This window comes from Chiloscyllium plagiosum, unplaced genomic scaffold, assembly GCF_037043375.1.
Source record: "Chiloscyllium plagiosum isolate Xiang-an unplaced genomic scaffold, Cpla_swu_hap1 HiC_scaffold_24, whole genome shotgun sequence".
NCBI lineage: Eukaryota > Metazoa > Chordata > Chondrichthyes > Orectolobiformes > Hemiscylliidae > Chiloscyllium > Chiloscyllium plagiosum.
The window spans coordinates 14,448,133-14,592,311 of record NW_028270162.1 but is presented as its reverse complement, the minus strand read 5'-3'; the positions used below and the strand labels follow the sequence as shown (position 1 = coordinate 14,592,311).

Sequence of the window (144,179 nt, the reverse complement as noted above, 5' to 3'; positions counted from 1 at the left end):
TGTCGAACAGTGTGCAGGCTACAAGATGGGAATGTTAAGCATGTGAGGGGAACATGAAGCTGTGAGAAGTCAGTCAGAGCTCTGATTAGTTGAAGGTTTTTGTAGATGAAGGATGGAGTTGTGGTGAGTCTGAAGCAAGTGGCTCAGTTGCTAGGTTATAACATCTGCATATTTATTGGCTGATCCTCACAAATCATGTGAGGTCAACAATCTTCCTCCTGTCCTGTATCCAAGTGCTCAGGGTTGGCTTTGTCAGCAATGGCTACCCGCTCTCATTGCCTTATCCAGAGGACCTCCTAGCCCCTTGTAGCAAAATGACATCTCTCCTCCTTTTTTAGCTTTGCAATTAATCCTCTAGTGTGGCATCTGAGAAGTTTGGACTGTGAATTCAGTGCCCCCTGCCTCCATCACTCCATTTTCAGCAGCTCAGACAGTTTTCTGCAGCCAATTCCAGCAGCTCCCCTGCTGAGGAAGTGCCTCCCCTTTGAAAGATACAGTCTGGGTTTAAGTGGTGTGAGCCTTGTATAAACAGCCCACTGCCCCAAGCCTATTCCCACGCTGCTAAAGCATGAAACCATCCAACAGCTCAACTAACACAGATCTGCACTCTGCAATCCTTTCACTAAGCAGGAAGTGGGGTGGCACAGTGGCTCAATGGTTAGTACTGCTGCCTCACAGCATGAAGGACCTGAGTTCAATGCCAGCCTCAGATAACCGTCTGTGGGTTTCATCCAGGTGCGCTGGCTAAAATGTGCCCGTTAGGCGGATTAGCCATGGGCAATGCAGGGTTATGGGATGTGTCTTCAGGAGGTCAGTATGGACTTGCTGGGCTGAATGACCTGCTTCTGTACTGTAGGAATTCTATGGTGAAGTTATTGGGCAAACTGCATTCAGGGAAACCAAACCATTTCCCCTTTTTTTACAAAGTTTCCTCTCGATATGGACAGTTTCTGCAGAACTTCAATTAGCCTGAAACCTTTTAAACTCGGCCACAATTATTGCCCTGCACCAGATAAAATCAGTCAATCATTTAATGGGAATTTACTCTGTTAATATGGCAGACATGCAGTGTGATTGGTTTTTAATGGGACAGTGGCACTAATAGGACAAGTTACTGAGAAGAATTTAATGACTATTGATGGAAGATTCACTGTACAGGAGGGAGGTGGGCTGTGGTGGCCATGACTGGAGGGAAAGCCTTGGGGAAGCCATAGGTGATGGCCTGCATTTGCAAAACCTGGGTCCCAATTGGACATAATTTGTTTTCCTATTAACTGTAGCAAAGCAATTAAATTAGATTTCATCAGTTTTTACTTCCTCAGGCTCTGCCTATTTTATTTCATTAACAATTTAACTCTATTCCAACCCCAGCTGTGCATAATTCAATACACAGTAATGTATGAGAACACGATGTGAATGGAAGGATTATAGCAGTAGTAAGCGTGTGAGGTAACATGGAGCTATGAATGGCCAATCAGAGCTATGATTGATGAAGGTTATTGTAGATGAACAATGGAGCTATGGTGAGTCTGAGGCAAGTGGTCAGTTGCTAGGTTATGACATTGACAGATTCATTGGCTAACCCTGATCAATTGTGTGAGGTCAATGAACATCTTCCTGTCCCACATCTGAGTGCTCAGGGCTAGACTTTTGGCTTTGTCAGGAGCCTAAGCATTGGAATTTTCTGGATTACAGAAAGACATTAGACACAAGTGAGTAAACCTGACAGCATCATAGGTATAAATATTTACCTGCAATGTAAAACAGCAATGGAACGTTACAGAACAGTAATGAAAGTTCTTTTACTTTTCCAAACACTGCATGTTTTTTCTGCTTTTGCAGTATAGTATTCAAATGAAGCCAATGGTGCCAAGAGAATGCTTGGATTCATTCAAAGGATTTCCAAACAGCTGGTGTATCCAAAACATAGATTTCCAGGCAGGAGAGGTGACCATATATCATTCTGAAAAATCCTTCTTCTTTTCCCGTGACAGTACATGACTGAGGGATAATGAACTCCTGGGAGGTGTTGCCTTTGAAATGTTAAATCAAGATCCTGTCAGATGAGTCTTTAAAGTTCTATTTGGTGAAGAACATTGAGTTCCACTCAACATTCAGTGTCCTGTCTGTTGTGCGTTTCTCAACCAACATGGCCACATTAAAAAAACAAGCTTGAAGTCTCTTGATTATGATAATAAGGTACCTAGCCCTGTTAAGTATACCCTTTTCAATGTGGTGCACAGACACTCAGGATTCTTCTACAGAAACAGAAAAGGTGATGGATTATTAAACATTCAATATGCTGTGGTGAGGAAGGCAGGCATCTGCCTACAGTTTCCATATTCCTTGATTACATCTTGCCCACTGCCCCTCCCCCAACCACAAGCTCAGTTCCAAACCAATACTCCCTCCCCCAAGAACCTACTGAAAGATTGTGGCCCAAGATGCATTGAGGCATGACAGACACTGGTCAATTGATCTCAAATGCGAAGGTGAAGCCCTGGAACCTGGTTTCGGAATGGATTCAGGCTTCTTTATTTCAGGTGTGCAATTTAATTTTATTCATTCCAGGGAAGGTGGTGGTGAGCTGCTTTCTTGAACTGCTGTAGTCCATGTGCTGTAGGTAGACATTCCAGTGATTGTTACAACTGAGTGGCTTGTTCAGCCATTTCAGAGGGCAGTCAGGAGACAACCACATTGCTGTGGATCTGGAGTCACGTGCAGGCTAGGCCGGGTAAGGACAACAGTTTCATTCCCTAATGTCTGGTCCCATTTTCCAGCACTTGGCCCATATCCCTCTAAACCCTTCCTATTCATACACCAGTCCAGAAGCCTTTTAAATGCTGCAATTGTACCAGCCTCCACCATTTCCTCTGGCAGTTCATTCCATACACGCACCACCCATTTAGGTCTGATGTGTGATGTGATATACATGTACCTTTCTAGAGGCATTTCTAAAACTGTGGTCCATCACTATTCACGTTTAGACAGTTAAAAATCGCACAACACCAGGTTATAGTCCAACAGGTTAAATTGGAAGCACAGTAGTCTCTGTAAAGGCTTAACAGACTATCAATCTCTCAATGTATAATTTCAGTTACATCACACTGTAAATTTTTGCTCTAAATTCTGTGTGTTAGGATTGAGCCCTCCACTACCACCTGATGAAGGACCGTCGCTCCGAAAGCTAGTGTGCTTATAACCTGGTGTTGTGTGATCTTTAACTTTGTACACCCCAGTCCAACACCGGCATCTCCAAATCATCACTGCTAGACAAGATGTGATGACCCTGTAGACAGAAACACAGCATCATTCCTACAGATCATTCCTGTTTGGCCTCCCAGTTACCATTACAAGAATAAGCTTTTAACTTTGAATTTAAAAAAATCTCAATTTTGTTTTACAATCCTTATTGCAGGCTTGGTACATTTTCATTAAACTAAAGAATATAACGTGAGGCAGTGAAGATTGATTCTTACCCATGGAATTAAACCCTCATGTGGGCCAACAATGTCAGGACATGGAAAGAGAAAACAGAAATTTAAATTGTGAATGTTAATTGTGAATTTGTTCTTCTTCCTCGTTCACAGCCTGAACCTCACTAACAGCGACATATTATCCCTGTATGATGGCGATGACTTAACTGTGAGGATTCTTGGACAATATGTTGGAAGCAATGCCCCATTAAAAGTGTACTCCACTACTTCTGACCTTACAGTCAGATTTCATTCAGATCCTGCTGGCTTGATTTTTGGAAAGGGACAAGGATTTATCATGAATTATTATGGTGAGTAGCACTTCTGTTCCGATAACAGTAATATTTTAGCGTCGCAGCAACTTTCTATTAGTGTAAGGAAATGCCTGAAATACTTCCCATAGGCTTGACTAACAAAATAGATCCTCAGGTAAAGAAGGAAGTAGGAGAGGGTGACCAAAGAGATCAGAAAATGATGGTAGTGGATGGAGGCAGGTTGGAAAAGAAAGCAGAATCAGAGGAAGTGTTCGGGAGAAGGTCTGAAGGGGGTTAGAGAAATCAGGACAGTTAAGGTTTGAGGAGATTTTTAACATTAGGATAAGAATATTAAACTCAACAGAGGGGACATTGATTTGTCATCAAAGACAACTGGGAATTGTAGGTGAATGTGATGTGGATGGCAAAAGGTGTCATGAGCTGGTTAAGAATGCAGCTTGATAACCAGGCCATGAGGAATTCGGAATAAGACATGTCTGAAACCTTCCCAATGGGTGAGAGTGCAATGGTGGGACTATCTCTTGAGAATGAGGAGCTCTCCACTACCCCCAGCAGCGGAGGTAGGTGTCAGTGAATGTCGAGGTGGCCATTTCAGAGGGGTGGAGATCTGGGCTGTGATCTCCTAATGCTGGAAAGTTCCATAGCATTTGCTCGAAATGGCTCTACACCCCCCCCCACCCCCTCCACACCCCCCTCTCACCTCTGCAGGAAAAGCAGTGCAATACTTGCTGTGTCACATCTGTGTGCAAGCAGAATTCAGTTCTGAACGTGCTGACCTTGAAACAAAATTTGCTTTAAAATAAAACTGTGACTGGAATCTTGATGTGATATATTGTATTATTGACAACCAACAGCTGCAACATTATGAGGGGTAATTGCAGGTTCAGCACGCAGATGAAACCCCTGTAAACAGTAATATACTTTAACCATTTCCTCTTGACTATAAAATGGACATTAAATATTTGGATTAATTGCATTTGCAATATAAAATGCTGATGCTTTCTTTTTAAAGGGGCACTGCTGACATTTCTGTTGGTTCCCTTCCTATTCGTGCTGTGGGATTGAACCACAGTGTTCCAGAGGTCACTAGGTTTTGCAAAGACTGCTACAGGAAAGGTGTTGTGAAACTTGAAAAGGTTTAGGGAAGATTTACAAGGATGTTGCCAGGGTTGGAAGGTTTGAGCTATAGGGAGAGGCTGGATAGGTTGGTGCTGTATTCCCTGGAGCATCAGAGGCTGAGGGGTGACCTCATAGGGTTTTATAAAATCATGGGGGGCATGGATAAGGTGAATAGTCAAGGTCACATTACAGGTGCACAGCATGGAAACAGACCCTTCGGTCCAACGCGTCCATGCTGACCAGATATCCTAAATTAATCCAGTCCAAATTTCTGGCATTTGGCCCATATCCGTCCTATTAACGTACTCAGCCATATGTCTTCTGAATGTTGTAATTGTACCAGCCTCCACCACTTCGCCGGCAGCTCATTCCGTACACAGGCCACCCTCAGCATGTAAAGGTTGCCCCTTACGTCTCTTTTATATCTTTCCCCTCTCACCCTAAACCTCTGCCCTCTAGTTCTGGTCCCCCCCATTCCAGAGAAAAGACTTTGTCTATGTATCCTATCCATGCCCTTTATGATTTTATAAATCTCTATAAGACCACCCCTCAGCCTCCAATGCTCCAATGAAAACAGCCCTAGCCTATTCAACCCATCCCAAAGCTCAAACCCTCCAAACCTGGCAACATCCTTGTGAATCTTTTCTGAACCCTTTCAAGCTTTTCTACATCAATTCTAAAGTAAGGAGACCAGAACTGAATACAGTATTCCAATAGCGGCCTAACTAATGTCCTGTACAGCTTGACTCATAGTGCTCTGACTAAGTTATCCAACGTAAATATTTCAAATTGTACAGGACAAAGGACCCAAAAGGTATGAAGTACCAGACTGTGGGTCATTGCCAGTGAAGCTGGTTGTAACTCAAACAGAGGATGAAGACTGACAGAAAATACAGCCAAACCCTAGGTTTTATTAATCGGGATTGTAGAGTACAACCAACACAAAAGTGCAGGATTTCTACTGATTCCTGATAAATCACCGTTTTGGCTTCAGCTGCATTATTGAGTTCAGTTCTGGGCAGTGCATTTTAGGAAGGTTGTCAAAGCCTTGGAGAAGGGAGCAGAGGAGGTCCACCAGATTTTACAAGGGCAAGAGGGGCTTCACCAAATGTGGAGAGACTGCAGGGCTTGTTCTCCTTAGAGCAGAGAAGGTTACGAAAGAGCTAAATTACTGGCATTCAAAAGGGAAGAGACTTCGCGAGTTAGAGAAAAACAGTTTCCGCTGGCAATAACGTTGGTAGCCTGCAGGCAGAGATTTAAAATCATTGGTATAAGACCAGAGGGAGAGTATTTTTATTAGGCACAGCAGTTTGATATGATCAGAAAAGCAGAATGTGGAAGGGCAGAGGTAGCACACTACATTGTAACGTTCAACACAGAAGTGAATAACCAAATGTAAGGGAAAGCAATTGAGAGAAATGTAAAGGAGTGAGGTTGATTGGATAGCTCTTTTGAAGAGCTATTACAGACAGAAGGGCAGATTAGCCTTCTCCTGTGCTGTGTGATTCTATAAAAGGATAAAAAGAGCATTGGTTAAAAAAAAGACAAGGAGAAAACAAAATGGTCTCTTTGCAGCAAAAATCTTATCATTTGCCTGTAATGTGTGGTTCTCTCAGAATTACTCACAACCTCATAATCAGAACAGTCCGTTTTCTTGTCAGGTGAGTATTTTAATGTATTCACACCAGCTCCAATCCAAAAGTAGCAAGTAAACACATCCAAAAGCTTCAATTAAACTAAGTCATTAATAGACACTTCTAAACTGTATAATTACAAGACAGTAAATTTGTTGGCAGTGATGTATAAGGCAGTAATTCATTCTTGGCTGGTTTGATATAAACACAAAAAATGAAGCTTAAGTGATTTATGAGCATGAGCGGAGCCATGGGATTGAATTATTGCTTCAACATCACAGCCAGACACCTGGTGCTCTCTGCTTTGCTTCATTTCAACTTGGACTTTCTTCCCTAGTTTCCTCCCCCTCCTCTCCACAAGGTACTGGCTCAAGCTGTGGTCTGATTCAGCAGACAATATGGCTCTCTGCTATCGCATCTGAGTAACCATATGTCAGGTATAAGGCTACACAATGAGGCTCTTCAGATGCCACCAAATCCAGGCCGTGTCATTAGCTGGCCTGTAGAGCAGAGATTCCTAACTGTTCTTATTCATATCCACAATTCGCAAGCCCCTTTAGAGTATTATTTTTAACTATCTCTCTCGTGACCACATGTCGGATAAATATTATAATTACACAATGCAGGTAAATATATCGATAATGAAAATCACTTGTTTGCCATTTACTGCTCCCTCCCACTTGCTTGCCATTTTCCGCCATGTACTCAGCTCCTTCCCTCTTCATCAATCTCCACCGCCGATCACCATGTTGTGTGAAGCAATTCGCAGTATTGCTCAACATGGGGTAGGTTTGCTTCCAGGGAGCAGTAAGTGGCAAGCAAGTAATTTTAGTGTAGGGATATACAAGGGTCATTTGGTCTAGTGTAGTAGAGGAAAACCACTTCAGAATCTGACATGGAACATAGAACATTACAGCGCAGTACAGGCCCTTCAGCCTTCGATGTTACGCTGACCTGTGGCACCAATCTGAAGCCTATCTATCCTTCACTATTCCATTTTCATCCATATGTTTATCCAATGACCATTTAAATGCCCTTAAAGTTGACAAGTCTCCAACTGTTGCAGGCTGTGCATTCCAGCCCCTATTACTCTCTGAGTAGTACTTCAAACAAGATTTAGATTATTGCATGTTAGCACTAAGTGCAAGTCATAGAGTCATAGAGTCATGGAGATGAACAGCAAGGAAACAGACCATTCAGACCAACCCGTCCATGCCGACCAGATATCCCAACCCAATCTAGTCCCACCTGCCAGCACTGGGCCCATATCCTTCTAAACCCTTCCTATTCATATACCCATCCAGATGATTTTTAAATATAGAAAATGTACTAGTCTCCACCACTTGCTCTTGCAGCTCATTCCATACATGTACCACCCTCTGTATGAAAAAGTTGCCCCTTAGGCCTTTTTTATATCTTTCCCCTCTCACCCTAAACCTATGCCCTGTAGTTCTGGACTCTCCCACCCCAGGGAAAACACTTTGCCGATTTACCCTATCCATGCTCCTCATAATTTTATAAACCTCTACAAGGTCACCCCTCAGCCTCCGACGCTTCAGGGAAAACAGCCCCAGCCTATTCAACCTCTCCCTATAGCTCAAATCCTCCAAACCTGGCAATATCCTTGTAAATCGTTTCTGAACACTTTCAAATTTCACAACATCCTTCTGATAGGAAGGAGACCAGAATTGCACGCAATATTCCAACAGTGGTCTAACCAATGTCCTGTACAGCCGCAACATGACCTCCCAACTCCTGTACTCAATACTCTGACTGATAAAGGAAAGCATAACAAATGCTTTCTTCAGATAAACATTTTAACAGAGGGTATGACAAGTGTCTGCATCTCCTTCAAGATCCTAAGTTATTCTCTCATCAGGTCTGTATAGCATCACCATAATGGATAGTGCTGAAGACATTTTTCTTAGTATTAACTCTTTCAGACCTTATACAAGTTGTGAAGGCCAGGAAACTTGCACAGGAAGCGCCCACAAATATGAGGTGCTAAAACTTGAAAATCGGTTTTAGCAATGTTTCCTGAAAGATAACTGAATATAAACTGAAAGAACTGCGGATGCTATAAATCAGAGGCAAAAACAGAAATTGCTGGAAAAGGTCAGCAGGTCTGGCAGCATCTGCAGAGAGAAATCTGAGTTCTGTGGAAAGGTCACTCGACACGAAACAATAACTCTGATTTCTCTCCACAGATGCGGCCAGATAGATAAATATGTCCATGGGAGAAGACAGACAGAGTCTCATTTTATGCCACATCCTAAAGACTGTCAGTGAAATCCTCCCTCAGTACCACACCAGAATGTCAGCCTAGATTTTGCAATCAAATCACTGGAGCAGAACTTCTACACACAACCTTCTGATTCAGAGACAGGAGTGTACTTCACTCATTTTTGTTGCAATGGAGAGATTTCAATGAAGGAAGAAAAATAACTAAGTTGTTGCCATAATGTGTTATTTTCACTCAGGGAGATTTTTCCTCTATCCTTTTGTGGGATGTGAATGTTATTGTCAGCATTTGTTTCCCATCCCATGTTGCCCTTGAATTAAGTGGCTGCTTCGCCATTTCCCAGAGCAGTTATGAATCAACTTTAGTGGTGCTGGAAAAGCACAGCAGGTCAGGCAGCATGCGCGGAGCAGGAAAATCGAAACTTCGGTCAAAAGCCCTTCATCAGCCCACATTGCTGTGAGTCTGCAGTTACATGTAGATCAGATGGGAGATATCCTTCCCTAAAGGACATTAGTGAGTCAGGTTGGTTTCTAATGACAATTGTTGCTAGTTTCATGAGACTATTTTTCAATGGAAAGTTTTATTAGCTGGCTCCTTTGAATTACAAGCCTGGTGACAATGCCATGTTGCCACCATCTTCCATGGCAAGTTATGCTTTTGCCTGCATGTTGTAGTCTGGTATTTTGGACAGTGATGGTGTAGACTCCAATGGGCTTTCTATCACATGGCTGACCAGGGATCTCTCCTACTTTGACTGCTTGCCTTCGGTGTGTGTTGAAATGATTTGCAGATTGATACACAGCCCATTCCACTACATTATAATGCACCTTACTTAGCCATCAAGTCCAGAGGTGTGACGCAGACCCAGTGCTTCAGGCTCAGAGGCAGACATGCAACCCACTGCACAACAGGACCTTCCTAATTTAGTTAGAGGGATTTCAATTTGAGACACCAAATGAAAACCAATAATGTTATCGCAGGCGGCTGAACCTGGAACACAGTGGGAAAAGGTGTTTGCTATTTAAGTAATATTTTAGTTATTTTATGGGATTTGAGCGTAACTGGCTGGGCTAGCAATTATTGGCCATTGACTGTTGCCCTTGAGAAAGTACTGGTAAGCTATCTGCTTGAACCGCTGCAATCCATTCTGGGCAGAGGCAGATGTTGTTAGGAGAGTGAATTCCAGGGTGTATGACGTTGATATATTTCCAAGTCAGGATGGTAAGTAGCTCAGAAGGGAACTTGCAGATGGTGCTATTCCCATGTATCTGCTGCCCTTGGCCTTCTGAATAGTAATGGTCATTGGTTTGAAAGGCACTGTCTAGAAGTCTTGGTAAATTTCTGCGGTACATCTTGTAGATAATACACACTGCTGCTCCTGAGCATCAGTGGTGGAGGGAGTGGGTGTTTGTAGATGTGGTGCCAATCAAGCGGAAGCTGCTTTGTCCTGGCTGAGGTCAGGCTTCTTCAAGCTGCCCACATCCAGGCAAGTGGGGAGTATTCCATCACACTCTTGACTTGCACCTTGTGGATTGTGGAGAAACTTCGGAAAGTCAGGAGGTGAGTTATTAGCTGCAGTATTCCTAGTCTCTGACCTACTCATATACCCACATCGTTTATATGGCTCCTCCAGTTCAGTTTCTGGTTAATGGTAATCCCAGGTTATTGATTCTGCTAATTCAACGATGCTGACACCATTAAATATCAGGGGGTGATGCTTAGATTCTCTCTCTTTTGGAGATGATCACTACCTGACTCTGTGAGTGCTATTTGCTACTTGTTCGCCCAGGTCTAGATATTGTCCGGGTTTTGCTGTATTTGGAGATGAGCTGTTACGGTATCGGACGGCTCAGAAATGGTGCTAAACATAGTGCAGCCATCAGTAAACATGCCCAATTCTGACTTTATGATGGAGGGAAGATCATTGATGAAGCAGTTAAAGATGGTTGGGCCACAGACACTATCCTGAGGAACTCCTGCAGAGATGTCCTGGAGCTGAGATGGCTGACCTCCAATAATCACAACCATCTTCCTACATGGCAGGTATGACTGCCACCAACAGAGAGTTTTCTCTTTGATTCCCAATGATTCCAGTTTTGCGAGGGCTCCATAGTGCTGCACTTGGTCAGATACAGCCTTGATATCAGTCCTCTAGAATTCAGCTCTTCTCAGCATGTTTGAACCAAGCCTATAACGAGGCCAGGAACTGAGTGGCCCTGGTAGAATCCAAAATGAACACCAATATGCGGCTTATTGTTAAACAAGAGCTGTTTGATAGCACTGCTGATGACCCTTTCCATCACTCTACTCACGACCAAAAGTAAGCTTTAGGGAAGTAGTAACTCCAAAGATTGCAGACAGATGGGTGACAGTGAGGGGGACTGGGAGGAAGCATATTTGGCTGGGGTGATTTGTCCTGCTTTTTGTGAATGGAACATGCCTGGGAAATTTTTCACATTGCCTGGTCAATACCAGGTGTTGTAGCTGTACTAGCCCAACTTGGCTAGGGGAACAGCCTGGGGCATGTGATCTGAAGGGAAGTGGCCATTTACATTGCTGTGTCCAGATCAGTATTAACCTTACGCTGTCTTAAATCTGTGACGGCTTTATGTCTGCCAGTGATGGAACAATTTTACAATCTTTCTTGCTTCATTTGCTTTGATTTATTGCACACCACATTGCTGTATATCAAACAGACAGAAAAAGTATTAATCACATTTCCCCTGAATAATGTAATTGAGCAACTTTAATTTTGTTCTTGCATAATTTCCTTTCTCTTCATAAATAAATAGGGAACATGAAGAGGAGAATGCAGAGACCATTGCCTGAGGTATTGACATGCCTGAGGTTAGCAAAAGAAGGCAACATTCACATGAAGAAAAGCCTTTTCAAACAGCGGGTGGTTTGGTCTGAAATGCACTGCCTGAGAATGTGGTAACATCAGGATTAGTCAAGGTCAATTCAAGAGGAATTTGAGATATCATTTAGAAAGGAAGATTGTGCACAGCTATTGGAGAAGTTTGTGGTGGAAGGGAGTGGTTCTGGAGTCACAGGAAGACAGGGTAAATAGAGATCTTTAGCACACATGCCAACCTTTCCCCAGCTGCAATCAGTTCCGAAGAAGAGGCACTGGACCCGAAATGTTGACTCTGCTTTCTCTCCATGGATGCTGCCAGACTCACTGAGTTTCTTTAGCAATTTCTGTTTTGTTTCAGATCTCCAGCATCCACAGTTCATATTTTTTTTTGTTTTACATGAAGGTAAACTATTTCCATGATTGGTTGGGGATTCTAGAACGCGGGCTATCATCTGAGAATTTGGGCCCAACTGTTCAGGAGAGATGTTAGAAAGCATGTCTACACACAAAAGGTGGGAGAGGTTTGGGGCTCTAATCCACAAATGGCAGCAGACGCTGGATCAGTTGCTAAATTTAATTCTTTCATACAATTAATGCAAAGGTATGAAGGGATTTGGAATAAAAGTAGTTTTATAGAGTTAGGGTACAAATCAGCCATGATCTTAATGTATGGTGGAACCGGCTCGAGGGGTGAATGGCCTGTTCAGTTGCTATGTTCCTTGAAATTGCTCCTTCAGAGCAAACACAGGTAGGATGGGCTGATTGGTCACCTTCTGAGCTGTTACTGTTCCGTAATTTTGTATCAATGTACTGAATGTTTATTATTAAAGGAGCAGCACTTTTTTGTGCAAATAGATTACACTTTGGTGTGAAAGGTACGCATAAGGGAGTGCTACACTGATGGAGGGTCAGTACTAAGGGACTGCTGCATTGTTGGAAGATCAGTATTAAGGGAGTGCAACACTGTTGGAGGTTCAGTACTAAGGGAGTGCTGCACTGTTGGAGGGTCAGTGCTAAGGGAGTGCTGCATTGTTGGAGGTCAGTACTAAGGGAGTTCTGCACTGTTGGTGGGTCAGTACTAAGGGAGTGCTGCACTGGTTGAGGGTTAGTAGCTGGAAATGTGTTGCTGGAAAAGCGCAGCAGGTCAGGCAGCATCCAGGGAACAGGAGAATCGACGTTTCGGGCATAAGCCCTTCTTCAGTACTAAGGCAGTGCTGCATTGTTACTTTCAGAGGGATGGCAGTGAAGGCAGTGCAATGTTCCTCTTGCAACATGTATGAGGTGAGGGATGCCATGGTCGTCCCTGCTGATTACACTTGCAGGAAGTGCACCCATCTTCAGCTCCTCCAAGACCGTGTTAGGGAACTGGAGCTGGAGTTGGATGAACTTAGGATCATTCGGGAGGCAGAGGGGGTCATAGATCAGAGCTTTAGGGAAGTAGTGACTCCAAAGATGGCAGATAGATGGGTGACAATGAGGGGGACTGGGAGGAAGCAGCCAGTTCAGTGACCCCCTGCGGCCATTCCCCTCAAGAACAAGTATACCGTTTTGGAAACTTGTGGGGGGACGACTTACCAGGGGCAAGTAACGGGGCTCAGGCCTCTGGCACGGAGCCTGTCCCCGTTGCTCAGAAGGGAAGGGTGGAGAAGAGCAGAGCAATAGTTATTGGGGACTTGATAGTTCAGGGCACAGATAGGCGGTTCTGTGGGGATGAGAGAGACTCATATTTGGTAATTTGCCTCCCAGGTGCAAGGGTACGTGACGTCTCTGATCGTGTTTTCCGGGTCCTTAAGGGGAAGGGGGAGGGGGAGCAGCCCGAAGTCGTGGTCCACATTGGCACCAATGACATAGGTAGGAGGAGGGTTGAGGATGTTAGGCAGGCTTTCAGGGAGCTAGGCTGGAAGCTCAGAGTTAGAACGAACAGAGTTGTTGTCTCTGGTTTGTTACCCATGCCACGTGATAGAGAGTCGAGGAATAGGGAGAGAGAACAGTTAAATGCGTGGCTACAGGGATGGTGCAGGAGGGAGGGATTCCGGTATCTGGATAACTGGGGTTCTTTCTGGGGAAGGTGGGACCTCTATAAACAGGATGGTCTACACCTGAACCTGAGGGGCACCAGTATCCTTGGGGGGAGGTTTGCTAGTGCTCTTGGGGGGGATTTAAACTAACTCTGCAGGAGCATGGGAACCTAGACTGTAGCTTTAGGGTGCAGGACCTGGAGTTTAGGGAGGTTAGGAACATGGCATCAATCTCAAAGGAGGGTGCCTGTAAACAGGAAAGTGTCTTGAAGTGTGTATACTTCAATGCAAGAAGTATACGAAATAAGGTAGGTGAACTTGCAGCGTGGGTTGGTACCTGGGATTTCGATGTTGTGGCTATTACGGAGACATGGGTAGAACAGGGACAGGATTGGCTGTTGCAGGTTCCAGGGTTTAAATGTTTTAGTAGGGTCAGAGGTGGGGGTAAAAGAGGGGGAGGTGTGGCATTACTTGTCAAAGATAGTATTACAGCGGTGGAAAGGACGACGGATGAAGACTCGCCATCTGAGGTAGTTTGGGCTGAGGTTAGGAATAGGAAAGGTGAGGTCACCCTGTTAGGAGTTTTCTACAGGCCTCCTAATAGTCCTAGAGACGTAGAAGAAAGGATTGCGAGGATGATTCAGGAGAAGAGTGAAAGTAATAGGGTGGTTGTTATGGGGACTTTAACTTTCCAGACATTGACTGGGAAAGCTAGAGCTCGAGTTTGTTAGATGGGTCGGTGTTTGTCCAATGTGTGCAGGAGGGTTTCCTGACACAAATATGTAGACAGGCCAACAAGAGGTGAGGCCATACTGGATTTGGTTCTGGGTAACGAACCAGGCCAGATGTTAGAATTAGAGGTAGGTGAGCACTTTGGGGACAGTGAGCACAATTCGGTGACTTTTACTCTAGTGATGGAGAGGGATAAGTGTGCACTGCAGGGCAAGAGTTATAGCTGGGGGCAGGGAAATTATGATGCGGTGAGGCACGACTTAGGATACGTGGCTTGAAAAAGTAGGCTTCAAGGCATGGGCACAATTGATATGTGGAGCTTGTTCAAGGAGCAACTATTGAGTGTCCTAGATAAGTATGTACCTGTCAGGCAGGGAGGAAAGCGTCGTGTGAGGGAGCCGTGGTTTAATAAGGAATTGGAATCCCTTGTTAAATGGAAGAGGGCGGCCTATGTAAAGATGAGGCGTGAAGGTTCAATTGGGGCGATTGAGAGTTATAAGGTAGCCAGGAAGGATCTGAAGAGAGAACTAAGAGCAGCAAGGAGGGGACATTAAAAGTCCTTAGTTGGTAGGATTAGGGAAAACCCTAAGGCTTTCTATAGGTATGTCAGGAATAAAAGAATGACTGGGGTAGGAATAGGTCCAGTCAAGGATAGTAGTGGGAAGTTGCGTGTGGAGGCTGAAGAGATTGGGGAGACACTGAATGAATACTTTTGGTCAGGAACAGGACATTGTTGCCAATGTGAATATTGAGTCACAATTAATTAGAATGGACGGCTTTGAGGTATGTAGGAAAGAGGTGTTGGAAATTCTGGAAAGGGTGAAAATAGATAACTCACCTGGGCCTGATGGCATTTATCCTAGGATTCTCTGGGAAGCAAGGGAGGAGATTGCAGAGCCATGGGCCTTGATTTTTATGTCCTCGTTGTCTACAGGAATAGTGCCAGAAGACTGGAGGATAGAAAATGTGGTTCCCTTGTTCAAAAAGGGGAGTAGGGATAACCCTAGTAACTATAGGCCGGTGAGTCTCACTTTTGTTGTGGGCAAAGTCTTAGAGAGAATTGTAAGGGATAGGATTTATGAACATCTGGATAGGAATAATGTGATCAAGGATAGTCAGCATGGTTTTGTGAAGGGCAGGTCGTGCCTCACAAACCTTATTGAATTCTTTGAGAAGGTGACTAAGGAGGTAGACGAGGGTAAAGCGGTAGATGTGGTGTATATGGATTTTAGTAAGGCGTTTGATAAGGTTCCCCATGGTAGGCTACTGCAAAACATATGGAGGTATGGCATTGAGGGTGAGTTGGAGATTTGGATTAGAAATTGGCTGGCTTGAAGAAGACAGAGGGTAGTAGCTAATGGTAAAGGTTCATCTTGGAGTGCAGTTACTAGCGGTGTTCCGCAAGGATCTGTTTTGGGACCATTGCTGTTTGTCATTTTTATAAATGACCTGGAGGAGGGGCTAGAAGTTTGGGTGAGCAAGTTTGCGGATGATACGAAAGTCGGAGGAGTTGTAGACGGTGAGGAAGGATGTGGCAGGTTACAGCGGGATATAGATAAGTTGCAGAGCTGGGCAGAAAGGTGGCAAATGGAGTTCAATGTAGGTAAGTGTGAGGTGATTCACTTTGGTAAGAGTAACAAAAAGATGGGGTACTGGGCTAATGGTCAGATACTTGGTAGTGTGGATGAGCAGAGGGATCTTGGTGTCCACGTACACAGATCTCTGAAAGTTGCCACCCAGGTAAATAGTGCGGTGAAGAAGGCATATAGCGTACTGGCTTTTATTGGTAGAGGAATTGAGTTCCGAAGCCCTGAGGTCATGTTGCAGTTGTATAAGACTCTGGTGCGGCCGCATCTGGAGTATTGTGTGCAGTTTTGGTCGCCATACTATAGGAAGGATGTGGAGGCACTGGAACGGGTGCAGAGGAGGTTTACCAGGATGTTGCCTGGTATGGTAGGAAGATCGTATGAGGAAAGGCTGAGGCACTTGGGGCTGTTTTCATTGGAGAAAAGAAGGTTTAGGGGTGTACAAGATGATAGAGGTGTACAAGATGATTAGGGGTTTAGATAGGGTTGACCATGAGAACCTTTTTCCACGTATGCAGTCAGCTACTACGAGGGGGCACAGCTTTAAATTAAGGGGTGGTAGGTATAGGACAGATGTTAGGGGTAGGTTCTTTACTAAGCGAGTTGTGAGTTGATGGAATGCCCTGCCAGTAGCAGTGGTGGACTCTCCCTCTTTATGGGCATTTAAACGGGCATTGGAAAGGCATATGGAGGATAGTGGGCTAGTGTAGGTTAGGTGGGCTTGGATCGGCGCAACATCGAGGGCCAAAGGGCCTGTACTGCGCTGTATTTTTCTATGTTCTATGTTCTATGTTCTATGAAGGATCAGTATTAAGGGAGTGCAGCACTGTTGGAGGTTCAGTACTAAGGGAGTGCTGCATTGTTGGAGGATCAGTACTAAGGGCGTGCTGCACTGTTGGAGGTTCAGTACTAAGGGAGTACTGCACAGATGAATGGTCAGTACTTAGGGAGTGCTGCACTGCTGAAGGGTCAGTGTGAAGGGAGTGCTGCACTGATGGAGGGTCAGCACTAAGGGAGTACTGCTCTGTTGGAGGGTCAGTACCAAAGGAGTGCTACACTGTTGGAGGATCAGTACCAAGGGAGTGCTACACTGTTGGAGGTTCAGTACTAGGGGAGTGCTGCACTGTTGGAGGGTCGGGACAAAGGAAGTGCTGCACTGTTGGAGGGTCAGTGCAAAGGGAGTGCTGCACTGCTGGAGGGTCAGTGCTAAGGTAGTGCTGCACTGCTGCAGGGTCAGTGCTAAGGGAGTGCTGCATTGTTGGAGGGTCAGTACTAAGGGAATGCTACACTGCTGGAGGGTCAATGCTAAGGGAGTGCTAAACTGCTGGAGGATCAATACTAAGAGGGTGCAGCATTGTTGGAGGGTCTGTACTAAGGAAGTGCTGCACAGTTGGAGGGTCAGTACTAAGGGGGTTCTGCACTGTTCGAGGCACAGTACTAAGGGAGTGCTGCACTGATGGAGGGACAGTACGAAGGGGATGCTGCACTGCTGGAGGGTCAGTACTAAGGGAGTGCTGTACTGATGGAGGGTCAGTACTAAGGGACTGCTGCATTGTTGGAGGATCAGTATTAAGAGAGTGCAACACTGTTGGAGGTTCAGTACTAAGGGAGTGCTGCACTGTTGGAGGATCAGTGCTAAGGAAGTGCTACTCTGTTGGAGGTTCAGTATTAAGGGAGTGCTGCACTGCTGGAAGGACAGTACTAAGGGAGTGCTACGCTGATGGAGGGTCAGTACTAAGGGAGTGCTACGCTGATGGAGGGTCAGTACTAAGGCAGAGCTGCACTGTTGGAGGGTCAGAGCTATAGGAGTGCTGCACTGTTGGAGGGTCAGTGCTAAGGGAGTGCTGCACTGCTGAAGGGTCAGTACTAAGGGAGTACTGCTCTGTTGCAGGGTCAGTACTAAAGGAGTGCTACACTGTTGGAGGATCAGTACTAAGGGAGTGCTACACTGTTGAAGGTTCAGTACTAGGGAAGTGCTGCACTGTTGGAGGGTCAGTGCAAAGGGAGTGCTGCACTGTTGGAGGGTCAGTACTAATGGAGTACTGCTCTGTTGGAGGGTCAGTATTAAGGGAGTGCTGCACTGATGGAGGGTCAGTACTAAGACAGTGCTGCACTGTTGGAGGGTCAGTGCAAAGGGAGTGCTGCACTGTTGGAGGGTCAGTACTAATGGAGTGCTGCACTGTTGGAGGGTCAGTACTACGGGAGTGCTGCACTGTAGGAAGGTCAATACTAAGGGAATGCTGCACTGTTGGAGGGTCAGTACTAAGGGAGTGCTGCACTGCTGGAGGGTGAGTGCGAAGGGAGTGCTGCACTGTTGGAGGGTCAGTACTAATGGAGTGCTGCACTGTTGGAGGGTCAGTACTACGGGAGTGCTGCACTGTAGGAAGGTCAATAGTAACGGAATGCTGCACTATTGGAAGGTCAGTACTAAGGGAGTGCTGCATTGCTGGAGGGTGAGTGCGAAGGGAGTGCTGCACTGTTGGAGGGTCAGTACTATGGAAGTGCTGCATTGTTGGAAGGTCAGTACTACGGGAGTGCTGCACTGTTGGAGAGACAATACTAAGGGGTTGCTGCACTGCTGGAGGATCAGTATTAAGGGAATGCTGCACTGTTGGAGGGACAGTACTAAGGGAGTGCTGCACTGTTAGAGGGTGAGTGCGAAGGGAGTGCTGCACTGTTGGAGGGTCAGTACTAATGGAGTGCTGCACTGTTGGAGGGACAGTACTAAGGGAGTGCTGCACTGTTAGAGGGTCAGTACTAAGGAGGTGCTGCACTGTTGGAGGGTCAGTACTATGGGAGTGCTGCACTGTTGGAGAGTCAGTACTAAGGGAGTGCTGCATTGTTGGAGGGTCTGTACTAAGGGACTGCTGCATTGTTGGAGGATCAGTATTAAGAGAGTGCAACACTGTTGGAGGTTCAGTACTAAGGGAGTGCTGCACTGTTGGAGGATCAGTGCTAAGGAAGTGCTACTCTGTTGGAGGTTCAGTATTAAGGGAGTGCTGCACTGCTGGAAGGACAGTACTAAGGGAGTGCTACGCTGATGGAGGGTCAGTACTAAGGGAGTGCTACGCTGATGGAGGGTCAGTACTAAGGCAGAGCTGCACTGTTGGAGGGTCAGAGCTATAGGAGTGCTGCACTGTTGGAGGGTCAGTGCTAAGGGAGTGCTGCACTGCTGAAGGGTCAGTACTAAGGGAGTACTGCTCTGTTGCAGGGTCAGTACTAAAGGAGTGCTACACTGTTGGAGGATCAGTACTAAGGGAGTGCTACACTGTTGAAGGTTCAGTACTAGGGAAGTGCTGCACTGTTGGAGGGTCAGTGCAAAGGGAGTGCTGCACTGTTGGAGGGTCAGTACTAATGGAGTACTGCTCTGTTGGAGGGTCAGTATTAAGGGAGTGCTGCACTGATGGAGGGTCAGTACTAAGACAGTGCTGCACTGTTGGAGGGTCAGTGCAAAGGGAGTGCTGCACTGTTGGAGGGTCAGTACTAATGGAGTGCTGCACTGTTGGAGGGTCAGTACTACGGGAGTGCTGCACTGTAGGAAGGTCAATACTAAGGGAATGCTGCACTGTTGGAGGGTCAGTACTAAGGGAGTGCTGCACTGCTGGAGGGTGAGTGCGAAGGGAGTGCTGCACTGTTGGAGGGTCAGTACTAATGGAGTGCTGCACTGTTGGAGGGTCAGTACTACGGGAGTGCTGCACTGTAGGAAGGTCAATAGTAACGGAATGCTGCACTATTGGAAGGTCAGTACTAAGGGAGTGCTGCATTGCTGGAGGGTGAGTGCGAAGGGAGTGCTGCACTGTTGGAGGGTCAGTACTATGGAAGTGCTGCATTGTTGGAAGGTCAGTACTACGGGAGTGCTGCACTGTTGGAGAGACAATACTAAGGGGTTGCTGCACTGCTGGAGGATCAGTATTAAGGGAATGCTGCACTGTTGGAGGGACAGTACTAAGGGAGTGCTGCACTGTTAGAGGGTGAGTGCGAAGGGAGTGCTGCACTGTTGGAGGGTCAGTACTAATGGAGTGCTGCACTGTTGGAGGGACAGTACTAAGGGAGTGCTGCACTGTTAGAGGGTCAGTACTAAGGAGGTGCTGCACTGTTGGAGGGTCAGTACTATGGGAGTGCTGCACTGTTGGAGAGTCAGTACTAAGGGAGTGCTGCATTGTTGGAGGGTCTGTACTAAGGGAGTGCTGCACTGTTAGAGGGACAGTACTGAGGGGGAGCTGCACTGTTGGAGGATCAGTATTAAGGGAGTGCTAAACAGTTGGAGGTTCAGTACTAAGGGAGTGCTGCACTGTTGGAAGGTCAGTTCTAAGGCAGTGCTGCACTGATGGATGGTCAGTAATAAGGGGCTGCTGCACTGTTGGAGGTTCAGGATGAAGAGAGTGCTGCACTGTTGGAAGATCAGTACTAAGGGAGTGCTGCACTGTTGGAGGGACCATCCTAAGGGGGTGCTGCACTGTTGGAGGATCAGTATTAAGGGAGTGCTACACTGTTGGAGGTTCAGTACTAAGGGAGTGCTGCACTGTTGGAGGGTCAGTACTAAGAAAGTGCTGCACTGCTGGAGGATCAGTGCTAAGGGAGTGCTACACTGCTGGAGGGTCAGTGCTAAGGGAGTGCTGCACTTCTGGAGGTTAGTACTAAGGAAGTGCTGCACTGTTGGAGGGTCAGTCCTAAGGGAGTGCTTCAGTGCTGGAGGTCAGCACTAAGGGAGTGCTGCACTGATGGAGGGTCAGTACTAAGGGAGTACTGCTCTGTTGGAGGGTCAGTACTAATGGAGTACTGCTCTGTTGGAGGGTCAGTATTAAGGGAGTGCTGCACTGATGGAGGGTCAGTACTAAGACAGTGCTGCACTGTTGGAGGGTCAGTGCAAAGGGAGTGCTGCACTGTTGGAGGGTCAGTACTAATGGAGTGCTGCACTGTTGGAGGGTCAGTACTACGGGAGTGCTGCACTGTAGGAAGGTCAATACTAAGGGAATGCTGCACTGTTGGAGGGTCAGTACTAAGGGAGTGCTGCACTGCTGGAGGGTGAGTGCGAAGGGAGTGCTGCACTGTTGGAGGGTCAGTACTAATGGAGTGCTGCACTGTTGGAGGGTCAGTACTACGGGAGTGCTGCACTGTAGGAAGGTCAATAGTAACGGAATGCTGCACTATTGGAAGGTCAGTACTAAGGGAGTGCTGCATTGCTGGAGGGTGAGTGCGAAGGGAGTGCTGCACTGTTGGAGGGTCAGTACTATGGAAGTGCTGCATTGTTGGAAGGTCAGTACTACGGGAGTGCTGCACTGTTGGAGAGACAATACTAAGGGGTTGCTGCACTGCTGGAGGATCAGTATTAAGGGAATGCTGCACTGTTGGAGGGACAGTACTAAGGGAGTGCTGCACTGTTAGAGGGTGAGTGCGAAGGGAGTGCTGCACTGTTGGAGGGTCAGTACTAATGGAGTGCTGCACTGTTGGAGGGACAGTACTAAGGGAGTGCTGCACTGTTAGAGGGTCAGTACTAAGGAGGTGCTGCACTGTTGGAGGGTCAGTACTATGGGAGTGCTGCACTGTTGGAGAGTCAGTACTAAGGGAGTGCTGCATTGTTGGAGGGTCTGTACTAAGGGAGTGCTGCACTGTTAGAGGGACAGTACTGAGGGGGAGCTGCACTGTTGGAGGATCAGTATTAAGGGAGTGCTAAACAGTTGGAGGTTCAGTACTAAGGGAGTGCTGCACTGTTGGAAGGTCAGTTCTAAGGCAGTGCTGCACTGATGGATGGTCAGTAATAAGGGGCTGCTGCACTGTTGGAGGTTCAGGATGAAGAGAGTGCTGCACTGTTGGAAGATCAGTACTAAGGGAGTGCTGCACTGTTGGAGGGACCATCCTAAGGGGGTGCTGCACTGTTGGAGGATCAGTATTAAGGGAGTGCTACACTGTTGGAGGTTCAGTACTAAGGGAGTGCTGCACTGTTGGAGGGTCAGTACTAAGAAAGTGCTGCACTGCTGGAGGGTCAGTGCTAAGGGAGTGCTACACTGCTGGAGGGTCAGTGCTAAGGGAGTGCTGCACTGCTGGAGGTTAGTACTAAGGAAGTGCTGCACTGTTGGAGGGTCAGTCCTAAGGGAGTGCTTCAGTGCTGGAGGTCAGCACTAAGGGAGTGCTGCACTGATGGAGGGTCAGTACTAAGGGAGTACTGCTCTGTTGGAGGGTCAGTACTAAGGGAGTGTTGCACTATTGGAAAGTTAGTACTAAGGGAATGCTGCACTGTTGGAGGGTCAGTACTAAGGGAATACTGCACTGATAGATGGTCAGTACTAAGGGGGTGCTGCACTGTTGGAGGTTCAGTACTGAGGGGGTGTTGCACTGTTGGAGGTTCAGTACTGAGGGAGTGTTGCACTATTGGAGGGTCAGTACGAAGGGAGTGCTGCACTGATGGAGGGTCATTACTAAGGGAGTATTGCTCTGTTGGAGGGTCAGTACTAAGGGAGTGCTGCACTATTGGAAGGTTAGTTCTAAGGGAGTGCTGCACTGTTGGAGGGTCAGTACTAAGTGAATACTGCACTGATAGAGGGTCAGTACTTTGGGAATACTGCTCTGTTGGAGGGACAGTACTAAGGGAGTGCTGCACTGTTAGTGGGTCAGTACTAAGGAAGTGCTGCACTGTTAGAGGGACAGTACTAAGAGGGAGCTGCACTGTTGGAGGATCAGTATAAAGGGAGTGCTGCACTGTTGGAGGGTCGGCACTAAGAAAGTGCTCACTGCTGGAGGATCAGTACCAAGGGAGTGCTGCACTGCTGGAGGTCAGTACTAAGGGAGTGCTGCACTGATGGAGGGTCAGTACTAAGGGAGTACTGCTCTGTTGGAGAGTCAGTACTAAGGGCGTGCTGCACTGTTAGAGGGACAGTACTAAGGGGGAGCTGCACTGTTGGAGGATCAGTATTAAGGGAGTGCTGCACTGCTGAAGGTCAGTACTAAGGGAGTGCTGCACTGATGGAGGGTCAGTACTAAGGGAGTACTGCTCTGTTGGAGGGTCAGTACTAAGGGAGTGTTGCACTGTTAGAGGGACAGTACTAAGGGGGAGCTGCACTGTTGGAGGATCAGTATTAAGGGAGTGCTGCACTGTTGGAGGGTCGGCACTAAGAAAGTACTGCACTGCTGGAGGATCAGTACCAAGGGAGTGCTACACTGTTGGAGGTTCAGTACTAAGGGAGTGCTGCACTGTTGGAAGGGTCAGTACTAAGAAAGTGCTGCACTGCTGGAGGGTCAGTGCTAAGGGAGTGCTGCACTGCTGGAGGTCAGTACTAAGGAAGTGCTGCACTGTTGGATGGTCAGTACTAAGGAAGTGCTGCACTGTTGGAGGGTCAGTCCTAAGGGAGTGCTTCAGTGCTGGAGGTCAGCACTAAGGGACTGCTGCACTGTTGGAGGGTCAGTGCTGTGGGAGTGCTGCACTGCTGGAGGTCAATACTAAGGGAGTGCTACACTGTTGGAGGGTAAATACTAAGGGTGTGCTGCACTGTTGGAGGGTAAATACTAAGGGAGTGCTACACTGTTGGAGGGTAAATACTAAGGGTGTGCTGCACTGTTGGAGGGTAAATACTAAGGGACTGCTGCACTGTTAAAGGTGTCATCATATGTTAAACCAAAGCCCCACCTATCCTTTCAGCTGAATAACATGTTACATCGTGTCATAGATATGTACAGCATGGAAACAGACCGTTCAGTCCAACTCATCCATGCTGACCTGTTATCCTAAATTTAATGTAGTCCCATTTGCCAGCACCTGGCCCATATCCCTCTAAAACCTTCCTATTCATATAACCATCCGGATGCCTTTTAAATGTTGTAATTGTACAGGCCTCCACCACTTCCTCTGGCAGCTCATTTCCTACATGCACCACCCTCTGCATACCTCTTAGATCCCTTTTAAATCTTTCCCCTCTCACCCTAAACCTACTGTTGAAGAACAGCAGAGAGGACAGCTGATGCCAATCTTTATCCTTTAACCAACATCCCTGCAGCAGATTTTTTTTTGTTCGTTATAACATTGCTGCTTTTGGAAATTTGTTTTATGCAAGATACAAAGACTGATTGGGATCTCAGGAAAGCTTTATTTGGCTCGCACTGTGGAAATTTGGATCTCAGCAAAGCCTCAGTTTAGTCATTCACCTCGAAGGCAACTCGTCCAAGAGTGTGCACCATTCCACCAGTATTGCCCCGAATAACAGCCCAGATTTTATGTTCGATTCTTAAAAATGGGAGCATAAACTCACACCCTTTGGAGGAAAGGGCTGCCCACTGACTCATGGCTTGACACTGTGTGAAATCACACCCCTTTATAGGTTAGGATCTTCCACTACTGATTAACTTGACATGAGGAATGAATGGCAGTCTGTTTAGTCTTTGATTCCTGAATTTGTCTTTCATTCTCCCCGCAGAGGTTTCACGGAACGACACTTGCTCAGACCTTCCAGAGATTCCCAATGGCTGGAAAACGACTCCGCACAGAGAAATGGTCCGTGGCACAATGATAACCTATCAGTGTGACCCAGGGTATGACATCTTAGGAAGTGACACCCTGACTTGCCAGTGGGATCTCACCTGGAGCAGTGATCCCCCTTTCTGTGAAAAAAGTAAGCAGAGTCCATTGTCCTATGTTGCTCGTAATCAAAGTGGTTTGCAACTATGAGGGAATACTTCAATATTGTACATCTGCCAAGGAAATACAAAAGAGGTTCTCAAAAAAAGCTGCTACAAGGACTGCTAATGGACTTGTGCTGACCTGCAGAACTGGATAAGAGTTAGAAGACTCACATGAATTAGCTGCTATCACCTCCAACACAATATCTATTTTTATAATTTGCTGAAGGTACCATGCTGTCAAACTGGCTGTGCAAAAACCACCTACAGCTCTCTTGGTGAACATAACCACTACAGGAGAAAGTGAGGACTGTAGATGCTGCAGATTCAAAGTCGAAATGTGTGGCGCTGGAAAAACACAGCAGGTCAGGGAGCATCCTAGGAGCAGGAGAGTCGATGTTTCAGGCATAAGCCCTTCATCAGAAATGACCTTATGCCCCGAAATATTGTTTCTCCTGCTCCTCGGATGCTGCCTGACCCGCTCTCCTTTTCCAGCGTCACACTTTTCAACTTTAATCGCTATAGGAGCCTGGTGACTGGAACATCATTGTGTTTTGATGAACACACAATTTTAGAGTAGCATTTCCAACAGTGGCTAAAAACCATTTTCTAATGTCACACCTATAACTAATATTTTATGGATCAAGAGGTTGAGGTGCATTCTCAGGGAAATGCTGGGAGGATTTTGACAGCATTACCGTTGCAGATATTGCCTACCATTCCTGGTAAGCGAAGCCATGACTGATGCCCACTAGATACTGCGCAAGCAATATATCCAGAATGAACTATTGCTTAGGCTGTACAAGCAATCCATCATTTTACTTTCATGAACAGCCATGTAAACCAGTGATTGATATGACAACCATGTATTAATGCAAGATAAATTCAAGCTGCCTTTAACGCTACAGTGCTCTCAGAACTGTCTGTCAGAACTTGGGAAGGAGAGGTCAGCAATCCACGTAAGAGTTCAAATATGTCCAAACTGGTCAGTCAGTCTTACCCAGACCCAGTGGATCTTATTGGCATGTTAGTGAATACGGTGGGCTGGGTTTTTCTGTCACTGAATCTGCAGCTGTGCATTTACCTGCACTCGACAAACATGTTAACAAAATGAATAGAGCTGCATTCTGTTATTGTGGAGAGAAAAACAGACTTCATGTCTCAAGCCCAATAACCTTTTGTCAGAACTGGCAGCATTTGTGAAAAGATAGACTATTTTTCCTTTATTCCTGACTCCACTCAGATCGAGAAAGATGAGTCTTTCTTTAGGAGGGAGATCGATAGCTTTCCGTCATCTGTCAGTCAAACGACCCATGACCTTCGACCTTCTGCATGCTTCTATTTTTGTTGCACACTCACAGGAAGAGGGGCATTGCTAGCTAGACCAGCATTCATTCCCCATCCCCAATTACCCAAAGAGCAACTACGAATCACATCGCTATCACACGTAGGCCAGACCAGGTAAAGATGGCAGTTTCTTTCCCTAGTGAACCAGATGGGTTTTTCCCAACAGTCAATAACGGTTGCATGGCCATCATCAATTCCAGACTTGTTTTTTTATTGAATTCAAATTCCACCATCTGCCGTGGCGGGATTCGAAACAAAGATCCTCAAGACATTTCCTGGGTCTCTGGATTAATAGCCGAGCAACTAGTCTTGGGCGTGTAGGTATAACTGACTTTGCTTCCCTACATCCAGTTGATTCAGCCAACTAGTGAACCCATATGAGCTTATTAAAATAATATGAATCCAAAAACCAACCAGATTCAGTTTCCCCTGAATTTCCTTGAGGCAAGAGCTGCCATATTAATGATAATGATCTCGTAATCAGGTGCAAATCTATCTAATTTCATGGGTTAGTTTATTCAAACCAATAAAGCACATTACAAGTTTTGAAGCAGACATTATCGCAAACCATAAGACTTCTGTGTGTGCAGGCTCCAGACCTATAGCAGACTAATTGACAGGTAGAGACTTAATGTTATATGCACATTGCACATGGAGCATTTTAAGGTTAATTCTCTCAAAGGCAATGTACACATTGTGACAAAGCAAGTCAACTGTATTGAACCCTACGATGATGTATATTTAGAATCACCAGAGGCTTTTGGTAAATTTCCACATGAAAGCTTATTAATTTAGCTGAAAGCTCTGGAAATTCAAGTGAAAATGTGTCTGGTTGAATGATAGAAAAACTATGCATTAGTGAAAAGGAAAGCATCAGAGCGGAAGAGTGCTGAGGGTTGGCCCCCAAGGCCCAGAATTAGTACCATTGCTCTTTCGACTCTCCGTCAATGACTGGAATGCAGAAACACTGTAGAAGCTAATCAAATGGCCGATGGTAAGACAGCAGTGGAATCAGAGAAGGCAACCCGGAATTAGAAATTAAGCTACACAAAAATGTGGGTGGGCTGAACAGTGGCAGATATGAAAATGCATGCACACAAATTAAGTGAACAGGAGTAGGCCATTCAGCCCCTCAAGCCTGCTCCATCAATGGATAAGATCACAGCTGATCTGCTTGTGGCCACAACTCCCCTTCCCTGCTCACTCCCTATATCTATCAATCCCTTCTCAATCAGGAATTTGTCTAACTCACCATGGAATATATTTAATAATCCCGCTCCCACTGTGCTCTGGAGAATAACCATCCTCTGAGAATGAAAATATTCTCCTCATCACCATCTTAAATGGATCCTTCTATTTTTAGACCCCTATTTCTAGTCTCTCCTGCAAGGGTAAAATTCTCTTAGAATCCACTTTATTAAGCACCTTCAGATTTTTCATTAAGATCACCTCTCATTCTTCAAAATGCTAACAAATGCAGGCCCAACCTGTCTATGCCTTACTCATAAGATAATCCCTTCATTTTTGTTTTATTTATTCATTTTGTGGGATGTGAGTGTCACTGGCTGGGCCCAGCATTTATTACCCTGTCCCTAGCTGCCTCCCCTTGAGAAGGTGGGAGTGAGCTGCCTTCTTGAACCACTGCAATCCACCTGCTGAAGGTTGACCCAGAATGCCTTTAGGGAAGGATCCAGGATTTTGACCCAGTGATCGCGATGGAACGGTGATATATCTCCAAGTCAGGATGGCGAGTGACTTGAGGGGGGAGCTTGAAGATAGTGGTGTTCCCATGTATCTGCTGTCCTCCCAAATGGAAGTGGTCATGGGTTTGGAAGGTGCAGTCTGAGGATCTTTAGTGAATTTCTACAGTGCATCATGTAGATAGTACACACTGCTGCTACTGAGATTTGATGGCGGAGGGAGTGGATACTTGTGGATGTGGTGCCAATCAAGTGGGCTACTCTGTCCTGGATGGTGTCAAGCTTCTTGAGTGTTGTTGGGGCTGTACTGAATCAGGCAAGTTTGGAGTCTATTCCATCACACTCCTGACTTGTGGCATGTAGATGATGGACAGGCTTTGAGGAGTCAGGAGGTGAGTCATTCACCGCAGTATAACACCATTGAATGTCTGGGGTGGTGGTTAGATTGTCTCTTGTTGGTGATGGCCTTAGCCTGGTATTTGTGTGGTACGAATATTACTTGCCACTTGTCAGCCCAAGCCTGGATATTGTCTAGATCTTGTTGCATTTAGACACAGGAATCATCCCAGGAATCATTTGCATGAACCTTCTAACGCAATTATATCTGCACTTCAATAAAAAGACCAAAACTGTACATAGTGTTCCACTATGGGAAAGTGAGGACTGCAGATGCTGGAGATTAGAGTCAAGATTAGAGTGGTGCTGGAAAAGCACAGCAGGTCAGGCAGCATCCGAGGGGTAGGAAAATCAATGTTTCGAGCAGGAGTCCTTCATCAGGAATGAATGCTCAACCGTAGCAAAACATCCTTACGATTAACTTCCAGTCCCCTGGCAATAATATGACATTTGGAGTATAATATGGGAAAATGTGAAAATGTACACTTTGGTAGAAAGCATGAACAAGCAGAACAGTTCTTAAATAGATCACAACTGCAGAATTCTGAGGTGGAGAGAAGTTTATGCATTCTGCACGCAGATAAAGCGCATAATCAAGTAGTTTAAGCGGGGTAAGGCTATACTTTAATACAAGAGGTATTGAACATAGAAGTAAGGATGTTATGCTTCACTTAAACAGAGCATTGATATGACAATATCATGTCAGCTGTGTGCAGTTTTTGTCTACTTATTTCAGGAAGTTTTGTTCAGGGAGGATGTAAATGCATTGGAGATGGTTCAGGGGAGGTTTATTAGATTGATACCTGGAATGAATGGATTGTCTTCTAAGGAAAGGTTGGACAGGCTGAGCTTGTTTCCACTGGAGTTTAGAAGACTGAAGGGCAACATGAACGAAGGGTATAAGATCCTGAATGGTCTTCATAAGGTGGATGTGGGTCAATCCAGAACTAGGGGCACTGTTTCAAAATGAAGGCTCACTCTTTCAGGACAGGAATGGGGAAAAATGTTTTCTCTGAGGATTAAGCAACCATGGAACTCACTGCCTCTGAAGATAATGGAGACTGAATCATTGCATATTATTAAGGCAGACATGGATAGATCATAAGGCAGGGGAATCAAGGGTTATCAGAGAGACATAGGGGTGCGGGATTCAAAATATGTACAGATCGGCCATGGTTTTATTGAATGGGAGAGCAGGCATGAGGGGCTGAATGATCTACTTATGCTCTTGTTGTGAACGTTCTATAGGTCATGGTAACTAACTTTAAATCTTCAACCAGGAAAAATACTTTAAAATAGTGTTTTAAATGAGACAGGGGCTGGATTCAGACTAATACAAGGTAACTTAAAGATAGCATTCGGTGATGTTCTCCTGCAAGTATGGAGTGCTAATAAAAATGAAATTTGCTGTCTTTCTCAAGTCAAGATCAAATCAATCACCAAATGTGAGACTGAGAAGCGATTGCATTCTGTGGTATTTCAATCACCAACTTTAATAAGAATAATCAAAATCAATAAAAGTGCGCTCTGATTAAGACACATTCAACATATAAATTTCTGTTAGTCCCTTTTGAGCACAAAATGTGCATGAGTTCATTTTCCTATCTCCTAATGTTCCACATCTTTACAGCAAAACTTGTGAGGGAGGGTGGTGTGGGGGTAGGGAGAGAAGAAACTGGATGTAGGCTGCAGGGATGTTCATCATTGGGAGGCTCCTGAGGGGGACCAAACTATTGGAGCAAAGATAAAACCAGAAAACAAAATGATTAAACTCTCAACAAAACAATTTGGCTCTAAATCCCAAATCGTAATAGAGTGGATTGATTAGATTCCCTACAGTGTGGAAACAGGCCCTTCAGGCCAACCAGTCCACACTGACCCTCCGAAGAGTAACCCACCCATTTCACTCTGACCAATTCCCCCAACACTATGGGCAATTTAGCATGGCCAATTCACCTGACCTGCACATCTTTGGACTTCAGAAGAATTTTGATACTCAGCTTGTTTATTTCCAACGCAGTAAGTGTAGTGATTGCATCAAAGTCAGCCTGTTGGACCTCAAAGAATATGGTTAACCTGGTTCAATCAGGGAGCCCTGGCTGACAGATAAGAACAGGAGTATCAGACACCCTGCTCACTCTGAGAGCTGGCTCTGAGGGAGCTGGATCAGTGTCCAGCACTCGGCACGTGTGAATAAAGATGACTGGAGATGGGATACTGACCTCTGTGGCATTATTTCAGTGAGTTATCCATGAGAGACTGGAGTATGTTACCAGCTTTCATCCAGTCAGTGATGCCGGGAATGGGATCACATACTCCAAGTGTAAAGAAAGGAAAGTAGTCAGTGTGATGAGGCTCCAGGGTTCCCAATAGGAATTTGAGGATAGGCCTTTGTTTAATCACACTTGGAAAACAAATAGTAATTCGAGTGAACTTTTCCCCAGAAAATCAAATGAACTGGGGCTTGGAGGGGGGAGTCTATAATATGGTTGATTGTACATACTCGAGGGAAGTTGAAGTTTACTCACATGATATTTTCTCATTAAATTCCAATGCAATTAAATCATAAACCAAACATCATACATGTAAATCATGTGTAAACCTGTGCATTACTCCCATTCTTAGCAAAGGTGGGTATAACGCATCTTCATTTTAGGTTTTTGACATAATCTGGTCATTGCAATGGTTTATGTTTCAAATGAAACATCTCTATGATATAGCCCATGAATAGTTGCACTAAAGGTTTAACCTCTCTGTCTGTCTCTCTCTCTCTCACTGTCTCACTCAAGTTATGTACTGTACAGACCCCGGGGAAGTCAAACATGCCAGCCGCTCCATTTCTGATACCAAGCTACTGGTGGGATCCACAATACAGTTCAGCTGTGACCCAGGATTCATATTGGATGGAAATGCGCTGATAACTTGCTACAGTCGCGAGACTGGTACCCCACAATGGACCTCCAGACTTCCCTATTGTGCACGTGAGTCAAACAGAACTAAGGCAGAGTTTGCAAAACCTCACTGTCCATTGTGGATTTGAGCTCCCTCGGTAGTTAACTTAGTAAAAGCAACATCCAACTTAACCAATTTCACGTGACCTGGTTTTGTGTGAGTTCATTTATCTTATCATCTGAGACACTGGTTGGGGTGATGCAACATGTATGAACCAGCAGAATCTAGCCAAGACAGCTTTCTCCCCATCTGTTCCCCACTTCCCAACTCACTCCACTCTCTCCCTGCCCAATCCATTTTCTTTACTCTCCCTCAGCTCACTCCCACTTATTCCAACTCTCCCCCATGCTCTTCACACTCTCTCTCTCCATTCTCTCTCCAAATAACCTCTCTTTCTGCACCCCTCTTACTCACTTTCCAATTCACCACACTCTCCCCTCATTCTCTCTTCCTCTTCTTTCTCCCACTCCCTCCTCTCTCTTTCTGTAAAAGTCCGCTTCTCTCCCTCTCCTTCTGCTTGAAAGGCCCTTCAATCTTAAATTCCAATTTGAATTCATAACCCAATGTTAATTTCTTTCTAATTAATTGACTATAAGACACTACTTTCATTTCATTTTCTATCTGATCAGATTTTAATTATTATGTTTGTGTTACTGCTCCTCTACAGACTCAACAGTCGAAAACACCGTGCTGTATAAGTATGTGCCAATCAGTCTCTAAACTAGCCATTTCCACCAGCTACTCATACTAATGTGGGCCCACTTTACAGCATGTTCCTGGGGAAATGGGACACAAGCTAATCCTTTGAACAGAAACAAACGCACTTGCATGGGATCCTGAATACTGATTCCTTGAAAGTCTCATAGCCAATGAATAATTCGGCTTAAAATCAAAAGAATTCACTGCAGAAAAGTGTCACTTCACTTCACTTTCACAAAATCTCAGAGGAGAACAGTGAGAGCCTTTGTTAATTGCTGTTCAACCGAGGGGAGGTAGGAGAGGCATTATTAATAGTTAAAAAGAAAAATGGTGATGGTCAAAATGATTTTCAAGGTAGGAATGTTCTGGCAGTTACTTAAAATAATAAATAACCAAAGAGTTTTGTCACCATATTTCGGGGCGGCACAGTGTCTCAGTGGTTAGCACTGCTGCCTCACAGCACCAGGATCCCAGGTTCAATTCCAGCCTCGGGCGACTGTCTGTGTGGGGTTTGCACATTCTCCCCGTGGGTTTCCTCCAGGTGCTCCGGTTTCTCCCTCCCACAGTCCAAAGATGTGCAGGCTAGGTGAAATTGCCCATAGTGGTAAGTGCATCAGTCAGAGGGACATGGGTCTGGGTGGGTTATTCTTCGGAGGGTCGGTGTGGACTGGTTCGGCCAAAGGGTCTGTCTCCACACTGTACGGAATCTAATCTAATCTAATACTGCTGCAGAATTCTGGTTAGGCTACAGCTGGAGTACAGAGTCAAAAGGCGTGGTGCTGGAAAAGCACAGCCGGTCAGGCAACATCCAAGGAGCAGGAGAGTCGACATTCCGAGCATAAGTTCTTCATCAGGAATGATGGCCATATTCCTGATGAAGAGCTTACGCTTAAAATGTCATCTCTCCTGCTCGTCGGATGCTGCCTGACCGGCTGTGCTTTTCCAGCACCACGCCTTTTGACTCTGTACTCCAGCATCTGCAGTCCTCACTTTCTCCACATCTGGAGTACTGTGTGCAGTTCTGGTGCCCACACTATCGGAAGGATGTGACTGCACTGGAGAGAGCGCGGAGGAGATTCACCAGGAATTTGCCTGGGATGGAGAATTTCAGGGAGGAAGAGGGGATGGATAAGCTCCGGTTGTTTTCTTTGGAGCAGAGAGGATTGAGAAGGGACCTGATAGAGGTCAATATGAGGGGAGTGGACTGGTTGGACAGAAAGCAGCTGTTGGCCTTAGTTGTTGGGTCAATAACGAGGGGGCAGAATTTAAATGTGAAAGGCAGAAGGTTTAGAGGAGATTTGAGGAAAAGCCTTTTCACCCAGAGAGTCGTGGGTGGCTGGAATGCCCTGCCCGAAAGGGTAGGTGAGGCAGGGAACCTCACATGCTCAAGAAAATTCTTCAATGAGCACTTGAAACATCATGACAATCAAGGCTATGGACCAAATGCAGGAAAGTGGGACCTGTGAAGGTAATGCAGTATTGTATTGTTAGTGGTACAGACTGAATGGGCCAAAGGGCGTTCTGCATGATTCTATGCTTCAGAATAAAAGGTGGATCAGGACAACGTTTCTTTCTACATGAATCACAGCAGGTTCATATGCAGGTAAAGCCAAGCAATTACAAAGATAAGTGATAAGTTAGCTTTCTTCGGGAAGGGACTGGAGGATAAGATTATAAAAGTTCTATGACGGTTATGCAATGCATCGTTATGGGAAGACATACATACCCTAGACAGAGTGTAGGAAAGGCACATTGACTGTTTCCTTGGATGACAGGGTTGTCCTGTGAGGGGACATTGAGGAGACCAGTCTATGGTCCACAGAGTTTAAAAGAAAGAGAGTTAAACAATTTAATCTTGGAACATTTGTGAAGCCTGGACACGGTAGATGTTGATAATACCATTCCTCTTGAATGGGTCATCAGATACACAGAGTTGCATTCTCAGAATGAGGGGATGGCTCTTTAAGGATTGAGATGAGGGGTAATTTCTTCAGTCAGAGGGTTGTGAATGCTCAGTCACTGAGTATATTCAAGACCAAAGCTGGTAGGTTTTTGAATGCTAGGTGTTAGGGCAAGGAAGGTAGATTCATACAGCACAGAAACAGATCCTTCGGTCCAGCCAGTCCATATCGACCATAATCCCAATTAAACAGTGAGGGTTGAATGGTGAGATTAAAGTAGAAGATCAGCCATGATCCTTGTAATGGATATGAAAGAATTAAACAGGAGCTTCACCCATTCTAATTTATGCACAGCCATGAAGGGAGTATTGGGAAGGTTTAAGTGGACAATTGGCTGGATTTTCACCGAGTCTCCTGATGGAGCCATATGCACCTCTTCATAGTAATCAATATGCCTAAAGGTTCATGTAATCTGTACATCGTTACCAATTTGTAATCAACTACAACATGTTGTCAAAGACTCATTTGTTGAGACTTATTATGGTCCATTGTCCACCAGAAATGACTGCAATAGTTCTTCAGACTAGCATAGGAAGGAGGGACAGTGACAAAGCTGTACCCCAACCACAAGCCATCAATGGTTGGTACCCAGGCATCGCACTATATTGTAACATGCTTCTCTTCTCTGTTATAACAATGAACTTCGAGCAGACTCAAAGGCAAAATAACCAACTCCTACTCCCATTTCTTTTGACACCCTGTGACAGTTACAACAATCAGCACCAATCAGAAACATTTATACACTTGTACTGTGCTTTCAGGCGTCAGAGTTGACATATAATCAGGATGCAGAGCCCTTTGGGTTTTTGATTGATCTATCTTCATTTTGAGCTGGAGCTAATTGCTTCTCAATTGATTTTGCTTTTGTGTAGCAAATTTCTCCATCGCATTCTCCTTCTGTGTCGCCATAACCTCTTGTAGACCAACAACTCTCTGAGATCTCTGTAAGCCACCAATTCTGTCCTGGTCAGCCTCCCCCATTGACAGTCATGCCTTCACCTACCTACAGACCCTGACGCTATGAAATTCCCTTCTGAACCTCTGCCTTGCTATGTCTCTCTCGTCATTGAAGACCGGTTTATTAAAACCTACTCTTTGACCAAGTTTAGGCCATCTGCTCTCTGAGTCTTCTGTAGCTGTGTCTAATTTTGATTCATAAGACTCCTGTGATGAAGGGTCACCAGACCTGACACATTAACTGCTTTCTCTCCACAGATGCTGCCAGACCTGCTAAGTTTCTCCAGCAATTTCCGTTCATGTGACCTGTTTTAGTAAATCAAAAACTGCACCTGAATGTTAAGTTGGTTTTATGGACTTAACATAATCACTGAATCTGTAGGGGAACATGTTTCTGGAATGTTGTTTGTTTAAACACTGTGCCCTGTTGTAAATGGACTGTAACAGTCAGGCTGTTTGCAGTTCTGCTATCTGGTTTGCCTATTTCTACTCACACCACCTACCCCAGATTATTAGTCACTATCTTAGTTCTCCATGCTCTGCAGGAGACTGCAGTACAGGTTACTGCAACCATCTATCAACAGACTAAGCTACAAAGCACACAATTGTTTTAATAGCCCCCCGAGAGAGAGAGCCAGTTCATAAATCTTCATGGCATTTATGCAAATGATGTGATGAAATTGTTGGTGCAGCATATTTCAAGCAACGACTGTTAATATGTTGTGTAATTAAGAAATGTATCCAGGGATATGTAATTGGATTCACTGAGTGAGTACATTGCTCTGGAACTAGGCGAGTAGCACTCAGATGCCCGCAGTGTACCAGAGCCAGTGGGTGCTCTGTGAAATGGCTATCAACACACTCCCATCAATGTGCTACAGTAAAAGGAAGAGAGATCAGCCTTTTCTGAGATATCCTACCTTTCATCACCTCGCCACGATGCACTTTGAAAATGTCCTCTGTCGTAAAGTAGGAAACGCATAAGCCAATTTGTGCACAGCAAGGATGTCCAAACAGAAATGTAATCATAGCAGAAAATTATAGCACACAAGTAGACCATTTAGCTCAGCTGGTTCTACATGAGTGCCCTGCACCTTCTCACTCTGTCTCCCCAAAATACACACATTTGCACAGACAGACACACGCACACAGACACACACAGATAGACACACACACAAAAACACACACACATGCACGTGCACACACACAACACACGCACACACACAGACACACACAGACAGACACACAGACGCATGTGCACACACACACTACACGCGCATGCACACATAGTGCTGGAGAAACTCAGCAGGCACCATCCATGGAGAGAGAAACAGAGTTAATATTTCAAGTCCAATATGGCTTTTCTTAGTCTTATCCTATAAAGTCATACCAGATTCGAAGTTTTAACTCTCTTCTCTCTCTCTCCATACATGCTGTCAGGTCTGCTGATTTTCCATAGCACATTCTGGCTGTTAATTCTATTCCTCTCTCCCTTTCTAACTCTCCCATCACAGCCTTTCACCTCCTCTTGTCGCTAGAGTATTTCAATGGCTGGTCCAGCTCAGTTCCTGGTCAATGGTAAGTCCCAGGATATTGAGAGTGGGAGCTCCAGTGATGGAAGTGTTCACTGAATGTTCAGGGACGATGAGTATATTCCCTCCTTTTTGCAATACCACGTCGCCCGCTATGGTGTGAATGTTACTTGCTGTTAATCAGCACAAGGCTGGATGTTGTCCAGGCCTTACTCCGTTCAGATAAAGGCAGCAGAGTATTTGATGAGCACAAGTTTGCAAAGGCTAAAAGGTGAAAGGCAGTCTAGGAGGATGCTGCAATTGTACTGTTCACCAGTCAAGGAACACCAGGCAAGGACAAAGGTTTCAGCAGTCCATGGGCTGAGGTAAATGTAGAGTCTGGCAATATTACAGAGTTGAAAATTGGAATGAAGAAAGTGTATGTTAGAAGTGTTCATAAATCCTCTGGCTTCTGCAAAGCCTTAGTTTAATAGAGCTAGCACTGTTTGAAATGAAGGCAACGCTTTTTACGAGAGTCCCTGTATGCCACTGTGTTTCGGTGAGAAGGTTTCTGCTGCCATCTCCTGGCAGCCTGCAGAATTGTGCATTTAAAAAGAAATGATGGGGGCTTGATGAAGGACAAACGTTGATGGTGAGAAAAACTGAAAGAACTGCGGATACTGTGAATCAGAAACAAAAACAGTAATTGCTGGAAAAGCTCAGCAGGTCTGGCAGCATCTGTGGTGAGAAATTAGGGTTAACGGTTCCGGTCCAGTGACGCTTCCTCAGAACTGTTCTGAGGAAGCGTCACACGACAAGAAAGGTTAACTCTGATTTCTCTCCACAGATGCTGCCAGACCTGCTGAGCTTTTCCAGCAATTACTGTTTTTGTTTATGGTGAGAAACCTGAGAGGGTCACATGAGGAGCCTAGAGAGGTCTTTCTTGACGTTGGGAGCAATTTGGTGCATTTTCCAATGAAATTCTCTCTATGTCTGCGTGGGTTTCCTCCGGGTGCTCTGGTTTCAGTCCAAAGATGTGCAGGTTAGGGTGAATTGGCCATGATATATTGCCCATAGTGTTAGGTGTATTAGTCAGGGGTAAATGTAGGGTAGGGGAATGGGTCTGGGAGGATACCTGTTCAGGGGGTTGGTGTGGACTTGTTGAGCCAAATGGCCTGTTTCCACACTGTAGGTAGTCTAATCTAAAGGTAATCTAATTATAGATGGCAAGGCAACATTCTCGCTAGCCAGTGTACAAGATGTCTCTGAAAGGGGATTGCTGTTTGTCAGGGATGCACTGCTGAGACCCATTAAGACTGAGGTCAGTCCACATTTGAAATACTGTGAGCAGTTTTGGGTCCTGTATCTAAGGCAAGATGTGCTGGCCTTGGAGATGATCCAGAAAGGGTTAACGAGAATGATCCCAGGAATTAAGGGCTTGTCATATGGGAAGTGGTTGAGGTCTTTGGGTCTGTACTCAGTGGAGTTTAGAAGAATGAGGAGGGATCTGATTGAGGCCTGGATTAAATGGACATGGAGAAGGTGTTTCCACCTGAAGGAGAGAGCAGGACACGAGGGATTTTGAACTGAGATGAGGAGGAATTTATTCAGAGGGTGGCGAATCTGTGAAACTCATTGCCACAGTGGGTTGTGAAGACCAAGTCTCTGAGTGTATTAAAGATGGAGCAAAGTAGGTTCTTGAGGGGTGGTGTAGTGGAAGTGTATATGTCTCGGTTCAAGTCCCACCTGCTCCATAAGTGTGTGATATAATTTATGAATGGGTCAATTAGAAAATTTTTTTTTGAGGTGGGTTTTTGAATAGTAAGGGGATGATGAGTTACAGAAGAAGTGAAAATAGGGTTGAGAAATGTATCAGCCATGATCGAATGGTGGAGCAGACTCGATGGGCTGAATGGCCTAATGCTGCTGCTATACCTAATGGTCTTATGGTTATTGAGCTCATTAATGTGCAGCTTCCTTCCCAGTGTGAGGAAACTGGATGCCGAGAATTCCCGACATTCCAGCTCAGTGCTTGTTCCTCTGGATTCCCATCACAGAAACCCATCAAACAGGCCACACTCCAGGGAAATAGCCAATTCATTCCCTGTACTTGGACACTGGCATCTGATACCTGTCAGCCTCTAAACAGCCTCAGGGTCCCTCACCAATTCACCTACAGGGCACTCCTGCATTTTAAAGCTGCATTTCAGGATGCAGGAATTGCAACTCTGCTGCGAGGACGCTGTGCACATGGACAGCTCGCTGGATTGGATAAGGCTGTATCTCATGGCTACTCGCTTGCCCTTTGAGTGTTTCCCCATCATGAACCTACCCAGATGCTCACCAGCCCTGCCTTGCATTTTGGCGCATTGCCCACCACCCCCAGCCAGAGATACCAGGCTCACAGTATTTAAGACCATAAGACATAGGAAGCCATTCAGCCAATCAAGTCTGCTCCACCATTCAATCATGGCTGGTAAGTTTCTCAACCCGTTCTCCCGTAACCGTTGAACCCCTTGACAATCAAGAACTTATCTATCTCCGCCTTAAATATATTCCATGACCTGGCCTCCACAGCCTTCTGTGGTAATGAATTTCATCAATTCACCACTCTCCGGCTGCCGAAGTTGCTCCTTATCTCCAATCTAAAAGGACTTCCCTTTACTCTAAGGCTGTGCCCTCGGGTCCTAGTGTCTCTTGCCAGTTGAAACATCTTTCCAACATCGACTCTGTCAAGGCCATTCAGTATTCTGTAATTATCAATTAGATCCCCTCCTCATCCTTCTAAACTGCATCAATTATAGACCCAGAGTCCTCAAATGTTCCTCATAAATTAAGCTTTCCATTCCTGGGACTATTCTCGTGAGCCCTCCTCTGAACCTGCTCCAGGGCTAGTATATCCTTCCTGAGATATGGGGCCCAAAACTGTGTACAATATTCCAAATGTGGTCTGACCAGAGCTTTATAGAGCCTCAGAATCATCCCTGCTTTTATATTCAAGTCAACTCAAAATAAATGCTAATATTGCATTTGCCTTCCTAACTACTGACTCAACCTGCAAGTTTACCTTGACAGGATCTTGAACTAGAACTCCCAAGTCTCTTTACACTTCAGACTTCTGAATTTTCTCCCCATTTACAGAATAGTCCATACTTCTATTCTTCTTAGCAAAGTGCATGACCTCACACTTTCCCACATTGTACTCCATCTGCCACTTCTTTGCCCACTGTCCAAACCTGTCCAAATCCCTCTGCAGCCTCCCCGCCTCCTCAATGCTACCTGTCACTCTACCTATCTCTGTATTGTCTGCAAACTTAGCCAGAACACCCTCAGTTCCTTCATCTAGATCGTTCATGTACAAAGTGAAAAGTTGTGGTCCCCAACACTGAGCCTTGCGGAACACCACTTGACACCAGCTGCCATCCTGAGAAGGACCTTTTTATCCCCACTCTCTGCTTTCTGTCTTGCCTTGCTATTTACCGCAGACACAAAGCCAGGAGGTTGGATTCATTTTTTAAAAATCTGGAATTAACAATCTGATGATGACAATGATTGTCTATGGTCAGGAAAACCCCATCTTGTTTGCTAATGTCCTTTAGGTAAGTAAACTGCCCTCCTTACCTGGTCTGGGCCTACATATGACTCCAGACCTACAGCAATGTGGTTGCCTTCTGGGCAATTAGGAATGGGCATAAGTGAGGACTGCAGATGCTGGAGATCAGAGTCTAGATTAGAATGGTGCTGGAAAAGAACAGCAGGTCAGGCAGCATCTGAGGAGCAGGAAAATCGACGTTTCGGGCAAACGCCTAAGTGCTGGACCTATCCAGAGACGCCCACGTCCTGTGAATTAATGTTTTTTAAAAGATAGATGCTTGGTCCACAAGGGGCTCAAAGGGTTGTTGGGAGCAGAGAGGACAATGAGGTAGAGGCCACAATCAGATAAACCAAATGGTGGAACAGACTCAACATGCTCCTACTTTTTTCATTCCCACCCTACCACTGCCGTGCCCATGTTTAACTCTCTGAGCAAGAAAACACCAAAAGAACTGCGGTTGCTGGAAATCAGAAACAGAGCACAGTATCTGGTTTTAACAGTGACCTTTAGCCTCTGTAGCTTTTACCAGAGGAATGGCCTACCCAGTGGCTTTAATCAAAGACAGGGCGGGTGGTGGGGTGGGGTGTGTGGCAGGGAGGTGGTGGGGTAGAGCGGGGTAGCGCCTGGAAACTTGGCTTTTCGTTTCCCAGAGATTGCAATATGACTTCGCCATGACTGAGAGCCACGCTTGGGTAGATCAATAGGTTCTGAAGGACGGTCACTGGACCCGAAAACGTTTACTCTGCTTCCCTCTCCACACGTTGTGCCAGACCTGGTGGATTTTCCGACAATTTCTGATTTTGTTCCTATTTCGTTGATCTCCTCCAACACAACAGCACTCCGAGTCTCAGCCTCTGCACTCGAATTGTCTGTGCTGGAGGCTCCCTGAGGTCAAATCTCTGGAATTCCTATCCCAAATCTCTCTGCCTTTTTCTCACCTACCTTAAACACATCCTGAAATCCATCCTTTTTAAACAACCAAATGTCAATATACTTCACTACCCATCTCCGCAATAAATGTTTGATTGGTATGACGCGTCCCCCTGGAGCCAGTCTCTGCGCATTTGAAGGGACGTTAATAATGCAGGTCAGTTTTGCACATTGTACACTGTAGCCAATAATGAAACTAATCTGATGCAGCTCCTGAACAAAATCACAGGCTGCATGCACGCAGTCTTACAAGGAGCGTTTTCAGGCAAATCCAATCTCCAGTTGTCAAATGTACGTTAGAAAATAACCTTTCTCCACATTGTGCTATCGCCTTTTTCCACTTTGAACCTCAGTGGAACTGTTCGCTACCGTGCCTCTGTCCGAGTGTGGCTGTCAGTCACAACAAAGACATTTTGCAATCTCTGGGAACCGAAAAGCCAAGTTGTCACTCAGTCCGTCCCCAAGCAACCCTCACCCCCCGCCCGCCCTGTCTCTGATTTAAGTCACTGGGTAGGCCATCCCACTGATCAAAGGCTAAAGGTCGCATGCCAACAACTGTGCTCCATCACACCATGTGTTGACAAGACAGCAATGCAGGCCAGATGGTAATGGTTCTGGGCTCCCATGACCGCCTGTCACTCAGCTTGAGCTTCTGCAGTTGTGACCTGTTTTTCCATACGGTGATACGGATTGCAATACTTTGCAGAGGAGGGAAGTAAATGAGGCCCCTGTCACATCCTGTCAGCTTTGAGGCTGATTATGCGAAACACTGACACCAGGCAGGAGGGAGCCTGTACCTTTATTCCCCTTGCTGTCGCTGCTGTATCCCTCAAACAGATAGGCAGAGAACACAGGAATCAACCAGGGTAGAGATTTGAAGGTGAGTAAGGTTTCCTTTAAAGGACTGCTTAACTGTGTTTGGTCAAGAAATAAGAAAATCAACTTTTGCAATGAATGATGGATAAAGAGCAGTAGTTGTATTTAAAGAACAGCCTTTGCAATTGCATATGTGCACAATTTTGAGGGGATGATGGGAGAATGATGGTGGATGCGGGGACAATTACATTAAAAAGGCATTAGAAAGTACATGAATAGGAAAGGTTTGGAGGGATATGTGTCAGGAATAAGCAAGTGGGACTAGTTTAGTTTGGGGTTATGGTCAGCATGGACTCATTTGACCGAAGGGTCTGTTTCTGTGCTGTACACCTCTATGACTCTACAAATGGAGGCAGCGATTTGGAGTTGGAAAATAAGACTTGCATTTGTATAACACCTTTCACTATCACAGGACATCCAACATGTGAAGTGGAGAGGAAATGTAGCAGCCACCTTTGCACACAGCAAGCTCTCACCAAAAGCAATCTGATAATGACCTGACAGTGTGTGTTTTTGTCAAATTGACTGAGGGATAAATATTGGCCAGGACACCGAGGTTAAGTCCCCTGATCGTCTTCAAAATATGACAGAGGGTAATAATCCCTCAACTTCATCTTTCTCAGTGCACGGACCTCCAAGGTCCAAGCACAGCATTGACTCTGTCTATGCATTGACACGTCAATGGTGCAGAACCTCAGAGCAGCAGCACAGCTAGGAGGGAACGTGGGCCATGGAACCTTTTCAATCACCTGAGGTGGAAGATGGGACACCAGTTTTAATGTCTTAGCTGGAAGGGAACAGCTCGCACCGATGGCATCTCCAACAGTGCAGCACATCCTCGGGCGCTGCACCAGAGTGTCATGAATGTTTGTAATCAATCCCTGGAATTGGGACTTGGAGGCTGGTGATTCAGAGGCGAGTGTGTTACCAACTGAGAAGCAGCTGACACCTCAACTACAAAGGTGGAGGGGTGGTGAGGAATTGGCGGGTGGTGAGGGATTGGCGGGTGGTGAGGAGAATGGGTCGCAATTATGATGTTTGGAATCACAGGGCACAAAACGTACAAACAAAAAAACAGAAATTGCTGGGAAAACTCAGCATGTCTTACAGCCTCTGTGGAGAGAAACATTTCTGGTCTGGGTCTGAAAAAGCATCACTGCTTTCTCTCCACAGAGGTTGCGAGATGCACTGAGTTTTCCCAGCAATTTCTGTTTTTTTGTTTGTACGTTTTGTGCCTGCGGATGCTGCGGATGCTGAAAATCACAAAAATGAAATTGCTGGGAAAACTCAGCACGTCTTACAGCCTCTGTGGAGAGAAACATTTCTGGTCTGGGTCTGAAAAAGCATCACTGCTTTCTCTCCACAGAGGTTGCGAGATGCACTGAGTTTTCCCAGCAATTTCATTTTTGTGATTTTCAGCATCCGCAGTTCTTCGGAGACTTTTTCACCAACTCAGAAACTGGTTTAAGAGCTGGAGGAAGCTACCAGGCCGATGATGAACATACAGACAAGGATGAGAATTCTGGCTGTGATGTGAATCATGGAAATCGTATGGTGTGGAAGCAGGCCATTCGGCCCACACCAACCCTCCGAACAGCATGCCACCCAGACCCCACCCTATCCTTGTAACCCTACATTTTTCCATGGTTAACCCAGATAAGGAGCACATCCTTGAACACTACAGGCAATTTAGCCCTTCCTGATGAAGGCCTTTTGCCCGAAAAATCAATTTTCCTGCTGCTCGGATGCTGCCTGACCTGCTGTGCTTTTCGAGCATTACTCTCATCTTGACTCTAATCTCTAGCATCTGCAATACCCACTTCTACCTCTGCAATTTAGCATGGCCAATCTACCTTAACCTTAACATGTTTGTACTGTGGAGATAACCGGAACACCCAGAGGAAACCCACGCAGACACGGGGAGAATGTGCAAACTCCACACAGACGGTCACCCGAGACTGGAATCAATCCTAGGTCCCTGGCGCCATGAGGCAGCAGTGCTAACCACTGAGCCACCATGCCATCCTTGCATTGGGAACAGAAAGCCAAATGAAAATTGGCATTTCCACAGTTGAAAGTGAGCGATAGGATGGGATTTGAACGCAGAGGTTTGGATGAATAGGGCCCGGTATACACCGAAGCAATTGAAACAATTCAGAGTGCTGCTGGATTAGTCATCTGGGAATAGCCAGTGCTTGAAGAGGGTGCATCAACGTGGGTTTGTTGTAAGAGATGTTTGAGGAAAGGGGTTGCAGCAATGGTTGGTATGGGGCTCAGATTATACACTAGTAACAAAAACAAAATACTGTGGGTGCTGGAAACATACAAGATGATCAGAAGGGCAGATAGGGTGGACATTGAGAGTCTTTTTCCTAGGATGATGACATCTGCTTGGGGTATAGCTGCAAGTTGATGGATGATAGATTTAAGACTAAGGTCAGAGGCAGGTTCTTTGCTCAGAGAGTAGTAAGGGCGTGGAATGCCCTGCCTGCCAATGTAGCTAACTCAGCCACATTAGTGGCATTTTAGCAGTCCTTGGATAAGCACATGAATGATGATGGGATAGTGTGGGGTGATGGGCTTAGATTAGTCCACAGGTCGGCACAACATCGAGGGCCGAAGGGCCTGTTGTACGCTGTATTGTTCTATGTTCTATGTTCTAAATCTAAAACAGACACTGGGAATGCAGGAGAAACTCAGCATTCAACTCAGAGAGAAATAGAGTTAGCGTTTCGAGTATGATATGGCTCTTCTTCTGTTACAACTCAGCATTCAGGCAAGCCTCAACAAGAAAAAGGAGGATGGATTGGGAAATATGAGAAGGACATGGTTTGGGAGTCGAGGTGACCATTTCCAAAAGAGGACCGTGATGTGCTGGCTAAGCCAAGATTAATAGGAATAAGAAGGTTATGGGGAAAAAGTGGGAAAATGGGGGTTGAAAACCGATCAGCCATGATGGGATGGCAGAGCCGACTTGATGGGCCAAATGGCCTAATTTCTGCTCCTGTGTCTATGGTCTTATATTTAAACAAAAGCTGTAGTGGACTCTGTGGCACAGTGATAATGTCCCTACCTCTAAGCTAGGGGTGTCATTGGTTCAAGTCCCATCTACCCCAGGACTGTGTATCTGAATAGGTTAATTTGGCAATGTCTTCATTTTTTTAAAAGGTTGTGTGTCATAGGAATCCCAGCTCTAAAGTGACACCAGGAGCCAAAAAGCAAATCGTCTGTTCATGATCACATTGATGTTTGTGGGATCTTGCTGTGCATAAGCTAGCTGCGTTGATTCCCATGCTACAACATTGAGTACATTTCAAAATGACTTTACTCCTGGCTTTAAATCCCCAACATGGAACATGGGTGGAATTCTGAATTCAACACAACCTGAAATAAGCAGCTGGGTCTAATGATGACCGTGTAGCCATTGTTGTGAAAACCCATCCGGTTCACTAATAGAAACAGAAGTTGCTGGAAAAGCTCAGCAGCTCTGGCAGCATCTGTGGAGAGAAATCAAGTGACCCTTCCTCAGAATCGCTAATGGTTCACTAATCGAAGAGTGCGGTGCTGGAAAAGCACAGCTGGTCAGGCAGCACCCAAGGAGCAGGAGAATCAACAATTCAGGCATAAGGCCTTTAGGGAAGGACAACTGCCATCCTTACCTGGGTCTGGCCTACATGTGACTCTCAACCCACAGCATTGTGGTTGACTCCTAACTGCCCTCTGGGCAATTAGGGATAACTTGCCCAGTGATGCTCTCATCCCATGAAAGCATAGAAGAAAAAGTGCTTGAAATGCCCAAGTGTTATATAAATATACAGTTCTTTCTCATTGCTCCGTCTTACCTGTGATATCCGTTTGCCAATAACTACCTGAAATATTTCCTGCTTTTCTGTTCCAGCGGAGGAGTCTGTGGCATGTGAGAATCCTGGACTACCTGAAAATGGTTACCAGATTCTGTACAAGCGGCTGTACCTGCCGGGGGAGACACTGACATTTATGTGTTACGAAGGATTTGAGCTGGTTGGGGAGGTCACCATTCGATGCATCATAGCTCACCCATCTCACTGGAGTGGGCCACTGCCTCTGTGTAAAGGTAAGGCCTCAGTCCACATGACACTCAGAGTCCTACAGAGAGAACAGGATTTCAGGCTGGTGGCTTGCAGTTTTATTGGCGATCCTCCTGACAGTCTTGGAGTAACCAGAAAGAGAGAACAGATCATTGAGCAGATTTGTCTGTCATTTCCTAGGGTCCAGACTTTGCAGCAGACAATTGGCAATTGAGCAAAGCTCCATATTGTATCGTATCAGATTGTGTCAGATGATGCTTCTCAAACTTTACCACTGTGACCCTACATCGAATCTTGGAAATTGTCACGACCCCTCTGTGAGAGCAGAGGAGTGACAGATGAACTGGGTAAGAAGGCACATGGGACACTTGCCTTTATTAGCCAAGGCATAAGAGTTTAAGAGCAGGGAGGTTATGCTGGAACTGTGTAAGACGTTGGTTAGACCACAGCTAGAGTACTGTGTTCAGTTCTGGAATTCACATTATAGGAGGGATGTGATAACACTGGAGAAGGTGCATAGGAGATTTATCAGGATGTTCCCTGGGCTGGAGAGCTTCAGTTATGAAGAGAGATTGGATAGAGTGGGATTGTTTTCCCTGAAACAGAGTAGACTGAGGAGAGACAAGATTGAGAGGTATACGATTATGAGCAGCATAGACAGGGTAGACAGGAAGGACTTTTCCCCTTGATGGAAGGATCAATGAGCAGGGGGCATAAACTTAAGGTTAGGGGCAGGAGGTTAAGGGAATGTGAGGAAATTCCCACCAGAGGGTTGTGGGAATCTGGAACTCAGTGCCTGTAAGTGTGGTAGAGGCAGAACACTTGAGAACATTGAAGAAGTAATTAGATGTGCACTTGCAATGCCAAGGCATGCAAAACAAGGGGCCAAGTGCTGTACAATGGGATCAAGTGGTTGTATTTAACTGGTGCAGGTTTGATGGGCTAAAGGGCCTTATTCTGTGCCGCTGACCTCTATGACTTTATGAGATGGTACTAAAGACCTGTTAGCGTGGGAGCACTGCTGTTATAAGCTGCCCTGTGGATCTCCATTACAGCCACTGCTGCCTCGGAGCTCAATCCCATCCATACCCTCACCCACCCTCCACCAATCCCACACCCTCTCCCTCCCCTACACCAGCAACCCTTCCCCCACCCCACCTTAGGGAACTGCCTCTCACCCAAAGTGTGGTGACTCTCCAGTTAACGTCACCTCTTCTTAATGGGCGAGCAACCCTCTAGGACTATGATGACTTTACCTGTAGCTGCAAAAGTACTGTCTGCCAGTCAAAAGCTTTGTTATCCCTGTGTCCTGCCACTCCACCATCTTCTGCAGGCCCAGTAAAATTTTACCACCTTGGTAGATTTTCTGCCTTGTACCTTGGCAAGATGAGTTAAAGGAGAAATCAAGTTGTACTGTCCTACCTGGCAATAGAAGCAGCGATTGTGAAAGATGATTAGTGAAGGTGGTTTGGATCTCTCTGACTTTCATGTTCGTGCATCAAATCTTTGAACACACATCACCAAACATTCGAATAGTAGAAAATACAATCAGCTTTGGTTTTTGTGTTCCTTGACAGTCAGTCAATTGATTTGCTTTGTGTTTTGCTCGGATCAACTCAAGGCCCCGTTGACTGAGTCTGTGTAGGAAACCCTAGGGTACTTGAACAGTAAATTGTTTATTTACATAATGTAGTGCTGTGACACCCACGCACAGGATTGACCTGGGCAGTAAGTATCCTTACAAAGAGTCATACAATCTATTCAATGATTTTTATTTTCAAAAAAATCATTTTCTTGTTTTTATTTCCAGCTGCAACGTATGGCTTTGAACACTCGCTAGAAGGTAAGTAGTGCTTTAATTGTGACTGTGCGCTGACTGTAAGAACATTTAATAATGTAGAGTGTCACTGACTTTAGGGATGGCAAGGAATTGGTTTAGCTCAGTTGGCTGAATTGTAGTGTGATGCTGACAATGTGGGTACAATTCCCATCACTGATTTGAGGTTACCATGAAGGACTTTTCTTCTCTTGCCCAGGGTCTGGTGATCTTCTGGTTAAATCACCACCAGTTGCTTTTCTCTAATGAGAGAGCAGGCCCTATGGTCTGGTAAGACTATGGCGACACAACCAAGTGATGACAATAATATTAGTTTATTCTAAAAAGGAATGTCTTTCTTTTATGCTGTTCTAAATTGTTTGTGAAGTGTTTTGGACAGTGTGTTATATTAAACAAGTGCTGACTCTTAATTAAATAGGATGGCATGATGGCTCAGTGGTTAGCACTGCTGCCTCACAGTGTTAGGGACCCAAGTTTGATTCCAGCCTTGGGTGACTGTCTGTCTGGAGTTTGTGCATTCTCCGTGGGTCCTTTCCAGGTCCTCCAGTTTCCTCCCATAGTCCAAAGATGTGCAGGTAGGTGAAATGCTCAATTGCCCATAGTGTAGGTTATTATTCAGGGGTAAATAGCGGGTTGGGTTACTCTTCAGAGGATAGGTGTGGACTTGTTGGGCCAAAGGGCATGTTTCCACACCATAGGAATTCTAATTCTTCCTTTTTTGATGCCCAATCTCTGTATTAAGCTCTCCCTCGTACCGTGTACTATGTTTGATGCAAAGTATTATCCCCTCAATAATGTCCATTTAAATTCACCCCAATAACATACAGTGCAGTTTGGATGCTAAAGATTCCATCAAGCACTTAATGGTTGGGGATACTATCTGTTATACATGGAACATCGTTTACCTGCTACATTGTTAGTCCCAATGTTCACATCAAGCTCTTCAAGGAAGGTGCAACTTGAAAAGTATCTAAATTCTGGTTTATCCTCTCAAACTATCCTAAATGAGAAATAGTATGAGTCTCGTACAGAGTAGGGCTCCACCCAAACTGTCCTATCAAACTTTCATAGGCTAGATGTAACATACGTGGATTGAGGACCTCACTGGCCTTGCCAGCATTTATTGCCCATCCCACAAGCAGTTAAGAATCAACCACATGGCTGTAGGTCTGCAATCACGTACAGTCAAGACCAGGTAAGGATGGCAGTTTCCTTCTGTAAAGGGCCTTAGTGAACCAGATGGGTTTTTCCAACAATGGATTACAGTCATCATCAGACTCTTAATTCAAGGTTTTGATTGATATCAAATGCATCTGCCATGGCGAGATTCGAACCCAGTCCCCAGAATATTACCTGAGTCGCTGGATTAACAGTCCAGCAATAATACGATTAGGCCATCACCTCCCCAATGATTGATTCGTTTCCCTCAATCCCGAAAGAAGCAAAACCAGGCAGGTATAAAGGCAGGCAATTCTGTTCACCTTGTTTCTGCTACCATCTACATTCAAAATCAGAACTTCTATGCAAAGATAGAAAAGAAATTTGAAGAGATAGGTACTGCACTGATGCTGTTAAAATCATCACAGAACCATTTCCTTTTCACATGAACTGAAAAGGGTTAAACTCATCACATTACACTTACAAAGAGCAGGCATGTATCATAGGCTCTCCCAACAGATAGATTATCCAGCAGGAGTCAGTGCTTTCAGGGAAACACAGGTGAAACATTGACAGGGGAAGGGGAGGAGTGGAGATGAAAATCCTTAACCAGTTAAGGGAGCTTTGAAATAATAAAGTCACTTCTCAGTTGCTTTGCCTCCAGTAGCAGAAACAGCTGTGGAGACATCAATGGAAGGCGGAAATATGGCTTTGGCCATATTCATTCCTATCCTCATCATCTCTATACTGTTGGGAAGCGCCTACATTTACGTTACCAGGTAAGTGAGCAATAATTCTTTGTGCTCCTCTGAATATTCAAAGATTTGATATTGTGGTGCAATCTCACCAATTCGTAGATGAGGAGGTGCCGGTGTTGGACTGGGGTGGACAAAGTAAAAATCACATAACACCAGGTTATAGTCCAGCAGGTTTATTTGGAAGCACTAACTTTTGGAGAGCTGTTCCATTGTCAGGTAGCTAGTGGGGCAGGATCATAGGACACAGAATTTATAGTAAAAAATCAAAATGTCATGCAACTGATGCAATGTATTGAACAAACCTTGATTGCTTTTAAGTCTTTAATCACTTAGAATGGGTTGCAGGTTTTGATTCATTAATATATAAATCCCAGAAGTTCTTTCAAGTCACATTCCCAAGATAATTTAAGACTTTTTTAAGAAAGGTGACATCTCAGCTCAGACAATGCATCACCATTTTAACTGATTAAAGACTTAAGAGCAATCTAGATTTGTTCAATACATTGCATCAGCTGTATGACACTTTGATCTTTTGTGTGATCTTTAACCAAGTCATAGAGTTATGGAGTTTTACAGCACGGAAACAGACACTTCAGTCCAACTCATCCATGTTGACCAGATATCCTAAATTAATCTAGTCCCATTTGCCAGCATTTGACCCATATCCCTCTAAACCCTTCTTATTCAAATACCCATCCAAAGGCCTTTTAAACGTTGTAATTGTACCAGTCTCCACCTCTGGCAGATCTTTCAATACATGTAAGGCCCTCTGAGTGAAAACATTGCCCCTCAAGTCTCTCTTTAAGCTTTCCCCTCTCACCTTAAACCTATGCCTTCTAGTTTTAGACAACTCACCCTGTGAAAAAGACCTTGGCTATTCACCCTAACCATGCCCTGCATGATTTTATAAACCTCTATAAGGTCACCCCTCAGCCTTCATCGCTCCAGGGAAAACAGCCCCTGCCTGTTCAGCCTCTCCCTGTAGCTCAAAACCCTTCAACTCTGGCAATATCCTTGTAAATCTTTTCTGAACCCTTTCAAGTTTAACAACACCCTTTCGATAGCAGGGAGACCAGAATTGAATACATTATTCCAAAAGTGGCCTAACCAATGTCCTGTACAGCCGCAACGTGACATCACAACTTCTATGCACAATGCGCTGACCAATAAAGGAAAGCATACCAAGCGCCTTCTTCACTGTCCTGTCCACCTGTGACTCTACTTTCAAGGAGCTATGAACCTGCTCCCCTCCCAAAATCACATATGAATAGGACAAGTGCAATAGGTGAATGGATGCACCAAGCGCTGCCCCATTCCGTCCATGTTCCACTCCAAGTGACACACAATCTGAACTCAGACATAAACACCATCCTTCAACCTACAGGGGTGGGTAGCATTTTCACCATTTGGATCAGAGCCATTTAAGAAGGCATTGAATTACCACCTTATGCGGATGAGCTCAGGTACCAAAAATCTGAGGATGAATACATTATTTTTAAAGTAGCTTTTGTTACGAAAGGGAGGTCGACACCTCTCTGATAATTAAAACTGAAACACCCAGAGAAGCTCACCATAGAAATGTGACAAGTGATATAACCCACCTCTTATGCCCAATCTGTCATAAAGGAGTGGTTGAATGAGATAGAATTTTTTCACCCCTCTATAATTAACAAGTAACAATTTATTTATCTAACTCCAACAGTGAACAAATTAACAGAATTACTAACAAATCTAACAATTCCTCTCTACCTAACTTGTCCCTAACTGAACTAAATTCTACTGGTATGCTGTTTCAATAACACAGGTCCCATTTATATAAATCCGAGAAATAAGAACAATAAATTAAATCTTAGTCTCTCAATGTTCACACAGAATGTGTCTTCCAAAATGTTTTGTATCTTCTTCAGTCATAAACACCTTTCTTCTGCTGATCCTTCTTTCCAAAATGCCTCTCTCCGTTGTTTTCTCTGTAATTTCTTTTGTCTAGAATATTATCTAAAATTTCCATGATGTGTTTTATAGGTAAATGGTGCTTTTTTTAAAGAGCGTGTAGATTTCTTGTGAAAGCCCAGTATTTATTTCTCAGTTGTCTTTCCCTCTAATTTTCGAATGCCCTCTTCTTTATACCCATGATGATATATTAATTTCTTTACAATCAGATTGGTTCGAGGTAGTCAAAACCAACAGATTTAAATTTAATTGGGTTTTGGTAACTAGGGCCTTGTTTAAATTAATTGGCTGATATTCAAGCTGGTTTCCTTAACAACAAAACAAGCCTAAAGTTTTCCAGTCACACAGCCAATTGATACGTTTCCATTTTAGAACTATCTGTACATCTACAGCTGCTTTTTTTAAAGCTCCAAGCTTCGAAAAGCACATCACCTCTTAAAGGGACCACACACACTCCCCCCCCCCATGTTATTACAAATAAATTCTAGCCTTCCATTTCATAAGCACTCTGCATAACTTTGTAACACTTTTAACTGTATCTAATTTTAATGAAAATCTACTTGTCATTTTGGGATACAATCTTAATTTATTTTGGGTGTTATTTTTGCTCTTAAACAAGATGTTTTGTATTCTGTGATGTCTGTGCCAATTATCAGATACATAGAAAATGCAGTGTGGTTGATAGGTATCATGTGTGTCAATAAATGTGCAGTACTCACGCTCTGGGGAAGATTGCACAGTGGGCAAAGCCATGTGTACTGTTATTCCAATTATCGCATCCTCAATTTTCCTTTTTATCTCTTTATTCCAGGTGCCGATATCACTCAAACCTGCGTCTGCCTCTCATGTCTTCTCATCCATACAGTCAGATCACTGTAGAAACAGCGTTTGACAATCCCATCTATGAGACAGGCGTACGTCACTTGTTTTCTAACATTCGCTGTGTCGGAGCGGATTTGGTCAAGATATTTCTCTGGGTCCATATATTTAAAGTGGGGTGGAAGGGAGAGCATAAAAATGGCTATATACTTTTCGATTCTGAGAAAGCTGAGTGCAACCATTATCATTGTGAATCTTGTGTTCAGATGTGATGACAATGAGAAACAAAAGGATAAAACTGAAAGAACTGCAATTTCTGGAAATCAGAAACAAAAACAGAAGTTTGCTGGAGAAGTTCAGCAGGTCTGGTAGGATCTGTGGAGAGAAATCAGAGGTAACGTTTTGGGTCCAGGTCTGAAGAAGGGTCACTTGACCCGAAATATTAACTCTAATTTCTCTCCACAGGTGCTGCCAGACCTGCTGAGCTATTCCAGCAACTTCTGTTTTTGTTTCTGAAACAAAAGGATAGTGTAATTACATCCAATTTTTACGTGATCCAAGATGTCAACCAGTTATGTGTTGTTAAGAAAAACTCACAAGGTTCTGCCTAGTAACTTTACAGAAGCTATAAGAGGATTGATGGGTTCATTCAGGGGTAGGTACTGAAATGTGAGATATTTGCTCACTTCTCCACCAGTATTTCACTGGGAGTTTCAATGAAAATTTGCACACTTATAGAAAGGGGTGAGATTATTCATTTAGATAAAGGATGACAACTTTGTTGTTGCTGAATAGTGCTACAAATTGACAGAGATTTTCAACCATCCGGACAAACTCAAGGATGTCAAATTTCAACTCATAGAAACAATTTATGCTACAGGAGAAAAGGATGCTGATTGGTTGGCAAGTTGACACTGATTGACTGAGGTATTGCCATAGAGAAAACAGCTGGAAACAACAAGCTCCCCAAGCTCTTGAGTTATAAGACTCTTATTCTTAGCAGTAAAATACAACTCACATTCTGATTGCACGCTGTAAAGTCCAAAAAGGTCCCACATCCAATCTCAGCTTTGAATTAGTTCAGGCATCTAAAATGACTTCAACAATTGGAGAGGTTGAATAGGCTAGGACTGTTTTCCCTGGAGTGTCGAAGGCTGAGGGGTGACCTTACAGAGGTTTATAAAATCATAAGGGGCATGGATAGGGTAAATAGACAAAGTCTTTTCCCTGAGATGGGGGAGTCCATAACTAGAGGGCATAGGTTTAGGGTGAGAGGGGAAAGATATCAAAGAGATTTAAGGGGCAACGTTTTCACGCAGAAGGTGGTACGTGTATGGACTGAGCTGCCAGAGGATGTGGTGGAGGCTGGTACAATTGCAACATTTAAAAGACATCTGGTTGGGTATATGAATAGGAATGGTTTAGAGGGATATGGGACAGGTAGGACTAGATTGTTTTGGGATATCTGCTCAACATGGATGAGTTGGACCAAAGCTATTTCCGTGCTGTACATCTCTATGACTCTATGACTCTAATTAGCTTTTGTATTCCTGGGCTTGAGAGGGAAGGTGAGGCACAGGTTAGCTAGGAATCCAGCCCCTCATCAATATACAGCAATCCCACCCTGGATGGCACTCATACTGTAAATATTGACAGAATAGGACTGTAGCTGGTCATACTAGATCCCAAGTTGAACAGACCATCATGCTCTGCTTGATTAAGTTCACACATGATGAATACCACTTTTCCACGAGAATAGGCAGCGTCATACCCCGTAAAAAAATTTTGTATTAAAGAAAACAAAATCCACAAATTTACTGTTATGCTTCATTACTTGTAAGGCCAGAACATGTCCTTTTATTGAGAACTTAGAATCAAAGAATAAGGCAGGAGGTGGCCACACAGCCCATTGTGCTTGTGATAGCTCTTTGAAAGGCAATGTCTCATTTTCCTTCCCATCCCCTCATATCCCTGCAGATTTCACCCCTTCAATTATTTATCCAACAGTGGAAATTATCAGTGATTCTGCTTCCAACATGGGTGGCACAGTGGTTAGCACTGCTGCCTCGCAGCGCCAGGGGCCCAGGTTCAATTCCTGCCTCAGGTGACTGTCTGTGTGGAGTTTGCACATTCTGCCTGTGTCTGTCCAAAGATGTGTGGGCCAGGTGAATTGGCCATGCTAAATTGCCCATAGTGATAGGTGCATTAGTAGGGAGTAGGTGAATGGGTCTGGGTAGGTTGCTCTTCAGAGGGTCGGTGTGGACTTGTTGGGCCGAAGGGCCTGTTTCTGCACTGTAGGAATCTAATCTAATCATGCTTTTGGATAGTGCATTCCAAATTATAAGTCACTGTATATTTTAAAAAACCTCTTGTCTCAAGATATTTTGCTAGTTGCTTTAATGGTGATTTTCTCAGGAGATGGAAATTTCAATGCTGTGCCTTTCCTCTTTTGTTTGATTTCAGGATACCAGGGAATACGAAGTTTCCATATGAATAAGCTCATGGAAGGGGCAGGAAGAATGAGATTCCTGCAATCAGCCAGAGTTTCCCAGTGCACACCCCAGAGAATGATGCTCCTCTCTGCTTTCTAATCCAAATCAGAAGTTACTGACATTCCAGACTCGACACTCCCTCCAAACGTATCTCACCCAGTCGTGTTCACCTGAAAAGGGATCCTGGCAACTCAGTGTGAGAAAAGCCCCCTCAAATTCTCCAAAGAATGCATCGGTTGAATTATTTAGGTAACATCAGAATTTTTAATAAGAAGCAAAAATGGAGTATTTGAAGGAGACCAAATCAAATTTTGGCCAAAGCAATTTCACAACGTCTGTGTTTCGTTTTGTTGAAGTACATTACGTGCTTTTCAAAGAGATATTCCTTGAGGCTCCTGTGAGCTTGCTGACTGGAAAGAGCTACACTCTGTTCCAGAGAAGCTCAGCTATCCCTAATAGAGGACTGAGCTGTCCTTCACAAATTATCATCCTGGCACAATCCCCAGGTGAAAGCAGACACCCTCTCGCTATAGCCAGAGGTGAAGAGAATCCAAAGCAGCAGTACCCTCCGTTCAGCATGAAGTTAGGGAATGTCACTTTTTTTTTTGAAAAATATAACCTCAAGGAATATTTTTTGCAACTGTTTTTCGACGTTGGTTCAGCACTTTGAACAAAAAGTATTCCATTTCTTTTAAGTCTCTGGTAAAGACGGGCCTTTCAATGGGCGAATTGCTTGACAAGTCTTTGCTAAGTGTCCCCTTTTTGCCTAACTGTACACAATCCCGTGTACGCACTTTCCCTGTAAATATGTATATGCAGGCACATACATGTGTATACATGCATGTACTGTATGTCTGTGTATATTCATTAAACAGCATATGTGTGTGATGTGCATCTATGCATGTATATCCTTACTGTACATCTGCAGAATTCATGCATACCTGTGCTAACAGACACATTTTGTGTTGGTGCATTTGTTTACATATATTTTCCTAATGTAAGCAAAACGCATTACACCAGCACACCTACATTGTGCAGCATTTTCTACATTTACCTCTTGCTATTTATTTGTGAAGAGTTTTATTCTGCTGGTAAAGTTGCACAGGAGAATTCTACTTTAGTTGCACTAGTCATTGTGATCAGTCACAACATGTAGTAATATTTCTCCCCGTGCCCCGATGTGTAATATTAAGTGGCAAACATTTCCGAACAGCACAGGCTCAGCCAAATAATGAAGCAAATTTAAACAGCGAGTAGCTTAAGCCATTTGGCTCAGGAATCTGGGGGGTTTGATTCTCAGTTTGTACTGTGCTAGCTGATCTCAGTGTGAGCATGAGTGAGAGGTGCTAATATTGTTTTCATTTCCCTCTCAGTTTGCAAGAGAAGTTAGAGGGGTATGTTTGGGGACCAATAATCTCAGATTCTTACTTTCGATCCAAGTCTGTAATCAGGGGCAAGTGACTATTAGAATGAGTAAGCTGTCATCTTGTACAGTAATGTTCACTTGCAATAGACGCAGTTCAGAGAAGGTTTACTAGACTAATACATGGAATGGGCAAACGTGAGGAATGCAGATGCTGGAGATTAGAATCGAGAGTGTGGTACTGGAAAGACACAGCAGGTCACGCAGCATCCAAGGAGCAGGAGAATCGACATTTCGGGCAAAAGCCCTTCATCAGGAATGATGGGCAGACTGTATTATGAGGAAAGTGTATTCAGACAGGGCCTGTATCCTCTGGGGTTTAGAAGTGTCAAAGGTGACTTAATTCAAATGTAAGATCCTGAGGGAACCTGGGTGGACACTGGAAGGATGTCTCCTCCTGTGGGAAAACCTCGAAGTCGAGGTCATTTTAAAACAAGGGTCACCCATTTAAGGCAGAGATGTGGAAACATTATTTTCCTCCCTAGAGGGTTGTGAGTATTTTGTAATTTCTTTCCTTTAAAGGCAGTAGATGAAGAATCTTTAAATACCTTTGGTTATCAGGAGTGCAGGAATGTAGAGTTAAGGTTAAAATCAGACCAACCATGATCGCATTGAGTGGTGGAACAGGCTTGAAGGGCCTAGCAGTCTTCTCTTGTTTGTGTGTTTGTGCACTCCCTCGGCAGAAGAATTTGAAGAATCGATGCTTGACTTTGTAGAACTGTACCTCTCCAGGGCAGGAGAAAATCAGAGGGGAGCAGGTGGAAAGCTGATCTGCCCCTCGACGTTAACATTTCAGAAGAGAAGGAGAAACATCTGGATGAGGAAACTTTTTTTTTAAATAATGCATTGCTGTTTTGCTACGCTGCATGCTGTGTGAGCAGAACTTGACATCAATACAGCACTTCCTTACTGCAACAAACCTGTAACAGCATTCTAACAAAATAAAACAACAGCGAGACAGTGACTCACCTTCCTCTGTATGAGAAAGCATCTATCCTACAGTTGGCTTTATTGATTGACCAGCGGGCTGGGAGTGTGGACGGGGAGGTGAGAGGGGTAGGGGTGGTATTGAGAACTGTAAATGTGTTCTTTCACTCCCACAGTTTTTCAAAATGCCATAATAGCACACTCTAGATTTTATCTTAAAATGCATTATGTCCATCTTAAATTCAACAGGATTTTATTGGCTGTGGTTAACATGAAGGACTTTCCTTCTCAACGTCACCCCTTTTCTGAGGCTTGGTGACCTTCATGTTAAACTCACCACCAGACATCTCTCTCTCTAATGAGAGAGCAGACCTGCAGTCCTCCGGGTCTATGGCAACTTGGTCTTATGGTGTTTTGTTTTGTCTTCTTGACCTAGGGAGATCAGGGTGTACATGAGTCAACTCCTAACCCTCACACTGCTAAATCTAACATCTTAACATCGATTAAAAGCAAAGTGCTGTGGATGCTGGAGATCTGAAAGAAGGGTCATATTGACCCTGAGACATTAACGCTGTTTTTCTCGGCTGCTGAGTTTCTCCAGCACTTCCTGTTTCTTTATCTTGATATTGGACCATTGATGGGTTGTCATGGACTTGTAGTACAATCAGACCTCTGACAGCCAAGAAGGATAGCCACCAGAAACTATTAGGAATCCTTATTTTAAGTTAATTAGTTATCATCCAATTATGTTATGCAGACCTAGCTGCTTTTTCACCCTTGATACAGAATGGTAAAGCCATTGTGGTGAACCTAGCAGAAAGAGGGTCAGAGGTGAGAAGTTCAACAATGTCAGAATCGATAATTGTCTTTTTACTTTGTGTGGGATGAGAAGAAGGAACATTTCCCAAGTCGCTGACCATCTAACATTGGGCCTCTGTCCTCTGACCAGCAATTGCTTTCCACCAGCAGTAAGCTGGGATGCAGGCAAAGCCCAGGGATTAAAATGGACCAGAATTCCTATGGCCAAGATCAGAAAGGTTTACTATCTACCTTGCCCACAACCTGCTCCATTCCTGCCCAGGGTTGAAATCAGGGTTTCAAGATTGATGTTCAAGGTGACTGCCTGTGTAGAGTTTGCACGTTCTCCCTGTGTCTGTGTGGGTTTCCTCTGGGTGCTCTAGTTTTCTCCCATAATCCAAAGATGTGCAAGTTAGGAGGATCGGCCATGCTAAATTGCCCATAGTGTTCAGGGATGTGCAGGGTAGGTGGATTAGCCATGGGAAATACAGGGTTACAGGGATAGGATGGGGGCACTGGGGCTGGGTAAGATGCTCTTCAGAGAATCAGTGCAAACTTAATGGGCTGAATGACCTCAATCTACACTGTATGGATTCTATGACTCTATGAAAAATGCTCAGTCAGGTGAATGACCATATTGTACATGTGGACACATATTGAAACAAAACAGAAATTGCTGGAGATACTCAGCACATTTGGCAGTGTTTGTGGATAGAAAGCTGAGTTAATGTTTCAGGTCTTGTGACCCTTCTTCAGTGCTGTTCTGATCCCTTATGCTGATTTTAACTCATATGAGCCAGAGACAATTCTCATAGATGTAAACAGAAATCAAAAGGAAGGATTACTGTACACCCCACATAACATATCTGCTCCTTCCGAGGATTTTAACACAACAGGATTTTGGAGTCAGATAATTTCATAGAACCAGATTTATGCAGAAGGGCAGATGGTTGTATCTGTGTTACAAGACTGTAACAGAGGGCTAGTTATGAGCTCAAACCTTAAATGATTTGTCAGCATTTTTGAAGTACTCACAATGTGTTATATCTTTCAGTATGCTAGCTGCAGGCTGTTTGATGATCCTTATCAAGTTTGTAATCTTTCAGTTGTTACTCATACATTCTGCTAATTTAAGAATAATTTTCCTCAGCATATATTTCAGTCATTGTAGAAGTCACATTTTCCCATGCAGCATTATATCAGAGCACAGAAAAATAGATCATTCATGAAATTCTGATAATTGACTTTTTTTAACTAGTCAATGAATTGTGTTGCCTTCTAACCTGGAAGAATATTTTACTGAAAGGCAGTATGTTTATTTCTTTATAATATATTATGTGCAAACTTTCTAAGCTATTTTGAACCGTTATAGGGTCATATTGGGATTGAATTTCCATAAAAGTGTGATTCACTTTTCTGTTACTTGCACTAATCAGATTTTTATTTCTGTCATTAGCTTTATTTCTTACATGTCTTAATCTTGATTTTGATATTTATCTAAATCTCTGGACTGGTCAGACCATGAGCTGGTGTGCTACAGTTCATTGAGAAAACCCAAGTTGCTGTGGTAACATGGATAGTGATGATAGAGGCTTCCCTCCATCACTCGGTCAACCAGAATCTCTCCTGCTCTTACCACCTGGCCACTGATGTGCGTTAGAAAGATTTCCAAGTTGATACTTAATGTGTTTGACTGAAGTGAGAATTGAAGCAAGAAGACTTTTTAGCTCAGAGGGAGGGATACCCACTGCAGCTCAAGATCACCTTCCACATGCTCTCCCACTGGCATCTAAGGAATTAATCATATATTGCCTGTGCGTCATCGCAACATAATTTTGGGAATTGGAGAAGGTGCTGGATCAAGTAACTCACATTTCTCTTCAATGGATTTCAGGCCCATTCATATTATCAACATTTTTCTCAATCTATTGCCATTCCAGAAATTCAATTAATTGAGTTTTGTGCTGCTGACATCAGTAGCCTTGCATAATGGCCTACGTCATAGTTTCTTGGGTGATAGCTGGTATTTGAACGTTGAGCCACAATGGGCAATTTGCCACTCGGCGATATTAAACATGAAGTGTGTTCCACACTCATTTCGACCAACAAGCCCCAGCATCAAATTACGATTATCAAAGGGTCTCCAAAAATATGGAGCAAGGCCCTGACATCATCGGGGTAACGGCAAGCATGAACGAATGATTTTTATTGTCACATGTATTTGGGAAGATGCAGGGAAAAGTGTTGCCACAATCTGGTGCCATTTTGGATTACAAATGAATAAAAAGAGATTACTTAAATAGAGCTTCACCTTCACTTTAATTGACAGAAAAATAAGAAATGATGTTCAAATTTATAGTCCTGCTTTGTCAAGCACGATTCCGGGTTTTCTGATGATCTCCGGGGTTTCTGTAAGGTGTTCCGGTATCCAGGCCGCAATGGGTCCCCATTCAGAGTCCAGCTGATACCCATAGAGTCCCCAGCTCTGCTGCCACTGCCGACATTGCTAGGAATCCCGATCCGGGCCCGACATCGCCATCCTGACCCGGGCCCACCACACAGTGAAAGCTGCAGCCACCATCTCACTGACCTCACTAGGAGTCCCTGCTCTGGGCCTACTATATCCATGAGCCACCACTGCAGACGCCCCCTCACCACCTTTGCCCAGCCACCTCCACAATGACACCTCCTCCACCGCCAACAAGAGGGAGATGAAGAAAAAGAAAGAAGATGTATAGGAAAGAGAAAGAAGGACACAGCCAACCTGGAATGGACAGGCTTAGGAGTTTAAACGCTACTTGTCAGCACTGACATCTTGGTTTAAAAAATGGAACAAGCACACAAAACTGAAATATTAAAATTAAAAATACATCCAGACAAATACCAAAGACCCTTGCAGAAGGCTGAGAAATGATATTAATGAATGGAACAAGCCCATTTTCAGAAAAAGAGCAGATCTCACATAGCTCAGTATGTGTGTTCCTTTCTATTAGCTGTGAATGTAACAGGCTGATTAACAAAATTCTTGCAATTTCTAAAGGCTGCCTTCTACAGAGCTCATTATATGTTTCATATCCCTCCTGATGACTGATGGCCTAACAGTGTAAAAACTGAAATGACCCAACAATTCTGTCATTGTGAAATAAATACAGAAAATGCTTGAGAAACGTAGCTGGTCTGGCAGCACCTGTGGAGAGAGAAACAGAGTTAACATTTCGAATCCAGTATAACTCTTCAGAGCTGGGTCTGACAGTGTGTCCTGTTTACTGACTTGAACAACTTGAAGAAAATATACTGTTGTTGGTTTATAAAATTGACAAATGTCTGGTGAGATTGGAGATTTCGAACAAAGTTTCTCCCACAGAGGGTGGTCAATCATTGGAATAAGTCACTCCTTTGGAAAGAACTGAACAAATATATGGTTTTGAAAGTCATAGACCATTTTATACATATATACATATATATATTACACACATATACAGGAACAGTTGGCAAAGTTTGAGAGGACTATAAAGTCACTCTCTCATTAGAGAGAGAGACAACTGGTGGTGTTTTAACCTGAGGGCCACTACACCTTAGGCAAAGGGAGAAATTGAGAACGAGAGTCCCCTCTACCCCTGGCCAAATACATGAGTCTGGAAATATCATCAGCATTAATATCAAATGTAGAGGATGATTAATCACATGAATCTTTAACACAGCGAAAAGTTCACAAATTGATTAGAAAATGTTCAGGAGGTGAAAGGTTTAGAGAAAATTTATCAAGAGACAAATCATGGCTAGTTGGTTTTATGAGTCTGATTGAATTATCCTTTTTTTTATTGGCACTTTTCATGGTTTATGTCAAAGGATCATACCTTTAACAAGATAATAACCTTCCATTCTTACCCATTCATGCAATCCTTTGTTGGGATGAGTCAGAGTTTTATTCCAGCTCTCAGATCTCAAACCTCCAGCACGTTAATTACTTATTCTCTATATCTGCATACCCAGTCCTCATGCACACATGTCTTTATTAACATTTAACTATCACATGTTCCTTAGTTTTATTTGGCCTCAGGCATGCGTGCTAAACCTTACTAGCTGATAACACATGATACAATAATAGAAGTAACTGAGCTGTGGTCTTTTCCTTCATGTACCTCATGGGAATCATTTCATTCGTAAATGCAAAAAATTGAAACTCACATATGGATGTGGAATAGCCAAATTATTACTAGTATTAATAATTTGACACATTGTTTAGATCATACATACCTGATGGAATTTATTGGTGAAGTAAAAATCCTGTGAGCTACCTTGTAACCACTTGGTTTGCGCTGGTTTAGATTGGTTTGCATTTCGGTCATTTCTAAAGTAACTTAACCTGAATGTGTACATTCAAAAGATCGCAATGGATTTTCATTGAAAGTCCTTTTCCAAAATTTTGAAACTTGAACTTTTCCATGATCCAATAGGTTTGGTGAACTATGTAGCTGATGCAATTGACTTTGACCAGTGTTTGACAGCTGTTGGAGAAAATAATAAACAAATAGTGATGTATTCCCACCAAAATCATCAAAAAAACAGATGATCTGGTCTTTGCTGTTTGTGGAATCTTGTGGTGCTCAAATTGGTGGTCATGTTTCCCACAGTATAATAATGACTAACTGCAAAGTCCTGAGTGTATTTTAATTCATTGGCAGGATGAGGGTGTCACTGGCTAGGCCAGCATTTATCACCCATCTCCAGAGGGTGGTTAAGAGTTAATGACATTGCTGTGGGTCTGGAGTCATATGTCGGCATTAGTGAACCAGATGACAGTCAACTCATGGTTATCATTACACTCTCAGTTCCAGATTTGTATAGAATTCACAATCCACCATGGCAGGATACAAATCCAAGTCTCCCAGAACATTACCTGTGTCTTTGGATGAACAGTACAGCAATAATACTATAGCACCAGGCCATCACCTCCCCTATTTGTGCAAAATATTTTATATATCTGAGTCTTTCATTTCTTTGTTTTCCATTGTAAGAGTGCAAATTAAATCTCCAATGCTTCAGTTCCTTTCTAACAAACTGTGCAGTAATAGGGCACATATTTAAAATCTGCCAGCATTCACATTGGCCAAGATGTGTTTATTTCCAACGGGTGCACACTTTAATGCATCCTCTGAGCACTGTTTACTGGATTCTAAATCTCATTGCCAATTATAAGGATCTGATGTGATGTTATTCAGTGAGCCATGGACCCAAAGAGACAAGAAATGTTCCAGGTATAAATCCAGGTCCCTGAAGAGTTGGCTAATTGTCACTTGGGGAGCTCCAATTAGCTGCATCATCTCTAGGTTATGGAAGGAAAATAAGTAGCACGCCAATCAGAAACTGCTGCTGGATATGTGTGTGTATGTTAATATCTAGTATGGGTATGATCAGACAAAGTTGTCATATACCAGGAGGCACCAGTTGTACACTGACATTCAATGCCAAGATCCGTATGCAAAGACTGACCACTTGACTGCCACATCATTACATCACCCATAGAAACATAAGCCAGCATGGGGCAACATAGCAGAGAGAAATTGTCCATATTTCAAAAGGGGAAAGGGTGGGAGGAGGCTTGTTTAAGAGCATAATCACTGTCTTGGACAAGTTGACCAAATGGTCTGTTTCTATGCCGTGAATTCTAAAGGGAGCAATACCTGCAGCATTAAGATTGAAACCTGTTGATAGTGGTGGCTTTATAATGCAGATCTTACACTGACATCATCAAAAATCTTGCCATTGCAAGGCAAGACTTGTAACATAGCTGAAGCATTACGCTCAGTGTTGGTACAATGGCCAGTTTTTTGTTGCTATTCTTCAAGCTAATAGCATTTGTTCCTGTCAGCTACTCATTGCTTTGTTCATTATATAGGTGTCTGAATATGTTTACAAATTAGTGGTTTAATTTAAATTTATGTTTGCAGTTTAAACAAAAATGCAAAATCAGCATTATGATGTTAAATTAGTCTTATTAGTACTCTTCATTTCAAATATTAATATTTAGTACGCAGATCTCACTGTAGGATTGTAATGATAATGTGACATTGCTGAAACACATTGCTATTAAATATAAAATGGATAGGTCTGTGGGAGGAAATTATCAGTCTAGGAAATAATCTTGAAATTCAAACTGAAAGCACAAATCTTTTATATGTACTGAAGTTGTCTGAGTGAATTGTACTCTCTCTTCCACCTACCTCAGGATTTTGTCTGTGGACAATACACTTCTCCTGTCTTCTAGAGCTTCACCCGATTCTCAGTAGGGATGTGTAGTTGACAGTGTTGCTAGCCGATTGTCCTTCTATCTCACTGCAACTTAACGTGAAGGACTAGGCTCAGTATGATTGTGGAATCACCACATCAAGGCATGACAGACAACATGCAGCATGAGGTCAATAAGATCTCTAACTCTTTATGAATTCTCTAGTTGGTCGATTGTCAGCATAAACATCCTTATCAAATAAAAACAGAAAAAGCTGGAGGAGCTTAAAAGGTCGGGCAGCATCTGTGGAGAAAAAACAGAGCTAATGTTTTGAGTCCAATGATCCTTCTTTAGAACTGATAGTGGGTGGTATATATGCTGAAGTCGTGGTAGAGTGCGGGGGACAGATGGAGACGGAGCTGAGGGAGAGAGAGAAAGATGGTTAGGTAGATAAAGGGATTGATGACGATAAGCCAACGAAGGAGAACGTGGAGAAAGTGAGGACAGCAGATGCTGGAGATCAGAGTCGAGGGTGTGGTGCTAGAAAAGCATAGCAGGCCAAGCAACATCCGAGGAGCAGGAGAATCGATGTTTCAGGTATAAGCCCTTCATCAGGAAGGAGAATGGGGACCATGAGTAGGTCAAAATGGGTTGGCTGTGCTGAAAGCAGCACATGTCATGACAGACCCCAAGGATAAAAGACATAGAATGAGGTTTACAGGCCCTAACATTATTGAACTCAATATTGAGTCCTGAAGACTACAGGGTCCCCTAAGTGAAAAAGAAATGCTGTTCTTCCAGCTCTCACTGAGCCTCGCTGGAGCTCTGTAGCAAGCCCAAGATAGAGACGGTGGCCACGGAACATAGCAGTGTGTTGAAGTGCAAAGCAACTGGATGGGCAAAGTCACTTTTACAGGCTGAACATGGGTTTTCCACAAAGTGATCATCCAGTTAGCAGAGACCACATTGTGAGCAGCTAACAGAATAGACTACAGTGAGTGAAGTGCAGATAAATCAGTGCTTCTGGAGCCTTGGCTGTGAAGGGGGAGGAAGTAAATGGGCACCTCCTGTGATTGCATGGGATGGTGGTGTGGGGATGTATTGGGAATGGACCAGGGCATCCCCGAGGGAAAGGTCCCTCGGAAATGCCAACAAGGGAAGGCAAGATGTGTTTGGTGGTGGCATCCCATTGAAGGTGGCCGAAATGGTGGCTTATGATCCTTTGGAATGCTAGTGCTGGTGGGGTGGTAAGTGAGGACCAGAGGGACCATACCAGTGTTGTGGGAGGGAAGAGAAGGGGTGAGGGCAGAAGTGCGGGAGATGAGTTGGACATGGCTAAGAACCCTGTCAACCACAGTGGCGGGAATCCTCAATTGAGCCAAACTATTGACATTTCTGGAGTTGGAAAAACTGGGAGAATGGAATGGAGTCCTGACAGGAAGTAGGGTGTGAGGACGCATAGTTAAAATAACTGCAGGAGCCAATGGGTTTGTAGTGGATATTGGTGGCCAGCCTATCCAGAAATGGAAACAGAGAAGTCAAGGAAAGGAAGGGAGAAGTCTGTATGCTATTTCTCATCCTAATCACTGCCCATCTCTCAATCACAAAACATTGTTTTCTGATCAAATTATTGTACAGTTCTGAAATAAAGTTGTTGATCTGTGGAGATGTTGCATGTGATCCCATTGTTTGTGGTATAATGAGTAATTGTGTACATGAGATTTGTTATGTCACATTGAATATGAAAACCAATCAACCAATGGGATGCAAATAGAACTGAGAGAAAATGTCTTCCATCACAGCTTTACCTATTCCTGGGAGAATGATTAGACATCCTGTATGCCTCTGTGTGTCAGACTTTTATTGTGATGAAATGGTTCTCCTTCAGTTCTCTGTGTCCCAACACCAAGCATACGCCTCATGAAGCCTAGCCTTAAGGACTATGCAATGGTTGAGAAGCAAGCTTTTATTATTTCATAACCTGTTGCAGTAATGTTTGCTACATCAGATAGTAAAGGAGTGATAAACAGCTAGTGCTACTGAGATTAATTTCTCTGCAACATGATTTGATTGATCTATAAATGTGCAGGCTGTTTAGAACAATATATGACTTTTCCATAGCTTTGATCTTAAAGAACATTAAAGTAGATGTTAACCATTTGAATGACTTGATACAAGAAGCCATCAAGTGACATCAAAGACTGCATAGTATTCTGATCACCTGTCTGTACTCAGTTAATTTTGTCTCACTGCAGTTCAGGTGTTATAATACTTCTGAATACACCTGTGCTAGAAAAAGTGCAAAAAAAAATGAGGGAAGAAGAAATAATGATTCCTGAACTCTGAGTCATGCTGTACTTGAAATGTTAACTCTGTTTCTTTCCCCACAAATGCTGCAAGAACTGCTGAGTTTCTCTGGCACTTTTACTTTTATTTCATATTTGCTTTTAAATGATTTCTGATTGCTGGTCAGTGACTGTTTGTGTAAAATTTCTTGGTGTGGATGACAGGCAGGAATCTGATTAATGCCTCCAATGCTAAAAAGCCTATTGATGGCTCACAGTTTAGACATGGAACTGGGACACCACTGAAGCCTGTGAATCATAATCTTCAGCACTGAGTCAGAAATTCAAGATAGGAGAGAGAAAAAATGAGAGGGCAAGGGAAGAAAATGGCATTTAAATATTGTGTGAGAGCCAATGAATCAAACAGATGCCTATATGTCAATATAGATGTCTGAAACCAATTTAACAGCAAAAGCACATGAACTACTGATCAGCCCATGAAATAACATGGCCTCTTAAAATGGGCTATTTAAATGACTAGGCATCAAGTGACTCCATATGTAAATTGGATTTTGAGTCTGTACAGTGCAATATGATTTAGGATTATATTTTTCCCAAGAGTATGTGTGAACTAGAGTCAAAAGATATTTTATTAAATTGTCAGTAGGATCTAATGATACTTAGTGAAGTAACTTCTTAACCAAACTAACCTGCAGAACAAAATCTTGATTATAACCTGAGTCTACTTAGCATTCAATACCACTGTGGAGGCGAATACCTTCACTGATATGGAGAGAGAATGCAGCCAAGAGAGTTAAAGGGTTTGCTGGTGTAGGTGCTGTGTGCATCAGCCCTATTCTGTTATTGTGGTTCCATCTGGAAAATCTTGTCTTGCTGCACAATTCATTTTTAATTCTGAGCTGCCAGAAAGGAATTTTTCTCGTAGTTTTGTTCATTGTTGTTTCTTTGATGTGAATAATAAAAGCCCATTTGCCAAACAATGATGTATGGTTTATTTCAAAAAAATGAATGAATCACCATAGAATAAATATACTGTGATGTTTACTCCGTAACAACTGATGTATATGTTTTTAATAACTGTTAGATGCTAAAATGGAAAGATTTTTTTCCCCATTAATAAAGATGACAAGGATTTAGACCTTTCAATTGTGGCTGTTGGGTTGCATCTTGGAATTTACTTTTTTGAATTTCTTCAAATTTTAACTAACCCTTCATTTTCTTTATGTTTGTTGCCAAATGTATTAGTAATACTGGCAAGGATGCCTTTGTCACCTATTGCGAATGAGTTACAAAAAATGTCTTTTTGAACCACAACACTCCTTGTGCTGAATAAGAAGAATCAGAGAATCCCTACAGTGTGGAAGCAGACCACATCGTGTCCACATCAACCCTCTTCTGTAACCCCACATTCCCCATGGCCAATCCACCTAACCTGCACATCTTTGGACTGTGGGAGAAAACCAGAGAACCCGGAGGAAATCCACACAGGCAGTTCCCCGAGGGTGGGATTGAATCCAGGTCCTGTTAGACAGCAGTGCTAACCACTGAGCTACTGTGCCACAAGAACAGAGGAATCAATCAGATTGTTTTCAGTAGTTGCACCATAAAAATGCTTGAGAGGGTTTTGTCCAAAATGGAACAATTACAAATTCCCTGGACAGTTAATCAGACGATATCTTACCAAATTATATTTTAGAGCATTGCTCCAGATGTGACTGGACACATTCATACTCTTAATATGAACAGGTGGAGGAGGATGAGTTTCTGCTTTTAATTAAATCAATACTAAACAAATTACACTCTCTTCCTCTCTCCCTCATGCATTTATTGCAGAAGGTTACATTATAGTCTCTTCCAAGAATTCTGAAGACATTATTCTTTCTTTAATTATCCTTTACCAGAATTAAAAATTAAACAGTTCTCACTTTCAAAATGCTCATTGATTGAAAGGGCATTAACCTGGGTTCCAGTTTAATGTTTTTTAATTTAATTTTATGAAACACTTATTTCATCTGACACCCCCTGCACCCTTAGGGACCCCCAGTGTATCTTGCCACAGATTACTGACAATGAAATAGTGGAAGAGTTAAAATGACAGTCTAATTGTGCAATTAAGCTTAGAAATGTCCAGAATACAAATCCTGGGGCAATACTGTGTCAACTCACACAGAAGAAGACATTTTTCATGCAGTGATAGATTCCAAACAGTTGTAAGATAGGATTTCCACTTCAGACAAAATGTGTAAAATACAAACAAAATATGCTTATATGCTTATAACTGGTCAGGTTATAGTTGAATTTTCTGTTAAAACTTGCTTGTACAAAAGCAGGCTTAAGATCAACCACAAACCTTCAGAATTGGACAGAGTAACAGAAGATTATGTTTTATTTTTTACTATTGCTTAGTATTCTCTGATATTTTTAAGAGTCATAGAGTCTTAGAGATGTACAGCACGGAAACAGACCCTTCGGTCCAACCCATCCATGCCGACCAGATATCCCAACCCAATCTAGTCCCACCTGCCAGTACCTGGCTCATATCCTTCCAAACCCTTCCTATTCATATACCCATCCAAATTCTTTTTAAATGTTGCAATTGTACCAGCCTCCACCACTTCCTTTGGCAGCTCATTCCATATATGCAACATCCTCTGCGTGAAAAAGTGGCTCCTTAGGTCTCTTGTATCTTTCCGCTCTCAGCCTAAACCTATGTCCTCTAGTTCTGGACTACCACACCACAGGGAAAAAACTTTGTATATTTATCCTATCCGTGCCCTTCATGATTTTATAAACCTCTATAAGGTCACCCCTTGGCCTCTGGCATTCCAGCCTATTCAACCTCTCCTTATAGGTCAAATCCTCCAACCCTGGAAACATCCTTGTAAATATTTTCTGAACCCTTTCAAGTTTCACAACATCCTTCCAATAGGAAGGAGACCAGAATTGCACACAATATTCCAACAGTAGCCTAACCAATGTCCTATACAGCTGCAACATGACCTCCCAACTCCTGTACTCAATACTCTGACCAATAAAGGAAAGCATACCAAATGCCTTCTTCACTATCCTATCTACCTGCGACTCCACTTTCAAGGAGCTCTGACCCTGCACTCCAAGGTCTCTTTGTTCAGCAACATTCCCTTGGGCCATACCATTAATTATATAAGACCTGCTAAGATTTGCTTTCCCAAAATGCAACACCTCATATTTATCTAAATTAAACTCCATCTGCCACTCCTCAGCCCATTGGCCGTTCTGATCAAGATTCCATTGTAATCTGAGGTAACTTTCTTCATTGTCCACTTCACTTCCAATTTTGGTATCACCTGCAAACTTACTAACTATACCTCTTATGCTCACATCCAAATCATTTACATAAATGATGAAAGGTAGTGGACACAGCACCAACCCTTACGACATACCACAGGTCTCCAGTCTGATAAACAACCGTCCACCACCACCCTCTCTCTTATACCTTTCAGCCATTTCTGTATCCAAATGGGTGGTGCTCCCTGTATTCCATGAGATCCTGAAGAAGGGCTCATGCCCGAAACGTCGATTCTCCTGCTCCTTGGATGCTGCCTGACCTGCTGTGCTTTTCCAACAACATATTTTCAGCTTCCATGAAATCTAACCTTGCTAGCTAGTCTCTTATGGGGAACCTTGATGAACACCTTACTGAAGTCCATACTGATCACGTCAACGCTCTGCCCTCATCAATCCTCTTTGTTACTTCTTCAAAAAACTCAATCAAGTTTGTGAGACATGATTACCCATGCACAAAGCCATGTTGACTATCCCTAATTAGTCCTTGCCTTTCCAAATACATATACATACTGTCCCTCAGGATTCTCTCCAACAAATTGCCCAACACCAACGTCAGGCTCACTGGTCTATAGTTCCCTGGCTTGTCCTTACCACCTTTCTTAAACAGTGGCACCACGTTCGTCAACCTCCAGTCTTCCGGCTCTTCACCTGTGATAATCGATGATACAAATATCTCAGCAAGGGGCCAGCAATCACTTCCCTAGCTTCCCCACAGAGTTCTAGGGTACACCTGATCAGGTCCTGAGGATTTATCCACTTTTATGTGTTTCAAGACATCCAGCATTTCCTCCTCTGTAAAGTGGACATTTTCCAATTGTCATCATCTATTTTCCTACATTCTATATCTTCCATTTCCTTCTCCACAGTAAACACTGACCCAAAATAGTCATTTATTATCTCCCCATCTCCTGTGGCTCCACACCAAGGTCGCCTAGATGATCTTTGAGGGGCCCTATTGTCTCCCTAGTTACTCTTTTGTCCTTAATGTGTTTGTAAAAACCCTTTGGATTCTTCTTAACTCGTGTTGCCAAAGCTATCTCATGTCCCCTTCTTGCCCTCCTGATTTCCCTTTTTGTATACTCCTACTCCTTTATACTCTCAGGGATCGAGTCAATCCCTAAGGATTGACTCGATCTATCCTATCTATACCTGACAGTTGCTTTCTTCTTTTTCTTAACCAAACCCTCCATTTCTTTAGGCATCCAGCATTCCCTATACCTACCAGCCTTTCCTTTCACCCTGACAGAAATATACTATCTCTGGACTGGTGTTATTTCATTTCTGAAGGCTTCCCATTTTCCAGCTGTTCGCTCCCAGCGAACAATCAACTTTTGAAAGTTTTTGCCTAATACCATCAAAATTAGCCTTTCTCCAATTTCGAACTTCAACTTTTAGATCTGGCTTATCCTTTTCCATCACTATTTTAAATCTAATAAATTTATGGTCACTGGCCCCAAAGTGCTGCCACCTCAGTCACCTGTCCTGCCTTATTTCCCAAGAGTAGGTCAAGTTTTGCACCTTCTCTAGTAGGTACATCCACGTACTGAATCAGAAAAATTTCTTGTGCACACTTAACAGTTTCAACATTTTTTTCAGGACTATTTAATAGTCTCATTGGTGCACACAAATCAGTTTTATAATTAATTTGCTGAGTGTTGATATGAAAAAAAATTCTGAAAATGTGCCTACTGGTGACTGTGAGTCTAAAATCAAGAGTCATTGAGGGATCTGAAGCATTCAAAGGAGAACTGAGCAGATTTCCCGCAAGCTTTCACAAATTTCTACAACTGGTTGAATCTAGCTATATTGATTAGTGCGACACATTTTGTGATGCAGTCTAGTCTAGACAGATTGAATCACAAACTGGAGTAAAAGATACAGGAAATTGGAGTTTTTGTTTATGCTCTGTACTCTTTTCCCTTAAAGGGGCAGCTCATGAGAAAGTTGTAGATTTCAACGAAGGCCTCTGTCTCCATGTCAAACAGACTTGATCTAATAGTTTTGTTGATAATTACAGCAATCAAAGTTGACCTGTTAATTCCCTTCCTGCTCCAATACCAAACTAATAAAAGTCTAGTTCACAACTGTCCCTAGGTTAGTGAAACTAGCCTGGGCCCTGCACTAAGTCCATAGGGACCTGATGGCCGAACTTTGAGTAGGCAAAACTGGAACTGTGTAACCTTTCATAGTTATCCTGGTTGAGGGGAGATGCCCACACAATATGATTTGCCCTGGGTCTCGCAACCCCCTCAGGACAGCTTTGCTCTCAATGTTGATGAATTAGAACCTGTGTATTTCTTTCTGATTGTTCTCTTGATCGTGCTGTAAGTAATCCATACAGGCCAAGAAAGGCCCAAGTCTTTGTCCCAGGATGGGTTGAGTCAGTTGATCATTGTTTCATCAACACATCGCTTTTGTGATGACTGGGTGAAAATGCAGGTTTAGAGATGTCCAGACAGCACTCTGCTCAGCGTATGATGCATCTCACAGTTGAAGATCTTGTCTTGACAACAATTCAAGCATGACTGGCCATTTGAGCACAACTATGGAGATTGGCCAGTGCTTGGCAAAATGTATTTTAGCTTGTGTTGGCAAGTTCAAAAAAGACAAAGCAGAATTATATAAATCCAATGACGTTCCCCATTTCGACTTAAAGGCAGCATGCTCAAGAAACATAAAATTTGCATCCAACAATAAGATAGGTTATTGAGTTTTTAACTTTGGCAGGAAGAGTAAAGGAGCTGCATATTATTTAAATGGAGAAAGACTGCAGAAAACTACAGCACAGACGGGGATTTGGGAGTCCTTCTGCCTAGCTCACAAAAAGCTAACTTGCAATAACAGGTGACAGAGGAGGCAAATTAAAAGTTGGCCCTTATTGCAAAGGAAAAGGAGTTTAAAAATTGGGAGGTCTTCATAAAATTGTACAAGATACTGGTCAAACAACAGCTGGAATACTATGAACAAAAGGAAAGATATACAGGCAGTGGAGGCAGTATGGCAAATGTTCATTAGCTTGATTCCTGGTATGGAGGGATTGTCTTATAAGTAGAGGTTGAGTAGATTCAGCCATACTCAATACAATTTAGAAGAATGAGAGGTGATTTTATTTAAACATACAAAGTTTTTAAGGAACTTGACATGGTGAATGTAGAAAGGTTGCTTCCCACTGTAAGAGAGTCTGGAAACTGAACTGTATGAGCCATGTGGCTATAAGAGCAGCTCACCGGCTTGGGAACCTGCATGGATTAACTCACCTCCTAACTGCTCAAGGATTGTCCCACCATCTACAAATGACAAGTCAAGAGTGTAATGAAATTTTCCCCATTTGCCTGGATGAGTGCAGCTCCAGCAACACTCAAGGGGCTTGATAGCATCTGGAACCAAGCAACCTAATGGATTGACACCTCTTGAATATTCATTCTTTTCAATACTGATACACAGTAGCACAGTCTGCGCCATCTACAAGATGAACTGTGGAAATTCAACAAGATTCATTCAACAAAATTTGGGACTAGGTTAGATTGGAATTGTGTTTAGCAAGGACTGGTTTGACCAAAGGGTCTGTTTCCATGCTATCTGACTCTATAACAACACCTTCAAAACCCACCACCTCTCCTACCCATAAGCCGATGTATGGGAACACCACAAACTGCTGGCTCATCTGCAAGTCATGTACTATCCTGACTTATCATTGTTCCTTCACTGTCACTGGATCAAAATTCTGGATCTCCCTTCCTAATAGCACTATAGGTGTCATGGCAGCTCAAGGAAGGCAGTAGTTCAAGAAAGCAGCTCATCTCTACCTTTCCAGGGCAATTAGGGATGGGCAATAAATAGTGGCCAACCTCGCAACCAATGAAGGAATAAACAAAGTTCCACAGAAGGGGCTGAACAGTCTTGGATCATACACAAGTTCTTATTTTGATATGAGCCAATCAACTTTGACATAGCACATAGGAGATAAGTGTCAAGTTTAGTGTTTTGGTAAAGATGGATGCTAGGGAATATATGAAACAGGGTGTGCACAATTCAGTGCTCATTTTAAAGTCAGGCTCTCTGCCTTTAGTCCTTAGACCTGTCCATTCAATTGGATCATCTGATTAACTCCATTTTTAAAAATTCTTTCATTGACATGGAAGCCATTGGCAAGGCCAGCATCTATTGCCTATGTGTAATTGCCCTTGAACTGGTTTACTGATTAGGCCATTTAAGAGACAATAGCTTCAGGAGTGGAAAAGTAATTAAGTGCAATGTAAATCATATGCTACAATGGCACAGATTAATCAAGCGCAGTCAGAAACGACAAATCCTGTCGGATTTAATTGATTGATTTTTTTTCTCCAAGGATGGTCAAAAAGGGTTTGTTATGGCCTATGTGGATTTTAGCAAGGTATTTTGACAAGGTTTTGTGATTGGAACACGCGTAGGTTTCCACAGGGCTCAGCACTAGGGTCCTTTTTTCTATCATATGTGTCAATCATTTAGACTTGAACATAGGGAGCATGTTTAAGAAATTGTGGACAATATAAAAAAATTGTGTCTGGTAAAAATGCCATAAATGGTCCTTTCCCAAAGATGGAAAATTTCTAGACTAGGGGACATATTTTTTAAGTGAGAGCAGAGAGATTTAAAAAAGATATATGGGGCATTTTTTTACACAGAGGGTGGTTTGCATGTAGAATGAACTTCTGAGGAAGTTCTACTCTCTCGTGAGAGAAAGACAATTAGTGGTAGTTTAACCTGAGGGTCACCATGCCTCAGGCGATGGGAGAGAGGTTGAGAAGGTAAGTCCTTCATAGTAACCTTAGCAGGTGCGGGAATTAAACCTATGCTGTTGGCTTCGCTCTGCATTGCAAACCAGCCATCCAAACTAACCAAAAAAAAATGAAAGAACTGTGGATGCTGTAAATCAGAAAAAAAACAGAAATTGCTGGGAAAGCTCTGTTCTGAAGAAGTGTCACTCAACCCAAAACATTAACTCTGATTTCTCTCCACAGACGTTGCCAGAACTTCTAAGCTTTTCCAGCAATTTCTGTTTTTGATCCAAGCTAACCAATCAGGTAGTTGTTTGATTGGAGCCCATCCACTGACTTAAAGCTCGCTGTTTCCACCACAAGCACAAAGTGGCAATTGTGTGTATCATCTACACTGCAAGACCACCACCTGAAGGTTTCCCTACAAATTACACACCATCCTGACTTAGAAATATAACACTGTCCCCTCTTCAACTTTTGGTCAAAATCCTTGAACATTTTCCATAATTGCATTGTAGGTGTACCTACATCACATGGTCAGTCGTGGTTCAAGAATATTGCCCACCACCACCTTTCCAGGGTGTTTTGGGATGGACAATGAATGCTAACCTCGTCAGTGATGGGCGCTGCACTGAGGTTGCGAGAATTATTTTTGGTAAGGCATAAAGGTTCAAAGGGAGGAGCCAAGTTGGAGTTATTGGATAACAGTTGTAATGTTACTGGAGTAGTAATCCAGTAACCAAGCTAATGCGCTGGGAACATGGCTTCAAAACCCACCATGGCAGCTGGTGGAATTTTGAGTTCAATTATTAAATTAAGAACATAAAGTTACTTTCAGTAATGATGGTCATGACAATGGTCATAGAGTCATCTCATCCGACTCAATGAAACCCTTTTATGGAAGGAATTTTGTCATCCATTCCCGGCCTGGCCTACATTTGACTACAGAACTTTAAAGCTATGTAAACTTGTCTGACTTCTTATATTGTCTAAGTATACTGTGTTAACCAGGATCATACTGGAAGATTCAGTTTGGACTCCATTAATTACCTCTGTTTACCACCCCTCAGATGTTGCCAGGTCTGCTGAGTTTCTCCAGCACTTTTCATTTGTGTTGCCAAACACATATCCAATAAAGATTGGTAAAAAGGACAAAGCCTCTGCAAATTTCCATCCTAAAAAGGAAGTAAACTGGAACTAGTTCAGAGATAAGTCATGGAATGGCAGAACACACATTGGATTGTGAAACGCTTTGGAACTGGGGTCTGCAAACTGTAATTCTAGAGTTACATTTGGCCCATTAAGGATTTATAGGGCTCCCAAATCTGATAATAAAACCCATTTTCATGGCTTGGTTTGTCTTCTACTCATGTTACACTTTTCAAAAACTATACATTAATAAACAGCTTTGCTTCATCAAAATGTCTAATCTTTCATCATTTTTTGTCATCCGAATGTTAGATTGTGGTCCTCGGATGCAGATATTGCACTCATTTGGACCACAGTTTTAAAGAAGCATCTATTCGAGTCATGATTCGGAGATGCCGGTGTTGGACTGGGATGTACAAAGTTAAAAATCACACAACACCAGGTTATAGTCCAACAGGTTTAATTGGAAGCACACTAGCTTTCGGAGTGACGCTCCTTCATCAGGTGATTGACAATCACCTGATGAAAGAGCGTCGCTCCGAAAGCTAGTGTGCTTCCAATTAAACCTGTTGGACTATAACTTTCTGTTGTGTGATTTTTAACTCTATTCGAGTCATTATGGCCAGTGATCCTGGTGGCTTTGGGATGTCCTGGGGTTCTGGAACGAAATGGCAAATGGGCAAAATTAAAAATCACACAACACCAAGTTTATTTGGAAGCACTAGCCTGCAGAGCGTTGCTCCTTCATTAGGTGGTTGTGGAGTATAAGATCATAAGACACATAATTTATAGCAAAGGATTACGGTGATATATTGAACAGACCTGGATTGTTAAGTCTTTCATCTTTTAGAATGAGTTGCAGGTTTCAATTCATTAATATGTAAATCCCAGAACTACTTTTAAGTCACCTTCTCAAGATAATTTAAGATTTTATAACAAAAGGTGTCATCTCAGCTGTTCAGCTCAGACAATGCATTAAAGGTGTGAGGTCAAGTCTGTCTGTATCCCAATCTTGAGTCAGACTAGTTCTACTTCCAAAGTGGAATTTACAAAATATTACATGTATTGACTGCCTGCAGACTATGCATTTTTGAGCAAAATAGAATGTATCTGCAAATATAATTCTGCAAATACAAATTCACCCCATAGACGTAAATGTGCATGCGCATGCATGACAGAGAGTGTGTGTGTGTGTGAGTGTGAGTGCGTGAGTGTGGGTGTAATGGAGTATAAGCCTATGAGAGGGTGTGTGTGTGGGTGTGAGTGTGAGGTGTTGTGTGTGTGTGTGAGAGGCCGTGTGCATGAGAGAGGGTCTGTGTAAGTGTGTAAGAGTGCGTGTGCGAGAGATGGAGACAGAGAGAGAGATTAGTGTAGTAGGGTCACCTGTTATGTGACATGAACCCAAAATCCCCGTTAAAGCCAAAGGGATATGGCCCAAGTGTTGGTAAATGGGACTAGATCATGTTAAGATAACTGGTTGACATGGACAAGTTGGACTTAAGAGTTTGTCTCTGTACTGCACATCTTATGACTCTACACTCAGAAAATGCACAATCATGTAATATCCTGCAAATTCCACTTTGGAAATAGAACCAGTCTGACTCAAAATTGGGATACAAACAGCCTGATACCTCATACCTTTAATGAACCTAAACCTGCAATCCATTCTAAAAGATGAAAGACTTAACAATCCAGGTTTGTTCAATATATCAGTGTATGCTACTGTAATTTTTTTGCCATACTTTCTGTCTTATAATCTTATACTTCACAACCACCACATGAAGGAGCAGCGCTCCGAAAGCTAGTGCTCACAAATAAACCTGTTGGACTACAACCTAGTGTCGTGGAGTTTAACATTGGCACCTCCACATCCTGACATATGAGCGCATTCCTTCAGGTGGCGCTATTGGGGGAGGCCATGCCAGCGGCGGGGAAGTTGTGGGGCCGGGTCAGTCAGGATCCCACGACACTTGTCGATCGGTTTCCCCTCCCTCCCCATCTAAAACACCGTTGTTTTGCGCATGCGTCCGTGGTGGGCACCGCCGGGAATTGTAGTTTTGGCTCGACTGCGCCGTTCGCGTATTTCTGCGCCCGGTTTGGTTTTTTTCTAACATCGCAGCCTTGATGGGATACAAGCTCTTAACGGGCGGTTAAAAAAAGGAAAAGTTAAAGGGACTATTGTTTTGGGGGGCTGAGTAAGCCTGTGGAGTACTTGAGGCGGTTATGTTGGGGATGGGCGAGGGGCGAGAAGGAGCGCGAGCGGCCTTGGCGGGTGGGCGGGGCGGAGGCGCGCTGACGTCACACGCACGGTCTGGCTGGCTGGAGGAAGCTGCAGATTAATGAAGCTGCTCCCTCGCTTTTTTGGCAGCATTTTTCAGGTGGGCACTGATTCTCTGCAACGGTGAGGGGAAGCGGGCATGCACAATGCAATCATCCTCTTTGCTTGGCGTAATGCCGAGGCATTGCTGCAATTGCATTTGTGACCAGGCAGCATTTAAGTTTGTGTTTATATATTTATATACTATACCATATGTCCTCTTGTGCATGTTTTCACTCTATTTATCTCTCTCTCTCTCTCTCTCTCTCTCTCTCTCTTCCCAACCACCAACTCCCCAACCCCCTCCTCCCTCCAAATCCCCTGCCACCACTGCTGTTGGGTTTGTGTCACGTTCTTGCAGGGGTCAAACAGAGACTGCAAGCTCAGGCCTATCACCGCATCGCTCTCCTCACCCTCTAAGCGAAGAGACTTAGGAGGTGGAATGAGCGGGAGATGTGGTTTTATACTTTAAACTTTGTGTGTCACAGGTGGTTTTGTTTTCTTCCTGTCAGTGCTGAGTTTACAGCAGATTAGACTGCAAATGATACTTGATACTGGTGCAGGTGCAATGCACAGGAAATGCTGATGGCAGACGAGCTGTCTGCCTCACGATCTGTGGTGCTGATTCGCAAGGGGACATTTCAGTAAATGGCCAGTTAAAGCTGGAGAAAAAAATGTTAGATTGTGGCAGATTGATTATTTTTAAAATTACTAATACTTTTGCAGCAAGGTTTGGTTCACCGTAGTGGCAATAAGCGTTTTGTTGTACCTCCACGCAGGTTAATAATATTACGGTGATGTTGATCTGCTGTTAATACATTATGAATGGACTCGCACGAGCTCATGTATTTACAAATGTCATATCCTTTGGCTTTCAAATTGATTCTTGAAAATCGGATTCCTTTTTGAAGAGTTTCTGCTCCTGATTTTTATTTAATGATCCATAATGAACTTTGGTTTTGGTTGTAATCTAAATGACTGTCCCTTCTCCACAGCCTCGTTCCAATAATGTATCAATACAGTATGTTGTCTAGGCTGCGAGATAGAGAATGACCTCAAGAGCAAAGTCCCAGAGGGTTTATTGATGTCTGTGGAACCATGCAGAATATAAATAAATGCATTTTGAGCAGTGGGGGAGAAAGTGAAGGGGAAATGGGAAGAAATTGGTAGAAGAAAATTAGATCAGTGTCATATAAGTTTTTTTTTCCAAACTTGCTAATACTATAAAATTGCTGTTTTACTGGAATTTAGATTTTAAACTGTTTGGAGAGAACTGACTATCTTTTCACCATGCATGTAAGAATTTTTAATGATAAATGTTAGAAACGAAAATCGCTTCTCAATAATTGCTCTAGACAAATTCAGGAAAACAAAGTTTTATTAACAAGTCAAGTCTGCAGAGTCGGGCACCCTTAAAGAAAAGGCGCGCTGAGGCTTACAAAGTCTCCATTATTTATAGGACAAGTCCCTCCTCTCCTTGGCTCCGACAAGCCATGAGGTTCACATTCTTAAAAACATCATTATTTTTATCACAAAGTCTGCAACAAAAGGCTCCAGAGTCTCCAAAGTTTGTTGTTTTTCTCACCCTGTAGTCTTATCAGTCAAAAGCTTTAATCTGAAACAGATGTCTCAAGTCGTACTCCCATCCTGGAGTCTTATCAGCCAAGGACTCATCCTTCTCTGCTGTGTGAATGGCTTCATTAATCAAGAGCCTGCTTGCTTTTACTATCGCTCACAAATTGTCAGCATTCTGCACAATTTAAACTACTCTACTTTTGAGTATATAAAATGGTTGTTAGAAAAGAAACAAAGGTTTTGTCTTTTATTATAGATCAGTCTCACAAATTGTCAGCATTCTGCACAATTTAAACTACTCTACTTTTGAGTATATAAAATGGTTGTTAGAAAAGAAACAAAGGTTTTGTCTTTTATTATAGATCAGTCTGTGGTCCGGGCACATCTTAAAGTTTAAACCGAAATTACCTCTCACAATAAATGTTTGGTTTGACACAGCATTTCAATGTAAAATTGACAGCTTTGATTTGAGGTGTGTGAGATTAACTGGTATGATTTAATGAAAAAAAATACCCTGGTATACAATATTTGTTTAGGACTAGGAGGTCCCTTTCAAGTCCACCTGCCATTTAGATTGTCATGGTGCGATAGAAAAGTGGTTCTTTTTCTGCCACTTTAATTGAAGATTGTGGATTCAAGTACAATTCCAAATCTTAAACACAAAATCTAGGCTGGCAGTCCAATGTGGTACCAAAGGACTATGCTGTTGAAAGCTGTATTTCGAGTGAGATGTTAAACTGGGGCTCTGGTTGCCCTCTTTGGTGCACTATTTTGAAGAAGAGTGGGAGAACTGTACCCAGAGATAGCTTGCTCAACATTTATCCCCCAACCAACATTACAAAAACATTATCTGGTTGACATCAGTTTGTTGTTTGCGGCAGCTTGATGTGTGCAAATTAGCTGCTGTGTTTCCCACATTACAGCAGCGAGTCCACTTCAAGAGCACTCCATTCACTAGCTGAACATTGCTTTGGGATGTCCTAGGGTCATGAAAGGTACTATGTAATTACCCTATGTAATTTATTTTCTCTCCCTCATGAAGCCATTGTCATAGTTGCCAATCATTCTTGATATATGTACAAGGTTTCATTGAGGATATCACCAAGTTTTGTTTCATTACAAAAGCTTCAACTAGTCTTGCCTTTGACTGCTCCCACACACCAATGTATTTTCAATTGGCATTGTTGGATCCTGATTTTCTTTTCCCCTTTTAAATCTAGGGCTGCTCTGCTAGTTGTAGCTTAACCATATCCCAGTATAGATCAGCTGTGATTGCATCCACTGAGGAGTGAACCTGGTATGTTCCTGATATGTATGGTCCATATGTGATCATCAAAGCTAAAAGAGGCACAAAGGAGGAATGAGTTATAAGCAATCACAGTAAATGCATTTATTTAAGCTAGAAAGTAATAGACACTACCAAGTTTGAGATTTGAGAAACTATGCATTGTAGCAGCATGCACTAAGGGCATAGCTTTTAGATCATCAAGGCGGCACAGTGGCTCAGTGGTTAGCACAGTTGCCTCACAACACCAGAGACCCAGGTTCAATTCTAGCCTTGGGCGATCATCTGAATGGAGTTTGTATATTCTCCCCATGTCTGCGTGGGTTTCCTCCAGGTGCTCCGGTTTCCTCCCATGATCCAAAGATGTGCTGGCTAGGTGAATTGACCATGCTAAAGTTGTCCATAGTGTTCAGGGATGTGTAGATTAGTCAGTGGAAATGTAGGGTAATAGGGTAGGGCAATGAGCCTGGGTGGGTTACTGTTTGAAGGGTTGGTGTGGACTTGTTGGGCCAAATGGCCTGTTTCCACATTGAAGGGATTCTATGATCAAATAGTTTCAGACAAATGCATCTTCAGCGCTTAACAGAATACTATTGCGGAGGTTTTTTAAATCAAAAACAGAAAGTTCTGGAGAAACTCAAAGCAGAGTTGAAATTTCAAGTCAAGTAACCAAACTTCAGAACTGTCAGTCTGAATTTTCCTCTTTCCTTAATTTTTCACGTTTGCTCTGTTATATTTTGGAGACAGTGCTGTACCTTTGCCTCCCTTCATTTAACTAAATTATAATCCATGACTCAATAGCATCTCCCATCAGATGCGCATGGGTTCAAATCCTACTCCAGTAACTTGAGTGCAAAATCCAAAGCCTTTTTAAAATACTTCAATCCAGTGCTTAGGGAGTGCTGCTAAACCAAGACTTAGTCTATCCTAGTGGGTGTCAAAGATCCCATGATGCTGATTTGAGGAGGAGCAAGCAATTTCTGTTCTGGTCAATATCTATCCCTCAGCCATTGCTCTTTTTATACATTGTTCAAAGAGGCTGACCTGTCAGGTATCAGAACAAGTTGTGAAGAGATTCAGGATGGCCTGTGGTCCTGAGAGGCATGATATAAATGCTAGCCTCTCTATTTCACAATTGAAATCTTTCCATGCAGAGCATTGTGTGTGCAAGCTTTCAAAACATTGCTGTATTAATGATCCTTTCTTAAAACATACACTTTCTGTAAATCTCCTGACCTTTACAGCAGCAATCCTGACGCAGAATAATGAATTCGAGGCTAAAGTAAATAGCACATCTGTAGTGGATTATGTAATCCTGTTTCGTGAATCTGCAGTTAAGTCTATTCTGTTTAAAATCTAATTTGAAAATCTCCAGTACAAAAAAGTAGCACTTCTGCAAATACTACCAAATATATAAATATTTGAATATCAGCAAGGTTGCTCATAATTGGAGATGTTATCAAAATATTGTTGTATTCTCCGCATGAAGTGTTCCCTTCAACCCCTGATGCTCAATGGCCTTCATTCTATCCTTCCTTTTCTCATCCGAGCAGTTATTGACCAGTCAGCATTCTATATCTTGCAGAGTTTAAAGCTGAAGAGTCTTTTGTTTCTTTGACCTTCACAGAATGTGCACTGCTCACATAGCTACAGGGTGCTGCATGACAAATCCAAATAGCACAACCTCCACATCCAGTCATCGTGTGACAACTTAATTTATGCTTTTTTTTCACACAAGCAGACAGTGTTATGGTCTTCTAAATGTTGTCTAATTGTTAAATAGTGTGTTGCAAAAGCTTTTATTGTACTTGAGATTTATTAATAATTGTCAAAACATCATCTTTTGAGGATGTAAGAGAGATTAGTACTTCACTAATTTTGTTTAGAAGCCCTGTGTTAAATCAGTCTTTGGCATCAAGTTTCCAAATTAGCCTTTTCTGGCATCCTTTAATTAATAGGTTCGCATCAGGTCAGCTCCACTCCCAATCTTTGTGCTTGTATTTTATCAGAATCTGAAAAAGCTGGAACTTTTAGTTGGTCAGTCGATGTCTGGAAAGAAAAGATGAATTAATACCTCAAGTGACAGAAGCAGGTGAATTTCAGACATTTTTTTTTTGATGCTAAATGAAGGGGAGGGAATGTAATGTATACAACCTAGACACTAAAATACCGAAGAGTTTTGTATATTCTTTAAAAGTAATTCTTGTATTTGAAGCTGGATTTCTCAAAGGTGGTAAATTGACACTGGTTCAGCGGTATTAATTAAACTTTATTACATTGCAAGGTTTGTGAAGGTTTGTAGCTCAGGTTGAGGCTTAGGGTGTAGGTTTGCTCGCTGAGCTGTAGGTTTGATATGCAGACGTTTCATTACCTGGCTAGGTAACATCATCAGTGGCGATCTCCAAGTGAAGCGAAGCTGTTGTCTCCTGCTTTCTATTTATATCTTTCTCCTGGATGGGGTTCCTGGGGTTTGTGGTGATGTCATTTCCTGTTTGTTTTTTGAGGGGTTGATAGATGGCATCTAGATCTATGTGTTTGTTTATGGCATTGTGGTTGGAGTGCCAGGCCTCTAGGAATTCTCTGGCATGTCTTTGCTTAGCCTGTCCCAGGATAGATGTGTTGTCCCAGTCGAAATGGTGGTTTTTTTCATCCGTGTGTAGGGCTAAGAGGGAGAGAGGGTCATGTCTTTTTGTGGCTAGCTGGTGTTCGTGTATCCTGGAGACTAACTTTCTTCCTGTTTGTCCTACGTAGTGTTTGTGACAGTCCTTGCATGGAATTTTGTAGATGACGTTAGTTTTGTTGGGTCTTTTAAGTTTGTTAGTTTTTGTTTGAGAGTGTTGGTGGGTTTGTGTGCTACTAGAATTCCGAGGAGTCTTAGTAGTTTGGCTGTCATTTCTGAAACTTCTTTGATGTATGGTAGGGTGGTTAGGGTTTCTGGCTGTGTTTGGTCTGCTTGTCGTGGTTTGTTCTTGAGGAATCTGCGCACTGTATTTTTTTTGAGTATCCGTTCTTCTCGAATACGTTGTATAGGTGGTTCTCCTCTGTTTTCCGAAGTTCGTCTGTGCTACAGTGTGTGGTGGCTCATTGGAATAGTGTTCTGATACAGCTTTGTTTGTGTGTGTTGGGATGGTTGCTGGTGTAGTTAAGTATTTGGTCAGTGTTTGTCAGTTTTCTGTATACACAGGTTTGTAGTTCTCCGTTGTCCTTTCTTCCGACTGTGATGTCCAGGAATGCGAGTTTGTTGTCGGTTTCTTCCTCCTTGGTGAACTTTATGCCTGTGAGGGTGTTGTCGATGATGTTAAATGTCTCTTCTATCGTGTTTCATTTTGTGATGACAAAGGTGTCTTCGACCCAGAAGAGACATTTAACATCATCAACAACACCCTCACAGGCATAAAGTTCACTAAGGAGGAAGAAACCGACAACAAACTCGCATTCCTGGATGTCACAGTCGACAGTCTGCATATGTCACAGTCTGCATATACAGATAACCGACAAACACTGACCAAATACTTAACTACACCAGCAACCATCCCAACACACACAAACAAAGCTGTATCAGAACACTATCCCAACAAGCCACCACACACTGTAGCACAAACGAACTTCGGAAAACAGAGGAGAACCACCTATACAACGTATTCGAGAAGAATGGATACTCAAAAAAATACAGTGCGCAGATTCCTCAAGAATAAACCACGACAAGCAGACCAAACACAGCCAGAAACCCTAGCCACCTTACCATACATCAAAGAAGTTTCAGAAATGACAGCCAGACTACTAAGACCCCTCGGAATCCTAGTAGCACACAAACCCACCAACACTCTCAAACAAAAACTAACAAACCTACAACCCATGGACAAAACCAACGTCAACTACAAAATTCCATGCAAGAACTGCCACAAACACTACGTAGGACAAACAGGAAGAAAGTTAGCCACCAGGATACATGAACACCAGCTGGCCACAAAAAGACATGACCCTCCCTCGTAGTCCTACACACGGATGAAAAAAATCACCATTTCAACTGGGACAACACATCTATCCTGGGACAGGCTAAGCAAAGACATACCAGAGAATTCCTAGAGGCCTGGCACTCCAACCACAACGCCATAAACAAACTCCTAGATCTAGACGCCATCTATCAACCCCTCAAAAAACGAACAGGAAATGACATCACCACAAACCCCAGGAACTTATCCAGGAGAAAGATATAAATAGAAAGTAGGAGACAACCGCTTCGCTTCACTTGGAGGTCGCCACTGATAATGTAAGAAATCATCATTCTTAAGCATATCTGAGAATCTTGGTTCAAGCTTTTTGTTCAGATTAAATTTCAAAACACTGCCCTGGTTTCTGGTGGTGTTCCCATCATCTTCTGTTGAAGAGTCACCTAACTCGAAACATTAACTCTGTTTTCTCCCACAGTTACTACCAGACCTGAGTTTCAGCAGCAATTTGATTCAGACCTCCACAGCCACAGTTCTTTGTTTATTTCCATTTGGTAATATGCATATTGGCTTCAGCAGAAACCTGAAGGCTATTTTTTTTTGAGAGAAAGCTGTATTTTAAAACTGATGCAATTTTGGGTGCCATTTGTGCTGGAATCATCCCGCTGCATTTATGTCTAGACCATTATTGAACTTCACAACAGCAAAGGCCTCAGCACCGAGCCCAGTGAAGCCCATTGAAGTTACTGAAACATGCCTTTACCATCATCTTCTACTTACCTCTAAGCCAACTTTGGATCCAGTGTGCCACTTTGCCTTGGGTCTTGTGAGCTGTTTCTTATATGACCGGTCTGCCACATGGGACTTCTTCAAAAGCTTTGCTGAAGGTGATTAAGACCATATCAATTGTGTTACCCTCATCAGTACTGCTGGTTACAACCTCAAAAAACATTATCAAATTTGTCAAACACAACATTCTCCTTGCTCATGCTTCCTCTCCCTGATTAATCTGTATCTTATGAGATGCAGATATATTCTGCCCTCCAAATTCTTATTAATAAATTCCCCAGTACCTATGTTAGACTGGCATGTAATTTTCTTGTCTATCCCTTCCTCCCTTTTTTTTAACAATGAGATAACATTAACAATCCTCCAATTCTTTAGCTCCTCGCCTTACAGAGTCACAGACTCAGAATTGTACAGCACTTAGGTCTAACTTGTCTATGTTTACCAAATCAATCTAGTCCTATTTGCCAGCATTTGGCTCATATCCCTCTAAACCCTTCCTATTTATGTACCCATCCAGGTGCCTTTTAAATGTTGTAAGTATATCAGTCTCCACCATGACCTCTGGCAGTTTATTCCATGCACCCACCACCCTTTGTGTGAAAAAGCTGCCCCTTGGGTGCATTTCATTATCTTTCCCTGCTCTTCTTAAACCTATATCCTTTAGTTTTGGACTCCCCTACCCCAGAAAATAAACCTTGGCTATTCATCCTGTCCATGCCCCTCACGATTTTATAAACCTCTATAAGATCACCCCTCAGCCTCCACTCCAGGGAAAATAACCTTGGCCTATCCAGCCTCTCCCTATAACTCAAACCCTCCACTATCACCCTCTATCATCTACCTTCAAGCCAATTTTGTATCCAAATGGCTAGCTCTCCCCTGGTTTCCATATGATATAATGTTGCTAACCAGTCTACAATGCAGAACCTTGTTAAATTCCTTGCTGAAATCCATGTAGACACCATCCACTGCTCTGCCTTCATCAAACTGTCACTTCTTCAAAAAAACTCAATCAAGTTAATGAAATATGATTTTCAATGCACAAAACCATGTTGACAATCTATAATCAGTCCTTGCCTTTCCAAATACATGTAGATGTTTGTCCCTCAAAATCCTTTCCAATAATTTACCCACCACCTGTGACCAGAAAGGCTTTAAACATTACTGCCAAGGCCCTTCACATCTCCTCGCTAGCCTCCCTTAACAGCCTGGGATATGTCAGATCTATGTCTGTAGAATTACCCACTTTTAAAGCTGCTAAATGCACTAGTACTTTCCCTGACTCTGTTAAAATTTCTTAGAAATTAAATAATCAGTGTAACTGTATAGCACTAGCTCATGCATTTGCTCATTAAATCATATTTTCCTGTAGAACTGTAGTATTTGCATTGGTACAAAACCAAATCGGTTGCTCAACTTGGTGCAAAGTCTATTCACGAAGGTCTCTGGTTTGATTAGCAGCCTTTGCTGAGTTCACTTGTTTCAGCTGGGAAGAGGAGTGGATAAGGGATAATGTTAATCAGCAGTTACCCTCAGTATTTCTGGACTGCAGTGGGCAAATTAGCCAGCATTCCCTCACTGATTGTTTCCATTCTCCCCTGCTGGAAGCGTACCTGTGCTTGACTCTAACAAAAATAATTGCATTAAAGGTGCTGTAATAAGTAATTGCAATATGCAGGAAACTTCACGAGCTAAAAAAAATCAAGGCAGATAAGAGATGTTTACACTGGTGATCAACACTTGAACAGCAGGGTAATTTTGAAGGAGCATCCTAAAGATGATTTAGGGATGGAATTCCAGAGCTTGAAGCCAATGCATTTCAAAGAATAGCTGACAAAAATAGAGTAAAGAAAGTCACGCTGTTCCAATTTTCACTTAGACCAGCATATAAGGAGTTAAATGGTCATTTAACAGTAAACTTTTCAAACTTTTTTTGTCAAAGTTGCAGCTGATAGTTGGAAGAAACCCATTTTGCATATGTAACTACTCAATAATGCTAACTGATTATGGCTGTGCAGAGGGACCTGAGTGTCCTTGTGCATGAATCACAAAACATTAGTTTGCAGGTTCAGCAGGTATCTAAGTCAAATGAAATATTGTCTTTCATTGGAGTTTAAAAGCAGGGATGTTATTCTGTAGTTGTATGTGGTGTGGCCACACGTGGAGCACTGTACAATTTTGGTTGTCTTATTTGAGAAAGGATGCACTGACACTGGACGGGGTGCAGAGGAGGTTCATTAGGTTGATTCCGGAATTGAGGGGGTTGGCTTATGAGGAGAGATTGAGTAGACGTGAGATTCTATTCATTGGAATTTATAGGAATGAGGAGGGATTTTCTGTAACATACAAAATTATGAATGGACGAGATAAGATAGAAGTAGGGAGGTTGTTCTGTTGGTGAATGAAGCTAGAATTAAGGGGCAAATAAGGGGGAGCAGGTTTGGGACTGAGATGAGGTGGAACTTCTTCACCTAAAGGGTTGAGAGTCTGTGGAATTCCCTGCGCAGTGAAGCAGTTGAGGCTACCTCATTGAATGTTGTTAAGGCAAAGATAGATTTATGAACAGGAAAGGAATTACGGGTTATAGTGAGTTGGCGGGTAGGTGGAGCTGAGTCCATAATAAGATCAGCTATGAATGGCAGAGCAGGCCTGAGGAGTCACATGGCCTACTCCAGCTCCTATTTTTAGGTTCTTGCCTATCATTGGTCAATGCCTTGGCTGTTCACCTGTTGAATATTCCAACATTTTCTGTTTTTGAATCAGTGCACCTAATAGTTAATACATTCTCCATCAGAAAGGAGAAAATTGTCAGCAAAGTAACTTCAGACAAACTGATCTTTTGGCTTTTATTTGATTTGGGAAAGCCATTAAAGTATATGGAAGTATTTATCGAAATACAGCCTTCCATAACATAATTCGTGTTTTAGGATAAGTATGTTATTGGAATTAGTTTACTTTTTCAAATCTGGTTCAAGGAGAAGGAAAATACATGTTTATGCTGGCCATGGTAATTTGGGCAATTTAACTGTGAGACAGTGCATCCTGTTGTGAACAACAAGAATTGTGAGCAAAGTTGTAGCTCAGAATAGAAGAGTCAGTAACAACGTGAATGGATAATTGGCTGTATGACAGGAAACAATAAAGGTTAATGGATGTTTTTCAGACTAGGGAGGTTAACAGTGGAGTTCAGCACTGGTCAGTGTTAGGATCCTTGCTTTTCTTGATGTATATTAATGATCTAGACCTTGGTGTGCACAGTACAATTTCAAAATTTGCGAATGAAGTAAAACTTGGAAGCATTGTAAACAATGAGGGTGATAGCATAGAACTTTCTAAGGGCATACTCAAGTTGTTGGAGCGGGCAAATAGGTGATAGATGAATTTCAATGCAGAGAAATTGTGATGTTACTTTATTTGGTTGGAAGACCATAGGCAAAACAAAGGGTACAGTCTAAAGAGGGTGCAGGAGCAGGGAGATCTGGGAGTATAAATGCATAGATCATTAAAGGTGGCCTCGTAATTGTGAAAGCAGTTAAAGCATTCAGCATTGTAGCCTTTAATATTAAAGGCATAGAGAGCAAGAGCAAAGATTTTGCTTAATTTATTTTAAAAAATGCTAGTTCACCCTCAAATAAAGTACTACCTCCTGTACCAGGCACCACACTTTTGGGAAGGTTAAAAGTCATTGGACCAATTGCAGAAGTTTATGAGAATGGTTTGACGAATGAGGAACTTCAGTTATGAAGGTTGAGAAGCTGGGGCTGTTCTCCTTGAAGAGGTGGCTGAGGGAAAATCTGGAGATGTAAATAGGGAGAAAATGTTCCCACTCTTGAAAGGATCTAGAATAAGAGGGCACAGATTGAACAATAAAAAGAAAAGTAATAAGAGGACAAATATTTTCATGTGGTGAGTGGTTAAGATCTGGAATGTACTGCCTGTGTATTCAAAAAGGGAACTAGATGGTTACTTGAAAAGGAACAACATGCAGATTTTAGGAGAAAAAGTAGGAAACTGACACTTGGCAATGCTTATTTGGTAAGCTGGCACAGGCCTGGTGGAGACGGTTTGGAGAGCCAGGTGTGATAGGAATTGGCAGCCACAGAACATTAAAAGAGCGCCATTATGTTGGTGCATTTCTATATCATTGACACAATGAAGTGACCTTGTTTTAATGGAAATGTTTGTAAGATTGCACCTATAGTGCAGTAAACCAGTAGCTTTCCACAAATTCTAACTTGCATGGAACAATATTATATACATTTCCAAATTTAACTGGACATAGTGGAATGTGCAAGGGCATCTTCTTCCAATTTCTTCAGTTCCCTTTGGGGTGTGCTAACTTTACAGTACTACATAAAATCTTTAGCACAGAAAGTGACCGTGTCGGTATTGGCACTTCAGAAATGCCACCAGCCTGGCTATTTATTGCTCACCACCTTTCCCATTGCTCTTTCCTCTCTTTACACTCATATTTATCATGCCTCCCCTTGAATGAATGTTGTCTGGTTCATTTACTCCATATGGTGGTTTTTTGTGTATTCTTAACATTCTCTACAAAGAACTTCCTCCTAAAGTTAATTGATCTCTTAAGAGCCTACTTGGACTTGTGCCCTCTAGTTCTTGCTCACCCACATTTTGAACCAATTTCTTTGAGCCATTCAAATAAGGGTCTTAATTATAAAAACTCTATTTGTCTTCTCTCTCTTTTAAATCTTTCCTGACAGATATGTCACTGGTTTTATATTTTTTATTTCAACATGGGTGGGTGGGTTTTAAAATACAGAAATACAGGCTTATTTCCGAAAAGAAACTATTTAAAATTTAATCTAGTGCTTAACGTTAATGATTCACCCAACTCATCCTTTAGCTAATAGTCTTTCAGATTGTCCTCTTGTGTATAATGGGAACATTTATGTTGACTTAAATTTAGCTGGATTCTAAGAGCACAAAATGTATCTGATAATTGTTGACCTGCCTATCACTTTAGCCAACCCTGCATCCTTGTCCAATGCTGTATCTTCAAAGTTTTACACTATTAAATTGTTATAAGCTGATTTTTATTTTTCTGTAATTTTGTATAATTTATTCTCAGTTGCGCAGCGTTCCATTTTTAATAAAAATTCTTGCCTTTATGAAAAGTGCACGATCAGAAGGTTGACTTAAAACAAAACCATGTTTAAATGTCAAAAAAAATCTGTAATATTCTCTATCTAATTTAATATGGAACTAATTGTCTGTATGTATATGTTTGTTTCTATGCTCTTTATTTGTAGGAACCTGGGGCTTTTAGCAATGCTGATTTACAACCAGATGCTCTATAAAACAGTAATCTAAATCGAGGCTTGCTGTTTCTCTTCTATGCAGCAGGAAGATTGTGGTAATGTGTATGTTCTGTGAGATGTGCAGACAGACTAAATGTTTCCTGGCTGCTGACACAGTGCTCGGGAGCCAAGATGCCATCCTTGCCTGTCAATTAGACCACGACTGCTCTTTTCCATTAAATAAATTACTAACCCTGCATGGTGTGGGTGCCTTTGCAAAAGTCGAGAACTGACAGTATTGCCTTGTTACAACAAACTAACCGGAATCTTGTGAACATGTTCATAGAGTGGTTCACAGACTGGGATCTGACACTGGACCAAATGAAAAACTTAGTTCTAGTGAGCTTGCAGGCACTGAGAGACTGTGATGTAACTGCAGTGACCACCTTTGCTTGCGCCCTGGCACTTTTTGTGTGGCATTGTTACCATGTAGGCAGTGAGCAGCCTCGCAACTATGCACCAGTGAATGCCATGATGCAGAGCGCCGATGTAAATGGTTTGCAAAATGGTTACATGTACTGCCAGTCTGCCGATTGCGTAAGGTGCACTCATAATGAGGGACGCAGTCAGAAGCTTTATCACAATTTGCAGGAATATGCGAAGCACTATTCATGGTCAGGAATGGGACGGATCCATAAAGGAATCCGGGAACAAAGCCGGTATTTGAACAACAGGTCATCCATTCAAAAACCAGAAGTTTTCTTCCTACCTGATTTGCCAACGACCCCTTATTTTTCACGTGATGCTCAGAAGCACGATGTGGAGCTACTGGAACGAAACTACCAAGCTATCCTGGCTGAGTTTGAACTGATCTTCAAGGCATTCTCAAACTGCAGCCTTCCACAGGGCTGGAAGGTTAACAGCACACCCAGAGGCGAATGGTTCACCTTCTATCTGGTTAACCAGGGCATATGCATTTCCAATAATTGCAGAAGGTGCCCTCGGACGTACCGGTTGCTTGGCAGTCTTCGCACTTTCATCAGTAACAATGTCTTTGGGAATGCCTGTTTCTCCGTAATGAGCCCAGAAACACTCATTACTGAACACTATGGTCCCACAAATGTTCGGATCCGCTGCCATTTAGGTTCGTGAGTATTTAACTTTTTGATGATTATCATAATCTGTGTTCAGTTTGTGGTGTGAAGGTACTGTTTGGTGTTTATTATAATATCTTTAAATGTTGCATTTTTTGCAGTTAGGCAGCCACTCAAGAATTTTGTATGTGATTTCGCAATGATCCAGCTTTAGACTTGGATAAAACATTGCATAGTCAGCCTTTGTTTGCGTAATTTGTTGCAAGTTCCTATACATTATATTAGATTGCACCATGACTGACTGTTTTCCCTAATTTTTATCAGAACAATTGTTTGTATTCACTTGGGTGAGAAAATATAGGTTTTGACCACTTCAGGAGTCAAGTCATCTCAAAATCTAGTCCTCTCAAGCCCAACGTTAATTACACATCCAAGTTAACACATGAGAATTGCCTAACATCCCCTTGAAGCTATTTATCTTCTATCTGACTACTAGTTCCTAATCTTATGTACTTGCCTAGTAACCATTCCTCTTTTTACCTATTTTCTTCAAAAAGCCCCCTCACTTGTTCTTAAATATTGCTGCTTCGTACTGTACTCTGCGGCTTCATATGCTTTATTCTTTTTAACACAAGCATTTTACCAATGCTGTCTCTTACAATTTTTGTATTTGTGACAGTCAATCACTGGTAGACTGACCCAACCTGCTCTTTGCCAGAATGAGGAAGAGGGAGACAAAGGGGCTCAGAAACAAGCAGTTGGATGTGATTTTGATTATTTGCTCACATGGCAGACAAAAACTAAAGCTGACTGAATGGGATGGAATGGCTGGTTTCTGTGTTGTAATGTCGGTCTTTCTGTGTAAATACCTGCAGGAAAAGCATTCTCTTCTGCTTCAGCATGCTATTTTCCATTTTTTAAATCATGCTCCCTGCCTAAGTGACATTATCAGTTAGTGTCAATCATGTAACAAACTTTTACTGATATTTTTGCTGACTTTTTGTTTTGCGAGAACCATACAATAGTATTTTCACTTAGTGACTACCATAGGAGAGGCAATGGCTTAGTGGTATGTCACTGGACTGTTAATCCAGAGACCCAGGGAATTGTCTTGGGACCAAAGTTTGCAGGATGGTGAAATTTGAATTCAATAAAAATCTGGAATTAAGAGTCTAATGATGACCACGAATCCATTGTTGGTTTCTGGAAAAACCCATCCGGTTCACTAACGCTGTTTAGGACATATTTAGTTGGTCTGGCCTACTTGTGGTTCCAGATCTACAGAATGTGGTTGACTCCTAACTGCTCTCTGTGATGGGCAATAAGTGCTGGCTTAGCGAAAGGTACCTCATCCCACAAATGATTATATAAAAAATAGAAAACAATTTCTCAGAAATTTGAGACAAATTTGAGTAAAATCTAGGTTATAATGAAAAAGTACGAATTTTGCGGTGCTTTGACATCCTGTATTTTTATGAACTCCTATGCGCAGAGACATTTTTTAATGGTGCTCCTGTGGCACTTTATTGTTAAAGGCGCTATATAAAAACAAATTGTTCTTCATTGAAAAGATTGTGACAATTTTGCATAAGTTATTCCAGTGAAACAAATGACCAGTTACTTTTTAATTTGATGGCATTAGTTGAGTTGGGCTGTTGGCTAGCAGAATTCCTTTTACTCTCTTGTGTTGGCCATGGCTCATTTGGTACCCTGTGCTCCTCTGCATCAAAATGTCATGGGTCCAAGACAGTTTGAAGATCTAGGCTATCCATTCCAACATTACTGAGGGACCACTGTGTTGCCCAAGATGGCATTTTGTGTTGAGATATTTAAACTTGCATGCAGCTCTTCAATAATGCAATGGTTGTGTTCTTGTGCAACCCAGTGTTATAGAAAAATTGAGCTTTAGAGACAGCTCTTAATCGCACGACAGCCAACACATGTTTCAAAAGTTTTTGCTTTAGAAAACAATGTCCCCAATTCATCAATTACATTATAGTGAATTTGTGTTTACGAAATGCGTGTTGTAGCAGAACAACCTGTATCAGCTTTCTCATACCTAGATAATTGATCCCATGGCACTCTTCTAAAGAAGAATTGGGAATTTTCCCCAGTTTCCTCGATAATATTTATCCTTCAGTCAACAAAGTATTGATTGTCACTGCACTAGTCATCCAAAAGCCCTACTTAGTGATATAGGAATCTGAGTTCTAATCCCATCAAGGCAGCTGGTGGGTTTTAAATTCATTTAATAGATCTGGAATATAAAGCTTATCTGGGTAATGGTGACAATGATAAGAATCACCAAGTTTGTAAAAACATATCTGGTGCAATCATGATTTTCTCTGGCCTTTATGTGATCCCAGATCCATAAAGATGTGCTTGATTTTTAACATCACTCAGTTCAGGGGAAATCAGCAATGGTCAACAAATGTTGGCCTTGCCTACATCCTATGAAATCAGCAATATATTGAAACAATTTTCTAGACACCTGTTGCATTCGCGATAATGGGAGCTTACTGTGCATAAATCAGCTGCCGCGTTTCAACTATGACTAAACGTCAAAAGTGAAAGTGCTTTGGGAACATCCTGTGGTTGAGAAAAGTGTTGTCTTGATTCAGGTCTGTCTTTCTTTGATAAGTGATGGAGTACTGGAATATATCTTAATTAAGGCCTTGTGAAGCATCCTGCGTCCATATACTAGGTGTTTACAGAAATACTTTGTAAACCTATGTTCATCCTTCCTTTCAATGTCTATCAGGACTATCCATCTGACACCATACTTGAGTAAATGAGTATGATGTAATTGTCATTATATTGAGAGATACTCTAGAAGTGTTTGCCAGTGAGTGTCAGTGGATATATTCAACAGAAAATCATAGCTGAGGGTGATTGTACTTAGTGACATATTCAATGTCCCCATGAAACCATGAGAACAGATTTATTGTAGCAACATTAGATCCAGATTAATGTTGTGATACTTTAGTATGTATTCTGTAAAGGTTTGAACACTACCTAATGACTTGCAGTATACTACAGAATACATTTATCCTGTTGTAGAAAACAGAGCAGAAAAGCTTTTGTATTTGATTGGAAATGGGAGGTGATAGCCTTGTGGTATTGATAGTGGGCTAATAATACAGAGATCAATTTAATGTTCTGGACACCCAGATTAAAATCTCACCATGGCACACACCATGATTTCAATATCTGGAACTGAAAGTCAAGTAATGACCATCAAACCATTTTAAGCTATCATAAAAACCCATCCAGTTCACAATGTCCTTTCGTGAAGCAAATTACTGTCTGTACTTCGTCTGATTTGCATGTGACTCCAGACCCACAGCAATATGGCTGACTCTGAATGTCCCTCTATATGGCTTATGAAGCTATTTCAGTCATATCAACTGCGAGAATGAAACCATCTGATATTGACTGAGGCAGTAGAAGTGACAACTGTAAACACAACCCTGAGACCTCCAGACGAGTCAAGCAATAGCCTGGCATATTCATATTCACGGAATTATACCTCTGTCATTACGTCAGAAATTGGAATGTCTGCTAATTATTCAGCACCATTCATGAGTCCTCCGATACTGAAGTAACCCAGGTCCAGGTGCAGCAAATCCTGGACAATATGGCACTTATGTTTCTTGCCATTTGTCAGCCCAAATCTGGACAATGTCAGGCAATATCTGCCTCCAGCAAGAGATAATCTAACGATCTTCCCATAGCATTCAGTGACATAGCAAGAGATTCAATGATCGCAATCAACATCTTATCATAATACAATTGAAATTTCTGCTTGCAGTCACTGTCAAGCTTCATGCACAAGAATGGTCACCTGGGTGAAGCACTAAAAGCCAGTTTCTGTCACAAGTAATCACTTGACATGGAGGGAAACATATATTCTCTTTTGAAAAGAAAGTAACTTTTTTTAAGTGTTGAGGTAAAGGGAAGCAATGTACCCATGAGGCATGTGTGCACTGCCGTCAATCCTGGTGAAAATACTATTTGCATGACGATCTTGCAGCATGGTCTCAATTCCAATTTCCTATGAGGAGAGCTGCCATCCTTTGGAGGGAAGGCATTTTTCAGGGTCAGCAGCTCATCTAACTTATAAGGGAACTGGAGCTGAGACTCCTCTCTTGTTGAGAGGCTGTGGAAGACTAGTGCACTTAACCTTCCCTCTCAGAACAAAGTCAGTTCCTGTGTGTATGTGTCCCCTCTGTCTCCAACACCCCACTCCCCCACAAACCATGATTTGTATGTCTTTTTCTCTCTCCTCATGCTATTTTGGTCTCATTCAGCTCTCTTTCTCTGCTACACTTTTTAATCCAAGATGGAGGACGGGAGAAATTTTTGGCTGTAACAGGCTGTTCCTTTTTTTTTGAGGTATTTTAGGTGTTGGAAGTGATTTCCTCAAATTCCAGGAGCAGCAATTAGTGTTTTATGTGCTGTTGCATTGTTTTGGAATTTTAGAGGGAAAAAAAAAGTCAAAACAAAGGCACTTTTAAAAGGCAGAGGAACAGACAAAGGCAGCACATATCTGTGTGAGAGAGAGAGAGAGAACGAGGCACACAAAGAAACCCACACCGCTAACTGACATGGCAGTGAACTGCGCAGTTACTGTCTTTGCTGTTGAATTCATGTATTGCTGGACATCGGAGTGCGTCTGGGGAAATTAACAAACAGTGAAATTCACAACTTATCTTGGAGGAACCTGTTTGGGGGAAGCTCACAGCACAAAAACAGAAAAATGAATAGTTTTATGTATGGCCCTGGGACCTTGCTGTAAGTCTGCAGTAATGAGTCGAGAGTGTTCTTTCTTTCTTAGGTGTTTTTATTGAGATATGTCTCTTGATTAAACCGAAAAATATAAGCCATAAGTATTAAATTAGCCTGGGACAGTGTATTGGAGAGGAATAGGATGGTGCTATTTTCTGGGTCTGCAGACTGGAAGAAGCAAAAATGCCCTTAGTATGCTCATCTTGTTGGATGTTACTTGTTGGAGTTTACATGTTACTGAGGATGGTATCTGCAATAAATGCCATTGGTTGTGAATCCTAACAGATAAAATGGATCGGTTGGAGCAACAGTAAGAGGCAATGAGGAATTTACAAGAGCAAGGGGGTGTGATGGATGGCAGTTATAGGAAGGGAGAAAAGTCACAGATACAGTCACATAGATGAGTTAACTCCAGGAGAGGTAAGAGAGGTAGGCAGTTAGTGCAGAAGTCTTCTGTCGTTATCCCCATTTCAAACTAGTATGGTGTTTTGTAAAATGTAGAGGGTGATGGATTCTCAGGGAAATGTAGCACGAACAGCCAAGTTTTCTGGTATTGAGACTGGATCTAATGCAATGAGGGGTATGTTGGGTTCCAAGAGATCGATTGTGTTAGGGGACTCTCTATCCGAGGCACAGATGGATTTTCTGTGGCCAGCAGCAAAAAATTAGATTGGTGTGTCGCCTCCCCGGTACCAGGATCAAGGATGTCTCAGAGAGGGTGCAGAATGTTCTCAAGGGGGAGAGGGGGCCCAGCAGGAGGTCATTGTTCATATTGGAACTAACGACATAGGAAGGGAAAAGCTTGAGATTCTGAAAGGGAGAATATAGAGAGGCAGGAATTTAAAAAGGAGGTCCTGGAGTGATAATATCTGGATTACTCCCAGTGCTACGAGCTGGTGAGTGTAGGAATAGGAGAATAGAGCAGATGAATGCGTGACTGAGGAGCTGGTGTATAGGAGAAGGATTCACATTTTTGGATCATTGGAATCTCATCTGGGGTAGAAGTGACCTGTACAAGAAGGACGGATTGCACCTGAATTGGAAGATTACTAATATATTGGAGGAGATTTGCTAGCGCTACTTGGGAGGATTTAAATTAGTAAGGTGGTGGGGTGGGGGTTGGTGGGGGAGGGGAGGGGAAGGGAACTCAGGGAAATAGTGAGGAAAGAGATCAATCTGAAACTGGTATAGTTACGAAAAGAAGCGACCCAGTGCAGACAGGGACAAAGAGAACAAGGTAGTACTGAAATTAAACTGCATTCATTTCAATACAAGAGGCCTAACTGGGAAGGCAGATGAACTCGGCATGGTTAGGAACATGGAACTGGACAATTACAGCAACATGGTTCAGGGATGGACAGAACTGGCAGCTTAATGTTCCAGGATACAATTGCTACAGGAAAGACAGAAAGGGGGGCAAGAGAGGAGGAGGAGTGGTGTTTTATAAGGGATAGCATTACAGCTGTACTTGGGGAGGATATTCCTGGAAATACATCCAGGGAAGTTATTTGGGTGGAACTGAGAAATAAAAAAGGGATGATCATATTGGGATTGTATTATAGACCCCCTAATAGTCAGAGGGAAACTGAGAAACAAATGTGTAAGGAGATCTCAGTTCTCTGTAAGAATAATAGGGTGGTTATGGTAGGGGATTTTAACATTCCAAACATAAACTGGGACTGCCATAGTGTTAAGGGTTTAGATGGAGAGGAATTTGTGTGTGCAAGAAAATCTTCTGATTCAGTATGTGGATGTACCTACTAGAGAAGATCCAAAACTTTACCTACTCTTGGGAAATAAGGCAGGGCAGGTAACTGATGTGTCAGTGGGGGAGCACTTTAGGGCCAGTGACCAAAATTCTATTAGTTCTAAAATAGTGATGGAAAAGGATAGACCAGTTCTAAAGGTTGAATATAAAGGCCAATTTTGACAGTATTAGGCAAGAAATTTCAAAAGCTGATTGGGAGCAGATGTTCGCAGGTAAACGAACAGCTGGAAAATGAGAAGCCCTCAGAAATGAGATAATGAGAGTCCAGAGACAGTATATTCCTGTTAGGGTGAAAGGAAAGGCTGGTAGGTGTGGAGAATGCTGGATGGCTAAAGAAATTGAGGGTTTAGCAAAGAGAAAAAAGGAAGCATATGTCTGTAATAGACAGGATAGATTGAGTGAATCTTTAGAGTATAAAGGCAGTAAGAGTTTAATGAAGAGCGAAATCAGGTGGGCAAAAAAGGGGACATAAAAAGCTTTGGCAACCAGAGTCCAGGAGAATCCAAAGGGTTTTTTCAATTACATTAAGGACAAAAGGGCAACTAGGGAGAGAATAGGGCCCCTCAAAGGTCTACAAGGCAGCCTTTGTGTGGAGCCGCCAGAGAGGGGGAGATATTAAATGAGTATTTTGCATCAGTGTTTACCGTGGAAAAGGACATGGAAGATATAGAATGTAGGGAAATAGATGGTGACATCTTGAAAAATGTCCATATTACAGAGGAGGAAGTGCTGGATGTCTTGAAACACATAAAAGTGGGTAAATCCCCAGGACCTGATCAGGTGTACCCTAGAACTTTGTGCGAAGCTAGGGAAGTGATTGCTGGGCCTCTTGCTGAAATATTGTATCATCGATAGTCACAGGTGAGGTCCCGGAAGACTGGAGGTTGGCAAACGTGGTGCCACTATTTAAGAAAGGTGGTAAGGACAAGCCAGGGAACTACGACAGGTAAGCCTGACGTCGGCGGTGAGCACGTTGTTGGAGGAAATCTTGAGGGACAGGATGTACATGTATTTGGAAAGGCAAGGACTGATTAGGGATGGTCAACATGGCTTTGTGCATGGGGAAACTATGTCTCAAACCTGATTTTGTTACTTCAAAAAACTCAGGAATGAGGAGGACAGAGTGGTAGTCATAATCTATACGGACTTCAGTCAGGCATTTGACAAGGTTCCCATAGGAGACTGGTTAGCAAGGTTAGATCTCGTGGAATACAGGGAGAACTAGCCATTTGGATAAAGAACTGGCTTCAAGGTAGAAGACAGGGTAGTGGTGGAGGGTTGTTTTTCAGACTAGAGGCCTGTGACCTGTGGAGTGCCACAAGGATCGGTGCTAGGTCCACTACTTTTTGTCATTTATATAAATGATTTGGATGTGAGCATAAGAGGTACAGTTAGTAAGTTTGCAGATGACATCAAAATTGGAGGTGCAGTGGACAGCAAAGAAGATTACCTTGGATTACAACAGGATCATAATCAGATGGGCCAGTGGACTGAGTGGTGGCAGATGGAGTTTAATTCAGATAAATGCGAGGTACTGCATTTTGGGAAAGCAAATCTTAGCAGGATTTTAACACATAATAGTGAGGTCCTAGGGAGTGTTGCTGAACATAGAGACCTTGGAATGCAAGTTCATTGCTCCTGGAAAGTGGATTCGCAGCTATATAGGATAGTGAAGAAGGTGTTTGGTATGCTTTCCTTTGCTGGTTAGAGTATTGAGTACAAGAGTAGGGAGGTCATATTGCGGCTATACAGGACAGTGGTTAGGCCACTGTTGGAATATTGCGTGCAATTCTGGTCTCCTTCCTATCGGAAGGATATTGTGAAGCTTGAAAGGGTTCAGAAAAGATTTACAAGGATGTTGCCAGGGTTGGAGGATTTGAACAATAGGGAGAGGCTGCATAGGCTGGGGCTGATTTCCCTGGAGGGTCAGAAGCTGGGAGGTGACTTTATAGAGGTTTATAAAATCATGAGGGACATGGATAGGGTAAGTAGACAAGGTCTTTTCTCTGGGGTGGGGGAGTCTAGAATTAGAGGGCAAAGCTTTAGGGTGAGAGGGTAAAGATATAAAAGAGTCTAAGGTGCAACTTCTTCACACAGAGGGTGGTGCATGTTTGGAATGTGCTGCTAGAGGAAGTGGTGGAAACTAGTACAGTTGCAACATTTAAAAGGCATCTGGATGTGTATATGAATAAGAAGGGTTTAAGATGGATATGAGCCAGGTGCTGGCAGGTGGGACTAGTTTGGGTTGGGATATCTGGTCGGCATGGACGAGTTGGACTGAAGGGTTTGTTTCGGTGTTGTACATCTCTGACTTGAAAACCATCTTTGCCTCTCTCTCTTCCACCTTCTTTGCTTACATTATCTCTCCCATTTCCTAAGTTTATTTCTGAATTTTTTTTAACCAAATCCACTTGTCCTTGATATTGTACAAGGTCAAAAATCACACACCTGTTGGACTATAACCTGGTGTTGTATGCTTTCTAACCTTGTCCAATCCAGTCCAACACCAGCACCTCCAATTCCTAAGTATTGTAAACAGTGGATCTCGTTTCCCTCCATCTATCTATCCTTGCCTTTTGTTTGTTTCCTTGGCTTAGTTTGGTTTTCCTTCATCTTCCCTCCCCATCTTTCCTCTCACTCATTTTGTGTTTCTTTGCCTCCACCCTCGGTCTCTCTGACTTTGATTCTTGTCTCTGTCATCTTAACGATTTCCAAAGCTCATTTTTTCTCGTGTGTGTGTTTTTAATACTGTAAATTAGCTTAGACATTCTGCAGTAAAAATGCATTGGCCTTCATTTAATGGCTCAAGTTCAACATCTTGGCACTCCAGTAGGTCATAAGGACAAATTCAGAATGTTGATTCCTACCGATATGATAAATGGGACTTGCTGATCTGTTGAGTTTGGCTGATGAGAGACATATTTTGCATGCTGGTGAATAGCTGTTCAGTTGTAATTTGCAGAATACTTTCCAGTATTGGAATATGTATGATTAATTTGCATTTTTCACAAGCTCAGTGAATGCAGCACAGAGTTATCTATGACAAACAACTTCACTGTTTCTAGTACATACTCCAGGCCACCCACAATTATGTAAGTGCTTGAATCTTTTGTGTTTTCTAATCCAGCAGTACAGCCTGTGCATTTAACACGTGAACAAGGCTGTGCAATTCAATTATTAGCTCTATAGCTCACTTGTATCTTCATCTGTTCACCCTAACTTCAGAGCCCTGTATATCTTTGATATATTTTTGTAAGACAATCTTGGTTTTGAAATTCTCACTGCTTTGGAGGATTGAGTTTCTGAAAATTTAGTGGAGAAGTGCTTTCTGATATCTTGAATGGCACAAGTTGTAGTTTTACCACCTCGTTCAGTATGTCCCACCAGACGAAATAACTTCCCTCTGACCCCATCAAATTCTGTCATTATGTTAGCCACCCAAGTTAGATCATCTTTTAATCTTCTGTACTCCACAGAATACAAGTCTGTTTGTATTCAACCTATTTTCATAATTTAATTCTATTTGTCCTGATGTAGTTTTGGTGAATCCATACTGCATCTCCTCAAATTCAAGATATCCATTCATCTTGAGGTGTACACACACAACTGAATGCTGTACCTCAGATATACCTCTGACCAGAGCTTTAAAGAGCTGTAATGTATTTATTCCCATTCTTTTTGAGATAATTGTCAATAGTTTGTTAATTGTATTTCATACTTGTTCACTAGTCTTTACTGGTTTTGATACCTGGATCACTAAATCTCTCAGCTTTAGAAAACACTTTGGTCTGTCTTTATTGGGTTCAGAATGGATAAACTCCAACCTACAAACAGTGAGTTTCACATGCCACTGTTTTGCTTAAATTCCTCAAAGTCCCTTTACAGCTTTCTGCTCTCAGCTTTTGACTAGTTTCTGTAATTTTTGACTTGGTGTCCACAGCAAATGCAGATATAGTCCAAAGATGTGCAGGTCAGGTGAATTGGCCATGCTAAATTGCCCATAGTGGTCAGGGATGTATAGGGTAGGTGCATTAGTCAGAGGGAAATGGGTCAGGGTGGGTTACTCTTCGGAGGGTAAGTGTGGATTTATTAGGTCAAAGGGCCTGTTTCCACACTGTAGAGAATCTAATCTAATCTAAAAAATAAGACTGTTCCTGCACCCAAGTAATTGATAAAGTGAAATGTTGTAATCTCAACTTCAATTCCTAGGACGTGCCACTGGTCACATCTTATTAACTGGGGTGCATGCACATGATCTTTCTCTCCATCTCCCAATCAGTTGTACTTCCAAGACAATGAATTGTCTCCAATTCCACATACGGTCAGATTTCCAGATTGAGTTTTAGTTTTGTTGTTTCAGCAGAAGATCTGCAAAGTATAACACTGTCCCTTTCTTTTAAGCTGGCAATTTTTATTACCAATTTTCTTTGTGTTTTAAAATATTGCTCACTATTAATGTTAATTTGTGGTTGACAGGGTGTTCTTTTTCCACTAAACCTCCTAAGAATGCATCTCGATAAGTCTCTGTAGGTTTTTTTCTTCCTTTGCCTAGCAACAATGACTAGTTTTTGTATTTTTCTATTTACTCATATGATGTGGGTATTTCTGGCTTTGCCAATATTTATTACCCAGTCCTAATTGTCCAGTGGGCAGTTAAGAGTAAAGCATCTTGCTATGGGTCTACTCACATATAAACAGACCTACAGATAGCAGATTTCCTTTCCTGAAGGATATTAGTGAACCAGATGGGTTTCTGTAAAAATCCAAAAAGCTTACACAATTGCCGTTAGGGCGAGTTTTAGTTAAATTAAAATTTCACCATCTGCCCTGTTGGGATTTGAACCCATCTTCCCAGTACAATAACCTTGCATTTTGGATTAAGTGTTATGACTCACCAGGGATAGAGCACTGTAAATCAACCCTTCTATTCCCAGTGTCAAATCAAATATTAAAATTCCTTTTTAAAGGACTCTCAACACCCCAGTTTACCTGATGTTCAGGTCAAGGTTGACTGAAAGCATGGACCAGTTTTCTGTCCTAAAGAAACTTACTTATTTATTATAAATAATTAAATTACAGCCACTGGTAAACAGGTATAAGAAGGGCTTATGCCCAAAACGTCGATTCTCCTGCTCTTTTGATGCTGTCTGACCTGCTGCGCTTTTCCAGCAACACATTTTTCAGCTCTGATCTCCAGCATCTGCAGTCCTCACTTTCTCCAGGTATAAAACATTGGCAGGTAACAGTACTATGTAAAACACTTATCCCTCTTTATGTACAACCAAGTGCAGACAAACAAATAGGAATTGTAGATTATTGGTAGAAGTAGGAAAATCTGGAAAGTCAATTCAGTGGTGTTTATTCACAATTCTGGTGTTTAGATGATCCTTCTTTGGCTGGACTCTCCTTGGCTTATAAGAAGCAAGACTTGATTTACTTGGAAATTGTCCATGATTTATCAATTCAAGTTAGCTGTAAGCTAACTGCTTTTCTTTAAACAGAGTTTTTTGCTAATTGCAGATAACAGGCTTCTGCTTTGAAGACCTATTGCATGTATTCCGGTATCTTTGTTTCTCTGTCTCTGTATCTCTGTAACTTGTTTCTAGTTCCAGCCAGCTCAGTTAGCCGAGAGTCAATCAGCTCCACTTGTAAAGAACTCTTTGGCTTCTGATCGTCTGCACTTTGCAGGAAGATCACGAGACCATAAGATATAGGAGCCATTTAACCCATTGAGTCTACTCCGCCAAGCGATCATAGCTGATATATTTCTCAACCCCATTCTCCTGCCTTCTGTCCGCAGCTCTCGATCCCTTACTAATCAAGAACCTATCCATCTCTTAAATACACTCAATGACTTGGTCTCCACAGCCTTCTGCGGCAATGAGTTCCACAGATTCACCACCCTCTGGCTGAAGAAATTTGTCCTTCTATCAGTTCTAAAGGGTCTTCCCTTCACTCTGAGGTTATGCTGTCAGATCCTAATGTCTCCTACTAATGGAAGCCACGTCCACTCTACTTTGGTCTCTCTGTATTCTATATGTTTCAGTGCGATCCTTCCTGATCCTTCTAAACTCAAAGTACAGACCAAGAGCTCCACACAGGAGAATCCAGGATGATTCTTGTAAACCTCCTTGCAACATCTTCAGGGCTAGCACATCCTTCTTTTGATATAGAGCCCAAAACTGCTGTCAATATTCCAATTGCAGTCTGATGATAGCTTCATTAGTACGTCCCTGTTCTTGTATTCCAGCCCTCTCGCAATGAACGCTCACGTTGCATTTGTCTTCCTAACTGCCAACTGAAACTGCGTGTTAACCTGAATAGAATCCCAAATTAGGATTCCCAAGTCCTTTTGTGCTTCAGATTTCCAAAGTCGTTCCCCATTTAAAAAGTAGTCTGCACCTCTTCTTCCTCCTAAAGTACATAACTTCACACTTCCCCCATTGCATTCCACCTGCTGCTACTTTGCCCGTTATTGTAGCCTGTCAAAGTCCTTCTGCAACCTCCCTACTTCCTCACCACTACCTATTTCACCATTTATCTTTGTGTCATCTTTAAACCTAGCAACAATATCCTCAGTTCCTTTGTCCATATCTTTAATGTATAATGTGAATAGCTGTGGTCCCAACACTGACCCCTGTGGAACTCCACTAGTCACCAGCTGCCATCTTGAAAAAGACTCCCCACACTCTGCCTTTTGCCAGTCAGCCAATCCTCTATCTATGCCAGTACCTTACCCATAACACCATCGGCTGTAATCTTATTGAGCAGCCTCCTATGTGGCACCTTGTTAAACGTCTTCTGGAAATCTAAATAATCACATTCACTGGCTGTCTAACTTGTTCAGAGAATTCTAACTGATTTATCAGACATGATCTTCCCTTGACAAAGCTGAGCTGGCTGAGCCATATTTTACCATGTACTTTCAAATACTCCACAATCTCATCCTTAATAACAGACTCAAATCTCACCAACCACTGAGGTCAGGCTAATCACCCAGAATTTCACATCTTCTGTCTTTGTTCTTAACCCAGAGTGGGACTCTCTCTGGGACTCTCCCTGACTCCAATGATTCCTGATAGATCATCATCTGTGCCTCCACAATCTCCTCAGCTATCTCCTTCAGTACCCTGGGGTGTAGTCCACCCATTCTGGGTGATTTTTCCACCTTCCGCTTTCAGCTTTCCCAGCACCTTCTCCTTCACGATGGTCACTACACTCACCACTGACCCCACCTCTCTTGAAGTTCCAGTATTCTGCTGGTGTCTTCAGCCATGAAGACTGAGGCAAAGTGCTGTTGCTATTTCTTTGTTCCTTGTTACTGCTTCTCCAGCCTCATTTTCCAGTGGTGTAGTGTCCACTCTTGGCTCTTTCTTATCATCTTATAAATGTAAAAAAAAATCTGTTGCAGTTTTCTTTAATATTACTAGGTAGTTTACCCTCCTATTTCATCTTTTGGCTCCTTATTGCTGGCTTTTAAAGGTTTCCAAATCTTCTGACTTCCTGATGGTTTTCACAATATTGTATGCTTTTTCACTTTTATGCTGTCCCTGACTTCTTTTGTCAGCCATGGTTGCCTCATCCGCCCCTTAGTGCGCTGCTGCTGCTTTCTGCTATGCCTCCTGAATTACTCCTCGGCTGCTTCCCCTGCCTTCCCTGCTCGGCTTCCCTTCTAAACAACTCTGGCCTGCTCTTCCCTCATGTCTTTATAGGAACTCCAGCCACTAAGATAGCATTCACAATGGGTAGAAAGTTCCTTGCTGTGAAATTATGTAGCCCCCCCCCCCTCCCCCACCGATAAATCCCTGTTTTTAAAGCAGTTCTTTCTCATTGCATCTTATAGTTTTAAAGACACAAAAATAAAAAGATTTGGCCCTTATAAGTTGCCCAGAAAATACCTTCCAAAATATAAAGGAAAAAACATGTGTACCGTTGATCTGCATGATATGGCAATATTGCATTTATGAATTGATTCATCATAGAATCATAATGCTGGATTTTACATGCCCATGCTACATGTGTTTTTCATAGCAAAAATAGGGCAAATGCATATAAAATAGGGCATATAAAATAAACCTGTTGGACTATAACCTGATGTGTGATTTTTAACTTTGTACACCCCAGTCCAACACCGGCATCTCCAAGTCATGGCAAACACTTAAAGCCAAAAGTATCATATTATTTTTACTTCCTTAACCAGATTTTTGCAGTTTGAGATAGTGAAACTACCTATATTTTATAAACAAAGGTGATCCTCGCACATTAGTGCCTTGTCATTTGGGCTTAAAGGGTAATCTGAGTGTCTGTCGGACTCATCATGAATTCCTAACTTAACAGGGTGCCCAGTAAAGTATTCACCTGTGGGAGAAGGAGATCAGAGGAGAGAGAAAGGAGCGGAAAATCGTCTTGTTTGAGATTATTAAGCACTTACCTAGAAATAATGCATCATATTTAGAACAGGAGGATTTAGAAATGAATGATTAGGGGTTTAGATAGGGTTGACCGTGAGAACCTTTTTCCACGTATGGAGTCAGCTATTACGAGGGGGCATAGCTTTAAATTAAGGGGTGGTAGGTATAGGACAGATGTTAGGGGTAGGTTCTTTACTCAGCGAGTCGTGAGTTCATGGAATGCCCTGCCAGTAGCAGTGGTGGACGCTCCCTTTTTATGGGCATTTAAGTGGGCATTGGATAGGCATATGGAGGATAGTGGGCTAGTGTAGGTTAGGTGGGCTTGGATCGGCGCAACATCGATGGCCAAAGGGCCTGTACTGCGCTGTATTCTTCTATGTTCTATGAATCAACGCTCTTTCAGATAAATCTTGACTTTGAATTCATATGCATGTATAATTCAAAAGGGGAAGGGACTTTTCTAACATTGTATATACTTGGGTAAATTGTGGTCCACAATTTTTCCAGGAAATGTCTCGTTCTGACAGGGGTTGACAGGATGATGGTAATGACTTTTGTAATTGCAAGTGTGACTGAAATATTTTTCTTAAACATGGTTTAATTCTTTAATACACTTCTGGTGTGCTAAACTTCTAAATAGTGGTTTATTGGCTTCCCTTCATGGATTAATGGTTTAAGGCACTTCTCAGAGCAAAACTAGTCCTTAAAGAGCATTGGGCCAAGGCAAGGTTCATTTTTAATTTGTTGCTGAGTGTCATCTTCAGGCTTTCTCTTTTTTTAGTTGACACACCAGTGTATGGTAAAGTGAAGTTCTGAATTTGTGCTGATGTATGGTGTATTTGGATTCGGACAGAATGGAATTAGAAATTAATATCCTCAATTATCAGAGTTCCAATAAACTTGCTACAACATCCATGCACAAAAATATAGAGCATATATAGACCATTCTACTCCTCAAGCCTGTTGTGTCATTCCAAAAGATCAGGATTGGTGTTTCAAATTCTACATTCCCATCTACCCGCCATTGATTTCCTAACAAGAATCTATCACAAAAGAGGACACAAACCACATAATAGAAATTTTGGAAATCACAGGGGTTCAGTGCACAGTAGGAATTGAAGGAGATCAGTATCCGTAGGGAAATGGGTTGGACAAATTGATGAGATCAAAGTCTGATAAATCCCCATGGCCTAATAATCCACATACTAGAGTACTTAAGGGTGTAGCCTGAGAAATAGCAGCTGCATTGATAGTCATCTTTCAAGAATCTCGACTCTAGAACAAATTTGAAAGTAGCTAACATAACCCCTCTATTTTAAAAGGGAGGCAGAGAGAAAACTGTGACTTATGGACCAACCAGCCTAACATCAGTTGTGGGGAAAATGCTAAAGTCCATTCTAAAAGATTTAATGGCTGAGCTTTTGGAAAACTGGCAGAATTAGACCGAATCAGCATGGATTTATGAAAGGGGTGTTACGCTTGACAAATCCACTGGAAGTCTTCGAGGATGTAACTCATAGAATTGATCAGATGGAGCCAGTGGATATGGTTTCTCTGGACTTTCATAAGACTTTCTTAAGAGATTAGCGTATAAAATTGTGTTTGAATAGTGTAGGTTAGATGGGCTTTAGATTGGTTTCACAGGTTCAACATCGAGGGCCGAAGGGTCTGTACTACACTTTAATGTTCTATGTTCTAAAATTAAAGTATATGGGATTGAGGGTACTGTATTGAATTGGATAGAATGTTTGTTGATGGTCTGGAAACAAAGTAAAAATAAACAGGTCTTTTTCTGAATGGTACACAGAGACTAGTTGGTACTGCAGGGATCAATGCTAGGACACCCACTTATTCATTGCTTCATCTAAATCATTAATATATACAATGAAATACAATACCTCCAAATTTCTAAGAACACAAAGTTGGGTGGGAGGGTGAGCTGTGAGGAGGACACACATGCTTCAGTGTGATTTCAATAATCTGAGTGAGTGGGCAGTTGCATGGCAGATGCAGTGTAATGTGGAAAATTGAGAAGTTATTAACTTTGGGGGCATAAGCAGGAAAGCAGTTTATTAGCTGCCTCTGAATTGAGAGGGGATTGTACAACAAAACCAGGGTGAGCTTTTACACCAGTCACTGCAGGTGTAGCACACAATTAACAAGGCAAATGGTATAGTGAAAGGATTCAAGTACAGGAGCAAGATGTCTTGCTGCACTTCCACAGTCTGATACACTGAGTTCTGAGGATGGGTCACTCAATCTGAAACATTAACTCTGACTTCTCTCTAAGGATGCTGCCTGACCTGCTGTGCTTTTCCAGCACCACTCTAATCTTGACTCTGATCTCCAGCATCTGCAGTCCTTGGTTTCTCCTGGTAAATGAGAAAGCCCTGGAGAAAGTTATGTACGAGATCTGGGTGTTCCGGTCCATTGTATCCTGAAAGTGACAACGCAGGTCGACAAAGTGGTCCAGAAGGCATATAGCATGCTTTCCTTCATTTGGGGTATTAAGTACAAGAGTTGGCAAGTCACGTTACAGTTGAATAGGACTTTGGTTGGGCCACATTTGGAATACTGCAAACAATTCTGATTGCCACATTACCAAAAGGCTGTGGATGCTTTGGAGAGGATGCAGTGGAGTTCACCAGAATGTTGCCTGGTATGGAGGGTGCTAGCTATGAAGAGAGGTTGAGAAGATTAGCATTATTTTCATTAGAAAGACGGTGATTGAGCGGGTCCTGATTGAGGTCTACACAATCATGAGAGGTAAAGACAGATTGGGTAGCAAAAAGCTTTTTCCCAGAGTGGTGGCCTCAATTACTAGGGATCACGAGTTCAAGAAGAGAGGGGAAAGGTTTAAGGGAGATTTGTGTGGAAAGTTCTTTGCGCAGAGGGTGGTGGGTACCTGGAATGGGATGGTAGAGGCGGGCAAAATAGCGTCATTTAAGATGTGTCTTGAATGGGTAGTGAGCAGAGGGATACAGGATCCTTAGATAATAGGCGACAGGTTTAGATAGAGGATCTGGATCAGTACAGGCTTGAAGGGCCGAACGGCCTGTTCCTGTGCTGTAATTTTCTTTGTTTAGATTAGATTAGATTACTTACTGTAGAAACAGGCCCTTTGGCTCAACAAGTCCACACCGACCCGCCGAAGCGCAACCCACCCAGACCCATTCCCCTACATTTACCCCTTCACCTAACATTGCGGGCAATTTAGCATGGCCAGTTCACCTAACCTGCACATTTTTGGACTGTGGGAGGAATCCGGAGCAGGGGGTCCAGAGCAGGGTCATAGTGTAGAGATACAGGCTGAACCATTAAGACTGAGATCAGGAGAAATTTCTTCACTTTGTGAATGGGGACCCTCTGGAAATCTCTGACTGAAATCAGTCGAAGCCAAAACATTGCATGATTCCAAGAAGGTTTGGATCTCGCACCTGAAGCTAAAGAAATCAAAAGATATAGGAAAAAAGTGAAGACAGGCTAATGAAGCAAGCTCAAAGGGCCAAATGGCCTACTCCTCCTAATTTCTATGTTCCTATGGGTAGCATGCCATTAGCTTTCCTGCTGTCATTGTATAACTAGCACACTTTGTTACACAAAACACTTGGATCCTAAACATGCTTTCCATTGACTAGTGAGATATATTTGAATGGCTGCATGTTTGTCTCTAATATAGTCATTGCTTCTGAAATTCACAGTATGTGAGATGTTGTGATAACACACAAATGTAATTCTTTATGAAATAAAACTCTTTAGTATTAATTATTCAATTAACATTGTTCATTACAACTGCATTTGCTGCAATTTTCCCCATGTTGTAGCTCCTGACCTTCTCAAGCCTTGAGAGACTCCACATTTGTTTGCAATGAACTTAATATATGTGATTTCAGGTTTTCCTGGTTCCTAGTGAGCTGAATATTCCACTATTGCAAGGTTTAAAAGTCCTCTCCTCTGTTCACCACTGTTTCTTACGTTTTTGACCTCTCTTCCCATGCTCTTTACAGCTCCACCCTTCCTATAGAAAAGGTACAGCACAGAGATGGGCCATTTGGCCCATCATGTCTGTGCTGGCAGAATAGGCTAGCTGCTCATTATATTTGCACTTTCAACACCTGATCAATAGCCTGCAGTTTACAGCACCAAGTGTAATTTAAGATGCTCTTTAAAGGGGTTGAAATTTCTGCTTCAATCATGAAACTGGACAGTGAATTCCACATCCCAACTACCCACTGGGTGAAGAAAGTTTTCCTCTTTTTTTTTCTCTCTAATCTTTCTATGAAGCACCTTAAGTCTGTGCACTCTCATAATTGACTTCTCTGCTAGAGGAAACAGACTTCCCTGTCCACTTTATCCAATCTCTTTATGATTTTCCACACCTCAATTAAGACATCTGTAGCCTCCTGTGTTCTAAGGAATACAACCCTAGCCTCTCCAATCCATCCTCATACCTGCAAGTTTCAAGCCCTGTCAACATTCTTGTCAATTTCTTTTGTATTCTCTCTAGACCAACATGCCATTCCTTAATTTTTTAAAAATTATTTGTTACTATTGGAATAGTAGAACAATACCATATTTGCCGATTAACGTATTTCCCTGCAACAAAGCAAGCGTCAACCTCAGGAGACTGAAAACAGTGGAAGAAGAAAGAGACACCACCTCTCCCTCCACCAATTTCCCTGTAACTTTCCAAACTCCCACTTTACAGTGGGCAGATAAGGCAGCACTGAGAGGGTGGCAGACTGACCTCTGTTTGTCTTCTGAAAACTAACAGCACAAATTTCTGAAAAACGGATAAAACCAGTTACAAATTAACTAACTATAGCTTCTGAGTTTGCATATCCTTAGAGCTACAACAGAACTTAATTTCCCTTAATATAGAGTAATGTTTAGCTAATTGTATAAGTCAATAGAGTCATAGAGATGTACAGCATGGAAACAGACCCTTCGGTCCAAACTATCCATGCCGACCAGATACCCCAACCCAGTCTAGTCCCACCTGCCAGCACCCAGCCCATATCCCTCCAAACCCTTCCTATTCATATAACCATCCAAATGCCTCTTAAATGTTGCAATTGTACCAGCCTCCACCACTTCCTCTGGCAGCTCATTCCATACACGTACCACTCTCTGAAAAAGTTGCTCCGTGGGTCTCTTTTATATCTTTCCCCCCTCACCCTAAACCTATGCCCTCTAGTTCTGGACACCCCGACCACATGGAAGAGACTTTGCCTATTTACCCTTTCCATGCCTCTCATACTTTTGTAAACCTCTATAAGGTCACCCCTCAGCCTCCGATGCTCCAAGGAAATACAGCCCCAACCTGTTCAGCCTCTCCCTGTAGCTCATATCCTCCAACCCTGGCAACATCCTTGTTAATCTTTTCTGAACCCTTTCAAGTTTCACAACATCTTTCCGATAGGAAGAAGACGAGAATTGCATGCAATATTCCAACAGTGGCCTAACCAATGTCCTATACAGCCGCAACATGACCTCCCAACTCCTGTACTCAATACTTTGACCAATAAAGGAAAGCATACCAAACGCCGCCTTCACTATCCTATCTACCTGCAACTTCACTTTCAAGGAGCTATGAACCTGCACTTCAAGGTCTCTTTGTTTCAGCAACACTCCCTAGGACCTTGCCATTAAGTGTATAAGTCAAGATGAAACATGTCGGTGCTGACGGATACATGACCTGTCTTTCTTTATATACATTTTTCATACCAAACGTTGCAGGCCAATCATGGCATGAGTTAAATGCAAACTGGAAAATGCTTTAACTACAATCTCAAAACGTCTGATGCAGTATCATTGTGGACTTTGTCAATTTAAAATACGCTAGGAATGGTGCTCGCCTGGACTCTTTTACAGAGATTCTCCATTTGGAACTTGATACATTTGAAGAGATGACATAAATGGCAAAAAGTGCCAATTTGTACAGTTCAAGATTCTGCAAGGTTGAGTCGGAGATTTAGAGAACCCAGTGGATCTTCCACACCTCCCCCAAATGTTCATGATTTGCTTATATTTAACTACAAGTTTAATTAAATGATTTTCAGGAGCTAATGGAACATATTGGGTCTCAATTCCACCTAGTGCAATTTACTTGGCTCTGCTGTTTGTTTTAGATGTAGGTGCTAAATATCACAGTTAACATTCTTGATTTGTTTGATGTTTATAATAGAGGTGCTGAAAATTATGATGTTCTGTAAATAAATACTCTAGGAGCCACCATTTTAACATCAGTCTTCACCCCAGTGCTACTGCAAAATAATTTGAATGTTAATTTCATAGAGATACTTTTGCCTATCATCAGTACTAACTCTGAAAGAGCACCTTTCACCCTCACCTTGATCTCTTTCCACCTATCACATTTCTGACGCCCCTCCCCCAAGTCCCTCCTCCCTACCTTTTATCTTAGCCTGCTGGACAAACTTTCCTCATTCCTGAAGAAGGGCTTATGCCCGAAACGTCGATTCTCCTGTTCCCTGGATGCTGCCTGACCTGCTGCGCTTTTCCAGCAACACATTTCCAGCTAACTCTGAAAGAGCAATGCAGTTAGATCAACTCCCTTTATCTTTCCCAATAGCCCTGCAAATATTCCCTTTTTAAGTACATATTCAACTCCTTTTGAAAGATCCAATTTAATCTGCTTTTGCCATCTTTCATGCACTGCATTTGAAATTGTAACAACTGAGTTTTTTTTAAAAAAGACACTCAATTCCCCATCAAAATCTTTTCCAATGTTTTAAAACTAACTCCTGGCTATTGATCTTTTTTTAAGATTCATCCTTGGATCTGTAATCGTGTTTCAGCGGATGATAGTGAGCTAGCTTTCTTGAACTGCTTCATTCGATATGGTGCAAATACACCCACAGTGCTGTTTGGAAACGTTTGAATAACACCAAAGATATGCTGCTGTCATTCCAAGTCATGAATGTGTGTGACTTGGAGAGAAGCTTGCAGGTGGCGGTGGTCATATGCATCAGTGTCTTTGCTGTTCTCAATGTATCTCAAAGTCCTTAGACACTCCAGAACCTGACTGGTCCATCTTTGGTGCGGCTGTCATAGAGTCATACAGCACGGAAACAGACTCTTTGGTCCACGCCGAACGTAATTTCAAACCAAACTCTCAGGTAAAGGGATGGCTGGAAAATGGGAAGCCTTCAGAAATGAGATAACAAGAATCCAGAGAAAGTATATTCCTGTCAGGGTGAAAGGGAAGACTGGTAGGTATAGGGAATGCTGGATGACTAAAGAAATTGAGGGTTTGCTTAAGAAAAAGAAGGAAGCATATGTCAGGTATAGACAGGATAGATCGAGTGAATCCTTAGAGTATAAAGGAATTAGAAGTATACTTAAGAGGGAAATCAGGAGGGCAAAAAGGGGACATGAGAAAGCGTTGGCAACTAGAATTAAGGAGAATCCAAAGGGTTTTTACAAATATATTAAGGACAAAAGGATAACTATGGAGAGAATAGGGCCCCTCAAGATCAGCAAGGCAGCCTTTGTGTGGAGCCACAGAAAATGAAGGAGATACTAAATGAATATTTTGCATCAGTACTTACTGTGGAAAAGGATATGGAAGATATAGACTGTAGAGAAATGTTGTGGTTCTGTTCACCGAGCTGGGAATTTGTGTTGCAGACGTTTCTTCCCCTGTCTAGGTGACATCCTCAGTGCTTGGGAGCCTCCTGTGAAGCGCTTGCGTTATTTCCTCCGGCATTTATAGTGGTTTGTCTCTGCTGCTTCCGGTTGTCAGTTCCAGCTGTCCGCTGCAGTGGCCGGTATGTTGGGTCCAGGTCGATGTGTATTTTGATAGAATCTGTGGATGAGTGTCGTATCCATGCCGATCCGTATTCATGAACACCAACTAGCCACGAAACGACACGACCAGCTATCCTTAGTAGCCACACACGCAGATGACAAGCAACATGAGTTCGACTGGGACAACACTGCTATTATAGGAAAAGCCAAACAGAGAACAGCCAGGGAATTCCTAGAGGCATGGCACTCATCCACGGATTCTATCGACCTGGACCCAACATACCGGCCACTACAGCGGACAGCTGGAACTGACAACCGGAAGCGGCAGAGACAAACCACTATAAATGCCAGAGGAAATAACGCAAGCGCTTCACAGGAGGCTCCCAAGCACTGAGGATGTCACCTAGACAGGGGATGAAATGTCTGCAACACAAATTCCCAGCTCGGCGAGCAGAACCACAACAACGAGCACCCGAGCTACAAATCTTCTCTCAAACCTTGAACTGTAGAGAAATAAATGGCGACATCTTGCAAAAGGTCCAGATTACAGAGGAGGAAGTGCTGGATGTCTTGAAACAGTTAAAGGTGGATAAATCCCCAGGACCTGATCAGGTGTACCCGAGAACTCTTGGTAAGCTAGAGAAGTGATTGCTGGGCCTCTTGCTGAGATATTTGTATCATCGATAGTCTCAGGTGAGGTGCCGGAAGACTGGCGGTTGGCAAACATGGTGCCACTGTTTAAGAAGGGCGGTAAAGTCAAGCCAGGGAACTATAGGCCGGTGAGCCTGACCTCAGTGGTGGAGGGAATCCTGGATGTACATGTATTTGGAAAGGCAAGGACAGATTCGGGATAGTCGACATGGCTTTGTGCGTGGGAAATCATATCTCTCAAACTTGATTGAGTTTTTTGAAGAAGTAACAAAGAAGATTGATGAAGGCAGAGCAATAGATGTGATCTATATGTACTTCAGTAAGGCGTTCGGCAAGGTTCCCCTTAGGAGACTGATTAGCAAGGTTAGATCTCAGGGAATACAGGGGGAACTAGCCATTTCGATACAGAACTGGCTCAAAGGTAGAAGACCGAGGGTGCTGGTGGAGTGTTGTTTTTCAGACTGTGACCAGTGGAATGCCACAAGGATCGGTGCTGGGTCCTCTACTTTTTGTCATTTACATAAATGATATGGATGCGAGCATAAGAGGTACAGTTAGTAAGTTTGCAGATGACACCAAAATTGGAGGTGTAGTGGACAGCGAAGAGGGTTACCTCAGATTACAACAGGATCTGGACTAGATGGGCCAGTGAGCTGAGAAGCAGCAGATGGAGTTTAATTCAGATAAATGCGAGGTGCTGCATTTTGGGAAAGCAAATCTTAGCAGGACTTATACACTGAATGGTAAGGTCCTAGGGAGTGTTGCTGAGCAAAGAGACCTTGAAATGCAAGTTCATAGCTCCTTGAAAGTGAAGTTGCAGGTAGATAGGATAGTGAAGAAGGCGTTTGGTTTGCTTTCCTTTATTGGTCAGAGTATTGAGTACAGGAGTTGGGAGGTCATGTTGCGGCTGTACAGGACATTGGTTAGGCCACTGTTGGAATATTGCATGCAGTTCTGGTCTCTTTCCTATCGGAAAGATGTTGTGAAACTTGAAAGGGTTCAGAAAAGATTTGCAAGGATGTTGCCAGGGTTGGAGGATTTGAGCTATAGGGAGAGGCTGAACAGGCTGGGTTTTCCCTGGAGCGTTGGAGGCTGAGGGGTGACCTTATAGAGATTTACAAAATTATGAGGGGCATGGATAGGGTAAATAGGAAAAGTCTTTTCCCTGGGGTTCGGGAGTCCAGAACTAGAGGGTATAGGTTTAGGGTGAGAGGGGAAAGATATAAAGGAGACCCAAGGGGCAACTTTTTCACGCAGAGGGTGGTACGTGTATGGAATGAGCTGCCAGAGGATGTGGTGGAGGCTGGTACAATTGCAACATTTAAAAGGCATTTGATTGGGTATATGAATAGGAAGGGTTTGGAGGGATAAGGGCCGGGTGCTGGCAGGTTGGACTAGATTTGAGTTGGGATATCTGGTCGGCGTGGACAGGTTGGATCGAAGGGTCTGTTTCCATGCTGTACATCTCTATGACTCTATAACTAGTCCCACCTGCCTGCTCCTGGCCCACACCCTTCAAACCTTTCATATTCATGGACTTGTCTGTGTGTCTTTTAAACATTGTAATTTGTTCAGATACACCCCTTTCGAGGGAAGTTAATTCCACACTCTGTTAAAATAAAAATTACCCTTCAATTTCTTCCTTAAATCTCTCTTCTCTCACCTTAAAAAATATGCCCCATGTCTTTATAACTCAAACCTTCCATACCTGGCAACGTTCTGGTAAATCTATTCTGATTCCTATCTAGCTTAATACTATCCTTCCAATAACAAGTTGACCAGAACTGGACACAGTACTCCAGAAGAGGCCTCACCAACATCCTGTACAACCTTGACATGACTTCCCAACTCCTATACTCAAGGACTGAGCAATGAAGGCAAGCATGCTAAATGCCTTTTTAACTGCCTGAACCCCTAGGTCCTTCTGATCTGCAAAACTACCCAAAGCCTTACCATTAATTAAATAAATCCAGTCCCTGTTGTACCAAAATGCAACGCTTCGCATTTGCAGTAAACACATAAGTAATAGTCAAATTTATTTGACTACTTTTTAAAGTTAACTTTACAGGGTCAACTATTACATGGCTACTACTTGAGTGGCTGAAATTCAGGCCTTTCGAAATCCATGCCTATCAAAATTCATACCATATCATTGGCAGAAGCTCAATTGATCTCTAAATGAATGAAAAGAAAACGGTAATTCTGAAAACACTGAGCAAAGCACAACAACCAGCAGACTGGAAGGCCGAAGCAGAGCGCGACAGACTGCACGCTGACTCATAAATGTTGATCTGTTAGCTGTGAAGAATTAGGTCAACTTTTACACTAGATATATGGAAAATTCAGATTTTTGGCCGAAAATAGGGGGTCGACCTTTGCATGAGATCAACTATTACTTGAATATGTATGTGGCTTGGAGGTGCAGGTTTTCGACTGGGGTGGACAACGTTAAAAATCGCACAACACTTGGTTATAGTCCAACAGGCTTATTTGGAAGCACTAGCTTTCGGAGCGCCACTCCTCCTTCAGGTGGTTGTGACGAATAAGATCATGATCACAGAATTTATAGTTAAAAGAGTCCAGTGTCATAAAGATGTGATTCATCAGGTGGATGAAGGAGCAGTGCACCGAAAGCTAGTGCTTTCAAATAAATCTGTTGGACTATAACCTGGTGTTGTGTGATTTCTAACTCTGTACACCGTAGTCCAACACCAGCACCTCTAAATCATAGTTTGTACAGCCTAGTCCAACATCGGCACCTCCAAATCATAGTTTGGGTCTGGCTGAATTGGAAGTTTGTTTCTGTCTCAATGTTTGTAAAGTTCCTGTTTTAGAACATGGATAGGTAATTTAGCCCTTTAAGCTTGTTGACGTTGCTTCCGTGGAACGAGGAGTGAGTGCAAGCCACATATTTTGTGAGATTTGTGAAATATGTCAGTGCATGTGCTTCCTGTAAAGCAACCAGCTTACAATCGATCAGAATTAAAAACAGAAGAATTCCACATGACAGCACTGATGAGATTACAAGAGCCTGGACACATTCTATTTTACGGCCCTATTTATAATAATGATGGTATTTTGTTCAGGAAACACATTTGCTGCTTGAAGGCTGAATTGTAGTGTGACTTGCATCAAAAAATGTATATATGGGCTGATAAGGTTCAAGTGCAAAATGATTATATTCAACAAAATGGGTGGCAAAACACCATTATGTGGTCCATTGAAGGAGTGATCTGTGATGCTGAACTTTGGTGCATGTACTTCCTGTAAAGCAACCAGCTTACAATCAATCAGAATTAAAACAGAAGAATCCACATGACAGCACTGATGAGATTACAAGAGCCTGGACACAGAATAGTAATATTGGAATAGTTTGACTCTTCTTTAGAAGTCGTACTAGACTTGAAACATTAACTGTTTCTCTCTTCACAGAACTGCCAGACCTGTTGAGTTTCTTCACTATTCTGTTTTCATTTTAGTAATATCATTATTGGTGCCAGTGGTAATATGGGCATTTTTATGACACTCAATTTTTTAAGCTATTTGATTAGCAAATCATATTTTAACTACATTGCTCTCCATTTCACCAGAAATTTATTTTTCTAGACTAAATCCAGAAAGAGTCTCTTCCGTATTCGAGTCCGTATTCTGGTCATCACCTGTTCAGAATGATGCCTTTTCATGCTTGATCCTATTTTACTTTCCGCAATCTATACTACAATATTGATTGTCACTGCGGCCTTCTGTTGTTGCAGGTTTGAAGGTTCCCAGCAATTGTGAATTGGTTGTAGGAGGAGAGCCACAATGCTGGGCAGAAGGGCGCTGTTTGCTGTTTGATGATTCCTTCTTACACACAGCATTCCATGGAGGCAAGTATAACTGTTAATTGCCAGTGATTCTTTTAAATTCACATCCTTAAATTTTCATTGTGGTGTTCAAATGCTTCTCTGGCCTTGCTGCTACCTGTCACTGAAATCCCCTCCAGTTCTAGCTTTCCTCCTTTTAAAGACATCAAGGGGTATGGGGGAGAAAGCGGGAATATAGCATTGAGATACAGGATCAGCATTGAATGGCAGAGCAGGCATGAGGGACTGAATGCCGAGTCCTGCTCGTGATTTTTATATTTCTCCAACCATCTAAGAATTCTTCATCCCTATAATTCTGGCTCTTAATTATTTGAAGGTTGGGACTTCTTGTCTTGACTTAAAAATGTGTTGCTGGAAAGCGCAGCAGGTCAGGCAGCATCAAAGAAGAAAGAGGATCGACGTTTTGGGCATAAGCCCTTCTTCAGGAATGAGGAGGGTGTGCCAAGCAGGCTAAGATAAATGGTAGGGAGGAGGGACTTGGGGAGGGGCATTGGGAATGCGATAGGCGGAAGGAGGTTAAGGTGAGGGTGATAGGCCAGAGAGGGGGTGGGGGCGGAGAGGTCATGAAGAAGATTGCAGGTCAAGAAGGCGGTGCTGAGTCTGAGGGTTGGGACTGAGAAAAGGTGGGGGGAGGGGAAATGAGGAAGCTGGAGAAATCTGCATTCATCCCTTGTGGTTGGAGGGTTCCTAGGCGGAAGATGAGGCGCTCTTCCTCCAGGTGTCGTGTTGCCATGGTCTGGCGATGGAGGAGGCCAAGGACCTGCATGTCCTTGGCGGAATGGGAGGGGGAGTTAAAGTGTTCAACCACGGGACGGTTGGATTGGTTGGTGCGGGTGTCCCAGAGGTTTTCTCTGAAACGTTCTGCAAGTAGGCGGCCTGTCTCCCCAATATAGAGGCGGCCACATTGGATGCAGTAAATGGTGTTTGTGGAAGTGCAGGTGAATTTCTGATGGATATTGAAGGATCCCTTGGGGCCTTGGAAGTGAGGGGAGAGGTGTGGGTGCAAGTTTTGCATTTTTTGCGGTTGCAGGGGAAGGTGCCGGAAGTGGAGGTTGGATTGGTGGGGGGTGTGGATCTGACAAGGGAGTCGCGGAGGGAGTGGTCTTTCTGGAATGCTGATAGGGGTGGGGAGGGAAATATATCCTTGGTGGTGGGGTCTGTTTGGAGATGGCGGAAATGACGAAGGATGATCCGATGTATCTGGAGGTTGGTGGGGTGGGAGGTGAGGACTAGTGGGGTTCTGTCCTGGTGGCGATTGGAGGGGTGGGGTTCAAGGGCGGAGGAGCAGGAAGTGGAGGAGATGCGGTGGAGAGAATCGTCAACCACGTCTGAGGGGAAATTGCGGTCTTTGAAGGAGGAGGCCATCTGGGTTGTTCGGTATTGGAATTGGTCCCCCTGGGAGCAGATGCGGCAAAGGCGAAGGAATTGGGAATATGGGATGGCGTTTTTACAGGGGGCAGGGTGGGAAGAGGAGTAATCTAGGTAGCTGTGGGAGTCAGTCGGTTTATGGTATACATCCGTGTTGAGTCGGTCATCCGAGATAGAGATGGAGAGGTCTAGGAAGGGGAGGGAGGTGTCTGAGACGGTCCAGGTAAATTTGAGGTCGGGGTGGGCGTTCCGGAAAGACCACTCCCTCCGTGACTCCCTTGTCAGATCCACACCCCCCCACCAATCCAACCTCTACTCCCGGCACCTTCCCCACAACTGCAAAAAATGCAAAACTTGCGTCCACACCTCCCCCCTCACTTCCCTCCAAGGCCCCAAGGGATCCTTCAATATACATCAGAAATTCACCTGCACCTTCACACACACCATTTACTGCATCCGCTGCACCTGATGTGGCCTCCTATACATTGGGGAGACAGGCCGCCTACTTGCGGAACGTTTCAGAGAACACCTATGGGACACTCGCACCAATCAACCCAACCGCCCCGTGGCTCAACACTTTTTAACTCCCCCTCCCTTTCCGCCAAGGACATGCAGGTCCTTGGCCTCCTCCATCGCCAGACCATGGCAACACGACGTCTGGAGGAAGAGCGACTCATCTTCCGCCTAGGATACCTCCAACCACAAGGGATGAATGCAGATTTCTCCAGCTACCTCATTTCCCCTCCCCTCACCTTTTCTCAGTCCCAACCCTCAGACTCAGCACCGCCTTCTTGACCTGCAATCTTCTTCATGACCTCTCCGCCCCCACCCCCTCTCCGGCCTATCACCCTCACCTTAACCTCCTTCCACCTATCGCATTCCCAACTCCCCACCCCCAAGTCCCTCCTCCCTACCTTTTAACTTAGCCCGCTTGGCACACCCTCCTCATTCCTGAAGAAGGGCATATGCCCGAAACGTTGATTCTCCTTTGATGCTGCCTGACCTGCTGCGCTTTTCCAGCAACACACTTTTAAGCTCTGATCCCCAGCATCTGCAGTCCTCACTTTCTCCTACTTCTTGTCTTGACCCCAAGTTCTCGAATTCCTGCCCTTAAATTTTTGATTAGATTCCCTACAGGCCCTTCAGCCCAACAAGTCCACACCAACCCTCCAAAGAGCAACCCACCCAGGCCCATTCCTCTACATTGACTCCTGACTAATGCACCTTACTCTATGGGCAATTTAGTAGGCCAATTCACCTAACCTGCACATCTTTGGACTGTGGGAGGAAACCAGAGCACCCAGAGGAAACCCATGCAAACACTGAGTGAATGTGTAAACTCCACACAGACAGTTGCCCGAGGCAGGAATTGAACCCGGGTCCCTGGCGCTGTGAGGCAGCAGTGTTAACTGCTGAGCCACCGTGCCGTCCCCTTTGTCTCTCTTTACCTTTCCTCCTTTAAGCACTACTTCTTTCATCAAGCTTTTGTTCATTTATTGATAGTATTTCCTCCTATGGTTTGTTGTCGAATTTTCTGTGATAATACTATGGTGAAGTGCTTTAGTACATGTTACTGTGCTGGATAGCATACTTTGCTTTTGTAGTTTTGGTCTAATTCTAGCACACCCTTTTAGTGAATGTGTTTTGGCTGTTTGACCCTGCAGGGCATTGCAGTTGAGCCTAGCCTTTCCTATTTGCGTACCTGTGCACTCTTTGTCCCTTACTCTATCTTATTTAAGTGGTTTTCTTGATGGTGTAATCAGGAAGGCTGTTGTACAAAGGGAGAAGTATTTTTCTTTGATGAGCCTATTACTAACTTTTGGTTTATGATTGCAGGTCCAAGTGAAGAAGGTCCCCGAGTGGTATTCATGATTGATTTGTGGCACCCTAACGTTGCTGCTACTGAACGGCAGGCTTTAGATTTCATCTTTTCTCCAGGCCGCTGACTCCTTTTGATCCTCTTTTATTTTATTTCCGGAGTGACCGATCTCAGAACGAGTGAAATTACCGGAACGAGGGCTCTTGGATCATCAGATGTGCTGTCCAACTTTCATCAAAAAGGAATAAGTGGACACACTAAGGAAAATATAAGCTTTATTTGCTGAAAATGCACGCAATGCCGTGTTAATGGTTACATGGAGAAAAGAGTCCAAGATTTATTTATTTATCTATTGCTTCTGATTTTTTAAAATAGAATAGGTCAGTCTCCGCTTCCCTTCCACCTCACCGGGTAGTGGGATGACCATTGCTGTTTACCTGATTTTTCTTTAGCTGTGCTACAGTCAGTGAGATGATTTTTCTGTCATATGCCTTGGGCTGTAAAATTTTCCATTTGAAGCCATCTCTTCTGCGAGAGCTAGTGCAGTTGAGACACTGTGAAAGTTTTCTAGACCACCTCATCTGGTAATCAAAATTCATATTTTTGAGGGGGGGTGGTGGGGTGGGTTGGCGATTATTGGGAGAAATGCAGTAGAGTTCCTAGAATTTTCCAAAGGAGTACCTGGAATCAGGTGTCCACGTGCAGGTGACTGGAGCTGTATCTCTATGAGCATGTTTTTATAAAAATATGTTCCGCCTGGAGAAAGTTTCAGGATCAGATTGATTTTTTTCACCGGTTGCTTATTGACTCACTTGTGTATTTCAGCGGTTTTAATGTACTTTGCAGTGGAATCAAAATCAAATTTCACTTAAGATATGTTCGCTTAAAGGGAATTGTTTTTTAGGAAAAAAAAGGAAATGAATAGGATAAAAGGCAAGTAATAAACACAATCTGCTCTGTTGTCATCAGGGAAAAATGAGACAATGGCTTGGCCATACAGAGCATATCAGAGATAAGGAAAAAGACTGACATTGGAAAGCTATGCTATGATTATTATTTTTGGAATGCAAATTCTACATAATAAATAAGGTATATCTCACAGTCCCATATAATGGGAATGAATGGGAAATTATTTGATCCATTGGATATCCATATAATGGGAGTGAATGAGAAGTTATCTTCGCTGGATTTCACTATAAACAGGTTTACATTTATTTTTAATCTCATGGATCAATACAATAAAAAACTTTTACTTGAATCTGAAGGTATTTAACTTTGGGTCATTATTTTTAATTCTTTTATCAATGTACTTTGAGATTAAATCTGTGGAACTATATTTCATTCATTTTGTGTTCATCAAAGTGGCAGCTTGATGAACAAAACTTGAAGATTTTGTTTCCTTTTTATGCACAGTGTCTGAAGCACTTTTGGACTCAGGTGCAGCGTTGTGCAGCGCAGGATTAATTACAAGCTTCACAATGCTAGAATAATGCACATGAGCCCCACCCAGTTGCTTCCCTTCAATTCTTTTCCCCATTCTTCCTTAATGATTAAGTAAGTAGTTGTGATATGGTCTGTCCCAATTGATTCCAAATAAGGTTGTCCCATCAAATGTTAAGGAGTTCTGAAATTTTCACAGTTCAGTATTGTGGATTTGTGTTGACTGAGACAGACTGAATTGATCTTTTAGCACCTAAGCATCCAACAAAGAAAGAGAGGCTACCAACCTGCATAAGCTGTGTTCAAGCCTAGGTTCATTGTGCCATTGTGTACTTGATTTGTGTCTACTAAGATTGTAAATGTGGTATAGTGTCATTTATGTTTGTGCCACCTGTGGATTAGTGTTATGTGAATTTAATAGCACAATCCCACAGGCTTCAGTCAAACATCAGTACTCTTGTATGCAGTGTTATGCTTGCCTACTACTGTGAGTCTCCATTGGATGGACTATATTTTCATAGGCACGTTTACCTCTGGCCTGGTAATTTTGGTTGCACAGCCTGGCCACTAGTTTCCCTCAAATCTTGAGGGGAACTACTTTTATCGATGCACTTTACTATATGTAGCTAACGTGTGTTGCATGTATACATGTGGAGTTGTGCTGGTGCAAGATTTGGAGAAATAAACCACATGTTCTACTCTTGCTGAATTTCTTTTTTGTAAATTTATGCCTCCTTATTTATCCCAAAATTAATATGCCTCTGTCCCCCATTTACTCAGGGTAGAAATTTACACCTGTTAGTTTTGTGCAGGTTGGCAGAATATCTGCCTTTTCACTTACAAATCTCTGATCCAAACTGTTAAGCAACTCACATTATTAGGTTGTTTGCTAGAAAAGTGCCCTGTTTGTTTCAGTATGAGCATGCCCATCAATCTAAAGCCATATAATCTAAATCCAGCTGTCCGGAGCTATACCTACATTGGATTTAGTTAGTGCAATCCTCCCAGCTGTCCTTTATGAGCATGTTTCCTGCTGCTTATTTTCAATCATGCCACCCATTGATTCATTGCATAATATGGTTATAGAACATAGAACAGTACAGCGCAGAACAGGCCCTTCAGCCCTCGATGTTGCGCCAACCTGTGATCTAAGCCCATCCCCCTACATTATCCCACCATCATCCATATGCTTATCTACGGATTGTTTAAATGCCCCTAATGTGGCTGAGTTAACTACATTCGCAGGCAGAGCATTCCATGCCCTTGCCGCTTGCTGAGTAAAGAACCTGCCTCTGACATCTGTCTTAAATCTATCACCCCTCAATTTGTAGCTATGCCCTCTCGTACAAACTGATGTCATCATCCTAGGAAAAAGATTTTCGCTGTCTACCCTATCTAATCCTCTGATCATCTTGTATGTCTCTATCAAATCCCCTCTTAGCCTTCTTTTGTCCAGTGAGAACAGACCCAAGTTTCTCAGTCTTTCCAGTTATTTGAAGATTCAAGAGAAGTTCTCTAGTTCTTGCCAATTATTCTCATCCTTCAGAATTTCTTCAGTAAGCCTTATTAATTGATACTCCCTGGTTCAGTTCATAGTTTGTTAACCATTACTGAAGGGGATATTTTAATCCAAAAGAAACAAACTGTTTTGGATCAGATTTGGAGATTGCTGACAGTCCTAAAAGTCACAATCCTGATTTAAAACCACTTTAACTCTGGTTTTAAATGCAGCTGATAGATGTGTAGATCACCAAGCCATTCCAAGGAGGCAGATTGCCACATTAAACTGAATAATGAAGCTGTGAAACACAGACAATGTTGGAAAAGCAGCCTATTCCCCAGGATTCATAAAGTATGAACAGTTCATTTGTTTGTGAGATGTCTGTTGTATTCAAGGTTTTTACCTGAAGCATTAACATTTTGTTCACTTTCAAGCACTGAGGAATCTGCAGTGCCTTTTCATCATTTTTGTCTCCACATGAGACTTCTGAATTTGTGATTGGAGTTTTATATCTGAAGAATTAAACTTTTCTGCTGACAGTTAAAACAGTGGTCCTTATAGAATGTTCATACAAGGCTCCTCAACTTTTGGGAGAAGGATGGAATAATCTTTGAAATATTTCAATGTTCTCAGATGTATCAAAGCCAGCTAGTAGTCAATAGAAAATATGACTAAAACAGATGATTTGATGATAATCACATTACTAGTCATGCTGAACTTGTGTGCAATTAGCTGCCTAGATTTCGAGAAAGGGGATTGCGGGGCACGGTACTTGACATCATGAAAAAGGTAATCAGGAGTTCATGCTGACCTAACTTAAAATCATTGAATATCTTTAAATCTGAACTTTGTGAAGACATTACCTTTAATCTGTTCCTAAATAAGAAACTTACTAATTCTGCTATGCGCAACATTATTGCAGTTGTGGAGTTTGTTGTAATATCTGAGATATGCCAGAACATTTTGGTATGGTATATCAGGTGCCTGAATATTTGCCACGATCAAAAATAAAATAAATGTACAAAATTTGGAAAGACCTGTTTTACCGATAATGGTATACAGTACTCTAGCAGTCATACTGTTGCCACACAATGCACTGTGCCTAATGTTATCAGTTCCTCGTTTTTATGGTTTTTGTTTCAAGCCTCAAGATGTGTTAATAAATCTTTACCTCATGCCTTAAGAAAGATAAAGAATATAAGTATAGTCTATTTTTCTGATGTAGACAAAAGGGTTGAGGCCAGTGAATTTATAAATTGCAATTTGAAAGTACACTTGGTTAAGATGAATGGCATTTTAGGGGTAAGAAAGATGCAGCAAGTTTTAATTGTATTTTTGATTTGTTTTGAAGATATGACCTACACAGGATCTTGTTTCTTACTGTCATTATTTCTTGTTAATGCACAATGTGAATATGCACTGTTTCCTAAGTATATTAGATCAAAAGCAAATTTGCATTGGTTGAAATATTTCAGTGAAATAACAAACTGTCAATCAGTTTTTTTTTTATTTTCCTCTTTTTCTATTTTGTTGTCCTTTTAGGGTCTATTCAGGTTCCCAAGAAGCTAACTGATCTCATGGAAGGTGCTCCTCAGGACTACTAAGGAGCCAGTCACTTCAAAGAGGATAATTAACTCTCCATCTTGTGGGAAGGGCTCTGGCCTATAGTGAGCCTATGCAGCCTTCCCCCTACTACCAACCCTGAAATGATCTGACTGAAATTAGAATCTCAACTATGAAAACAAATGTTTTGCATTTAAATAGCACCTTTCAAAACTTCAGTTTGTCACAAAGCATTTTACAACCAACAACATTTTGAAGTTTATTCGCACGTTTGTTTAGAAATATTCAAATCCTATGAATAAAGTATACAAGGACATTAATTGACACTATGTAAAACTATGTACTGTTCAATTTCTTTTATACAAATGTGGCCCATGAAGGTGCCTCAGTATAGTTATGGATGTAAAAGCGGAAAATAGTCAGGAGGTTTGTCAGAACTTGTGGACTGAGAAACCAATAACATTTCAGGCTTACCAGAATTTACAATTACAGGTTATATTTGTAATGTGCATTTCATATCAGACATTGTCTGGTCCATACAACCCAATGGATTTTACAATTTCTCCCCAATGTAAAATGCAAGAAGGGTCTTGGACTGTGGTCCAAGTCTTTGTAATTGCTGCTGAGGCTTTAGTAATGCCTTAGCACTTTTGTCTCAGTCATAATTATGGACAGTGCTTGTGGGAGATGAACAGGTTTCAGGCAGATCCAAGAGCATCTTTGATTAAGTTGAAGTGTACTCGCTGTTCTAATGTAGGGCAATGCTGCAGTCAGTTTGTTCACAGCCAAGTCCCATAATGGGTCAACAATCAGATCATTCTTTTTAAGGCAGTTGAGGGATAAATATTATTATGAAATCTTTCTTGGTCAGTTAAAAAGGTTTGTAGGACCCCAGGGTTAACACTTTATCCACATGGTATCTTGCAACAATTCCTCGAGATTGTCTGTTCTGGAGTGTGACTTGAATCCACAGTCTTCTAATTCAGAGGTGACAGTGGTACTACTGAGCTAAGGCTGATAACAGATGACTTCCTGTGTACCCTAGCCCATCATAGTAACGTACTGGTAATAAGTCAAAGTTGTCCTATCTTTTTATATGCTGGTTGGAGTGGGCTGACACATGACCATTTTTCTCTCACTTGGGGGAGCCACTGAGTAAGTTTCACAAAGGCAAGGTTGCTACAACACTGGACAATTTCAGAGGAGAAAAAAATTCCAAAGTAATAAATTGATCATTTAAATGACTACTTAATAAAAATAACAATTTAATAAGTATAAAGCAACAAAACCAACAAAAACTTCTGTTGCCTTTTCAGTTAAAAACCAAAGCTAGAGAGACACTGACAAGGCTCCAAGTGCTGATCACCAGGGAAAGGGTTGGGGACTGGGACGTGGCAAAGGAGTTAATAGTATGCTTGTATTCGTTAAGATTGCATTTTTGGCCTTGTTGGAATTTGCATGAAAATTGGGATTCAAAAGTGTGGTGCTTTCTAGTGTACATCTTCGGCCCGTGCACACTGCCCTACCCACTGAGGTCCCACAGTTTGCCTTTAATTTACTCATCAAAGTATCCAATCTCCCACACCCAATGCACCAACCTGATGTTTACTCTATCCCAGTGATTCACCCAACACTTGTACCCCTCACCCAGGGGTGCTTGCCTGTTATTCTCCTTGCCTTCTGCCCTCCCAGTCACTGTCCTACAGACTCAGTTCAGCAGCCTTGGAGCATATTAAATCACTCACATTTTGTTGCTTCTCCATTCAGATTGGTTTCCTCTGGCATCTGAAGGAAGATAATGGTGTAGTAATGGGGCACCTGAGGCTAAGGTTTCTGGAATATGTGTTGATGGTGTGTGAGGAGATTTGAATGCAATTTTTGAAAACTGATAAACAAACTGATCTGATGGTGACCATTATCAACAGTCATTTAAAACTACACCTCATTCTTGAATGTCCTGTATGGACTATAATCTGCCACATTGCCATCAGGCTGTAGGCCAGAGCAGGTAATGTGGTTGACTTTTAATTATCCTCTGGGCAATTAGGGGTGGGTAATAAATACTGGTTTAGCCAATGATGCCCATATCCCATGAAAAGTAAAAAGAATAGAGAACTGGCTTCTAATTGGATGAGAAACTACTTTTAAAATTTCCCATGTTCACTTGCCTGTTTTCAACAACTCTTGTGTCTTCTCCTCACCCAGTCACATTACTGAAATGAGCGTAAGCAGTAATTGAACAAGGAAAGAATGACACAAATGTTAAAATATCAAGGCATTAGATTATATCTGCAGGTCTGTGGTGAATTAAGTCATTGGCCTGAGCTGTTGCCCAGATATCCCAGTTTTGCTGATACAATCTTGAGTTTTCATTGAATGTCCTGGGAATTTCCTAACTGTAAATCAAATGTCCCAGACTTCACCTTTTCCATTTTGTCAAATATAAACTGGCCCTCAAGAAAAGAAAGTCTGTGTGAAATATCCTTCTGTGTACAAGCATTACATTACACACAACAGATCTGCACCCCTTCCTACGCAGCCCTTGGCAAAAGGAGTTGCCCCCAGTATAGTGGTGACTTTTCCATTACTGATACCAGCTTTGAAGTGATCTGTCGAATAGGGTTTCCAACTTGAGCTGAATGGATTCAAGAGATATCAGGACCAGATCTCAATTGCCACTTCCCTCAAGTTCTGCTATGCGGTTGACCTGACAATTAAATTATTTATTTATCCTAAATAGAAACAGCTGGAGAAACTCTGGTCTTGCAACCTCTTTGGAGAGAAAAATTGATGATTCAGGTTCAGTGACCCTTCTTCAATCACTGATCCTCCCCCACTTTATTGTCAGACTATTGAGTACAGGAATTGGGAGATCATGTTGCAGCTGTACAGGACATTGGTTAGGCCATTGTTGGAATATTGCATGCAATTCTTGTCTCCTTTCTATTGGAAAGAAGTTGTGAAACTTGAAAATGTTCAGAAAATATTTACAAGGGTGTTGCCAGCGTCGGAGGATTTGAGCTATAGGGAGAGGCTGAATAGGCTAGGGCTGTTTCCCTGAGGCGTCGGAGGCTGAGGAGTGACCTTATAGAGGTTTATAAAATCATGAGCATGGATATGATAAATAGACAAAGCTTTTTCCCTGGGGTCGGGGAGTCCAGAACTAGAGGACATAGGTTTAGGGTGAGAGAGGAAAGGTATAAAAGAGACCTATGGGGCAACTTTTTCACGCAGAAAGTGGTATGTGTATGGAATGAGCTGCCTGAGGAAGTGGTGGAGGCTAGTACAATTGCAACATTTAAAAGGCATCTGGATGGGTATATGAATAGGAAGGGTTTGGAGAGATATGGGGCTAGGCATTGGCAGGTGGGACTAGATTGGGTTGGGATATCTGGTCTGCATGGACGAGTTGGTTCAAGGAGTCTGTTTTGTGCTGTACATCTCTATGACCTGTCGGGGCTTTTCAGTTTATCCCAGTTTTGACTTGCAAGCATCTGATCAGCCTTCACTGAGCACTCTCTGATTCGGGAGAAGTAGAAAACAAATTCACAAGATGACCGTGACTGGAAAAGTTCTATGCATCAATATTCTAAAGGCAAGACTCAGTGGTTAACACTGCTGCTTCACAGCGCCAAGGACCCAAGTTCGATTCCATCCTCTGATGACTGTATGGAGTTTGCACATTCTCCCCGCGTCTACATGGGTTTCCTCCCATAATCCAAAAATGTGCAGGTTTGATGAGTTGGCCACGCTACAATTTCCCATGGTGTTCAGGGATGTATATGTTACTTGCAATAGTCAGGCGTAAATGTAGAGTAATGGGGAATGGATTTGGGTGGGATACACTTCGGAGGGTCGGTGTGGACTTATTGGGTTGAAGGCCCTGTTTCCACACTGTTCGGATTCTATTTAAAGAATGGTTATAGTTGGTGTGACTCCCATGTGTTAATGGCTTAGCAGAACTTTATTAATGGGCTCACATTTATGACCAATTGTCTTATGGTCGAGAGTGTGGTGCTGGTATAGCACAACAGGTCAGGCAGCATCTGAGGAGCAGGAGAATTTTCATTTCAGGCCGGTGCTCTTCATCAGGCTCCGGTCTGAAACATCGATTCTCCTGCTCCTCGGATGCTGCCTGACCTGCTGTGGTTTTCCAGCAACACACTCTTGACTCTGATCTCCAGCATTTGCAGACCTCACTTTCTCCCAATTGTCTTATGGTACTAAAGCTGATCAGTTGCCAACAATAGGTTGATGCCTTTGAGGGGGGAAAGAAATTGCAATGTGAGCTGCTTTGTTGCAGTAAATAGAGTTGTAATTGAGTGCTCAGCCCTTGGGGTTCGGTCAAAGAAGTCGTGGAATTAATGAGCTTGCAATGGTAGAAATCTAATCACCACAGGGAAATTCAAGTTTTTTGCAAAGTTAGGAAAGTGTTAAATATAGGAATTGATACTCTAAATACTTCAGATTTTATCCGCGTTTCTCCAGCACTTGTTTTTATTTCTGTAAAAAAAAACTAACATGAAATAAAATATCTTATTAGTAATTCAAAATACCATTCCCAAACAAAGACATTCACTATTTTTTAAAATCTTCATTTATTTTTGGGATACTAAAACCATTATTAATACAAGCTGTTGTGTGGGGAGATTGCTGCTGCACTGAATATTCTTCGAGTAACTTTCTTTTGTCATCACTCTGATTTCAAGCTTAAGATGTTCTATAGACTTCCGTTTGGTACTGCTAGTCTATCATATTTAGACTGCTCAGAATTGTAAATTGCCTAAATTTATTCAAAAATATTTTAAATTTTAAAAATAGACATTCCTTATGCTATTAATTTGTTACAAGCCAACCTCAGTAAACAGGTAATAAAGTTGTCAGCTGGTAAGGTAGTCCCACAGGGCTGCTCTCATTAGACTCATTGGTGTGAGTTTAACCTGAGAGTCACCATGTCTCGGGTGAGGGGAAAGGTTGAGAAGGCAGGAATTACACTGTTCACCATCATAAACCAGCCATTAAGCCAACTGAGTTGACAGGCTCAATTGGTAGCACTCAACAGCATTCTTGTCTCTCAGATCTGCCATAATCTTATTGAATGGCAGAGTGGCTTGAGGGACCAAATAGCCTACTTGTAATTAATATGTAAATCGGGAGATTTATGTGTTCAAGTGCCACTGCAAAAGTCAATGCTGGTGCTCCAGTGCAGAGCTGACCAAAGTTGTGTCTTTTGATTGAGACGGTTAAATTATCTATCCTTCAAGGTGGGTTTATATAGTATCCAGAGTTATTTCTAAAAGTAAAATGGATATATGTGTTTTGTTTTGATCAAAAGATGTGGGTTTCACTGGTAAGACCTGCATTTATTACACATCTCTAATTGCTCTGGAATCAGGTGCTTACTAGATCATTTCAGATGGCAGTTAAGTGTCAACCACATTTGTGGTGAATCTGAAGTCAGAATGAGTAAGGATGGCAGATTTCTTTCCCTAAAGCACAGCATTGGAGCAGATGATTCTTTCCAGCATTTACCCCACAGTGACTCATAAAAATATCACATTGTGGGAGCTTGTGTGCAAATTGATTGCCATGTCACCATATTACGGGAGTAACTGTACTCCTTCATTGACTATCAAGAATATTGGAAGATCCTCAGCCCATTAATGATTTTCGTAGAGTGTGCAGCATTTCAAGAAGGCAGCTTATCACCGCTTTCTGCAGGGCAATTAGGGATGAGCACTAGATGTTGGCCTAGCTAGCCCTGCTGACACCACATGAACAAATGTTTTCAAAGTTATTGGAAATTCAGTAGCCAAAATGCATATAGCATGTGCCCATGGTTAAATTAGGTCTTGTTTGAATCCATTCCAGACTGATAGAAAGTAAGTTGCTTGCTGAGATTATTAGTTAAAACATAAAAAAGGAAAAGTTCCTGGTTCGATCCCCTGTCTATATTGAAGCAACTGGGCAACTAGCATTGATTCGATTATTCATGGGTCAGGGACGGAAAGGTCAGCCAGGTTTCTCCATATATAGTTATTTCCACAAGAAAGTGTGGGTGAACATTGAGTAGGCACAGAATAGTATTTTACACCCTCTGCAAATAAATGAACACTCCATGAATAGCAAGATGGCCACTTATTGTCAGGTATTGGAGAACGGCCAGTACTGGAACCATATTTTAATGGGGGGGGGGGGGGGGGGGAGGGCTGTTCCTCAGGGAACAGGGGTGAACGTTGATGAGGCCATTTCTTCAAAGGAGGGCATTTCTGTTTATTACCAAAGCAGTGCAGCCTCCATGATTAGGTGTGTGTAGAGGATGAGATGTCAGCCCCAATGAAAACATCACCAGATAATTTGGCCTTTTCATACTGTTTAACAGTAAATGGAAATGTGTTGAAGATGATAAGCAGGTATTTTGTTAAAAAGTTCAACTCATTCCTTGTAATTTAAAATTTAGTAAGATTTCTAAGTGGCCTGAGGCATCCAGCTGTTCAGTTATTCAGTGCAATTTGTGGCACCTCATCACCTCACCCAGAAAATGCAAGGATACTTTTATTATTGGTTTCTTTATTTAGGTCAATAGCTTTAAGCTGCTGACAATATTTTCTGCAGGGATTTTGTGTTGATAGGTGCAGGTCTTTTTGAGGCTGATCTCATGTCATGGAGATTTTGGTTGGCCTCAACCCAGTTCCTAATTACTGTGTGTTTGGAATGCCAGTCATACAGAAAGGTGTGCCAGTCTTGGAGAATTGAGGCAACATACGGGTACGTAAGTTGAAAGAATAACATTTGAGGATACACTGCATGTGTAATTTGATGCATGGCAGGTGGAATATTCTTGTGAGCAACAGGTAACTTCGGATTAATATTCCCCAAAATCCAGTGGAGTTTTCTTTATACTGTATAGTGTCTGGGGCATGTTGTAGCCCCATTAGTTGCATGATTGATCAACTCCAGCAAGTACCAGTGTGGTACAAGCTAAATTTGAGTTTTTCTTTCATCTAGGAATTCCTTTATTCCTAGTTTTGAGTTCAAGGTCCATTGATGAGGTGGAATTTGACCTCTGCTAACTTTGAGCTACAATATGGGATGTTACATTCTGTTATTGGAAGCAATTTTCGCATCCTCATGTGGATAAGTATAGACATTCACCAAAGGAAATTTATTCATACACACTTGAAATATATTTTGAAAAGGCAATATGGAATGAGAATTTCTGTGAAATTCTTCTAAGGAGCAGTGTTACAAAGATTGTATCACAGTGACAGAGGAATGTAGTATGTTATTCTGACCAGTTTAGTGAGTCCTTTGTGTGGCTTTTGTTTCTTTCACGTTGTGCCTGTTATGAATCTGGTTATGTGCTTATATTATGGTTTGACATTTATCTTAAGAATACAATGATAATAGATCTGTAATGCCGATGAAGTGCAGATTTCAACTTCCAAATGAAATGGTTTGATATTAAGAAGTTACAGTATTATCAAAAGTCAGCTAGCCAAACTGTTCACTTTAAGCATCAGGTCAACTTTGCTCCCTTCACTGCATAGATTGGGAAAACAGAATTGTAGTAATGTACATGCAAGTACGGAATGCACTCCTCTTGCATTTCTCTGTGCACTGTTTTCAGGTTAACTCCCATTGTTCAGGTGAGTCATAAGACCAATGGCCATTCTGGCCTCAGATGAATGTGAAAAATCTCATGGCTCGAGTTTGATGGAGAGCTGGAGAGTTCTCCCCACTGTCCGGGTAAACATCAACCAATATCATTAAAACAAATTTCCATTATTGTATTACTGTTTGTAAGACATTGTGTGAAATTTGCATACCACGGTTTCTGGGCTATAACTGAGTGTGTTGCAAAAGTATGTCGTTAACTGTGAAACATGATCAGATATCCTGTCATTGTGTTATGCTACATAAATCCAAGTTATTTCTAAAATAGTGCACAGAGGAATGCATCATGAACTCAATAGGTGTTCCTGCTGATTGAAGTAAAGTATCCTAAGGTTATCTTGGAGGTGGTGTATTTTGGTTCTCCAGACGGTTTGAGCCAAATTTTACAAAGCTTAATTGTTTTTAGAGGCGTGCATTTTTATTATGTAAACAAATTATTCTCTGCACCTCACTTGAGAAAATAGAACCCCAGTCCCTATTTTTCCAAATGGTTTGGTTTTAAAATGTTATGATATTGTCAAAAATCAAGTAAACGTTTTCCATGGTTTCAGTGTGTGTGACAAGTGGAAATCTGCTGCTATTTCTGTAGGCCTGACTTGGCTAATGTGTCTCATCTGCAGGATATTAACTATTTTTGAGTCAGAATGTTGCTTATCTGAAGAAAACAGGACTGATTTATTTGATTTCAATTTCTCTGAGCTTGCCCGCATCAGCCTCGTGGTTTGGCGAGGTGGAACTGCTGTTGTGTGCCGTTGTTCCCATAGTGTGTAAAACGTTTTGTTCAACGTGCTGTACTTTTAAGAAAACACAATGTTATCCAGTGTCACATTCTCAGCACTTAAATAAATGTGTGTTGGTGACAATATGGTGTGTGGTTTCTGCCTGATCTTACTTTGCTATTTATCTGTGTTGACCATTTATAATTTATTTTTGTTTAGGAACGTGAATTAAAAATAGAGGTAAATAAGATTTTGGTTTACAATTCTGTGAAGGTGATTTTCCTAGGGATCATTTTTTTAAACATTGGGTCAAAACAGCATTTCCCAGCAATCATGTGATTTATGCTAAATGACTCATCAAGTTACCTGGTGAAATCATTGTGAAAGAGTTTACACAGGAACATGAAAATAATGGCAGAAGTAAATCATTCAACCCCTCAAACCTGCTCCACTGTTCAATAAGATCGTAGAGTCAGAGACTAGATTACATTCCCTACAGTGCGGAAACAGGCCCTTCAGCCCAACAAGTCCACACAGACCCTACGAGGAGCAATCCACCCAGACCCATTTCCCCTCTGACTAATGCACCTAACACTATGGGCAATTTAGCGTGGCCAATTCACCTGCCCTGTACATCTTTGGACTGTGGAAGGAAACTGGAGCACCCGGAGAAAACCCACGCAGACACAGGGAGAATGTGCAAACTCCACACAGACTGTCACCCAAGGCTGGAATCAAACCTAGGACCCTGGTGCTGTGAAGCAGCAGTGCTAACAACTGAGCCACCGTACAGCATGGACACAGACTCTTTGGTCCAACTCGTCCATGCCGACCAGATATCCTAAATTTATCTAGTCCCATTTGCCAGCATTTGGCCCATATACCTTAAAACCCTTCCTATTCATATACCCATTCAGATGCCTTTTAAATGTAATTGAATCAACCTCCACACTTTCTCTGGCAGCTCCAACACCACCCTCTGCATGAAAACATTACCCGAGAGAAAGTGAGGGCTGCAGATGCTGGAGGTCAGAGCTGAAAATGTGTTGCTGGAAAAGCGCAGCAGGTCAGGCAGCATCCAAGGAACAGGAGAATCGACGTTTCAGGCATAAGCCCTTCTTCATGAACGAGGAAAGTCTCTTTCCTCATTCCTGAAGAAGGGCTTATGCCTGAAATGTCGATTCTCCTGTTCCTTGGATGCTGCCTGACCTGCTGCGCTTTTCCAGCAACACATTTTCAGCTCTGTAAACATTACCCCTCAGGTCCTTTTTAAATCTTTCCCCACTCACCTTAATCCTATGCCCTCTAGTTTTGGGCTCCCTTACCCTGGGAAAAAATACCTTAGCTATTCACTTATCCATGCCCCTCATGATTTTGTCAATCTTTGTAAGGTCACTCCTCAGCCTCTGACACTCCAGGGAAAACAGCCCCAGCCTATTCAGCCTCTCCCTATCGCTCAAACCCTACAACCCTGGCAACATCCTTGTAAATCTTTCCTAAACCCTTTTAAGTTTAATATGACCTGTTGGTGCTTCGAATTCCACATTCCCATCTATCCTCTAAACCTTCATTTCCAGTCTAACAAGTTTTTGTCTTCAATATATTCAGTGATCCCATTGCTTTTCAAGGCAAAGAGTTCCAAATTTGGAAATCCCTCTGAGAGAAAGAAAACTCTCATCTCCATCCTAGAAGGTGCGATCACTAATTGTAAAGGAGTGTCCCCTTATCAGTTAATTATCAAATTAACTAGTGAAGGTAGGAGTGATACTTCATTGGGGCAGACGGGTTAAATCTTTCTGCTATTTATGACATCTTTCCAAATTTTCTTAAACTGTATAGTTTAATTTTGTTCTTTTGCGGCAAAATGTGATTTGCTTTTCTTAGCAGTTCAATGGTAGCCTCTTGTGAATTACCAAAAGAAACAAATTGCAAAATGAAATCCTGTGCTCTATGAAGCTAGGTTTCATTCTGATTTCTGACTCATCCAGTATTATCATCAAACTGGAATCATAATACCAGGAGATTTATTCTGAGAAGAGATATACTAGACTCTAATATTATCAGGTCAGGCAGCATCCAGGGAACAGGAGAATCGACGTTTCGGGCATATTCCTGAAGAAGGGCTTATGCCCGAAACGTCGATTCTCCTGTTCCCTGGATGCTGCCTGACTTGCTGCGCTTCTCCAGCAACACATTTTCAGCTCTGATCTCCAGCATCTGCAGACCTCACTTTCTCCTCTAATATTATCACCAAATCCATCTCCCCAGATGCTACTAGACCTGCTGAGTTTCTTCAACACTTATGCTTATTATTTGAGTGGACTCAGCCTGTATTCTCCAGAGTTTCAAAGAACAAGAGTTGATTTAATTGAAGAATGTAACATTTTTGAGGAACTTAACATAGATGCTGAGAAAATGTCTTCGGAACGTAGCAACACAGGAACAGGAGTAGGCCATTCAACCCCTCCAGTGCTCCATTATTCAATAAGATCATGGCTGATCTGTGGTCTTCCTTGGCCCAATCCACTTGATACCCTTGCTTAGTTTAAAAACTGTGGAGTTTTAGAATAAAGAATTGTGACATGGAGAACTTCATAGGCTTTGAATCTTTGAAATTCTCAACCTTAACGAACAATTAGAGTAGAATTCAAGGATCCCTACAGAATGAAAGCAGGTCATCCAGCCCATTGAACCCACACCAACCCTCCAGTGAGCATCCCACCCTGAAAGCCCCCTCCCCGTAACCCTGCATTTCCCTTGGCCAATCCATCCTTGGACACTATGGGCAATTAGCTAGCCAATCCACATAACCTGCAACAAAAACAAAAGTTGTTGGAAAAGCTCTGTCAGTCTGGCAGAATCTGTGAAGAGAAATCAGAGTTAATATTTGTCCTTCTTCAGTGACCCGTCCTTAGAACTCATAGTAGCTAGGAAATGTTGGTTTATATGCAGGAGATAAGGTGAGGAGAGGGGGTATGAAGTAAATGATAGGTGGGGATAGAACCCAAAGAGGGAAGAGAACAGATGGACAGACAAAGGAGTGGATAACGATCTGACTAGGATGGTAAATAGTTGTTATTAGGGACTGTTAGAGACTAACTATAAGTAGTGTGTAATGTGATACCAAGGCCTGGTTTGGGGGCTAGGACATAGGAGAGTTCAGGCCCTAAAATTATTGAACTCGATATTGAGTTTAGAAGGTTGCATGGTCCCCAACTGAAAATGAGGTGCTGTTCTTCCAGTTTCACTGGAACACTGCAGCAAGCCTGAGGCAGAGATCAGGGCCAAGGAACAGGGTGATGTGTTAAAATGGCAGGCAACTGGAAGCTCAGGGTCATTTTTGTGGACAGTTTCCCAATGTAGAGGAGATCAGATTGTGAGTAGTGATTGCAGTTGACTAGATTGAAAGACGGAGAAAGTGAGGTCTGCAGATTCCTGAAGAAGGGCTTATGCCCGAAACGTCGATTCTCCTGTTCCCTGGACGCTGCCTGACCTGCTGTGCTTTTCCAGCAACACATTTCCAGCCTAGATTGAAAGACGTGCAAGTAAAGTGCTGCTTCACCTGGAAGGTGTGTTTGGGCCCTTGGATACTGATGAGGGAGGAGGTAAATGGGCTGATGTTACACCTGCGAATGCAGGGGAGGATGTCATTGGGTTGTGGTGGATGTGGGGAGTGAAGGAAGAATGGACCAAGGTGTCCCGGAGAAATGCGGACAAGGGGTAAAGGGAAATATGTGTGTGGTGGTGGCATCTTGCTGGAGGTGGTGGAAATGCTGGCCGATAGTCTTCTGGATGTGGATGCTGATAGAATGGTAGGTAAGGACAAGGGGAACCCTATTACTGTTGCAGGAGGGAAGAGAGTGGTAAAAGCAGAAGTGCAGGAGATGGGTCAGACCCAGTTGACAGCCCTGTCAACAATAGTTGAGGAAGAAAGTGGGCATTTTGGAGGCTCCCATGTTGAAGAAGGCCTCATCAGAACATATACGATGGAGATTGAGGAACTGGTAGAATAGAATGGATTCTTTACAGGAAGCAGGGTGCAAGGATATATAGACCAGGTAGCTGTGGAGTTGGTGGCTTTATAGTGGATATTAGTGGCCAGTTTATCCCCAGAAATGGAAACCAGGATGTTGAGGAAGGGAAGGGAGGACTCGGATCAGATGAAAGTGAAGGCAGAGTGAAAATTGGAAGCAAAATCAATGAATTTTTCCATTTCTGGACAAGAGAGGGAAGAGCTCTGATGATATCATCTCTATATCAGAGAAAGAATTGTGGGTAGTGGCCGGAATAGGACTGGAACAAGGAATGATCTACATATCCCATGAAGAGACAGGCATAACTGGGGCCCGTGTGGGTATCCAAGGCCACCCCTCTGACTTGAAGAAAATAAGAGGTAAAAGAGAAATTGTTCAGGCCTTTGCTCCAGGAAGAAGCAGAGAGCCCTGAGACCATCGGACACATCTTTGGACTCAGGATCCATGGTGCTCCTGCTCCCAACTCTTCCTTACGTCCAAAAGCAAGTGCTTACTTCTTCCGTCATTTTTTAATGTATCTTCAAAGTTCTGTGAAATCTGTTCATTCACCACAACAAATAAAGAAAATTATTTACTAAAACCTATACTTGGTGTTCCTGTAATCCTGGGCAGCATGAATAGTTTGCAGTTACCGAAGCAGTGGAGTTCCACTTTGATTAGCTGGGTGTTTTCGGGAACATACACTGTCCTTTCTAATAATTAGGTCTGTTAGTTTACAATGGCTTAGGGTCCAAATTTTGTATTCTTTACATGGAATAAAAGGATTTTCATGCGATTTTGTTTTTGCAGGATGACCTTCTCTAATTAAAGATCAGTCATCTTAATTCTGGTTTGTAATGAGAAAGCAACCAAGTTGATCAAATGGGTTGAGTCAAAAGCTCTGAATAGGCTATTAAACAGCAAAACAATCTGCAAATGACTATTTAAATGACAAATGAGGTGTCAATAGAATATACCTACAACCTGCTAATCTGTATAGGTGCAATTTTAAAACAGTTTTTTTTGCAGAAGGGGTTCTTTTCCTACAAGTGTGATTTGCTACGAAATGAACAGGTTGAATGCAGCTCAAAAAAAATGCTGGAAAATCTGCCGAAAACCTGAGAAATTCAGGCAAAGTAGCAGGAAATTTGCAATAAACACAGAATTGCTAAAGAGACTCAGCGAGTCTGGCAGTGTCTGTGGAGGGAGAAGCAGAGTTAGCGTTTCAGGCCTGGTATGTGTCTTTTACAGAACTGAACAAACTTGAAACATTAATCCTTGTTTATCTCCTCATAGATGCTACCAGACCTGTTCAGTTTCTCCAACATTGTCTGTGTTTGAGCCTGAGGAACTGTTCTCAGTTCCTCCACTTTAACGTAAAACAGAAAGAGAAAATGCAGGAACCAGTCAGCAGATCTACAGACCGGGAGAGAGAGAGAGAGAGAGAGAGAAAAAAAACAGAATTAATCATTCAGAATTAACCTTCCAGCCCACCACTTCTGAACTGGCTCTCTGCAAAATCATCTCATAGTTGACGCACTGTAAATACTTTCTGATTTTGAACCAATTCTCTTCTGAAAGCCATTATTGAATCTGTTCTGGTGAAGAAACATCAAAATGTTAGCCTGCTCTCTCTCTCTCCCTCTCTCCACGGATGCTGCCTGACCCACAGCGATTTCCAGCTTTTTCAGCTTTCAGTAAAGATTCCAGTATCAGCAGCAATTTGCCCCTACGTTGAATCTTCACTCTTGGGCTGTGCATCCGAGATCATAGGGGTGGCATGGTGGCACAGCTGCCTCACAGCGCCAGAGACCGGGTTCAATTCCTGCCTCAGGCAACTGTCTGTGTGGAGTTTGCATATTCTCCTTGTGTCTGCATGGGTTTCCTCCGGGTGCTCTGGTTTCCTCCCACAGTCCAAGGATGTGCAGGTTAGGTGAATTGACCATGCGCAATTGCCCGTAGTGTTAGGTGAAGGGGTAAATGTAGGAGAATGGGTCTGGGTGGGTTACTCTTCAGAGGGTCGGTGTGGACTTGTTGGGCTGAAGGGCCTGTTTCCACACTGTAAGTAATCTAATTTAATATAATCATGGAGCTCAGTGGTTAGCATTGCTGTCTCACACCACTAGGGATCAGGATTCAATTCCACCCTTGAGTGATGGTCTGTATGGAGTTTGCACATTTACCCTATGTCTGTGTGGATTTCCTCTGGGTGTTCTGGATTCCTCCCTCGGTCCAAAGATGGGCAGGCTAGGTGGGTTGGCCATGGGAAATCCAAGGTTACAGGGATAGGGTAGGGCGGAATGTTCTTTAGAGAGTTGATGTGGACTTGATGGGCTGAATGGCCTCCTTCCACACTGTGGGGATTCTATGCAGAATTTCTCTATCATAATGCCCTTGATGATTCACTGATGCCAGTCCCTCCCTGATGTAGACCATATGTGACCTGAGACCCACATATAGTTGAGTCTTACCTGCCCAATGAAATGGCTGAGGAAGCCACTCAATTGGAGGTATTTTTTAGCCAAACTCTTTAGAGATGCTATGATTGTTGTGGAGAAAATATAGAGAACCACCTGGAGATGCAGAGAGTTCTTCAAGAAGTATTTGCAAACGAAAAACCGTGACACTGAGAAAGCTGATTCTCAAATGCCCACGGACCTCAGGGTCTGTGGATTTTTTTTTTTTTATCATGTTTCTGTAAGCTTATCAGCATCTCCAACTATATTAATCAAAGTACCTCACTCTAGCTACACAATAAACCAGTGATGTTAGTTCCCACTATCTCTTTAGTTGTACATTCTACTTAATGTTATTCTAATGTCACGGTTAGATATTTATTGCTAACTGTGCTATAGTGGTCTTTCCATTCCAGACTAACCTGTTATGATAGATATTTAGCTATTCCATCTGTTACAATAGTCTCCTGTCTCAAGCTGACTCTACCAACTATTAATTAGATATTTTAATGTCATGTACCAAATATTTATTGTCCCAATCCTGTCATAATAACACTTAACAGAGAAACTTGCTTTATTACTTGTGTTATCTCATCTCGCCATAGTGATCTTTCAGGCTTAATCTTACTCTGCTAATTGGTGTAAGAATGTTCCACTATGGTTATCCCACCCTGCCTGCCTTCCACAGAATACTGATTCCCAGTGGTCTTCATGCTTTAACCCTTCCCATGCTTTCATGTTCTTTATTTTTCATATGATACACCTCTGGAATAGGTGGATCTTGAAACCCAGGCCTCCTGGCTCAGACGTAGGGAGACCACCATGGTGCCACAAGAGTACTCAAAACTGCTTACTTGGATTCAAGAAGATGGATCACCATCAATATTCCCATTAACATTTTGTGTCTGCTCAATCTTTGTTTTATGAGTAGTCCCTTTAAATGTATTTGTCTAGCCACATGTTATTTAAATGGTACCTTCATGGTTTGCACAGACTCTTCCATTCTAGTGCATGGCTGACTCATTCACAACTTCAAAAAAAATAACTTGCATTTATATAGCACCTTTCACCAGCTCGAGACATCCCAAAAGTACTTTTAATAGGATTGCTCGCCATTGTTTTCTTCTGGGGCAGTTAGGGATTTGCAATGTATGCTGGCCATGCCTGCAATACAAACCTCCTGTGAAATTAATCAAAAGGTTTAAGCCAGGATCAGGCTGTTAGTTATTGGTTATATCATTATCGTCAGATTATTGCTGTTGTTGGTGAGAATGCCTCACGTAATGAAATAGCTTGACAACAAGGTAAAAGCAAGGACTGCAGATGCTGGAAACCAGACTCTAGTTTAGAGTGGTGCTGGAAAAGCACAGCAGGTCAGGCAGCATCTGAGGAGCAGGAAAATCGACGTTTCGGGCAAAAGCCCTTCATCAGGGATAGAGGCAGAGTGCCTGCAGAGTGGAGAGATAAACCCGAAACGTCAATTTTCCTGCTCCTTGGATGCTGCCTGACCTGCTGTGCTTTTCCAGCACCACTCTAATCTAGCTTGATAACAAGTCAAGCAGCACGGTGGGCTCAGTGGTTGGCACTGCTGCCTCACAGCATCAAGGACCCAGGTTTAATTCCATCCTCAGGCACCTGTCTGTGTGGAGTTTGCACATTCTCCCAGTGTCTGTATGGGTTTCCATTGAGTGCTTCGGTTTCCTCTCACAGTCCAAAGTTAGGTAGGTGGATTGGCCATGCTAGAATTTTCCAAAGTGTGCAGGGTAAGTGGATTAGCTGCAGGAATTGTGCAGTTATGGGATAGGATCGGGTCTGGTGAGTCTAGATGCTCTTTGAAGGGTTTTTATGGACTTGATGGACTGAATGGCCTGCTTCCATACTGTAGGGATTCTGTGAAAAGTGAGGGTCTGAACTTTGGAAACACAGAATCCCTACAGTGTGGGAACAGGCCATTTGGCCCAACAAGTCCACACCGACTCTCCAAAGAGTATCCCACCCAGACCCATTCCCCTACCCTATTACTCTACATTTACCTTTGACTATTACACTGAACCTATACATCCTTAAACACAATGGACAATTTAGCATGGACAATTCACCTAACCTGCACATCTTTGGACTGTGGGAGGAAACCGGAGCACCCAGAGGAAACCCACGCAGACACAGGGAGAATGTGCAAACTCCACACAGTCACCTGAGGCTGGAATTGAACACAGGTTGCAAACCACTGAGCCACCGTGCTGCCCCTAGTTATGAAAAAGTCTGTTTATGTAGCACCTATCATGTTCGCTGGAGTTTCCAACTCCCATCGATCCTGTTGGTTTGTGGTAACCATCAGTAATGTCGACTGTAATCTGTCTTACACCTAGGGGCACTGGGAGGCATAGTCACAATCAGATAACTCAACTATTCTCACATTATTTTGAAAATTGTTCACACCTAGTGGGGAACTCGAGAACATTGGCATAACAAGCCGAGTGTGAGGTGATTCTGAGATAATCTTCTAGGAGAAAGTGAGGGCTGCAAATGCTGGAGATCAGAGCTGAAAATGTGTTGCTGGAAAAGCGCAACAGGTCAGGCAGCATCCAAGAAGCAGGAGAATCGACGTTTCGGGCATTCCTGAAGAAGGGC

General features: G+C 42.7%; 2 protein-coding genes and 1 pseudogene across 4 annotated transcripts in view; 2 read left to right on the top strand and 1 right to left on the bottom strand.

The window, feature by feature from the left end:
• The window catches only part of sez6l (seizure related 6 homolog (mouse)-like), a 272,465-nt gene extending 205,080 nt beyond the window's left edge, over positions 1-67,385 (top strand). The window contains exons 10-17 of one of the 2 annotated variants that reach the window (XM_043715477.2): positions 3,591-3,787; positions 24,345-24,539; positions 30,779-30,970; positions 45,369-45,563; positions 47,348-47,380; positions 49,197-49,311; positions 52,052-52,154; positions 54,523-67,385. In XM_043715477.2, coding sequence (XP_043571412.2) covers positions 3,591-3,787; positions 24,345-24,539; positions 30,779-30,970; positions 45,369-45,563; positions 47,348-47,380; positions 49,197-49,311; positions 52,052-52,154; positions 54,523-54,552 — 1,060 coding nt within the window. In that variant the 3' untranslated portion in view covers positions 54,553-67,385. The remainder of the gene's footprint in view (positions 1-3,590; positions 3,788-24,344; positions 24,540-30,778; positions 30,971-45,368; positions 45,564-47,347; positions 47,381-49,196; positions 49,312-52,051; positions 52,155-54,522) is intronic. The other variant, XM_043715479.2, reaches the window with a different exon arrangement.
• Positions 10,173-24,213, bottom strand: LOC148145359 (uncharacterized; annotated as a pseudogene).
• A 10,379-nt stretch (positions 67,386-77,764) lies between the features above and the next one.
• Positions 77,765-130,703, top strand: asphd2 (aspartate beta-hydroxylase domain containing 2). Of its 2 annotated transcripts, none has more exons than XM_043715473.2 (4): positions 77,765-77,845; positions 90,657-91,788; positions 118,882-118,995; positions 122,197-130,703. In XM_043715473.2, the coding sequence occupies exons 2-4, from the start codon at positions 90,903-90,905 to the stop codon at positions 122,304-122,306; spliced, it is 1,110 nt and encodes a 369-aa protein (XP_043571408.1). In that variant the 5' UTR covers positions 77,765-77,845; positions 90,657-90,902; the 3' UTR covers positions 122,307-130,703. The 2 variants fall into 2 exon arrangements, with proteins under 2 accessions (XP_043571408.1, XP_087856037.1); XM_087999911.1 differs by lacking the exon at positions 77,765-77,845 and adding an exon at positions 85,073-85,481.
• Positions 130,704-144,179: the final 13,476 nt, after the last annotated feature.

Excerpts from the sequence above, each read along its gene's own strand:
- asphd2 (XM_043715473.2), top strand. The coding sequence starts at position 90,903 with ATGGTGTGGGTGCCTTTGCAAAAGTCGAGAACTGACAGTATTGCCTTG. Across the intron at positions 91,789-118,881 it reads TCGGATCCGCTGCCATTTAG|GTTTGAAGGTTCCCAGCAAT; the intron begins GTTCGTGAGTAT and ends CTGTTGTTGCAG. Across the intron at positions 118,996-122,196 it reads ACACACAGCATTCCATGGAG|GTCCAAGTGAAGAAGGTCCC; the intron begins GCAAGTATAACT and ends TTATGATTGCAG.